Here is a 142,008-nt window from a genome sequence, read left to right on the forward strand (position 1 = left end):
TGCCCTCAACCAGGAGGGCAGGGTGGCCTAGCGTAAGAGGCTGGCAAGACTGCAGGCTGGCAGGAGGTTTCAGCCTCCCTGTGAGCTGGGGAGGCCTTGACTGGGGCAGAGAGCCATGAAGGGCATGGGCTGTGGAATCAGGGGCGGGCAGGTCTGTTGACGTCTCTGAGCTTGTTCCTATCTGTAAAATGGGGTAATTCTGTCACTTGTGATGTTGATTGTCATTCTTTTAATAGTGTTTGTTCTTGAAACATTAGAAAGCTCAGTAAATGTAGCTGTTATGTCTATATATAACAGGGAAGCTGCCTCTACAGAGGACACATTTTCTTGGGGCTTGATGTCTAGGCTCCTAGCCCAGAGGGTAGGCATGAGGGCTTCTTGGAGGAGGGAGATCCCCCATGTGAGGCAGCGGTACTCTGTAGGAGCTGATCATTGCTGGGCTCAGAAAGAATTCCCTAGTTGTCTAATGTATGGCAAACACCGCAATTACTTTTGCACCAACCTAATAGATATCTCCTAGTTTTTCCTCTTTATGTGGACATGTGAGAAAAGTCCTATGTATCTTTGCCTTAAAATGGTTCTGTTTAAATGTTATAAAATATAAATGCTATGGATTAAAAAGAGCGGGTGGCCTTTTTAAGACATTTCTGGCTGAAGCCAGCATTGAAACTGCTGGAAACCACTAGGGCTGTTAATGTGTAATTTTTAGCGACTCCGGGCAAAGTGACCTTTTCTCCAGAGCAGAGATTGGTGTTAGTGGGGAGGGGTGCCGGCAGGATAAATGCTGCAGTGGGACACTCTTCTCCGGAGTGAAAGTGACCAAGTAGGAGGAGCGGCTGCCTCAGGCCTCTGCACTTCTTCCTCTCTTTCTCAGCTGAAGGAATCTTGGAACTATGTGCTTATAGGAAGGGAAACCTTTTTTCCCCCCCACGGAAAGGGGCTCTTTGCTCACCACATGAGGTTGTACCTCCTGGAAGAGGCTCCTTGTTAATTCCATCAAGGGGGCATATCAGCTGGCTTTGGCCCTGGTGGAATAGAGTGGAAATTGGTTTTCCTTCCTCAAAAACAGAACCAAAGTCTTTCCTGAGAGCAGCAGATCCCAGTCTTTATTTCTCCAAAACAGTGCTTCCAGAACCTTCCTGTTAAAATGCAGATTCCCAGTGGCCATTATGCAGCCCTCCAGCAGGGGCTGGGGGATGACATGGACATGGAAAGACCCCAGAGCATGGATGGGAGGGAGCTGGCTCAGGGGCCACAGGGCCTAACCTCAGGGGTGCAGGCTGAGCAGGCAGGTAGGGCAACACTACCCCAAAGCAAATAGCAGGGCGGCAGCTAGGTCTGAGGAGAAGGAGGTGGAGTGGGAGAACATTGCATTTGCAGTCCGAGCTCTGCTCCTTACCACCTGGGTGACCTCAGACAAGTCACTCAGCCACTTGGTCCTCACCTGTGAGTTGGGCATGGTGGTTCCTGCCTGGCATCTGATAGAAACTCAACAGAGGTAGTGGTTTTCTTTCTTGCATTAGATCATCTGAACTTGGCCCGCAGGCCCCTCGGGGAACAGGCCTCAGAGTGTCTCTTGTGCTGTGAGAATAGGGGAGGTAGTGAGCTAGGCCTATGCCCTTTGTAACAGTATCCACACATACCCCTGCCCCTGCTGTGGATCTCCTTGGCTCACCTGTCCCGATTGGTCCCAGATTCTTGGTCTCTTATGGCAACTGAAAGTACAGATGGTCGTGACCGCCTCCTGGGTCCTTATCAGGCCTCAGTTTCCCTAGGGGTGAAATGAGGCAGGCTGAGATGCCTTTGGGGCTCCTTCCAGCTCTGGCCAAATCTTGCATGAGGATTTGTTCTGCTCTGTGCTGACTGAGGCGGGGAAGGGGAGCCACGTCATCCTTCATGGCCCTGCTGCAGGTGTCCCCTGGGGACCTCGGCTGACTTCCTGACTGCTTTCAGGGTCTCCTCATGGACATGAGGCTTTGTCTCAATGCAGTGGTCAGATTTTTCACCATGAACCAACCAGAAGGAAGGGGAGAAGTCCTCTCCATGATTGTCCAAATCAGAGTAGCTTTTTGGCTTTAGCCTGACTCTGTTACTTTTCTGGTGTGACTCTGAGCTTATCTGAGCTTTCTGTATCGAGCTTCCTTATTAGCAAATGGAGGGGAGGAAGAGGTGGTCCCTGTAGGTCCTTTCTATAAAGGCAGACATACTTGGTTCCACTGTGAGACTCTGTACATTTCCACTGAAGATCCATTCCTCATGCTTTGAGGGCCCTTTTTGAGGCTGGCTGGGGAGCCGAAGCTCCCTCTTCCTAAGCATTTTAGCCGTGGGGTTTAGACAGGTCCACTGGCCTAGTGGAAGCATGAAGCCCTCATTCACAGAGTGGGCACGATTTTGACTGCCTTGCCCACTTCACAGGTTCAGAGAGTGGACAGAAGGGTCCACTAGAAAGTAAGTACTGTGCTGGTATGGTCTATTACGAGGTCCATTTTTGCAGTCCAGAGCAGGGGGAAGTGGGAGCTGCTGTTCACTTTTGATGCTTGGATTGGGATGGCCTGACAGCAGCCTGGCCCCGGCAGTGATCTGCCCTCAGCAGCCTGGAGCCCCTCAGTGTGCCCCCCCAACCACTCCCAGCCATGGGCTGACCCTACGGGAGGTGGCGTCCTAGGGGAGGGTCGTGGGCCTTCCGAGGCTCCTGAGCTGTTAAGTGGTGAGGGAGCCAGGTGGACAGGTGGTACCGGCCCATCCCCAGCCTCAGCACACTCCTGCCCGTCACGGCTCCTGCTCCCTGCCCTGAAGGCAGGGCTGCTGGGGCCACCGAGGCCACTGGCATGACTATCAGGACATCTGATTCTTGAGTTGGAGGATGCTGTGCAAATGCGAGGCCGAGGAGAGCCCGGAAGATTCCATTACAGTGTTTTGACAATCTTCTCCCTTGGCTGTGCCACAGGCTGTCCTTGGCCTCCCTGCCAGGCAGGGGAGTAGCTTGTTCTCAGCTCTGGAAGCAGCAGCTGGGGCATCCCAGGCCCTCCCAGCCCACAGAGAGGGGCTTGCTATGTGCCCTCCTGCCGTTCCCCTGCCTAGGCTGGTGTAGAGAGAGTGATCTTACAGAGCGCAGGCATTGGGCTACGAACATCTGTCAGGAGTGAGTGATGCCAGGTGAATATTCTGGAAACTCTAAATTCCATGAAATTTTCCTCCACTCTGAAATTTTGCTGGCTCCCTGTTGCCTGTGAGTAACAGCTAAGAGCTGAACATCCTGTCTGGTGGATGCCTCCAACGTCTCTTCCATTCTCCTCTGCCTTTCCTTACTCCTTCCCTCCTCCCCACACTTTCACAACCATCTTTGATGCCTATTAAGTGTAGGTATGGCACGAAGCTCCAGAGATAAAACCACAAAAGAGATGGACACAGCCCGGACTCATGGAGCCTACTCCCTCCCCTTCCTAAGGAGATCCCTGGGCTCTTCTCATTGTTCTCCAGCACTCTGGGAACATTCCCCTATGGGGCCTTTGCTCAGTTTCCTGCACCTGAAATGCTGTTGCCATGTGCAAGATCCCACCGTTCCTTCCAGGCTCAGTCAGGCCCAGCCCCGGCCCCATGTCCACACCTCCCTAGCCTTGGAGCCCTCTCTGTCTCACTTGGCACTCAGCCCACACACCTTGACCTTCATTTCTCTCTGCAAAGCTCCATCAGCCCTGTGCTCACACTCATGGTGGCACGCAAGAGCGGGTCCTATCCAAGTCCCTCCCTGGGGCCCAGCTCCTAGTACTGGAGAAGGGTGTGGGGGTCCCCATAGGGTCACCATTGGGCTCATCCAGGAATGCAGACCTGACTGGCCGGGCTGAAGGGCTTTAGGGGCAATTTTGCATCAGGATCTGTGGTGCTTCTTGGCCAGCCTCATCTGAAAGGAAGCAGGCAGACCACAAGGGAAATAAAAGCATAGCAGAGCATAGCACTGAGGTTTGTATGGTTCCTGCCACATAGCCCAGTCCTCATGCACTCAGGAGAGAGGGCTAAGTCACAGAGAGGGGGGCTGTGAGTACAAATCTGAAGCATTTTCACTAAACCCACCATGAAAGTTTGGAGCACCAGACAACATGCTCTGAAGTTGCAGGAGGGAGTGTCACAGTAGGTGGGTGGGGTTTGAGGACTGTGCTCATTGGGGCAGACTCTGCAGCCTGAGCAGCAGGATGGCCCACCTGTCTTGACTGCTGTAGGCGAGGAGGAGCCTGTCTCCTTGAGCAGCTCCAGCCCCAAGCGGCAGGTGGCAGAACGATTGGGCCACATGGCGCCTTGTCCCTCACTCTGGTGTGCGTGCCAGCCTAGGCGGAGGTTACCCCATAGTGGTTTAGATGGGATGAGACCCTTTGGGACTCCTGGAAAAAGATGGGAGAGTAATTTTAATAGGCAAAGAAACAGCCAAAGAAATGGGGTTTCATGGGCTCTGGGGATTTTCCATTTACCCTCAGCCTGCTAGTGCCAGAGAGACCTTGTTTCCCTAGGCAGAGGCACAATGTTTTAGATTAGCTCCTGCCCCATTGACCTTTGCTTGATGTCTGGCTTGTGCCAGCAACACCCCATGGGGACCTCATGGTTGCTTGTTACATCCATATACTGATATGTGTCCAGCTTCGAGTGACACTAGTGACACCTGTGCTGACAGCTGGCCTGGTCTGGGGTGGGCAGAAGTTGACCAGAAGCATTGGTGGCCTCCCCGCTGACCCTCTCATAAAGAGGCATGGGGGACTTACACCCCCCACCACGGCCATCAGAACAAAACGGGTGTGGGTGGGATTGCTTAGCTCATCTGCTAGGCCGTGTGCAAAGCCTCTATGGTTTGTTTTTTCCTAAACAGCTTCTTTGAGATAAAACTGACATAAAATAAACTACACATATTTAAAATGCAGAATTTGGTAAGTTGACAGATGTATATACATGTGAAGCCATCACAGGGAGCAAACGCATCCTTTGCCCCAAACCTTCCCTTGCTCCCCTCCTGCTCCCCGCCCCCCGCCCCCCCAGCTGTTTTTTTTTGAGACAGTGTCTCACTCTATCACCTAGGCTGGAGTGCAGTGGCACAATCATGGCTCACTGCTGCCTAGACTTCCTGGGCTCGGGTGATCCTCCTGTCTCAGCCTCCTGAGTAGCTGGGACCATAGGCGCGTGCCACCATACCTGGCTAATTTTTTTGATTATTTAGTAGAGATTGGGTCTCACTATGTTGCCCAGCTGGTCTTGAACTCCTGGGCTCAAGGAATCCACCCGCCTTGGCCTCCCAAAGTGCTGGGATTACAGGCGTGAGCTACTGTGCCTGGCCTGCTCACCTTTTTAATCCCTGCCTCCTCCCCTGGGCCAGGGCAACTGTTCATCTGCTTTCTGCCTCTCTAGACTGGCTTCTGTTTTCCAGAACTTTAGAGTAATGGAATCCTTCCATATGTGTCCCTGTTTGTCTGACTCCTTCCACTTTTTGTGTGTTTCAATAGCTTCTTCCTTTTCATGGCTGTGTTGTATTCCTTGCCACACATATACCCAGCTAATGTATCCATTTCCCTCTGGATGGACACGCAGGCTGTTTCCAGTTTTGGCCTGTTACAGATAGAGTTTTGAAGCTGGTGCAGATAGGGGAGAGCGCTAGCCAGGGAGCCCAGAGGCCCATTCCCTCCCATTTTTTGTGAGATGGAGTTTCACTCTTGTCGCTCAGGCTGGAGTGCAATGGCGCATTCTTGGCTCACTGCAACCACTGCCTCTTGGGGTCAAGTGATTCTCCTGCCTCAGCTGCCTGAGTAGCTGGGATTACAGGCGCCCACCACCACGCCCGGCTAACTTTTTTGTATTTTTAGAAGAGACAGGGTTTCACCATGTTGGCCAGGCTGGTCTCGAACTCCTGACCTCAGGTGATCCGCCCGCCTCGGCCTCCCAGAGTGCTAGGATTATAGGCGTGAGCCACCGCACCCATCCTCCCTCCCCTCTTTGTCTTACTGTTCTCTTCTGAAACATGAAGCATTGGACTCACAGTTCCTAGGGGCCCCTTGGCTTTAACAGTTGGCTTCCTTCATTTTTCTCTGTTATTGCTGTGCTCCTGTGACAGTGAGGGCCAATGGCAGAGGCTGGGCCTGCTCAGGACCTGGGGCTGCTGGGTTCTGCACTACCCAAGCCTCATTCTGGAATTCAAGTGGTAAGTTTGTAGACCCTCAGCTCCGGTGAGCTTAGGCTACAGAATTTGGAGCTAGAAAGGACCTGAAGCATTGTCTGTATGGTCGCCTGACTGGTGCATGGGTCCCCTGAAATGCGTGTTGAGGATCTGCTGGAGCCAGCCCACTGTGGCAGCAGAGCGCTGATGCTTGAATCCCATCCACCCTGGGGGCCTAGGGAAGGGTGGGGTGGGGCTGGGTTTGTCCCACCTCTACTGTCTCCACTGCCCCCTTCCCCCGCCACGGCCGACTGGCCTCCCTCCCTGCCTCCCAGCAACCTCAGCAGTGCCCTACTTAGGCCCCGGAGAGGGGTCTGCCCATCTGTTCACCATGATGAGGCTGGAGGGGGCGGTGGCAGTGGGTTCCTATTGTGTCTGTGGCACTAGATTTGGAGATTAACTCCAAATCACTTTGGTCTCAGGAACAATGAAGTGGCTCCCCCACAGCCTGATGTCACCCCACCAACCTGCTGCTCCCTCTGGGAAGGGAGGATCAGGAAGGGATGGGCTCTGGCTTACTCTGCCTTCCAGAAGCTGCTGAAGCAGCATCTGGGATCCCCATTTCCTCAGGGGCAGGGGTGTGGTTGGGGGGCACACCTGGGAAGGCAAAAAAAACAATGTGACCCCAAGGGCCAGAGAGTGTGGCGGCTGGATGGATGTGGAAGGTGGAGCCATGTGGCCTTGGGTTCGAAACCTGGTTCTGCCACTTGGGTGACCTTGGATAAGTAAGGTGACCTCCCTGAGCCCCAGTCTCCTCACCTCTGGATGGGGATAATTATACCTCCCTCTGCAGGGGTGTTGGGAGAATTGAGTAGCACTCCCAGCCCAGCTCTTTGCACATGCTTCATATCTATTGTTTGCTCCACTCACCTCAGCCCCAACTGATCTAAGAGCCCTGGCCATCAAGTTTCCAGTGGCACATTTCAGCCCTTGGAGGCTGTCCTGAGTGATAAGGGACAGCCCTCTTGCTCCCTCTCTTCAAGGACAGGACAGGTGCCTGAGAGAGGAAGGGGCTCAAGTCTGAGCTGGGAACGGGCTGGGAAGGGCCATGCCCAGGTCAGGAGCTAGGGATGGGGTTTGGGCTGGGCAGAGCTTGGCTAAATGAAGAAGCCCAGATAAAGTGGTGGTGGCTGGGGGAGAAAGGGTAAAAGCTTAGTCAGGGAAGGAAGCACATTTTTAATTTTAATTTTAATTTTAATTTTTATTTTTGAGACAGAGTCTCGCAGTGGCGCAATCTCGGCTTATTGCAACCTCCGCCTCCTGGTTTCAAGCAATTCTCCTGTCTCAGCCTCCTGTGTAGCTGGGATTACAGGCACGCACCACCACTCCCTGCTAATTTTTGTATTTTTAGTAGAGACAGGGTTTCACCATGTTGGTCAGGTTGGTCTCGAATTCCTGACCCCGTGATCTGCCCGCCTTGTCCTCCCAAAGTGCTGGGATTAGAGGCATGAGCCACCGCGCCCAGCCAGGAAGCACCTTCTGTCTTTACCAAGTTCAAATCTCCAGGTCACTGACATCTAGGGTCTAGGAAGCTGTGCTGATGTGACTGGAGCCCAGCCACCTGCTGGCTTTGATTAAACAGATAATTTTCAAGAACAGATAAAAAGAGTGATGAGTAGCCAGAGCCAGCAGCAGTTCACCAAGAACACGCCAGAATAAATGTCACCCTGAATTAAGGGTCCCTTATCTGATTCTGTCCTCTGATATTTTCATCAAAGGCTTGAGTAATGGCACAGAAAGCTATATTACCAAATTAGTGGGTGATGTGGGGCCAGGAGAGAGCAGGAAGAGATTTAATGTGGAACCAGGCTTCAACACCTGAAGCATCATCAAAGGCCTGGAGCTACTCAGTGGCACTAAAGTGCAGTCTGGCGCTGATATTAAAAAGGGTAACTGCTCAGCTTCGGCACAGGAGAGGCCTGGCTCAAAAGGTAACAGGCTGGGCATGGTGTCTCACACCTGCAATCCCAGCACTTTGGGAGGTGGAGGTGGGCAGATCACCTGAAGTCAGGAGTTCAAGACCAGCCTGGCCAACATGGTGAAACCCCGTCTCTACTAAAAATACAAAAATTAGCCAGGTGTGGTGGCAGGTGCTTGTGATCCCACCTACTCAGGGGGCTGAGGCAAGAGAATTGCTTGAACCCGGGAGGCGGAGGTTGCAGTGAGCTGAGATCATGCCACTGCACTCCAGCCTGGGCCACAGAGTGAGACTCCATCTCAAAAAAAAAAAAAAAGAAGTTAACAGACACTGATTTTTTCTCTTGTCTTGGAATTTGCCACCAGTATGCACAGCCAAGGACAAAGAGATGTTCTCAGTTCTCCCCAGACTGGATAACTAAAAGAAAAGAAGGAGGATCCCTCTAGTTGTGGGTTGTCAGCCTCGGAGAGAAAACCTGGCAGAGTTGGAGCTGCAGGCTCCCAGGCATAACTCAGAGAAACTGCAGGAAGGGGAGATGGCATCTTTTTCCCAGGTTGGATGTCTACTTTGAAATGAGCTCACTGCCCTGCTCCCAGTGCCTCTTTGAAGAAGGGCAAAGAGCATGGGGAGAGGTGGCAAGGGTTCCTGGGGGCCGTCTCATTCCCATTGTCCAGCATGTATTCCATAGTCAGTAGTGGCCTGGTCACGTGTTTCCTCTTCCAGGAAACAACTGTGGGAGAGTGTTGATTTGGGGAGTCAGCCCGGTCAAGGGCATGACCTTTTCCCCAGGAACCTTGGTCTCCTCCAGCCAAAGGGCAGAGGTCATTGGCTGAACATTTTGCTGCCCTTGGTCCCGAGTCTAGGCTCTGGGCAGGGTTTGCTCAGGACATGTGGTGAAGTGGGTGAAGTGTTCCGAACTCCTGTCTCCTTTGGATGATGGGTTCTGTGAACCATGTCTACCTGGGGGCTCCTCCACCCATGGGAACCTGCCCAGTGAGCTGGGAGGCTGGTGAACAGTGGGACACTGCTGGCCCAGAGCTATTGTGACTGGGCTGCAGCCCTGGCCCAGCACATCCATCACCACGGAAATGCTTGTGGCTCTGCCCAGTGCTTCACATACAGGGTGAATGTAGAACAGTCCCTGCTTGCAGGACCTTGGGTCTTTCTAAACTGTAGTTTTGTAATCTGTAAAACAGGGGTATTAATCCTCACTTAAACCACAGTGTTGTTCTTTTTGTTTTGGTTTGGTTTTTGTTTTTGAGACAGAGTTTCGCTGTTGTCACCCAGACTGGAGTGCGATGGCACTATCTCGGCTCACTGCAACCTCCGCCTCCTGGGTTCAAGCAATTCTACTGCCTCAGCCTCCCGAGTAGCTGGGATTACAGGTGCCCGCCACCACGCCTGGCTAATTTTTGTATTTTTAGTAGAGATGGGGTTTCACCATCTTGGCCAGGCTGGTCTTGAACTCCTGACCTCAGGTGATCTGCCTACCTTGGCCTCTCAAAGTGCTGGGATTACAGGCGTGAGCCACCGCATCCAGCCCCACAGTGTTGTTCTGATGATCAAATGAGAGAGTGATGTGAGAGCTCTGTAAATGCAAAATGCTGTTAATATGGATTCTCGAGGGGGTGCTGTTCACTGGCCAGAGAGGGTCACAGAGGTCAATTCCATCACAGTCCTTGCCCTAAGGGGCTGGCACCACCCACGAGGCCCTCCCCTGCAGCTGGGAGACTGAGGGGCAGGAGTGTGAGTCTCTGTTTGTCCAGATGTGGATGTGGTAAATTTCCAGCATCAGAGTGACTCAACCTCAGAGATTAGCAGTTTTCATCTGAAATCAGAGTCAGAGAAGGCTGGGCCCTTACTGGTGTGTGTGTGTGTGTGTGTGTTTGTGTGTGTGTTGGAAAGTTGGGCTATGTGGATACTAATTCTGGCTACACCATTATCTCACTTCATGACCTTGAATATGTCACTTCCACTCTGAATCAAAATCCCTTTCTCTGAAACAGAGGAGCTGGAACAATTATCTGAGTGAGTGAGTGAGTGTGTGTGTGTGTGTGTGTGTATCTTTGCAACCTTTGAGAAAAGGTAATGGCTGCCGGGCTCGGTGGCTGATGCCTGTAATCCTAACACTTTAGGAGGCCGAGGCGGGCAGATTACTTGAGGTCAGGAGTTCAAGACCAGCCTGGCCAACATGGTGAAACCCTGTCTCTACTAAAAATACAAGTATTAGCCAGGTGTGGTGGTGGGTGCCTGTAATCCCAGCTACTTGGGAGGCTGAGACAGAAGACTTGCTTGAACCTGGGAGGTCGAGGTTGCAGTGAGCCAAGATCATGCCACTGCACTCCAGACTGGGCAACACAGCAAGACTCCATCTCAATAATAATAATAATAATAATAATAATAATAAAAAGATGCTGTTGTTCCAGCATCAAGGCTCCTGCCTCACTGGGCAAGAGGAAGGTACTGAGTCCACGACAGATTGAACTTTTCAGGGGTTACTTGAGAAACAGAGTCATTCAACCTTCTTACCTGAATCCAGCTTTGGGATGGAGAGGGGGCCACAGCTTTGTGCTGCTCGATGGAGATGGTGATGTGAGTTGCAAGGGAGGGAGCCTGGCTTGGTCACTGTCGGCAGTGCTTCTTTCTTCTGCCAACATGTCTGTCCTTTTAAACACGTCCTTCCCTGGCCCTGGACAGCCCTCTCTTGCCTCTAGCTTCCTGAGATAAGTTATGGGAAGGCTATTGGGCTTTTGGGTAGGGGGAAATGCTGAGCCTGCAGAAAGAGCTAAATGTGGGAATGTGAGGGCCTGAGGTAAAATAGGATTTCTTTTCTTTCTTTCTTTCTTTTTTTGAGACAGAGTCTCACTCTGTCTCCCAGGCTGGAGTGCAGTGGCATGATTTCGGCTCACTGCAAACTTCTCCTCCCAGGTTCAAGTGATTCTCCTTCTTCAGCCTCCTGAGTAACTGGGATTACAGGTGCACACCACCACACCCAGCTAAGTTTTGTATTTTTGGTAGAGACAGGGTTTCTCCATGTTGGCCAGGCTGGTCTCGAACTCCTGACCTCAGGTGATCTGCCCACCTCTACCTCCCAAAGTGCTGGGATTGTAGGGGTGAACCATCGCACCTGGCCAGAATAGGATTTCTTAGCTCCAAAGGAATCTGCCATCTTTGAAGGATGACATCTTAAGATTACAGCCTCTTCTCTCACCGAGGTTCTGAATAAGAAATGACCGCATCATAAATAGCTCTGAACTTCTGCCAGACCTTTGCTGAAGATGTGGATCATCATGGGACAGTACACAGCAGGTGGGTAAGAGCATATACCTCGCAGCCATTGGTCTGTGTTCAAATCCCCGCTTTGCCATCAATTCACTGCCTGATATTGAGCAAGCGGGCTGCTTTGAGCCTTGGTTGAATCTGGCACGTAATTGAGAATAACATATGTATTTTATATTGTTGTGGTCTTCACTTATAGAAAGACTTGCAAGCTAAACTTCTTTTATAATTTAGTGTGGGGTGAGGAGGAAGGATCAGCCTTCTCTCTTCATCAGTGAGATTTCGATAGATCAGCATTTCCCAAAGCATGTGCCGTGACATACAGGGCTTGGAGAGATGTGCAAACAGAGGCTCTGGTATTTGGAATGAGTTTGGGCAGTGCTGGGTTAAGCAGGGGTAAACAGCATCTTTGCTGCAAGACTTTTCATAACCTTTATTAAGCTAAGATGCCTTGCGAAGCTCCATGAGTCGGTGATATTGACAGCATTTTCCCAAATTCATTTGACCAACGAACCCTTTTTTCCACGAGGCATACCATGGGACACGTTTTGAAAAGAATTGTCGTTACATCCCTCTTTCTCTCTTGGCCCCCGGAAACTTCTATTTCCATCTGATGCTCACCCCGAGTAACCAAATCAGCGGGGATCTGGGTATATTTATACCCCACCTCCACTCTGCTGTGCTGGTTTTCTATTTTTGTTTTGCTGTACATATATCTTTTAGTGCAGGATGCCTCAGATGCTGTGTGGAAATGAGGGGGGTGGGGATGGCATCATCTGGAGAGAAGGAGCCCACGCTAGAACCTCAGGCAATTCTGAGATCTTAGGAGATGTGAGCAGGGACATGGGTGCAGTTCACCACTGCTCTGCCCAGCTGTCACAATGCTGATCACCCCTAGGGAGATGGGGATAAATGCAGCCCCTTAGGGGACTCCTCCCAGGTCTGTTTGTAAAGTCTGTCCCAGGCAATAAAGAAAGGAGGGCAAGTGTCATCACGTTTATGTCCTGCAAGCACTGCTTAAGAAAATAAGAGTCACCTTGAACTGGTCATTGCCAACCTCAAAAACAAGCTAATTTCTGCTATTGTTGCATTTAGCTGTTTTAAGAAAGACAGAGGCAGGTGGGCCAGGGCAGTAAGCCTCAGATTTTGATGTGGTGGCCTTAGGAGTGGGTGAGTCAATGGCAACTAAGCCCCCTGAGGGCTGCAGGCCAACAAGGAGCTGCCAGGAGTGCCGTCACAGGAGGGCTAGCTGTGTCCTGCCTCTGGGGGCAGGGAGTGCTGGTGCCATCATTTCTTCCTTTGAACTCTGAACCCCCCATCAAAGCTTCCCTCTCTGTATCTTTCAGTTGACCTATGCGGGTAAGGAGGGGTGGTGGGGGCACTGGGAGAAAGTGTCCCTACTCCCACTCTCTTTATTTCTCCAGTATATTTCAATCTGCAGGTATTAAACCATTAGCAGGTAGAGACATCAATTTAGTGGATCATGACCAGCATTTTATAACATGTAATAGAACAGAACGTATTAGAGTCATTGGCTGTAGCAGGGTTGCTAAGAATTATTTTGTGAAAGGTAGGCAGATAGATAGGCATGGAGCTAGATAGGTACAGAGCTGTGTGCTATTACTGTGGATTGTACTCTATGAAGTTCGGGGGTCGCTGTAGCTGACCTGGGGAGCTGGCACCAGATGGATAAGGTGGGTCTGCTCTCAGGGTCTGTCCTGGGCTCTGAGGCCCAGTCCCAAGCCTGAGGTGTCCCTCTAGACCCAGAGAAAAATCTACCCCAAAGAAAGGTGCTTGTGAAGCACTCTCCTTCAAAGACATATGTTTTAGTCAATCAGGCCACTCAGCCAGGGGGCCCCTACTGCAGGAGAAGGAATCCATACTCCTGGCTGACTGGGAGGTACCACTGTCAGCTAGGGTGTGTCCAGGCGGACTGCGCAGGCTGTGTGAGGATGGGGAGCACTGGAATAGGAATCCCCAGTTCTAGTTCTTAGCCTAGGTCTGCCACTCACTGCTGTGTGACTCAGGCAGGTGATTTGCTCTCTGTGGGCCTCAGTTACTCATGTACAGGGGGGACAATAGGACCAGGTGATTTCTAAGGTGTTTCTTTCTTAGTCTGTTCCAAGGGGACTTAAGAAAATCTGGATCTTCTGGGAAATCCCAAAAGGGAAACCAGTGTGGCCCACAGGCCAGCGAGCCCATGGCGAGTCAGCTAGGTATGTTATTTTATTTTATTATTATTGTTTTTTTTAGACAGGGTCTCACTCTGTCACTCAGGCTGGAGTGCAGTGGTGCGATCTCAGCTCACTGCAACCTCCGCCTCCCAGGTTCAAGCGATTCTCGTGCGTCAGCCTCCTGAGTAGCCGAGTAGCTGGGACTACAGACACGCGCCACCATGCTCAGCTAATTTTTGTATTTTTAGTAGAGACGGGGTTTTACCATGTTGGCCAGGCTGGTCTTGAACTTCTGACCTCAGGTGATCTGCCCGCCTAGTGCTGTGATTACAGGTGTGAGCCACGGCACCCAGCAGCTAGGTATGTTTGTAGACCCCGGCAGGGGAGGGGGTGGGAGATGGCCCCTCCCTGGCAGCAGCAAGGGCATACGATGACAGAGGCAGCTGGAGCCTGAGCCTGGTCTCCGTGGATAGCATTTATTGGGCGCCATTCTCAGTGTGAAGACAGATAGGCAGGAAGAGCTGAAGGGAGGCTGTGGCAGCCACGACCTTTGGAGTCCGGGGGCTGCCTGGGGTGGGGGTGTGGTCGTGAGGGCATGGTCACCCACACATATTGCATATTCTGTGGCAGTGTGCCCAGGCATAAGGCATTGGGGAAGCAGAGAGGCTGCCTGCAGTGAAAGGGACTGAGGGGGAAGCAACTGGCCTTCCAGGTCCCTAGGAAAGACCCAGCAGAGACTGAACAGTCTGCCACGCTGTGCCCCACGGCCATTCCGCACCCTTCCCCACCTTCTCTCCGCAGCTTTGGTTGTGGCTCCCTCGGGACTGACAGGACAGGACCCTTCGAGGGCAGGGTCACACACAGGACAGAGGCAGCCAGCACTGCCCCCCCACCCGCAACATAAACACAGAGGGCACCTTCAGGTCCCACATGCAGCCAGTTCCTCCACACTGAGACGGGACTCACAAGCAGGGTAGACTTCTTCCCCCCAGGGGTCCCCAGAGACTAGAGGACACAGCTGGGGTGGGGCCTGAGGCTGGCCACCCTATGGGTGCTGCCCTCCAACTTCCCTGAATGCCAGGGCTGGCCTTGGTCGGCAGTGTTAAGGAGCTGGCAGGGGAACAGCACGGGAAGGTGGTGTTGCGGGAGGAGAGGCCCCTCATCCACCCCTTGATGTTGTCCCAGTCACCATACCGGCTCCAGCTGTGGGGCCCCAAAAGTGAGCCTCAAGCATCACCTTCATCAGCTGCGTTCCATCTGGGCTTCTGGGTTGCAGGTGTGGTGGGCAGAGGGCACCTCTGGTCCAAACTCCCCAACCTGGGAAGGGTGTTTCTTGCTGCAGCCTCAGCTTATCGCTAGCTACTTGGGACACAGGCACCAACAATGACAATGGTGCCAGGTGTGATGTCCCATAGGATATGCCTGCCAGCTTTCTTGGCCACTCTGCCCAATTCCCAAATTCCTAGAGCCCCAGATCCTGGCCTTTCTGCCATGAGACCCAGCCCTGCTTACCTCGGTCCCAAGAACTGCACTGTTTGTAAGCATGCACCCCAGTGACAAAGGCCCCTGTGCAGCCTCAGGGGCCCATTCAGAGCTGCTGCCTCCTGGCCAAGAAGAGAAGAGGCTGAGCCTTACTTAGCAGTGCCCTCTGACCCGGGACTTCTGATTCTGGTTTAAAACCCAGGTAGCCACACAATGCCAGGATGTACACTGCAGGAGCTTTGCTTTTAAGAGCAGGCCAAGCTGGAAAGAAAGAACACTTCGGCTAGGAACAAGTAGGCTGGGCTCTTGTCTCCCTTTGCCTTTTTTTTTTTGTTTTGAGACAGAGTCTTGCCCTGTCACCCAGGCTGGAGTACAGTGGTGCAATCAGGGCTCACTACAGCCTCGACCTCCCAGGCTCAAAGCATCCTCCCACCTCAGCCTCCCAAGTCGCTGGGACTCCCAGGCACGTGCCACCACACCTGGTTAATTTTTTATTTTTTGTAGAGATGGGGTCTCACTATGTCGCCTAGGCTGGTCTCGAATTCCTGGGCTCAAGTAATCCTCCAACCTCAGCCTCCAAAAGTGTTGGGAATACAGGTGTGAGCCACTGCACCCAGCCCCCACCCCTTTGCCTTTTGCTCTCTGGTCACTTCACCTGTCCAGGCCTCAGTATTCTCATCTGTAAAATGGGAGTGAGAACTCCTGCCCTGATGACCTAAGTAGGGTTTTGTGAGACTCAAAGGAATCAGTGGCCAGCACAGAGTTTTCAGAGGCTAAAAATCACTCGACAAATTTAAGAGTAGGTAATTATCAGCAATTATGGTGAGTCTGAAGTTTTCTGTTCCAGATTCTAAGGGCAGTGTCTGGAAGGCTGAAGTCCTACATGCTATGAGAATGTGGCTGGAGGCCAGTTAGCTTGAACCTCCAGTGCGACCATTCTGCAGACTGACAGGCCGCTGCCTCCTGCCTCCCAGCTGGCCCCTCCTGCTGCCTGTCTGTCCCTCCTTCTTTCTATCCTGCTTTCTGGGGACCAGCTTTAGGGACTGCTGGGTTTCCACTTTCTCCATAACTGCAAAGCCATGCAAAACAACACGAAGGGAGGTTGGGAGACACAGCTGGGGATGAGGAAGGGGAGTGGGGCTGAGTAGGGGTGACTTGGACAAAGACACCCTGGCTTTTGGAACCAAGGGAAGGTGGGAGACCTAGCAGGACAGAGGTATAAATAGAGATGCAAACGTACACGGAACATGAAGTCCCCTCCGAAGGTGGGGGTCTGGGTACCAGCAGGGTCTCTGAGGACTGGGAGCTTCTTAGATTTTCAAAGGGAAGGGAGGCTCCCAGCTTCTGCCTTTCCTCCCTGACCCCACCAAGTTTCACATTTCTCGGAATTTGCAGGGCTCCGATGGGGGCCCCAGGGGTCCTCAGAGCCCGGCCTCCTGCCGGCCGGTGCAAGCAGGCACAGTCGGAGATGGGGGTGCTGGGGAGAGAGTGGTGAGGGATGTTGTGGGGGGGTCCCACTGGGCAGAAGGCAGCAGGGGCAGTCTCCTGGCCTCCCAGCAGAGGTCCCCCGCCCGCGCCCCCAGGTGCTCCAGGCCCCTCGGGGCAGTCACACGGAGCTCCTGCGCTTCATGAGGCCGCGGAAGGTGGACAGGCTGTGCAGACCCGTGGACACCGAGCTGATGGCGGAGCGTGGCGCCCCGCTGCACAGGCAGCGTCGCGAGGGCGTGTCGCTGTAGCGGCCGCCCCCTCCCGGCGACGAGTGGCTCTGCTCCACGCACGTGTCGGACGTGGAGAGGTCCCGCGGGATGATCATGGGGATGGAGTACTGCAGCTTCTCGCGGCTCTTGTACCACAGGCACGAGCACATGGACTGGAAGTGCAGCACCTCCGCGTAGACGTTGCGGAAGCCGCCGCCGCCCGCTGCCGCCGTGGATGAGGCGGTGTCCGTAGTGTGCGCGCTGCCACCCCCTCCGCCGCCGCCCGCCTGCCCGTTGCGCGTGAGCAGCGCGCGGTGCTCGGCGTCGCGCTTCTCGTCCTCGGCGTTCATGGTCATGAAGCGCAGCACCACGAGGTTGAGGAAGGCGCCGATGACCGTGAGGCCGGTAAGGATGTAGACGAAGCTGAAGGCCACGTACTGCGGCTGCGTCTGCAGGGCCTGGTCCTTCTGCAGCGCCACGTAGTCGCCGAAGCCGATGGTGGTGAGCGTGATGAAGCAGTAGTAGTAGGCCTGGAAGAAGGTCCAGTGCTCGTAGTGGGAGAAGGCGGCGGCGCCGATGCACAGCGTGCTGATGCACGAGAAGAAGCCGATGAGCACCATGTTGGCCATGGACACGTCGGCGCGCCGCATGCCCAGCCCCTTCTTGGCGCGGTGCAGCAGGTACCTCACCAAGGTGTTGATGCGCTCGCCCAGGCTCTGGAACATGACGAGCGTGAGCGGGATGCCCAGCAGCGCGTAGAACATGCAGAACACCTTGCCGCCATCCGTGCTGGGCGCCGCGTGCCCGTAGCCTGGGGGAAAGTGGGGGAGAGGAGAGAAAGCACATGTTTTGGGGCTGCTCTTCCAGAAACCCTCTTCTCCCTCCCCGTCGCCCCGCCACCTCCCCCACCTTGTGGGTCTGGGCCCACAGTGATGGGCGCTCCTTATCCCCACGCACTGTGCTAGGCCTGGCTCATGCTTTCTATTGTATTCTTGTGACACCTGCAGAAGGTATGTAGGAAGGAACAAATAGGGAGGGCTGACTTCCAAGGTCACACGGCTTGGGAGCAGAACAACCGTGTTTGAACTCGAGTCCGTTTGACCTCAATGACTGGACTGTTTTGTATGCCTAGAGACGAGGTGGCCTGGGTGCTGCTGAGAACTCGTCCAGAGGCACAGGGAGAGTGTGAGGGCACGGGTCAGCTGGGAGAGCTGGATTCTAGTTCAGTGTCCTGGGCTGCAGGCGTGGTCCTTGTCCTCTCCATGCCTCAGTTTCCTTGACTACAAGGTGAGGTGGTTGCCCTGAATGGTTTCTGACATCCTGTGATCCAGTGTACAGGAAGGGAGACTGAGGCAGGGCTGGCTTCTTGGTGGATTCCCCGCTGCCAGCCAAAGCTTATGTGGGGTTGGTTGGCAACAAGGGCCCTTCAGTCTCCCTGGGGCAGCTGGCCCGCTGTGCCACAGAAGAAAGGAGACTGCCTGCCCCTCCCTGCAACAGCTGGATGAATGAGTGTTCTGGGGTCCTCATCAGCCTCCAGTTGGAGGCCCTGGGGTCATCCTCTGTACTTGACCTGATGTAGGGTCTGTCCTCATGGGGAGGTGGTGTTACCCTTGGCAAAGCAGGAGCCCTCGGTGTCTTTCCAGGTGTGTTACTATCATCAGTCAGATAACCTCTCTGTACCCCGCCCCCACCCTGGCCCACCCTGAGCCAGGATCAGGGCAGAGGCAAAGGTTCCCTCTGTACCAGCCATTCAAAGGCCTAAGTTGAGCATTCTTCCGGCTAACTGGAGGGAAAATGACCCTGGATGAGAACTCGTCCCTAGTGACAGGGCCCTAGTGGCTGTGTGACCTTGGGCAAATTACTCCCCCTCTCTGAGCATGTTTCTTCATTTGTAAAGTGTGTTTACTGGTGCTGGCCTGCTTCTTTTATTGTTGATATATTTACTACTTTTATTAATAGAATTACGATAATAAAATGATGCTGGCATTTTCTTCCATTCTAAGCCTTATCAAATCTTAACCAAATGTTTCTTCTTCCGTGCAGTCCTCCTGGATTCCTCACAGCTTATGATCTCTGCCTTATTTGAGTGGCACCGAAAATGTTCAGCTTGTAATTCCAGGGCCAATATTACCACCACCCTCTGTCCTCTAGGATCCCCAACTACATAGAGCTAAACACTAGCTTTGGGGGGAAGGGGTGGCACTGATGGGTCTTGTCACTTTCCTCTCTAGCTTCCACCTCCACATTGCCAGCCATACCTATGGAGGCCCAGAATATGTTTGATAACTAAATTGCAGGGCAGGATACTGTGTGACTCTGTCCTGGACTTGCTCTGTCTCTCTGTCTCTCTCTCTCTCTCTCTCTCTCTCTCTCTCTCTCTCTGTGTGTGTGTGTGTGTGTATGTAGGAGTTCTCTGAACCTTAGTTTCCACATCTATAAAATGGGGTTAATAATACACTTGCCTCACAGGACTTTGGGGAGGAATAAGTAAGATAATGTGTGTAATGCACTTAGCCCAGAGCCTGGTACATATCAAGTGCTCAATAATGGCTCCCTGTGATTAATAATGAGTGAAGTGCCAGATTACTCTCATGTTTCCAAGAGAGCAGCCAGGCTTGAGGGCAGCTCAGTTCCAGTAAAGCTGGCACCTCTGTCAACCCAGGGCCATTTGGCTCTTAAAGCTCAAGGAGCTCTGGGGACAGCTGCTTGGGGCTGCCCTTAGAACCAGCTCCCCTGCCCCCCTCCACAGCGTCGGGCCAGTAACTGTGTCACCATTTGCTAGGGAGCTGGACAGCTGAGCTGTAGAGCCACTGTGCTTAGGACGTCTGTGCTTCAGCAGGGTGAGAACAGATTGTGCCCGCCAGCTGGGCCATGGCAGCCAGACCACAACTCACCTCGACAACTGGGCAGGCCCTGAGCCAGAGCTGCTTCTCATCCCGTCCTTCCCTGTCCCCCAGGCCGGCACTACTTGGTGGAGAGGGGAGGGCATGGCACCATGGATGGAGCTCAACAGGGAGTAGGGAGCGTGGACATAGCCCCAGCTTGGCCACGTGATAGCTGTGTGACCTTGGGCAAATCCCTACCCCTCTCTGGGCTCACTTGTCTTTCCTGCACTCTGGAGGATTGAGCTAGAGCTGTTAACCCTCACCCTCGCTGCCCGCCAGAGCCGTCTGCAGGAGCACAGGAGAGACTGGGCTTTAGAGCTCTTTGGAACCTGTAGCTTGCGAGATGGAAGCAGTGGTTCTGGGATCTCACAGGGGAAGGGTGACCTGAGAGCATGGGCCTGGGGGCAGGGCCATCTCTGTGGAGTCAGGCAGACACATACCACCATCAGGGGCCCTTACCCCCTCTCTGCCACCACTGCTCCCTTGTCCTGTGTTTGTCACAGGCCGTGACTTCCCTGGGCCCATTGTCTCTTAGGAAAAGCCAGTGCCCGCCTGTCTGGCAGCCTCACTGCCCACTGTGACTGTGCTCACAAAGCACCCAGCTTCAAGGAGCTACACATTCCTTCCTTGCCCTTCTTTTGCTATACCCTGCGGCCACCCCAGAGACCTGTTCTTATCCCATACCCAGCCAAGCCGGCCCCTCCTCTCCACAGTGCTTCCCACACTGCCTCGTGGCCCTCCTCCGCCTCTCCTACCCCAGCCCACAGAGACCCAGCTCCTTAAGACCCAGCTTCAGCTGCAAGTGACAACCCCTTCCTCTGCCCTTCGTCCTGTTGACCTTAGTGACTTTCAAAGCAAATGACACATCCAGGCTTAACCAGAGGCTCTTATCCCAGGAAGCACCTCATGCTCCACCACAGCCACTGCCCTGTCTAGGCAGCCCTGGCCTCGATGTGCCTCCTCTTTGGGGTCAGATGCCCCCAGGGCTCAATCTCACTTCCTACCGCAGGCTGAGGCTTAAGAATAATAAGTTCTTACCCTTCAGATGTATTTTTAACTTAATCCTCAAAAACTTCTTACAAGGTCACTATTATGACTATCTCCATATTACAGTTGGTGTCATGAAGTCCAGAGAGGCCTTGGGTGTTGGCCAAGGCCACTGGGCCTTTCTGACTCAGCATTCATTCCGGTACATGGGAGCCAATGCATCACCCAGGAAGGGCGACCAGGCCGGGAGGCCTTGGGAGGAGAGCATTTCACTTGGGCATCAGCCTCAGGCGTTGCTCTGAGCCAGATGCAGCAGAGGTGGTAACAGGAGGGTCATGCTCAGGCAGTCAGACGCTTCTCCAAGTATCCGGCTTAGGGTGCCCCCCGCCCCATTGCCTGTCCTATTGTCATTGGGTGAAAGGGCAAGGGAGTGTGAGGACCTGCTGACGTGGGCGCCCAACTTGGAGGGGTGCCAGCTGGGTGGAGCCAATCCCAAGGGGCCCTGGAGCTTCTGGGAAGTAAGTGGGAGTTTGGCAAGACCCGTCTGCCTGCCAGCAGGCCCTCTGCCTGCCTGGTCCTTGCCCACGTCGGGCTTGGCTTTATGAAGCAGGGGGCAAAAGGTGTTCTCTATCTTCTCTTCTCTGTCCAGCCCTTCGAGTCTCTGGGTGAGGGGCTGCATCTGTCCTTCTGTGTGGCTGACTCTCTGAGGACCCTCTGTCGCAGTACCTGCTGGGCTGATCAGCCAGAGCGCATGTTCTGACAGGGAGACTCTAGCCACTGCCTCTCAGAAAACTACCAGGACTATCCATACCGCCTCCTCTCCCAGACTCCTTTCCCTGAATCCAACATAGGTTTTAAGGTTCTCAGAGCCAGAAATACACTTAGCCATCATTTGGTTCAGTCTTTACATCGTACAGGTGAGGAAAGGGAGGCCCAGAGAGGGAAAGCAATCTGTTCAAGGTCACACAGCTTGTGAATGCCAGAACCAGGATTATAACCCAGGATACTTGGTTCTAAAACCAATGCTCTGTCCACTGCCCTGCAGCTCAAGTATGACCAGAGTTGTGCCTCTTCGATCATGGCCCAGCAGCTCCTACTTGGGAGCAACTGAGCTAAGAGATGGCCTGGGACCCTGGCTGGAGGCACAGAATCCACCTAAGGAAGCCAGGTGGCTGGACATTAAAAATTACTTATTAGTGTAAATATTTTAGGGCAGCAGGAAAACCGAGAGATGGGAGGCAAACCCTGGGCCACCTCAGTTCCTCTGTTTTCCTCCCAGAATCACCAAGGAGGTCAGAAACTGGCTGAAGCTGTCTTCCAGGGAGATGCTGGGTGGGGATGGTGGTGTTGGAATGGCATTGGGTCTGGTCCTCCCTTTTACTGGTCTTTCTCTCCCTGTGGCTTATTTCCTTCTATTCAAAGCACAACTAGCCACTCTGAGCCCTTGGTCATGGCCTTGGCTGGACTGGGCTTGGCTGTTTTTTCCACACTGGCCTCCTATGCCTGCTAGCCTGCTTGCTTGACCTCCTACCCCTGGCCTAGCTAGCCACAAGGCCAGGATGCTGGCCATAGCCTTGGGCAGAGGAAAGAGCATGGGGCTAGGAGGCAGGAGATCTGGGGTCTGACCTGACCCTGATCAAAGACAGCTTTGTGTCTTGGCAAGCTCCTTCTGGGCCTCAGGTTTCCTCATCTGTGACATGGAAGATAGGGCAAGAGATGAGGTTCCCACCTTTTCCCACTGCCTTTTATTATTTTCTCTGTTCACTCACCCATTCACAGAGTCAACATTTTGGAAGATTTTATTTATGAAGTTCGATGTGGTGATCAGTGCAGTGTGGATACTCTCTAGAGCAGGCACTGAATAAATCATTGTTAGAGCCATAATTAATTTCTTTCCCCATCAAAATTAATTAAGAACACATCTGCCAGTCAGAACGTCTGATTAGCCTGAGATAACTGACTCTTTGAGATGGAGTTAAGTTATTGTTGTATGTTTGAAATACTGAACACAGGGAGAGGATCTCTGTAGTTTAGTGGAGTAGAGAAGATCACAGGCTCTGAAGCCAAACAACTTTATCTTTGGCCACACTGCTTAATCCACTATGCCTCAGTTTTCTCATCTGTACAATGGGAATAATGAAGTATTCACTTCATAGACTTGGTGTGGGGACTTGATTGAGTTCATAGACTTAACATGCTTAGGACATTGAGATCAATAAATATGAATTATTAATATGAATATTTTGGGGAGCACCAAGATTTGATGATCTTTAAAGTTCCTTTTGGTGCCAACATTCTATGATCAGTGTTTACTCAAGTTATTTTTCTGAAATACCAGTTCCATGGAATGTTAACAACTGTTGGATGAGAAAAGAGTTGCTTGGCTCAATTAAATTGGGGAAATGCTGAATTTAACAGGATTCACCATCATTTGATTTGAGCCTAGGCTTTCTCAGGGCTATGTATGTGTTCATGTGCAAGGTCGATCAAGGCCGGGAAAAGGTGCCTGTCTTCCCACTTCCTTGACCGTGGAGCACTTTTCTCATAGTGCACATTACCGAGCAAGTGTTTCTGGGAGCACAGTTTGGGAAACGCTCCTGTGCAGTATCAAGAACCTCTAAGGTCCTTCCCCCAGGTCTCTGACGATGTGATTCTTTGATCTCCTTCTCTGGGTGGCCCAGCCCTTCTGTAGATTAGAAACCACAGCCCTTGGCAATGCCAGCTGTGCCTGTCTCCAGGCTGACCTAGTTATCTAATGTAAATAGGCAATGGCTGGGCTAATGTTTGTCCTGAGGGAAGGTGGATGAGGGACCTGTGGCCTGAGGTGCCCAAAGGCCGTGAACTCTGGGCTGATGCCGAAGTGACCTCAGTGTGGCTTGGGGCTGGTGTGGCAGCCAGAGAGGAGTGCGGGCTTGGGGGAGACAGAGGCAGCTCTGGGGGCTGCAAGACACAGGGAGGGCCCTCAGAGGAAGGCTGGGCTCCCCTGCTGGATGGCAGAGGGCAGCTGGGCTCAGAGGGCACCTAGGGGAGGGCCCACGAGGAACCAGCTCAGGGGCCTGAGGCACAGACAGGGAGCCGCCCCTCAGTGTGGGGATGGCAGCAGTGTGGAGCCAGGGAATGGGACTGCAGGCTCTGAGGGAGCCTAATTGGCATGTTAAAGGAGATGAGGCGGAAGGAGCCCAGCTTCTGTGCCCAGGTCTTGGGGGAGGAGAGGAGGGAGGGGCTGCAGCTTGGTGGAGACGGGAGGAGGGCGCAGGTGCTCTTCCTCCTCCTGTGAGATGCAGCTCAGACACTGCCTTTCCCGAGAACCTTCTGGGAACCTTCTCTGGGCACTGAAGGGGCCTCTCCTCCCTCTGCCCGTCTCAGGCCCCCACACTGTATTTGGGCACTCATGTCCACAGAGGAGTCCTGCAGGGCTGGCTTGTCCCCTCAGTGTCCAGCACAGGCCTGGGGTGGGAGGGCTGCAGAACCCAGAGGCTCCAGTTCTGAAGGACTCTGAGGTCTGGGATGGTGATGAGAAACCACCCCTTAGACATCCAGGATGGGGACGGGAGGTGGCCCTCGGCAGGAGGGCCTCGGGTGACTCATAGCTCCTGCCTTCACTGTGGCCTCTGGCCCCTTCAAAACGAGGTCAGCTTCAAGGTTCAGAAGGAATCCCCCCTGCACTGGGCCTGGGCAAGCCTCTAGCTAGGCCTGGGAACCACCGGGTCTCATGGAGCTGGGGTAGGGGTGGGACCAATGTACAGAGTCTGGAGTTTGTCCCTCTTCAGGCCAGAGCTCCTGGGAAGGACAGCTCTGAAGCACAGCACCTATCCGCTTCCTCTGCCCTGCCCCTTCCCGAGGCCTCTCTTCCCATTGTCCCATCTCCTCTCCCAGCTCTTCCCCCCACTACCCCCAGCAGCTTCTCTCCCTGCCCCACGCTTCTTCCTGGACTCCCCACTCTTGGGCCCACTGCTCTCTCCTCTCTTGCCTTGAGCTGCCTCCCATCCACAGGTGGCCCTAGTACTGATCTGGGGGCCTCTAATGTAGGACAAACCCCCAAAGCCCCCATCCCCCACCCTCCTCAGGCCCATGTGTGATGCAGGGAGCTCAGAGGGAGGGTGCTGGTGTCATGGAAAATCCCTGCGGCAGCCAAGGTCAGTGTTTGCAGACACAGCCTGGCCTAGAGCCAGGCCTGCCTCCCTGGCCGGCTCCTTCTGGCCCATCCCAGAGGCCGGCTTTGTGCAGAGGCCCTCAGAGGCACCCCAGGGCTGCTCTGGGTGCCTGGGGACAGGGACCTTAGGAGCGATCAGTCCTGGTGTGACAACGTAGTTCAACCCACTCGTTTTTTGTTTTGTTTTGTTTTTTGAGACTGAATCTCACTCTGTTGCCCAGGCTGGAGTGCAGTGGCATGACCTCAGCTCACTGCAACCTCCACCTCCTGGGTTCAAGTGATTCTTCTGCCTCAGCCTCCCGAGTAGCTGGGACTACAGGTGTGCACCACCACATTCGGCTAATTTTTAGTAGAGATGGGGTTGCACCATATTGGCCAGGCTGGTCTCAAACTCCTGATCTCAAGTGATCCACCTCCCTCGGCCTCCCAAAGTGCTGGGATTACAGGCGTGAGCCACGGTGCCCTTCCCCCCACTCATTTTATAGATGGGTAAACTGAAGCTGAGAGAGGAGTAGGGACTAGCCCAAGGTCACAGCAACTCAGTGACACAGCTAGGACTGGAATCCAGGGCCCTCTTGTAATCTTTTACTGCCCTATGCTGCAGAAGGGAGCATCCTGAAGTCTGTTCTGATAGGCCAAGGAATAACAAAGGCTGGTTAAACACTTCTGTTACACAAGGGCTAGCTTGAGGTTGTGCTGGACTTGAGTTGGTGATGTAGCCAGGAGAAATAGACCTAGATGATCTATTGATGAGGTCCCTGACCTCAAAACACTTTCCATCTGGGATTGAATCAAATGAAACCTCTCAGTGGAAGCACTTTGAAAACTTCAGTGCCATGTATAAAGCAGAGGTTATTATTACACAAATTATTAAAATGCATGGCAAAGGTGGGAAATGTTTTAGGAGGGATTTAAGACAGAGGCTGAAGGAGGGCTGGAGATACAGAACTTTGGTTGGGTTATCAGAGAGGGCTTCATGGAGGAGGTGACATTTGCTCTGAGCTCTGAAGAGTGGATAGGAAACGCAGGGTTCTGATGAGGGGAGCTACTGAGGCAAGGATACAATGTTAGGATGACACATGATGTGTTAAGGTCAGAGAAAATAGACCTGTGTGGGACTGGTGGGTGTGCTCACAAATGGGGTTGGTGTGGGGGCCAGCGGACTCTCTCAGAAAGGCAGCTGCATGATGCGCATCAAGAAGCTTAGAAATGTGTCTACCCAGTGGCCCTGCAGTGGCACTTCTAGGAATCTCTGCTCAGAAAATAACCAGAGATCAGAACAAAGATTTATGAACAAGGATGTTTATAGCAGCATTTTCATTGTGAAAAATTGTAAACGGTCCAAATATCCACCAATAGAGTTTGGTTAAACATATTAAGGTATATTTATGTGGTGGGATATTGTGCGACCATTAAAGTGCAGTTCTTGAGCAGTCTCTTGATTACATAGAAAACTACCACATCATGTTAAATTAAAAGGGTAGGAGACAATGCTTTCTGTATTGTGGGATCCCACGCTAATATGAAAATATGAAAAATGTGGCTGGGCACACTCGTTCATGCCTGTAAACCCAGCATTTGGGGAGGCTGAGGTGGGAGGATCGCTTGAGCCCAGGAATCCGAGACCAACCTGGGCAACATAGTGAGACCCATCTGTAGAAAAAACAAAAAATTAGCTAGGCATGGTGGCGTGTGCTTGTGGTCCCAGTTACTCAAGAGTCTGGGGTGGGAGGATCCCTTGAGCCCGGGAGGTCGAGGCTGTGGTGAGCAGTAATTGCACCACTACACTCCAGCCTGGGTGACAGAGGGAGACCCTGTTTCAAAAAAAAAAATGTATATTCACATATACATTTTGTATGTGCACACACACATATATAACTGTAAGGAAATATTCTAAAGCTCATATAGCTTATCTCTGAATAATGGGCTCATGATTAATTTTAATTTTCCTCCTATAAATTCTACACTACAAAAAACTATTACTTTTGTAAGTAGAAATCGATGAATATTATAAACCTAAAAACAGCACAAGTTCTTCTGGCGTTCTTGGAGCAGGAAGTACAGTTGAAAAGTGAAGATTGTCAAGGTGAGAAGGGGCCAAAATTTGAGGAGCTTTCAAGGGTGGGTTCAGGAATGAAGTCTTCATTTTAAGGCAATGAGGAGCCATGGATGGCTCCTGAGCAGGGGAGGTCTGTGCTCAGAGAGATATTGAGCTGAATGCCTGGCAACCCTGGGCAGGGGCGTGGCTGTGGGAGATGGGGGCAGGTGGATCCCACTGGGGCCTCTGCGTGGTCCAGTTGTCAAGTGCTCAGGCCTGAGCTAGAGGGAAGCGGAGGATCCAAGAGTTCGGGATGAGAGGAGGAGGTAGGGGTGAGGGGCCAAGAAAGGAGAGGACAGGAAGGGGCGAGGGGAGGAGAGTGGATGCATGGTGTGTGGGATGCCCTGCATTCATGGGTGAAACTATAAGCCCCACGAGGACAGGGGTTCTCATCTCTTTTGTTTGCTACTGGATCCCTCACACCTGGAAGGGGGCTTGGCACAGAGCTGCTGCTTCATCAATTTCTGTTGAGTGAATGACTGAGGGAGAGGGAGGCATCAGAGATGAGCCTGAGGTTTGAACAGAATGAAGACAGAGAGGATAAGCAGAGTGAGGCCTAAAGCGGGCAATGCCATGCCACAAGCCAGTTATCCTGGGGGTCCTGGGCAGGGCCCTGGCCTGGGGCCGGTGGGGCCTGTTCTAAGCTAGCCATTGAGCCAGGTGCCATGGCCCAGGCCTGTGGCCTGTCTGCATCCTCATGACCAGCTGGACAGGGCATCTGTGAGCTCAGAGCTTCTAACAGATTGGATCTGGTGGGGTTTTAATTAAATGAATCCACCAGGAACAGCCTGGCATTGAGAAAGGAATTCCACAGCACAATTTAAAGTGGACTTGGCCCTCTTCGCGGATGGCTGAGGTGCCAGTTATCCCCCACATGCTTTTTTCAAGGCCCTGTCCATGACGCTGGCATCTGGCTGGCCCGAGTCTTACACATTTACACTCCCAGGCCTTTCCTGTTGAGCCCATTGAGGAGAAACAGGGGTGTGTTGGCATCTCCTTGCCACAATCCCCGAAAGGGAATGAACTTCTCCCAACTGGAAGCCCTGTTGGGTCTGAGGAGCAGCAGAGGCCAGCCTAGGTGTGGGCCCAGAGTCTGGCTGCCTGAAATCTCACCCTGTGGGCAGTGTTATGGGGGCAGGGCGGGGCCCAGAGGGTGATGGTGCATAGGAATTACAAAGTACTAGGAGTCAGGAGGCCTGGCTACCATCCTAGCTCTACTATTACCTTGCTGTATGACAGGGGTCAGCAAACTGTTTCCTGTAAAGGGCCAGATAGTAAATACTTTAGGCTTTATGAGTCTATGGTCTCTTGCAACTACTCGACTCTGCCATAGAACCAAGAAAGCAGCCATGGATACTATGTGACAATGGGCATGGCAAATTTAGTGTTCCGATAAAACTTTATTGACAGCAACAAGTGGTGGGCCAGATTCAGTCCATAGGCCCTAGTTTGCTAAGCCTACTGCAGGGTGTTTGTTAAGCCACGCCAGCTCCCTGAGACTTATCTGAGTCAGTTTTCTTATTTCAATTTTTCCTACCTTCAAAAGAGAAGCTAGATTAGAAGATCCCTAATGTCTCTTCTTCCCTGAAAAGTTGTGTTTTAGCATTGAATAAATTGCTAGTTCCTCCTATTCCATGTACCATGCAGAGGCCCTGAGGAGAGGGGTATATTTTGAGCAGGGTCTGGTGCCTAAACCTGGCTGCAGGCATGGTGTCAGCAGCTCTTGGGAGGGCCCCTTTCCACATTTCTGGACACTGCTCGTGCTCTTTGTTCTGCCTGTTAGGCTTCTACTCCTCCATCAAAGCCATTTCAAAAGTTACCCCCTCTCTGAAGCCTTCCCTGATGTCACCCACCTAAACAAATCAGTGCTCCAGGGGCCCTTTGTTCATTACTCATCATCCTTCAAACATTCCTCCACTCCAACCAGCAGGTGTTTTTGAGTCCTTAATATGTGCTGTGCTCCAGGTTCTAGAATAATAATCCCTTGTATTTCATTTGTGCAGGACTTTATCATTTACAAAGCAATCTCTATACATTCTATTGTTTGAGCTTGCATTGCTATCCTTTAGAGGAGGTGCTATTATTCCTATTTTACAGATGTGGAACCTGAGGCTCAGAGAGAGAGACAGTGTTTTATCTCAGGCCATAAATGCTAGAATCAAACTTGAAATTCAAAGGCAGTTTTTTTCTGCGGCACTTGGCTGCCCCAGAACTCTTCACACCAAGATGGAAGTCAGAAGACCTGGGGTGTGGTTCTAGTTGTGCCACTGTGTGATCCCAGGCAAGACGCTGCCCCTCTCTGGGCCTTGAGTGCTTCCTCTGGGAAATGAAGAAATTAGAAGATGTTCTTGAGGCCCTTCAGCGTTCTAGGATTGTGGGCTTTCAGAGGGACACGTTCTCTCCTCCGCAAACAGTGGAGACAGCAATAGTTTCAGTCAGACAAAGGCCACCAGGAATGTCAGCTGGCCCAAAGCAGTAACACTGGGCATTTGGGTGTATGCCAGACCAACAGTCCTGGTGGGCACTGATCAGGTGCTGTGGAGAGGGTGAGGGACCTGGGGCCGGCCTGCCCAGCCCAGCTCTGATTGTAACATTCCTCAGCTGAAGCAGAGGGGCAGGCAGAGCTAGGTGGAAAATCCCCGACCCGGCCCCATACACCCTCCCGGCCCTCAGGGGCACATGGAGTCAGGGAGGAGATGGCCACGTGTCCCTGCCTGAGTCTCCCATGCCAAGACAAGCCAGAGCATTTGGGAATCGTGTTGGTACCCAGCTTCTCCTCTACTCCCTGCCACTCATCTCACGCAGGAGACCAGGATCCTGGGGACTTGAACCTTTGCTTTCTTTCATTTATTTAGCTGCTGCTGCTTTTTATTTTGGGTGTCATTTTGTCCTGTAAGTCTAGATGCAGAGGCTATGGAGGGCAGGGGTACTGCCTTGTACTTCTTAGTGGCACAGTGCCTGGCACACAGCAGCTAATGGTGGTGGTGGTAATAACAACAGCAGCAGTAGTAATAATAAAACTCACATTTATTAAGCACTTCTATTCCCGACACTGTACACTGTACTAAGTGCTTTCTGCGCATTAGTTTATTTAGTCTTCACAAACATTTTAGATGAGTATTATGTCCACTTTGCAGATAAGAAAACTGAGACACAGAAAGTTTCCATGACTCATTCAAGCCCACACAGCTAGTGAATGTCTGAGCCAGGGGACAAGCTCAGGCCAGTCACCTTGTCCAGTCTAACTAATGTTAGTTGAATGGATGCTGCATTCCGGAAGGCAGGTGCCCTGGCTTTTCAGCTAAGGAGACTGGGCTGAGTGAGTGGCTGGTGATTTGGACAAGGCCATGCAGGTATGTGGCCTCCAGGGCCTCTGGGCTGGGGTCCAGGGATCAGGATCCATGGCCCATCTAAGGGGACCTTGATGTAGCCCTCCTTTTTTGTTTATTTATTTATTTTTTTGAGATGGAGTCTCACTCTGTCACCCAGGCTGGAGTGCAGTGGCGTGATCTCGGCTCACTGCAACCTCCGCCTCCTGGGTTCAAGTGATTCTCCTGCCTCATCCTCCTGAGTAGCTGGAATTACAGGTGTGTGCCACGACTCCTGGCTAATTTTTGTATTTTTAGTAGAGGCAGGGTTTCGCCATGTTGGCCAGGCTGGTCTCGAACTCCTGACCTCAAGTGATCCGCCCACCTTGGCCTCCCAAAGTGCTGGGATTACAGGCCTGAGCCACTGCATCCTGCCTGCATCCCTCCTCTTAAGTTTGTTCTGGAAAGTGATGGCATGGGGAGGGCAGGCAGGCAGGTGCTCTCTCCAGCTCTGCTTCCTGATCCTTCCTGCTCAACCCTTCCCCAGCAGCAGTTGGGCCTGAGAGTGCACTGGGTCTCCACAGAAGACCCATCCACTGGCCTGAGCCAAATGGCAGGAGGCCGCAGGCTGAGGCTGGCCACAGGCTGTTGGGGGCTCATGGCCAGCCCTGGAAGAAGACACCCTGCCTCTGGCAGAGGGAGCTGTGGTACCTGGGGAGGCTGAGTGGGAAGCAGGGTCCCCAGGGAGGCTGTGGCACTCGCCTGGTCTCAAGAATATCGTCTGGAAAATCAGCAAGGCGAAAATGGCTTTATTCCCTCTTAGCTTGTCTTAATTAATTAATTGAGCAAACATTTCTTAAGCACCTACTACTCTGTGCCAGGCACTAGGCTAAGTGAAGAGAGGATGCAGAGACAGGCCAGCTGGATCTTGCCCTCTGGGAACAAAGACTTGTTGAGAAAGGCAGGGAGGTCTTTGCACTAACTCTAGAAATCTGAAACTGTTCTAAAACAATTGCCAGCAGGCAGGTGGGAAACGGCTCTGAGCAAAGATTTGCCCCAGGATATGATACATCTGTGCCAGAGGGGCCCATTCGGTGAAGGCGGGACCCAGGAACCTGGAAAGGGAGTCAGAAGGCCCAGGCATCTTGCCAGCGTTCCTGTGGCTGGAAGCATGGCATTTTCCAGTTCTTGCAGCCTCAGAAGATGACCCTGGACACCTGGAAACATTGTACAGGGTCAGTGTGAACACCTGGCTGGTGTGCAGAGCTGCTTGGCCCTGGGTGTCACTACAGATTGGATCAAGGTCAATGTCTGAGGCTACACTCTCTCTTTTCCTCCTTCTTTCTTTCTTTTCTGGTTTGTTTGCCATTTACTATTTTTTAAAACCAACTTTTAAATTTTAGAACAGTTTCAGATTTATAGAGTTAGTGCAGAGACTTCCCTTCTTTTCTCAACACTCAGCACCTCTCCTACGTTGATGCAGTGCTAGCTGCTGTTTCTCCCCCTGCACCTTGCCTTCCCCCAGGAAGCCTCCTTCCTGCTGTGGCCCCAGGAGCCTCCTCTGCTCTCCCCACATAACATCCATCTCTGCCACTCGGTGGGCCTCTCTTGGCAGGCACTGGCTGGCCTATTTACCCATCTCCTTATGCACAGCGGTGCCTCTATGAGCAAAGCTCCTTTTAGTCAAGTCTGCCTACACAGCACGGGGGATGAGGGCTGGCTCACACGGAGGGGTGCTGGGCACTGGACAAGCCTTTTGGGAGGTGGTCAGGGCTCAGGCCTGGACCCCTGGGTGGGTGCTGTCCTGCTGGCCTCCCCCGTGTGCAGCTGAGTCTGGGCTGCAGGTGGGAATGCAGAGGATGGAGCATAGGAAGTAAGGGCGAGAAAGGGAGGCATTCCCACGCCAGAGTGGAGCCTGTGCTATGGGATCCTCTGCGAACAGTGGCAATGGTGGCAGGGAACCTGGATGCCCTCACACTTGTTACCCTTAATGTTCCCCATGACCTGAAGGTGGCCATGATTTGCTCCTTTTTGATGGGGAAACTAAGGTTCAAGAAGGTTAGACACTACTGGCCCAAGGTCACACAGATAAAAATTGGCAAAGGTAGGATTCAACCTTGTCTGACCCCCTTAGATGTCCCCAGGACCACTCCCTTTGTCAAAGCACATAGAAAGCATGTCCAACAGGCCAACATCCCAAGACCGCTGTACTCCACTCTAGGCAGAATCTGGCCTTGCAGTCTTGGTGCCATGCACACAGCAGGTGCTCAAACTATGTGAGGATGGAAGAGGCCTTCCTAGACAAAGCCCCTCTCTCCTGAGCCTCGCCCCACCCTGCTTTCTGCCAGGCAGATGCACCCCGAAGTTGGGCAGCCAGTCATTTCTCTCCTAGGTATGTGTCAGTGTGGCCCTGAGCCAGACAGAGCAGGAGGTGAGAGGGGGAAGCTGGAGTGCAGGGGTCAGGGCTCCAGGGAGGCTGTCTGTGGTGGGCATACTTGCGGGGTCTGCCCCCTTCTACCTTGTTGGAACTGTCCATCCTACAACAACCCTAGTCAAGGGTGGACCTAGGCAGCCCCTTTGTACCATGTCATCCTGGCACCAGAGCAGACTGGACCAGGGTTGGACACCTGGGCCGAGAGGACTTGGCTGGGCTTAGCAATTCACATTCTCTCTTCCAGGAATTGTGATGAGCTGAGGGGCTGGGTCAGCTGCGAGGGGCTGAGCTGCAGGGATAGAAAGAGGTGAGTCCTGGCTGGGACCAGGGTAAGCCAAAGCCACATGCGGAGGAAGAAAAGCCCCGAGAATGGCAGAGCAAGGCGGAGACAGGAACAATGCAGCCTGAGGGACGGGAGGGAGAGGCCTGGGCTTCCGCCTGCTGGCCTTTGACATTAGCTGTGTGGCACTGTTTCCTTTCAGAAGTCCCCTATACTTGCTCTGGTCCAAAGGGGCACTGTGCCCTGTCTATGCCCCAGCCACTCCAGACGGAGGGCCCCAGTCCCCAAGCACTGCGTCCCAGGGGTCCCCAGCATAGTGAGCAGTGCAGGGCCATTCCTGTTGAATCCCTGTGGCTCACTGGGCGGGGTGGTGTCCATTCAACAGTCGGGGACACCGAAGCCTGGAAACATTGGGTGTGTTGCCCGCAGTTGCAACTCCTGAGCTGGACCTGGGACCCCAGCCTCTTGATTCCGGGCCTGCTGCTTCCCCTCCACCCACACTGCCTCTCTGAGCCCATCTCTTGCTAGGTGGCTGGGTGACCTTGCGGTTAGAAGGCAGCATGTAAAATAAAGTGTCCAGTACAAGGCCTGGCATGTGGAGGGTCTCACAAAGTGGGAGCTCTTATTAACACATACATGTTTCTTTCTTTTTCTTTTTTTTTTTTCAAGACAGAGTTTTTGCACTGTTGCCCAGACTGGAGTGCAATGGCGCGATCTCAGCTCACTGCAACCTCTGCCTCTTGGATTCAAGCAATTCCCCTGCCTCAGCCTCCAGAGTAGCTGGGATTACAGGTGCCCACTACCATGCCTGGCTAATTTTTGTATTTTTAGTAGAGACAGGGTTTCACCGTGTGGGCCAGGCTGGTCACGAACTCCTGACCTCATGTGATCCACCCATCTTGGCCTCCCAAAATGCTGGGATTACAAGTGTGAGCCAGAGCACCCAGTCCTTTTTTTTTTTTTTGAGATGGATTCTCGCTTTTTCGCCCAGGCTGGTGGTACGATCTTGGCTCACTGTAACCTCCAGCTCACTGCAACCTCTGCCTCCTGGGTTCAAGCAATTCTCGGGCCTCAGCCTCCCAAGTAGTTGGGATTACACACCCAGCTAATTTTTTGTATTTTTTAGTAGAGATGGGGTTTCACCATGTTGACCAGGCTGTTCTTGAACTCCTGACCTCAAGAGATCCGCCCGCCTCGGCTTCCCAAAGTGCTGGGATTACAGGCATGAGCCACCGTGTCTGGCCCACATACATGTTTCTAAGTCCAGCTCTGTGTTGCCATTCACCACTCAGAAGCCTTCCTTAGTCCCCCCAGTCCACACAATACAGTCTGGCGGTTTCCTGGCCAGCAAGTGGACTCTCCATCCACCACCTGATTCTGCCCTACTGGCCTGCCCTCTCCTGACTCCCTCACCATTTCTGGTCCCATCTGTCCCATGCCTCCCCTCTGAGCACTTCCACTGCTGCAGAGTCACTGGAGTCGCTGCTGCCCTGACTTCCCTCCCTCATCTCTTCTGGCCTCCAACGAAAGCCCCAGGGCTGCCTCCTCCTTTCGCTATCTCCCTGGAGAATGGCATCTTCTGCCCTTACCACCATCTGCCAGGTATTAGGTTTTGCGTGGAGATGGCCCCTCTCCTACTGGCCTGCCTTGCCCAGTGCCCACAGTGGAAAACTAGCAGATCCATGAAGCTAGTCTTGATGAATGGGTTGGGTGTGGTGGGGGGAGCTTGGGGCGTGTGTGGCCCCATCTCCATCTTCTGCTCCTCACTCTCCATTCTGGTCATGGCCCAGACAGCTCTGGGCTGGCAGGGAATTTGGAAGCAGATGCCAGGAGATGTGAAAGGAGGCTTTTCTTAGGCTCAGCACCCTCCCCAGGGCTCAGGAGCTCAGATGGTGTAGGTTGGCATAGTGCCCAGGAAGAGAGGGACTCCAGGCAACAGGGACTTCAGCCTGGAGGCAGCTGCTGGGACCTTCTCTCCTTCGGAGCCAGCCTGCAGACATGGGGTCCCCACCCCCAACATTCACATGTGTCTGCGCACTCCTACACACACACACACACACACACACACACACACACACACACTCCAACACCCAGCCTCTCCCCTACTGTGGCCTCTGGGCACGCCTTTGCCCACCATCCCGATAGGTTACAGGGTGGACAGACCCAGGGAAGGGGGACATCTGCACAAAGGGATAGGCAGCACCTCACAGGACCTGGCCTCTGGGCCTCCCACTCCTCCCACTGTTCTCACAAGCTCCAGGCCCTTAGGGATCTAAAGAAGCCACTGAATTCAGCCTCCCCTGCTCTCCAGCCAAGGGGACACAGACTCTTCTAGGAGGCTAAGATTCCATTACTCTCCATAGAAACATACTCACTCAACCCTGTACCCTATAGGAAATGCTCTTTCTGCAGAATGAAGTGAACAAGGCTTTGGCTGCTTGACTCAGTCTGTCCTCCATGGAGACAGCAAACAGCTGTCCCCATCCTTGGGGACACTGCCCTTTACATGGAGACAGGGAGGCAGCTGCCCACCCCAGCCTGTTTCTGAGACCTGACTTTCCCTGGGCTTGCTGCTGTCTTCTGACCTCTGATTTTCCAGCCTTTTCAGTGGCCTCGGCCACCCTGAAGCCCTCCAGCTTCTCTGTTTGCACCCACTGTTCACAGTGCAACATTGGCAAGAGATCAGCCAGGCCAGGGTATAAGAGGAGAGTGACTTCCTGGATCCTGTGATCTATAGAGGCTGCCTGTTTATGCACTGGTGTCCTGAGCTTGCTTTTTATGGTGCCAAGAGCTCCAAGCTGGGCAGCCTCCCCAGGACCCAGGCAGTCTCCCCAGGACCCAGCTCCCCCCAGCTGCAGCTTACAGTGCTACCCTGCTCCCTCCCCTCAGCCCCGATATGGAATCTGGGCAAGCTGGCTTTCCCTGCACTTGACTTTATTCGAATGATTAAATGCCTCTGTCACTGATCCTCCTCTCCAATTCAAAACAATACTAGCTAACATTTATAGAGCACTTACTACGTGCCAGGCACTGCTCTAAGCGAGCTAATATATGTACGTTGTGTAATCTTCAAACGACCCTATTGGTATGTATTATTATTATCACCATTTGAAGATGCAGGAACCGAGCCACAGAGAGGTCAAGCAGTTGCTCAAGATCACACAGCAAGTAAATGCAGAGCTAGGTTCTCCCTCATACTGTCTCCCCTATACTGTCTCCCTTCACCCCAGGCAGCCTGGATTAGGGTTCAGCCAAACAGAAGATGTGGAGGGCAGGTCTCAGGGCTGGTGGGAAAGGGAGAAATGGGAGAGGAGCCTTCCAGACCGGGAGTCACTCCTCTAGGGAGAAAGACGTGCCTTGGAGGGGACTTAGTGGCAGAGTGCAGGGCAGCATGTTTATATGGGAGTTAATCACGCTGTTCCTTGATGTCTGTGCACCAGTTCAGTTTATTGCACACTTCAGAGTGTTTTCACGGTGAGTAAGGCAATGTCACTTTCATTCATCCCGCTGAGAAATGAGGAGACGATGCTGGGACAGGTGAGGTGACTCGGTCAAGGTTAGGCAACACATGTATCAGCTTCATGACAGAGACGTGGTAATTTCCCAGGGGTCTTCTGCTGCCAGCCCACCTGCTTGCCACAGGCTGGACACTGGGCTTCAGTGCAGCAAGAACCCCCCTGGAGCCAGTCAGTGAGGGGCTGGTTAGCTCTGGCACTCAGGGCGGGACCGTGAGGGAGGGGGCACATTTTGCCCTGCTCCATTACTGGCCCAAATTGGCACAGGCACCTGGGAAGGGCAGCCGGCCAGCCACGTGCCAGTGTTACTTTAAAAATAAACCAGGGGAGAATGAGACAAAAATAACCCCGGGGATATGTGGGGAGCTAATTACTACTGCAGCCCCCTGTCAGGCTTTCGGGAGAGCGGCTGGACCTCCGTGGTGTCTGGGTGTTGGGTCTGCTCTATTCATCTCTCCCAGCTGAGAATCGGGTGCCAGGCCCTCCCAGAGAAGCTGGGAGCAGCAGGGCCTCTGAATCCCAAGTCCTTAGAATCCCAAGGGTCAGAGCTGGAGGCTGCTACAGACATCCCAGACAGCCTCCTTTATCCCAGAGACCAGGGTAGGGAAGGGGAGCCAGGCTGGGCAGGCCCCTATCTCCTGCCAGGGCTTCCCTCTTCTCCCCTATACTGTCTCTGGGCCTTCCACGTGACTTCCCACTGGAGTCACCTGGCTCCAAAAGGGTCTTTGAGTTCCCAAGCCCCTCCCCTCTTCTCTGAAGCCTGTGTGGTAGTGGCGGCAGGCACCGGTGGGTGTTGCCGGCTACCTCTCCCTATTTAGGACTTGGGCCCACTGCTCTTCATCTGCACCCTTCTCGAGAAGCACCGAGGCCCTTCTTGACCCATCAGGGTAAGGAGGCACGGCCCGGCCAGCTCGCTCCTGGCTGCCTCTGGAGGCATCGATGGACTGTGCGCTTGCATCTCATCTCTGGGCCTCTGTGCTGAGCCCAGCTAGGCCCAAAGAGCCCCAAGCTCTTTCCCAAAGAGCAGTCGGGGGACAGGGGCCACACTTCTGTCTCGCAGGCCCAGGATCCCTGCAAAGCTCTTGATTACTCTTCAGCCCCCCACCCTTGGCAGAGGGTGCGGGAACATCTTGCAAGGACAGGGTGGGAGGGACATGGGGCCCAGCTGAGGACACAGCAGAGGACAGACGTGCAGGATCAAAGAGAAAAAGCAGAGCTTTCCCGGAGGAGGGAGGCAGAGGCCAAGACGGCTGGAAGCTGACAGAAATGATCAAAGGACAAGGATGGATGAGGTGGGAGGGAATGTGGAAGGCGGCGGCAGGGTAAGACAGGCGGAGCTCGTGGGGCTGGGGTGAGGGACTGCTGAGGAAAAGCGGGGGCTTTGGAGTCAGACAGGCCCGGACTCGGCTTCCTGGCAGTAGCCCTGCGCCCATTTCCTTGCTGGGCCTCAGGCCTCATTTGCTTGAGGGATATAAGGCTAACTCCCTCGTGGGTCTCTGCAGGGGGAGGGTGTGAAGCATTTACGGAAAGACCTGAAAATAGGGCGAGCTGTAGTATAGTTGCTCTTTCCCTGCCTCTCCTGGAATCTGGCCTCACTGTTCCACCTCTGGCCGACTCCCACCACCCTCCCCTTCCCTCGCTTCTGGAGCGAGCTGTTGAATGTTGCACTGCTTTCACGGCCGATGTCTCCGGTGACCGCCATGCTGCAGATCTACTGGTGGTTTCCATTCTATTTGACCTCTCAGCAGTGGCCAGCTTGGTTGACTGTTCCCTCTTTAGAAACACTCCCCCTGGCCTCTGGGCCACCACAGTGCCCAGGTCTCCTTCCCGTCTCCTGGCAGGCTCCCTTCCTTGCTTGACCTCCCAGTACTGGAGGAAGGGCTGGGCGCTCTGCTCTTCTTGCCAGCTCTACCCGCTTCCCAGCTGATCTCATCTGGCACATGACTTTCAATATTATTTCTATCTGATAACTCCTGAGTTGATATCTCAGCTTTGACTTCTCCCTCAAGCTGCAGACTTATCTGTCTAACTGCCTTCATGGATTTGAAATGAGCATCTCAAAATTAAGCTGGGTATCCAAAACAGAAGTCTTGAGTCTCTACCAAACCTGCTACTCTCTGGGTGTTCTTTTCCATCTAGTAAATGCACATCCTCCACCTGGTTGCTCACGTCAAAAACTGAGGACCATTGTCGATTGTTCTCTTTCCCCAACTCCTACAGCTCTCTCCCCCAACATATGTATCGTACCCCTCAGCCAGTGCTGTCTCCTCTGCCTCTCAAACATAGCTCAATCCACCCACGAGCTCTGTCTCCACCGCCACCACCCTGGTCCAGTCCGCCACCATCCTCTCTTTGGAGGGGTTGACCTGTGGGTGGCCTGGTGACCTGTGGCCTGGCAGTCTCCCTGCTTTTCCTTTGCACTGCCACCATCCGATCTTTGCAGAGCAGCTAGAGTGCTCTTATAAAAATTCAAGTCATGTCACATCACAACCCATTTAGACCCTTCCAGTGACTTCTATCATTCTTAAAAATCCAAACTCTTTCATTTTTATTTTTTATTTTTGAGACGGAGTTTTTGCTCTTGTTGTCTAGGCTGGAGTACAATGGCGTGATCTCGGCTCACTGCAACCTCTGCCTCCCAGGTTCAAGAGCTTCTCATGCCTCAGCCTCCCGAGTAGCTGGGATTACAGGCACATGCCACAATGCCTGGCTAATTTTTTTGTATTTCTTTTAGTAGAGACAGGGTTTCACCATGTTGGCCAGGCTGGTCTCGAACTCCTGACCTCAGGTGATCCTCCTGCCTCAGCCTCTCAAAGTGCTGGGATGACAGGTGTGAGCCACTGCGCCCAGTCAAAAATCCAAACTCTTGACCATGGTCTCCATGGCCCTGCAGGGTCCAGCCCTTATAGATTTCTGCCTCTTCTCCCCACTTCACTCAGCATGCCACAGCCACACTGCTCCTGTTCCTCAACCCACCCGGCACTGGCCTGCTTGAGGCCTTTGCATCTGCTCTTCCCCTGCCCAGAAGTCTGTTCTCCCACCTCTGCCTTCTACAGGCCCCTCCTGGAAGGCAGCTCTCCCTCTCACTCTCATCCCCTGGTTTTCTTGTCTTGCTGGCACTTATTACCATTGAGATGATGTTGTTTATTTTTTACAACATAATTTAGTTTGTTGACTCTCTACTTCCTCTAAAATGGCCCCATGAGAACAGGGGCTGCTCTTTTTCCCTGCTGAGTCCCTGGGGCCTAGAATGGGGCCTGACACAGGGAAGATGCTCAGAGAGGCCGAGTGGGTGGAGGAATGACTGCGTGGGTGCCTGAGGGGAGTGGAAAGAGTCGGGGGCCTGAGTTCAAGGACTGCTTTGTCACTGGACTGCTGTGTAGTGGGGGCACGCCATTGCCCATCTCCCCTGCACCCTGCCTTGGGTCTCATCCCCTCATCTGGAAGAGAGAAGGGTTGGGCTGCATCAGTGGTTCTCAAAGAATCCGAAGCATCTGCAGGACTCTGGGAATTGCCCGAATGCTATCTGCTGTCTGCCCAAGCCTCTACTCTGCAGGTGCGGACCATCAGCAGCACCCTGAACTCACCCCATCCTGGCCAAAGTTTGAGTACGTGACTGTGTAGGCTCTGCAGCAGGGAATCACACCAGGCCGCAAAACATTCTGAGTGATCAAACCACAGTGGGGACCCCTAGGGCTAAGCCCTGACCCTGAGAAGATCCAGCAGGTCACTGGTCAAGGTGAGATGTTAAAGGCTGGTGCATGAGCGGAACACAGCTCCCGGTACCCTGGCAGCCTTGGAGCAAGCCCAGGGCCTGGATGGCAGGACTGGCCGCCAGTACACTCATCCTGGGCTGGCTGGGCTGCAACAAAGCTGTGTCTGCAGCCTCGCTCCTGGCCACTCCCTGTCAGAAGGCAGTGGCTGGGATCAGCCTGCCCTCAGCACCAGTTCTCCCTCCCGCACTCCATTCCAGGGACTACTGTGGGAGCCGTGAGCAGCTGACCCTGTCCGGGTGGGAGGCTCCTGCATTCCAGCAGCCCCAGGGGCTGGGGCAGTGGACTTGCTGTGCTGATAAGCAGGACCTCGGCCACACTCAAAAATGCTCTCTTTCCAGCAAGGGGTGACTTGGAGGTCCTTGACAGAGCTCTATTCTTGGGACTGGACACAAAGGAAGTCCCTCCAGGGCTCGGACAGCATGGGGTGAAGTGGGGACAAGAGCGGAATCCTGGGTAGCATGCTTCTCGGGAGGGCTGGAGGGGAGGCCAGGGCAGGTGCAACAGAGACGGCCCCAACTGGAAGGGCTTTAGATGCCACCAGCCCAGTCCCTCACAGACAAGGCCAGGGACAGGTATGACTCGCCCCAGGTTTCACAGCCAGGTGGGAGCAGAGGAGCAGTGGAGGAGGCTGGATCCCCTCTTTCCTTGGCCCAGTCACAGCTCCAAGAAAGGATGCGACGCCTGCCTCTACGAGTTCACTGGCCCACCCCCTGGAAGCAGGCAGGGGACAGCAGGGCCTCTTTGGAGCCCAGGCAGATGAGTGCTCGGGACTCCAGGGCACTTAGCTGGGCACGGCATGCAAGAGGAGGGCTGCCCACTGAGTTTGGTTCCAGGTTTTCTCTCTCTGGCCCCTCCTGGAGGTGGACCAAGGACAAGAGGGGTCCCTGCTCCAGAGGCCCAGGAAGCCCTGGAGGGTCTTACTCTGCCTGACCCTCACGGTGGAAAATCCATGACTCAGAGTCACGCTGAAGAAGGGGGCACCCTGGCTCAGCCTGGCCCCAACCCCAGATTTGTTCCCAGTGGAGGGGGCCTCCCCTGGGTTGACCTCCTTCCCTGGGGTTGTTTGAGAGCAGGCAGTGAGAGCTAAAGCAATGAAGCGAAAGACAGACCTGTCCCCAGGACCCCAGGACCCCAGGACCCCAGGACCCCTACTGAGGCCCTCTCCAGCTCCTCCTCTGGAGGGAGGGGAAACGACCTTTTCCGGGGGCCACCCACTGACTCCTGATGTCTTGGCCACCTGGCTCACCCCGGGAGCTTTGGCTTGAGGATGAGCAAAGATCTTCCTCAGCCACCTTTGCATGTTTCTGAGACGCCAAGGACAGCCAGAAAGAAAATTCTAGCAGCTGGTGAGTGGCCCAGCCTCCCAAGTATGGAATACAGATCCCAACAAGCTCTCTTCTCCATCATCCCTGATCCAGGCTGCAGATTCCAGTCACCTGGGGGGGGGTCCTTCAGACTTGAAGCCTCCTGGGCTTACCTCAGCCCTAATGAATTCACTCCCATGGGCAGGGTCCTCACACCCATGATTCTGGCTCCAGCAACTGCTGCTACTGGGGCAACCTCCCTACTCAGCACACAAGGGCCGTCTGACCTGCCCCCCACCCCCCTACCTCCATACCAGGGAGCAGGTGAGTTGCCCAAGTCATCCTCATCAAGGCCCCCTCTCCGCTCAGTGGCCACTCTTAAGAACTGTCACTCTGTCCCTATTCTGGTCTCAGATTCCCATCCTGTTCAGTGGGATGGTGTGGACAAAGGCCAGGAACCAAGGCCATTTTGTGACAACTGCCCGTGCCCCCAACGCTGCTTTTTTGCCCCTCATAGGCCAACATAACCCTCTGTGACATCTCTAACATCCCTACTACAGGAATGACCTATTTTCTGCCACTGTCAAGGGGGCAAGGGCACTTGTGGTTGGGGTGGGTGGGGGAGAAGCTCGGTGTTAAGGTTGGGAAGTCTGGACTGGACTCTGGCTTCTGCATTCACTGACCCTCAATTGCAGGAAGTGACCTTATCTCTCAAGTCCAGTTTCTTTGTTGGCAAAGTAGGAATAATGATGCCTATACCTTGGGGTTGATATGAGGCTCAGAAGAGACACTCGATGATCGAGTGCTTAACATATCCCTGTTCTGCCATTTGCCAGCTGCATGACTTTGGACACATCCTCTGACCCCCCGAGCCTCAGTGTTCTCATCTGTAAAATGGGTATAATAATCCTGTCTCCAGGCCACATGCAGTGGCTCACACCTGTAATCCCAGAACTTTGGGAGGCTGAGATGGGAGGATCACCCAGAAGTTTGAGATCAGCCTGGGCAACATAGAAAGACCCTGTCTCTACTTAAAATTTAAAAATTAGCTGGGTGTGGTGGCACATGTCTGTGATTCCAGCTACTTGGGAGGCTGAGGTGGGAGGATCATTTGAGCCAGGGAGGTCGAGGCTGCAGTGAACCATGATTGTGGCTGCCCTCCAGCCTGGGAGACACAGTGAGACCCTGCCTCCAAAAAAAAAAAAAAAGAAAGAAAATAGTGCCTCACTCCTAGGGCAGCCATGAGGATTGGATGAGGTAATGCCTGTAAAGGGCTCAGTCCAGAGTAACCTCCTGATGAATGCCAACCTTAGTTCATGACTCTGGTAACAGAGGAAGGCTCCCTGAGGAGTGGCTGCTCCATGTTGGGCGTAAGATCTGCGTGGAACAGCCCAGGGCAGATCCATCTGTTGCGCTGATCGGAGGTTTGCTTTGCCTGGAACTGTCTGTACCGTGCCTGCCCCGAAAGCCCCAGGGAATCTCCTCTGCACCGGCAGGGGGACTAGACCTCGTCCTGGAGGAGCGGGCCTGCCCTTGTCTGAGTGCCTGTGTAGATCTCTCCAGGCTGCCCCACTGGGGCCTGACAGTTCAGTTCCCTGGAGAAAGCCCTGGATGGTCCTATGGCTGGAGGGCTGGAATGTGACTCTCAGGATGTTTCCAAGATGGTTATTTCTGAATCGGAGTTGTGGTTAGGAGAGGCCCTGCGCATTCCTGATGAGGGACACTGAGTCCATGCCAAGCCTCGGAGCCCGGAGCAGAAATCAAGGAGGGTACACTTGGGATCCAGAAATTCGGACTTGTGGGAGGGTGTGTGGGAGAGAAAAGGGGTCTGAGAGCAGGGGCCTGGGGTTGTCCATGCAGAAGCTATGCACTCAGTGTTGGATGACAGCATCATCTTCAGCTCAGCACTGTCCCGGTGCTCCTGCAAGCCGTCAGTAAAACTGTGCTTGGTGTGAGCTCCAGAGTGGACCTTTGGTCCAGAAAAGGAAATGGGGTAGGGGAGTCAAAAACTCCCTGGGGGCTGACTGAGGGCTGCTGGGTGAGCAGGGTGGGTGAGAATTGAGGCAATCAGGATTCAGGTCACCATTACCCTTGGGTTCAACGGGAATCACAGGGCACCCACTGCTTCAACTGGGGTCATGGGGGAATTCACTGGTCAGGACTCAGGCAGGGGCACATAGATCGGGCCTATCCTCTGTCTTCCGGTGCTTGTCCACTCAAGTCCACCCACCAGAGTCCAGAGCCCTCCAGGGTCTGCTCACGAGTACCTTTCCTTGGGCATGCTCATGCCCTGGCATGTGTCATGCTCACCCCAGAAAGCTCTGGCTGCTGATCTTCACCTCCTGAAGTCCTCACTCATTGTTCAAGCCTGCCCCTGGACACCTTCTCAGACCCCTCTTTGGGTCACTTTACTTGGATTTAGCATGTGCACCATGCAACTTGTGCTTTTCAGGATTCCACTAGACCCAAGGCTCCTTGGGGAAGGCTCTAGGTCTTAGTTTTTCATTCTCTTGATGCCTCACATAGTGCCTGGCACACAGGAGATCTCGGGACATCTCAAATGATCTTTGATTAACTGAACTGAAAGGAAGGCTGAAGCCAATTTGATTTGGAAGGGGACCCAGAGGGCCTGAGGGCCCCAAGGACACTCCTGAGTCCCACTCTGGGTGTTCAAACTCTCCAGGATGCCCCTTTGAAGATCAATAAATCAAAGCATCTCAGGGTTGGGAAGAATCTTAAAAGCCATTTATTGTGACCCTTAGCGGGATATATGGGTGTTGTGATGGTCTTTTTGATGTGTCATCTTGGCTAGACTAAAGCCCCTAGTTGTTCAATCCAACACCAATCTAGGATTGCTGTGAAGACATTCTGTAGATGTGATTAAAGTCCATAATTGGTTGTCTTTAAGTTTGGGAGATTATCCTACATAATCTGGGTGGGCCTAATACAATCAGTTGAAAGCCATAAGAGTAGAGCTGAAGCTCCCTCGAAGAAGAAATTCTGCCTGTGGACAGCAGTTTTAGCACATACTGAAGAGAGCTCCGGCCTGCCCTTCTTTTTTTTGAGACAAGAGTCTCACTCTGTCACCCAGGTTGGAGTGCAGTAGTACAATCTTGGCTCACTGCAACCTCTGCCTCCCAGGTTCAAGCAATTCTCCTGCCTCAGCCTCCTGAGTAGCTGGGATTACAGGTGCCCACCACCATGCCTGGCTAATTTTTGTATTTTTAGTAGCAACAGGGTTTCACCATGTTGGCCAGGCTGGTCTTGAACTCCCAACCTCAAGTGATCCACCCGCCTTTGACTGCCAAAATGCTGGGACTACAGACATGAGCCATCACGCCCGACCCAGCCTGCCCTTATTGATGGCCTGCCATATGGATCTCAAATTTGCCAAGCCAGCCCCTACCAGCCTATATGCCAATTCCTTGCAACACCTCTTAATATGTATCTCCTACCAGTTCTGCTTTTGTGGTGGAACCCTGGCTGATACAAGTGGCTTTTGCAGTACGTCCATCCAGTGTCTGCTTGTATATTTCCTGTGATGGGAAGCTCACTACCTCTTGAGGCAGTGCAATTCATCTTTGGTCAGCTTCAATTTTAACAAGTTCTGCTTTACAGTGAACTAAATCAAGTCTTTCTATGAACTTTACCCACTGCTGCTGGTTCAACCCCTTGGACACACTCAGAACAAGATTGGACCTTTCACCTCACCATAGCCCGGCAGGTATTTGAAGTTGGGATTCATGGTGTCCATGCCCGCCCTACCAAGTGTCCCTCATTTGGCCTGCTGCTCCCCTCCTCTGACAGTCCCCCAGGTTGTTGATGTCCCTTTTAAAGTTTGCATACACACATGGCCCAAAGAAAACAGGTCTTGTGCTACTATCTGCATTCCACAATGTAGCCTGCAGCAGGGCGAGCGTCTGGTAGCACTCTCTCTCATTCTCTCTCTCTCTCTGTCATGTGAGGATGTGAGGACACAGTAAGAAGATGGCTATCTGTAAGCCAGGAAGCCAGCTCTCGCAGCCACTGGATCCACACGCACTGGGGCCTACTCGAGGGGGGAGGGTGGAAGGAGGGAGAGGATCAGGAAAAATAACGAATGGGTCCTAGGCTTAGTACCTCGGTGATGAAATAATCTGTACAACAACCCCCCCCCCATGTCACAGGTTTACCTACATAACAAACCTGAATGTGTATCCCTGAACTTAAAATAAAAGTTTTTATTGATTGATTGATTGATTGAGACAGGGTCTCTCTCTCTTGCCCAGGCTGGAGTGCAGTGGCGCTTTCTTGGCTAGCTGCAACCTCCGCCTCCCGGGTTCAAGTGATTCTCCCGCCCCAGCTCCCTGAATAGCTAGGACTACAGGCATGCGCCACCACGCCTCACTAATTTTTGTATTTTTAGTAGAGATAGGGTTTCACCATGTTGGCCAGGCTGGTCTCAGACTTTTGACCTCAAGTGATCCCCTGCCTTGGCCTCCAAAGTACTGGGATCACAGGCGTGAGCTATCGCACCGGGCAAAATAAAAGTTTTTAAAAAATGTGTGTTGTTCAAGCCCCCGGTCTACAGTAATTTGTGATAGCAGCCCAAACTAAGGGAGGCTGATGCTATGAGGGAGGAGCCAGTTTCCCGCTCTGATGTTTAATCTCTGGGGTACTGGTTTTCCATTGATCTAAGGTGCCTTCCTGGCAGACAGGGGAGGAAATGGCAACAACTGAGGACCAGTGGTCCCCTGCTCCCCAGCCTCCTCATGGGGCAAGCCATTCTCCACTTCTCTCCTCCCTTTCCAACCACATTCTCCACTTCCCTTTCTTCTACCTCATGGTGCCAGCTACAGCACATGGCTCCACCCAGGCTCTGTAGCTGGCTCCTATGGGGCAAGACACAGCATTGCTCCAGCCTCAGGAAAGGGGCCACAGCCCCTGGGCCCTCAGCTCTGACATTTTACCACCAGATTCCCAAGGTCTTTTCCAGCTGCAGACGTTCTTTTTCTTAAAACTGTGGTCCACACACCTCATGGCTATTCCCAGATGTCAGGTCTCCAGGTTCTTTAGAGCCTTGCTACTCAAAATGTGGACAATGGATCTGATCCACAGTATCAGTGTCCCTTGGGGGCTTTTTGGAAATGCAGAATCTCAGGCTCTGCCCCAGACCTGCTGATTCAGAATCTGCATTTACACCAGATCAACCAGGTTATTCCCTGCACATTACAGTTTGAGAAGTATTGACTTAGAGAACTCTGCATTGCTGAGCTGGCCTCCTCTGTTCCCTCTGTGGACTGCTTCCTCTATACAGATGGGAGGACTGAGGTACACCAGGGAAGTGTCTGCTCCTTCCATGATCACAGAGCCAGCAGAGACAGAGAGAGTGAGAGAGAGACAGAGAGAGATATGATGATGATGATGGTGATGATGATGATGATGATGATGATGATGGTGATGATGATGATGAAGAGGAAGAAGCAGAAGCAGCAACAGCAAACAATTTGTCTAAGACCTCTCTAGCATGAAGGCCAGCCTCCTGCCCCACACTCCTGGCAGCAACATGGCCCCTTCACTAAGGGATCTTTGCTGTGTCACTGGAGGAAGCGGGGGTAGTAAGGAACTTGCTTTTGTGAAGGGTGAGGATGGGATGTCAGGCCCAGCCAGAGAGGCCACCAGCCCAGGAGAACTGGAGCTGCAGCTCCAGGCCACAGTTGAGGCTGGCTCTAGTAAATGGGAAAGTGAAGCTGTGACTTGTGGCAGTAGCTTGGGGATGCTGGCTTCAGCTGAGGGGAAGGTCTCTGGGAGCCACCTGGGAGCTGCTGTAGCATGGGCAGTTTCTGGACAATGAGAGAACGTGGACAGACAGGGAAGCAGTGGCATCAGCTGGGCGGTTGACTGCTCTTTGTGCTGCCACGAAAGACATTTGTCATGTGGCTCTCTGAGGACCAGAGGCTGGCGGAGGGGTCAGGAAACAGGGCTCTATGCCCAGCTCCGATGATAGCTGTAAGCATCACCCTTTTCCAGCCTGAATTTTAGTCTCCAAACTGTGAACTGAGACGATTGGAGCTAAAATTCTGTTCTCTCTTTGGGCTAAATGCTCTATCCATAGTTCTGAGGGCAAGAGACCCTGAAGCTGAGCCCACAACTGAGTACCCTGCATAGACCCTGGTACCCATCTGCCACCGCTAGCTGTGTTCACATAGAAGGAATCGCAGAGGCTCCATGGGGAGTGGGGGTTGCATGACTCCATGAAGAAATACTCCCTACAGACCTGGGTGCAAGTCCTGGTGCTGTCATTTTATATTTGTAGGGTCCTGCCCAGATTTCTGAACCTCTCTGAGCGTCCTTTTCCTTGACTGTGCAGGATGATGCCGCCTGCCGTCCTCGAGCAGTGTGGAGATTCTGGTGACAGGAAATGTTGTGGACAGCACCCGGCCTGTTACAGACACTTGTCCATTCCCTGTGTCCAAGGTGGAGAGGGAGTGGAGGAGGAAGTGTCCGTGCTGGGTCTCCACTGAGCTTGGCCTAGACCCACAGTGGTCTCAGTTAGAGCCTGGTCTCCACTTGCTTGCGGCTGACTGCAGGGAAATCATTTCTACATTTTTTTTAAATTACAAAATCAACTCACAGATTCACCGTTTGTGCAGCCAGCTGAAAGCTGTTTATAGTGGTGATTTGCACTACATTCATCTGTGCTTGTTTATGTTTGCTTTGAAAATACTTATTGTGTTTGTCCTGTCCCCACTGTGGCCAGGCGTGTGTCTTCTATTTTTGTCCTGTTCTCACCCCCACTCTCTCCGTGCCTCCAGCCCCTAACGGTAATGCGTGGAAATGGGACCTGCAGACAGGAGGCATGGCAGAGTCAGAAAGATCTCTGGCCAAACACGCTCTGTAGTTTCTCCTACCACCGTGTACCTTTCTCCTTGGCTGGCTTTCTTTCTTTCTTTCTTTCTCTTTCTTTTCTTTTTTTTTTTCTGAGACTGAGTCTTGCTGTGTTGCCCAGGCTGGGGTGCAGTGGCACGATCTTGGCTCACTGCAACCTCTGCCTCCCAGGTTTAAGTGATTCTCCTGCCTGAGCCTCCTGCGTAGCCGGGATCACAGGCGCGTGCTACCACACCTGGCTAATTTTTGTATTTTTAGTAGAGGCAGGGTTTCACCATTGTTGGCCAGGCTGGTCTCGAACTCCTGACCTCACGCGATCTGCCCACCTCGGCTTCCCAAAGTGCTGTGATTACAGGCGTGAGCCACCACACCCAGCCCCTGGCTAGCTTTCTGCAAGGTCTGCCCACCTCAGCCTCCCAAAGTGCTGGGATTACAGGTATGAGCCACCACGCCCAGCCCCTTGCTAGCTTTCTGCTCTGAGGAGGAGCAGGAGCCTGGACAGTTAAGGAGACACCAGGCATGGCTGAGGAGTGGGGAGATGGGGGTGGGGAGTGGGATTGGGAAGATAAGGGGAAAGGGTGTGGCAATCTCCTGGCCCTCAGCCTCACTGTTCCCACCTATTAGGAAGCAGCAGAGGTAGCCGTGGGCATGGTAACCCTTGGGAGACAGAGCAGTTCCTTGGTAAGGCAAGTGATAATACACAAACAATAGTATTAATAACAATAATAATGGCAAATTATTAAGTGCCTTCTCTGTACCAGGCACTTTCTTTTTATGATCCCATTTAATCCTAGCAGGCACATATTATTATCCCCACTTTGTAAATGACAAAACAAGCTCAGAGAGATTAGATAATGTGTCCAAGGACATACAGCTAGTGGCGGCAGGGGAATGGGGGTAGGGTGGATTGAGATGAACCCAGGCACTCCAGCTTCCAAGTCAGTGCCTATGTTCCTCCGCTGCCCTGCAGTAATTGTGGGGTCGAAGCATGCCCATGGGCTAGCCTGTGGGCAGGAAGGAAATGCCGACTGAGGTGGGTGCCGGGACTTTCCTAGGCTGGGCTACCCTTCCTTCACCTTGGAAAGTCGAAAGAGGCCTCGAACAATGGAGTGATGAGCTGCCAGAGGCCTGAGTGCTAAGAGAGATGGTGGGGTGTGGGGGACAGGCTGGAGGATGCAGAGAATGCTAGTGTGGGCACCGGAAGGCCTGGCTTCTAATCAGGGTCATACTCTCAACTCCCTGTGTGAGTGTGGACAAGCTGCTCACCTCTCTGGGTGTTTGGAAGATTGCTAATGTCTCCTTCTCTTATTTTAGGACCTCTGGGATTTTGGGGGTGGCAGATCACATCTGTACTTTCCTTCTTGAAAAGGTGTAAAAAGTATAGGTTTCTTCATGAATCACCTGCTTGAGTTCACAGTCTAAGGGTTCTCAGGCCATGTGGTGGGCGACGGGAGGTGGTGCTCAGCTGAGCAAGGCTGGAAGCTGGGGAAAGAGCAGAACAGAAGATTTTCTGCCCCAGCCCCATCAGCAAATCAATCACCTGGTCTCTTTGTTGTTGCCTTAGAGCCAAAAAGATTCCCAGGACCTGCAGTGGGAGAATGGGCACCTGCGAGCCCATGGCAGGTGCCCATGGCGGGTGCTGGGCACAGCTGTGACAAGTCATCTGGTTTGGTCAGGGGCCAGGGTGTGGGAAGCAGCAGGCCTGACTGGAGTGTGCTGGAGCAGGAGGCCCCGTGCTTCTGGGGAGGGCTTTGCTGGGGAAAAGGCAAGCCTTGGCTTCTAGGTTCCCTAGGCTGGAGTGCAATGGTGCGATCTCGGCTCACTGCAGCCTCCACCTTCTGGGTTCAAAGTGATTCTCATGCCTCAGCCTCCTGAGTAGCTGGGACTACAGGCATGAACCACCATGCCTGGCTAATTTTTGTATTTTTAGTAGAGACTGGGTTTTGCCATGTTGTCCAGGCTGGTCTTGACCTCCTGGCCTCAAGTGATCTGTCTGCTTCCGCCTCCACCTCCCAAAGTGCTGGGATTACCGGTGTCAGCCACTGCACCCAGCATGGAATGGGCTCTTGAAATGGAGAAAGAATTCGTGAAAAATTCAGGGCAGGAGAGTCAGGGAGGTCCAATCGAATCTGGGCAAGTGCCGTGCTTTCAAGTCCTGAGGCCATGGGGGAGTCATCTACCCTCAGAGCCTCAGGTTCCTCAGCTGAAAAATGGGGGTAATAATGCCCATCTAGAGAGGTTGGTGAGAGAATTAAATAAGGGAGTACAAATGAAGCGTCTAGTATAGAGCCTGCCACAAAGTAAATAATAAATGTTGGTTGCCATTGTTATGGTTGTTGCTGCTGCTGTTGTTAATAAAAATAATAAATAAGTATCCTGAACAAGTAGAAGGAGTAGGGGACTGGGGGTAAGGTTTTTGCTACCCTCTGACTGTGTGTGATTTCTGTCACCTCTCTGACTCCTTATCTGTAAGAGCAGGGGGTGGTACCAGCTGATCTCCGAAGCCCCTTCCTGCTCTGACAGCCTCTGGGCTATGAATAGATGAGGCTTGGGCCCTGGAGGAGTTTAATGACTCAACAGCTAAAGTGGTTAAGACTTCCTAAGAAATGACTTTCTATTACTGTTGGGTGAACTTAGGGCACCAGCAAAGGAAGGGTTTCCTGGCTGGGAGACCAGGGATAGGGAGCTGGAGGAATCCTTCCAGCCAGTGGAGACGGTGACTAACCAGGTGAATGACTAAGAAAGAACCTGCTGACCTCCAACCAATCAGGGCTGCCCATGAGCACCCTGTGAGCTGGCATCACTAACCACGGCTTGGCTGTGTCAGGCCTGGCTGGGTTTGAGCTTCATAGCATATGGAGGCAAAGGAAGCAGCCAAAAGACCAGCAGGGAAAGAGCACTGGGCTTGGAGTCAGAAGACCCAGCTTCCCACTCTGACTCTGCTGCTTACCAGCTGGGTGACTGGGGGAGCCGCTTCCCTTCCCTGAGCCTTCATGCCTTCATCCATGCAACAGAGCTAACAATACCTGCCCAGCAACTTCGCCAAGTCGTGAAGACTGAGAATCATGACATGCGATGCAAGTGCATTGTGATCACTAAGGTACCAAATGATGGGAGGTGCTGTCATTATTCCATCCCAATGGGACACCCGGTATCTCAGAATGAGACTCATTCATGTATTCAAAGAGGTCAGGTGAACACAGGCTGCTGCCCTTGGGTTTGGGGCCATTATCAGCCTAACTTAGGGCCCCTTCCAACCACCTGATCACAGCCCAAATAGGTTTTTCTTAGAGAAGAGCCCCTGTGGACAGCTTCCAGCAAGGTGGCATAGCTGCAGTGGAAGGCAACACAAAGCCAGGATGGTCAGGTGGGGCAGGGAGGGAGCAGTGCCAGGCTGGGGCCCCCACAGAACCAGGGTGGTGGTCTGATGTTGTCTTTCCTCTTGCCCAGCACTTTATAAATAATCACCAGAACCGCACTCTGTCTGCCTCTCCCCCCATGGCTTTAGCACCTCTCTTGGTGAGGACTGCAAGCACTTTGGGAAACGGCAGGGGTGGAGGGAAGGATGCTGCCCTTTCATTTCTGCACACCTTGAACCCATCAACAGCATTCTGTGTGTGCTCACAGCCTCTGGGTACTATGCTGGCACTTGGAGCACAGAGACAGGAACTGCAGGGCCTGCCCACATGGAGGTTAAGTACAGTGTGGTCAAAGAGACAAAACACTTCACCTATAATGTAAATAACCATTCAAAACAGCCAACAGTGTGTCACCCAGATCATCCTCACAGTGAGACCTGCAGTTGTCCAGAGCAGTGGATTGGGAGGCTTTGAGGAGGAGGTGGGATTTAAGCTGGACCTGGAAGGTTAGCATGGACAAGATAAATAGAAGGTAGAGCCAGGTGCAGTGGCTCACGCCTGTAATCCCAGCACTTTGGGAGGCCCAGGTGAGAGGATCGCTTGAGGCCAGGGGTTTGAGGTTGTGCTGAACTATGATTACACCACTGCATTCCAGCCTGGGTGAGACAGAGTGAGACTCTTTCTCTCAAAAAAAGAAAAAAGAAAAGAAAAAGGGTAGAGAAAAAGGCATGCCAGACAGGCATACTTAAGGTATTTTCAGAGGACAGGTTGGCAGCTATCGAGAGGGATCACATAAGTAAGAAGTGAGACATGAAGTCAGACATAGAGGTTGGAGCCAGGTATGGAGATCCTCAAAATTTGAGAGAAGGAGCATAGACCAGATTCCATGGACAGTGGAGAGCCACTGAGGGATTCCAAGAAGGGAATTGGTTTGGTGACAGCTGAGTTTTTCTTTCTGGCAGCATTGTCCAGGGGAGCATGCCTTGTTGTGGGGTAGGCAGGGAGGTCAGTTGGGAGGTTACTATGAAGCTGGCGACCATGGGCCTGAGAAGGAAAGGGGACACGCGTGAAGGCTTGATGTGTGGAAAAGAGGGAGAAAGAGAGTCCGAGGATGTTCAGTCTGATTTTTCTGATTCTCCAGACGCTAAACAGCTACTGAAACCCTGGCAAATAGTAGTGGGGTGTGAGAGTGGAAGAGACTGCAGACCAAATCTGGGCTGGTCTTTTTCAGGAAGCGGGCTCCTCTTTGGGCAGACCTAAGTCTCATCATCCTTTCCTAAACTCACAGGATCAGTAGGACCCAGAGGTGCCCCAGCTGGGCCACATCCACTCCCAGGGCCCTTTCCTCCCTCTTCCAAGAGAAGAATCCAGAAACGACACAGCATAGCTCCCCATGGTCCCCAGGGAGCCGTAGATTCTTGGAACAGCGTCCTGCAGTGGATCGACCGCAGGAAGAGCGTCTAGTCCTGCCTTTTGCTCCCTCAGACCCTGTTGACTCCCAGGAAAACAATGCCATCTTCATGGGCTGTGCTAAGTGGCAACGAACCCCTGGGAGTCTGACCAAGGCAGGGAAGGGGACTAGGGAGAGGAGAGGGAACAGTAAAGACAGAAGAAACTGCTTCTGGAGGCATCTCAATGGGCTTTGGGGGAAGGTGGGGTTCATCTCAGAATCCAAGCACGTCAGGGCTGGGGAGGAGCTCTTGAGATCATTTTGGCCACCCCTCCTCGTCTGGAGGTGAGCCTGAGACCCAGGCAGGGGAAGGGACTTGCCCAAGGTCATATAGCATGGTAGTGATGGAGTTGGGCTGGAATCGTAGGGTGTTGGGGACAGGTAAGGTGTTACTCCCGTCTGGACAGTTTTGAATAGCACCACCGAGGGCCTGGCTAGAGATTCCTTTCCTGGGCAACGTTTGTTCTCTCTCTCTCTCTCTCTCTCTCTCTCTCTGTCTGTCTCTGTGTGTGTGTGTGTGTGTGCCCGCCCTGTGTGTACCCTGTGAGTGCCTGTGTATCTGTGTGCGTGTGTGCCTATGCCTGTGTTGTCTAACAGTCTGGGTGTACGTGTGGCCTCCTACATGGTGATCTGCTCTGGCTTGGAAAGAAGAACTGGGGTCATTCCTGTGAGGTGACTGTTTTGCTGGGACAGCAGAGAAGAAGGCTGACAAGGCCAGATCTGGCTTCCCGCACCGGTTCTGCCGCTCTGAGAAAATCACAGGCACTGACTGGTGGTGACCAAACTCCTGGAGCTGAAACACGCAGACACACGTACACTCACAGCCGCCGTTATAGGGTGGCCCCGAGTGCCCCGAAGTGCCGCATTCCGGCATCCTCATGCCTCCCCGGAGCCCAGCAGGTGTAGACCTGCTAGGCTGTGGAAGCCGATCCGCAGGGATACGGAGCAGTGGCGCGCTCCCGCCGCTCACACTCAGCGCCCTGTTCCAGGGCCTGGCCCGGCCACACCCCTCCTGCCCGAGCCTCCGCCGGTCGTCCCTGCCCCTCTCACACACTTCGGAGTCCCTGGGGGCCTATGCAACATGGCAGGGCCAAGTTAGAGCTGGCCCGGCCGGAGAGTCAGGTCCGGAGCCAGGAATCGACGCCTCCCCGAGTTCCGTCCCCGCGGAGCACACACGCCAGGCTGAACTCGGGTTTCTGCGAGCGCAGGGTTCCGCGCCCAGCCCCTCTCGGGGGAGCCCCCGCCCCCGGCCCCAGCCGGCCCCGGACGACTCCCGGAGCCCCGCGCCCAGTCCTGGGTTCCCGCTCCCCGCCCGGCGAGCCGTTACCGATGGTGGTGATGACGGTGATGGCGAAGTAGAAGGAGCCGGCGAAGCGCCACTGCACGCCGGCCTTGTGCGGCTTGAGGCGCAGCACGACGCGCTCCAGCTCCTCGTAGCCGCCCTGGCTGAGGTTGTAGCGCGCCCGCAGCTCCTGCTGCCGCAGCTCCAGCCGCTGCCGCTCGATCAGCTCGGGCTCCGACTCCAGCGCGTCGAAGACCGCGGCGCCCACCAGCAGGTAGGTGAAGGTGCACACGATGAGCGCCAGCGTGCGCACGTTCTGCCGCTTCATCGTCCCGCCCGGGCCGCTGCCGGCCCCCCGGCGCCCCCGGCCCACGCCTCGGCCCCAGCCGCCGCTGCTACTGCCCCGGAGGCGGCCTGGGGCATGGCTGCGCTCGCCGCTCTCCGCGCCGGGCACCCGCTCCGCGCCCGGGGCCGCCGCCGCCGCCGCCGCCGCCGCGGAGCTGTCCCTTCAGCACCACCCACCGCCCTCCTCCGCCCGGCCCCGCGCCCGCCCCCCGCCCCCCGCCCGCAGGCCGCCTCCTCCCGCCAGCCCTCCCGCCCAGCCAAATAAGGACTGGGGAGACGCGCCGAGGAGGGAGGAGGGGGGCTGGCGGAGGGGACGGGAGGGGCGGCCGCGGGAGAGCCCGGGCAGGACAGAGAGAGAGAAAGAGAGAGAGAGAGCGAGCCCGGGAGACAGAGAAAACTAGACAGCGAAACGCTGATAACTACGGAGAATGGGAGAAAGGCAGTGTAGGACTGAGGGAAGGGGGCTGTGTGACAGAGGAGGAGATAAAATCAGAGGTGCACTCAGACAGAAAAAGAAGAGAGGCGGGCAGAAAAATACAGAGCAAAAGATGGAAACAGAGAGAGCAACAGACTGAGACAGAGAGGCCTGGATTGCTGGAGATAAACTAATGACAGAGAAACAGACAGGAAGGCAAGGAAGGCAGAGCGAGCCCCTCCCCACCCCACCCTCCATCCTCATCACAGCATATTGCAGCCAGGAGGCACTTGGGGCCTCGCTGTCCTGCCCTTATCCTATGGATGAGGAAATGGAGGCCCAGAGAGGTCAAGTGACACGCATGGGCATGCAGTGATTTCGTGACAGCACTGGGACTCAGCCAAGCGTTCCTTCCTCCCAGGCCACACTCCTTCCTCCCTTGGGCCAGACTCTGGCTGTCTTGGAAGCAGGCAGGGCCCAGCTGTGGACCTGGGCACACATGAGCTGACACCCAAGGGAAAGCCCTGTTCTCAGGCAATGTGTGCCTTCCCAGGTCAGCACAGTTCTTGGAACTGGCTGAGAAGGCACAGGCTGGGAGTCTAGGCCTCCTGCTTCGCTCCCAGGGGCTTCTAGGCTGTCCCGACTCCCATGGTTCCTGTCCTGCACCCGTGCACCAGGCTGGGCACAGGCTGAGCTGCCAGAGATAGCACCTGCCACCACCTTAGGGCATCCCAGCAGAACCGGGATCTAGCTGGAATTGGGCAGGTGGGGCCCAGAGCAGGAGGCTCACTGGCAGACTGTGGGAACTGGGGCAGGAGAGGGGGTCCCTATGCCTCAGTTTCTTCATTTGTCAATATGGTGGCTATGGTGGTGAGGTGGGAAGGGCAGTGGAAACTCAGGCATTACTGACCCTCTCAGAGCCTTGTTTCCTTATCTTTTCAACGAGGTGTCATAGCAGATGATCCCATAGGCCTTGCCCAGCTCCAAACAACTCCAGACTTGGATGGGCTGAGTGAGCAGAATGATTGGAATGCAAATCTCAGTGCCAAGGAGGGTTAAAAAGTCCTTCACAGGACCCTGGCATGGGCCACGCAGAGAGACAGGGAAGAGACACCAAGGCCCCTGACTGAGAGCAGACTCAGGAGGCAGTCAGCCAGAAGCTGGAGCACTATCTACGCACAGGCTGGGCTGACCTGTCACTGCCGGACACTACACTCCTCCAAAGACACCCCAGAAGTGCCACCAACCCCTTCATTCCTTCAACAAGTATTTATTAAGCATCTGTTGTGTGTCAGGGATTCATCATCTCTGGTCCTCACCACAATCCTGAAAGGTAGGTGTGGTCATGCCTATTTTATAGATGGGGAAACTGAGGCTAAAGGCAACATAGAGAATCAGTAAATTTCACTCAGCTGGGAAGAAGCTTCAGTCTGTCTGCCTCTTAAGCCCATGCTCTTTGCCATGACTCCTTGAGTCTCTCTTTTTTTTTCAATTTGTAAAGTGGAATAGATAATAATATTAGCTCTACCCACATCTTGAACCATTTGTTTTGAGAGATCAAAGAAGAACACATGTGTGCACATCAGATGATATGAGGCTCTCTAATGACTTCAGAGCCCGATGGGAGGGTCCTACATTTATAGCACCATGTTCCCCCTCCCCCTTCAAGGGAAGATCTTTGTTTCTTTGCAGGCACAGAATTTCTGGTCTTGTCCTCTGACCAGCAACTCAGCCTATTGCAGGCTTTTCCCCTTTGCATCTTCTGGCTCCCTGGAAGGAAAGTACTGCCTTTCCCAGCTTCTCAGAGGTGAAGGTACAAGTTAGGTTCTATGTATTTCTGATGTATTGGCTCCTGGCGACAGTCACCCCAGAAGCCAATTCCCCCAAAGCCTGTCTAGATGAGCAAGAGGGTTGCTAGACCAGGTTTTCAAGGTGAAAAGGCTGTGTCCAGGTTCTGCTTGCTTGTGACTGCCAGGCCAGACAGCTGTACCGATGAAAGGTGATATTATGAGCGAAAGAGCTTTGGAAAAGGGAAGAAGCTGTCTTTAGGGGCAGGGCATATATTATTAATCATGATGAAGCTTTTTCTCTGAGCACTTCAATACTGAAAGGACCTTTAGAGATCATTTAGCCCAACCTTCTTGTGTTACATATGAGGAAACTGAGGCCCAGAGAGTAGGAAGAGTGTTGTCCAAGGTCACACAGTGAGTGAGGGGGGAACAGGACTCATGTTCCAAGGCTGGTACTTTCTTGTTGCACCTGTTACGTGTGGGACCAGGGCACCTGTCGGTGGGGAGACCCTGAAGCCCAGAGGGCAGCCTGGGTCTCCTTCTTCCTGCCCCTCCTCTCTCCTTCTCTTGGGGAGAAGGTTCTGGAGTAGGAGCCGTGTTGGTACCAGTCTAGGTTTCTGAGTAGTCCCTGGGACTTGTAGGCAACCTGGGTCAGATTGTGCCAAAGATATATCAGCTTATCCCATTTCTTCCCATCCTGGGCTCCTTAGACCTGACTGTGCCTGCCCAGTGTCAACCTGTCTCTGCCACCTGTTTGCTCTGGCATTGGGGGCCAGTCGCCCCTTCTCCTTGGGGCTTGCTGCACATCCATCAGTGGAGGGGTCTGGACCAGGAAATGTCTACACTCCCTTCATTTATAGCATCCCATGACCTTCCCGGACTCTGTTTCTCTAGTTCTCCCAATAATCAGACAAAAAGAGGAAATAGCACTACTTTTAAGATTCTAGTTTGTGAGGAAAGGGACACAGAGTTAGGTAGGATAAACTAAACAGAATGTGTCATTAGTTACTATATTTTTTGTATACTAACATCATACACAATTATTAACCAGCTTTATCTTCCAGTCCATTCCTCTCTAAGTTCTAAACACATCCAAGTATTTCCATGCTTCACATGTCTCATGTGGCTCCCATAACCTGGGATGCTGGTGCCTCCTTGCCTTTCCCATCTGTCTGTTGAGCTCCTATTCAGGCTCCAAGGCCCAGCTTAAAGACCACTCCCTCCATGAAGCATTTCTCAGTTTCCTCTGATCAGAACCACTGGCTCTTTTTGTGCTTCCGCAGCACCCTGTCTAAGCATCAACTCAGCAGGTATTCCTCCTGCCTGGAAGATTAGCTGTTCTTTCATGTCCGTCTTCCCTGCTGGCTCATTATCTTCTCCAGGGTGGAGGAAACCCTTCTCACTCATGCTACTCTCCCCGCAGTGCTTTGCACCTTAGAGCTGCTCCACATGTTTCCTTGGGTGACTCACTCAAATGAAGGCTTTAAGGAACTCTATACCTGACTTAGAGACCATCAGTGTCAGAGGGAGAGGGGCACAGATGGCTGAGTCTGCCCGCAGAAAAACCCTGGCAATCTGCTTCTGTGGATCTCTGAAGAGAGATAGTTCTAAAGCTGGAACAAGCCCTGTCTAGCTTAGGAGAGGAGGATAAAGGCAGATGTGTGTCCCAAGGCCCAAGGAAGCATGTGGGAGACAGCATTGAACTAGGAGCCCAGAGGCTGGAGTTTGGTCCCAGTGCTGCCATCAACTACCACCAACTAGTTGGGTGGACTCGGGAAACTCACGTGGCCTCTATGTGTCTCAGTTTCCTTTTCTACAAGACAAAAGCGTTGGCTGTATCCAAAGGTCCCTTCCTGCTCTGACATTCTGGGATGTTAACGAGAGCCCTGGCCATTTGACCAGCAGTGGTCATTGGACAATGGCCAAGAATGTGGCCGGAAGGATGAGAGACCCAAATACTTCCCCGTCCATTGCTTTCCAGCCCCATGTATTGGCAGTTTGGCTGGAGGATGGGGGCAGGATCAATGAGGTAGGACCCTGAGTCAGACAAGGTGAAGTTCAGATCCTGACTCCATCAGTTCCTAGACCAGATCCTCACGTGAAATTCAAGTTCGTTCTGTTTAGAGCAGACCATAAGCTCCTGTAGGGCAGGGGTAGGGCCTTACTCATGTCTGTAACCCACAGCTCCTGGCACAGCAACTGACACAGAGAAGGTGTTTGTAAACACCCCTCTATTTGGTCCAGTTGGCCTGGTGGGCTCAGGTGGGTCGGTAGGGCCTGGGGCCCATGGTTCGTGTAGGAGGCAGGGTCCAGAGCCATCTTGACATGAAGCCAGGGACAGGCCTGAGAAGGGGAAGAGAAGCCCAGAAGCTGCTGCAGAAAAGCCCGGGAGGACATTGCTGACACCGAGCGCTGCGCCAGGGATCATGGTCTCTGACTGCAGGTTGATCAGATTTAGGGTGCTTTGGGTATGATTGGGGATGTTTCTTGGTGTATCTCTGTAGGGAGAGAAGTCAGGGGATTAGCCTGGTTTTATGGAGCATAACTGGTCCCAGTGCAGCCGGCTTGCGTTTGTCAAGAGACGCTATTTGTTTAACATCTCAAGCCCAAATCAAACACAAAAGGCAACTGTTAACAAAGAGAGGCTCTGCGGGCTGTCGGGGAGAGCACACGGGGCTGGGAGGTTGGACACCTGGCCCTGTTCTTAGCCCTGCCCAGTCATGCCGTGGGATGGGGAGAAAGGGTTCTCACCTGGGAATGAGGGGTCAAATTCAAAGATCTGTGAGGCCAGCCCTAGGCTGGGACTGGGCTTGGCTCTCCTACTAGTGAGAGTGAGGAACAGCAGGGCTTTGTGGAGTTGCTGTGGGGTCAGGCTTGCTCCTGCTCATAGCAGCCATGGACAGCATGAAGCCGTAGCCCTTATTTCACAGTCTGCATCCCCCATGTGTGATGAACCCTTGCCCCTAGAGTGGCCTCCTAAGTGGCCTCCGTTTCCCTGAGCCTGTGATGAGCATCCTTGTGTATGCGTGCTTAAGGATCTGCAGGGAATTGTTCAGTGGCCACAGTGCTTATGCCCGCTGAACTGGCCCCCAATGCCACAGCAAACATGTGGCAGAGACAGGTTGACACTGGGCAGGTGCAGGCATGTCACTAAATACTGCCGGGCTGTCTTTGGCATGGCTGTCTTGGTTTTCATTCTCCCCAGCAGTGCACAAGATTCCCGCTCTGTCCTCACCGGCACTGGGATGATTCACTTTTCTGACTTTATTTACCATTTGTGTGCCTCCCTCCCCACTTTCTACTCATCTCACCCTCTTCCCCCTTTACCTTTCCTCTTCAATGCCTTCCCCTTCCCACACTTGGGGCAGGGGCTGGGACAGACCCAGCCATTACTGGGGTTTTAGGAAGGCCAGCAGGTGATACAGAGCCAGACCTGGGAGGAAATCAGCCTTTGTTCTCCAGCCTGGAGTGTGTGTGTGTGTCTCTGTGTGTGTGTCTGTGTGTGTCTGTGAGTCTGAGAATTTCAGCTTCAGTCCTTGTCTCCTCTTCCCCCCTGCTTCTGTCTCCTGGCCCTTTGCGTTTTCCCCTCCATGCCCAGTCTTCTCTGTATTTGGCCAAGGATCACAGAGTAATTAAAGCTGGAGAAAAGCGTAGAACGCCCAGTGCCCATGAGGAAACTGAGGTCTGGCAAGGGGAGTGAACACCTCCAGGCCTCACGTCTATGCTACTTCCTAACCGAATACCACAAGATAAGCTCGCTAAACTCGCCCTCTTCCCACTGCAAGAATTAAGTCCCTTAAGCTTGTCCTCTGCAGAGGTTCTGGAGTGGCCACAGCTTGTATTTCCTGACAAACACATTGTTGCTAAGGAAGAAAGTGAGCCCAGAGATCGTGTCAACAGCCTCACAAATCTTGAAATCCTTCTGTGCAGGTTTATGGCTTCTGAGAAGCAAGCAGAGGCAGCGTGTTCTCAGCACCGAATGCAATAATTACAAGAACACTTGCAATGATTAATCAGCCCGTGCGTATTGAGTGGTGCCTCTGAGCACACACGGTAGTGTGTGTCTGTGTGTGTGTGTGTTGGGGGGGGGGGAGGCAGGGGAGAGGGCAGCAGAGGAGACTGCTACTGGTGAGCAGGCTGCAGGTGTTCTTCCCTCAGTGGACAGGCTCAGGCAGCCACGATGGTGCTCCTTGGGTAGTGTCATGTTCTGCTAGGGCTGTAGTTGTTTCTGCCAAGGGAGGAATCTTGACACCTGTGGCCCCCACTGCTGGGCTCCAGACCAGCATGCTGGGAGGAAGGAATTGACAAACAGAAGCAGGTTCCAGGCCTGTCAACCAGATTAACGAGGGGCCTTGCCAGCATGATGTACGTGGCACAAAGGAGGGGCCTTGGGATGTTCAGCCAGAAGAAAAGATGCAGGGGACATGAGAGCTATCACCTGAGGAGGGATTGGCTTTCCTCTGTGTAGTCCAGAAGGGGCCAGTGATCTGTGGGGATGATGCAACAGGGAAAGAGCTTTCAGTTCAACATAAGATGGAACATTCTCCATGTCCCTGAAGAAGGAGTGAGCTTTCCAGGATGGTGATGAGCACTTGGTCACCAGAGGTATGCAAGCACAGTTTGGGTGGCTTGAGGCTGTGTTAGAAGGATCCTAGGAACTAGCAGAGTGCCTGGCACATTGCAGGTCTGCAAGGATTGCCTTTTGACTTGACTGTTGAATATTTTGAGTTTGGGGCTGGTCTAGATGCCCTTTGTGGATTTGTTGGGCTCAGTTTGACATTTATGGAGCAGTCTGTCTATGCCAGACTCTATCCCTCCCACCTGGAAATGCTGTATTCCCTGGCTCCAGGCCTCAGGAAGGGATGCATCTGGAGTTCTTGCATAGCCTCCACAGCAGTGCTTTCTTCCAGCTCTCCAACCCAAACCAGAAGCCCACCCACATACACTGTACACCCTGTTACCTGCAGAGGGAGGTCCATCACGCACAGGTTGCAGTGAGGGCCTGGAGGCCCTGGACTCCAGCAAGGGAAATGGGCCTCTGGCAGGCTAATTACTGGGAGCTGATACTACTAAGCAGATAGCTCGCTCTAGGCAAAGCAATTACATCTAATCAGCCCCTTGCAGCGGTCCAAAGGGATAGCCGTTTGAGCCAGACACATGCGCGAGTAGGAGCATCAGAGCAGCCTGAGGTCCAGGCCTGGGCAGGCTGGTCTAAGGCCAGGGGCTGCTCAGAAAGCAGTTCCCTGGCCCCTTCCACAGGCTTCCCGGATCTCAGAGCACAGTGCACTGTAGAAACAGTATCAAAGGGGCACTCAAAGACCTGGGTTGAGGCTTGGCTCTGCCACAAAGGAGCTGAATTTCACTGAGGAGAGCACTTCTCTATTCTGAGCCTCAGTTTCCCTATCTGTCAAACAAATAGGATGGACTAGAGAAGATCCATTCTAATCTTGAAACTCTGGTCTATCCAGCCCAGCTGGCTTGAATTCTGGTTCAGGTTAAAGTGAGCTGACCGGCTAGAGAAAAACCTGTTTGAAATCCCCAAACACACAACACACACACTACAAGATCTAATTATTCAGACCGTGTTTTAAAAAATAACTCAAATAACACATTTTTAAAATAAAAATACAGATGTCCTGGTAGTATTCTTCTTTTTCTGTAGAAATTTTATGAAATGTGTGTTCCCCCAAAAACAGCTGTGATATTTTGGACCATGATTTAGTGGCTTCGGAGTCCTAGATTTGTCGAGGAAGTTGGGTGGGTCATGTTAGAGTGTTAACAGACGGGAAGGGGGGTCCCTGGAAATGAAGGGTGATGAGCATGATGGAAAGAGATGAGGTGTGGGCCACGATGGCATCTGTTCTATCCACGCTGCTTCACATGGCATTCTCCTTTTCCAGAGGAAGAACTCCCTGGAAGATTTTCTGAATGCTGCCCCCTCCCCATGCTGAAGGGGGATTTTAAACAGAAGTTCTAGAACTCTGGATCAGTACCAAACAACTGATGTGAAGCAAACTCACCAGATGGGCAGCCCAGTGGAAGGGACCAGAAGGCAAGAGGCCTCTGTGGTGACCTTGGGCAGGCCACAGCCCTTCTCTGAGCCTCAGTTTCCCCTCTATAAGTGAGAAAATGGAGACAGCAATGTCTGCATAGCCCACCTCACACAGGGGTGGGGAGACTGCCAGTGTGAATGTGAAACTAATATAATATTTTGTTAAAAGGTGAGAATGTTATTAATAGCTGGGCTTCAGGTCTCCCTCTCCAACCTCGCCCTTCTCTCTGTTTTGATGGTTTTGAGAGCCAGCTGGCCTTGCTGGAGCAGACGGTGGGAACTACCTGACTTTTAGCTTTTTCTGGCCTTGGTGATCTCAGATGCCTCAGAAGCCTCAGTCTGTCCTCAAAGAAGAGCCCTGGTGCTGATTGGCAACCATTGGCCTTGCTGAGCGACACACAACCTTTGGGTGGTATTTAGTGGGAGTGGGGCAGGGGGCAAGAAGCAACCCTGATTCAGAGACTGGGGCTGGGGAGAGCGGATTCTCCTGGATCAGGCCCAAAAGAGAAGAAAAGGAAGGAGGCAGGATGTGGGGGCTGGAGCACAGAGGCAGGCCCGGGCTGTCCTGCTCCTCCGCACCCAGCACTAACCATTCACCGAGAAAGAGGCTGTAAAGAAGATGCCACTTTATTCCCCATCTTTTTCAGAGTGTGATGGGAGAGAAGGCTAGACTGGATGCTTGCTGGAAAGCCTCAAGGGTTGGTCAAAGAAACCTGCACTGCCACTTGGAGGCAGCTGGGGGACATGAAGGTGTTTGGGCAGGGGTATGACATCATGAGCTCCTGGCTTTGTTGGCTCTGCCTGGCCTGGGTTCCTCGGTTGGTCCTCCATGCCATGCACCATTCACCGAGCTGGCCTCTCCGGCTGCACGCCCTATTGCTCCCCTAGGGCTCCTTGGACCTGCCATTCTGTATTCTTTGCAGTTCCTCCAAATACCAGCCTCTTTCTTGCCTTTATGCCAGAAATACACATTGCACCACATACATATGTGAATGCACTTAGTGCTCCCAACCACCTTAGCAATGGCAGCATTCCTAGCTGACAGATGAGGAAACTGAAGCTTCCAGTGAAGCAACTTGTCTAAGTTTTCATAATTAAATAGACAGCATGGCCAGGCTCGGTGGCTCATGCCTGTAATCCCAGCACTTTGGGAGGCTGAGGCAGGCAGACGACTTGAGGTCAGGAGTTTGAGACCAGCCTGGCCAACATGGTGAAACCCTGTGTCTACTAAAAAAATACAAAAATTAGCCAGGTGTGGTGGCAGGCACCTGTAATCTCAGCTACTCAGGAGGCTGAGGCACCAGAATCGCTTGAACCTGGGAGGTGGAGGTTGCGGTGAGCCGAGATGACGCCACCGCACTCTAGCCTGGGTGACAGAGTGAGACTCGGTCTTAAATAAATATATAAATAAACAAATAAACAAACAAACAGATGACAGATCTGGGACTGAAACCCAGATAACTCTGACTCCCAAGTGTGTGCTTTGCCATCTGTGCCACACTCCCTCATTAGAAAATGGTGGGGGCCAGAGCTATCAATGACAGGGAGTAAAACAGAAGGTGCTGGCAACACTGGGCCTGGCACATAGTGAGAGCTTAGGAAAATACTGGTCACATGCATGAATGAGTAGATCAGAGAGGAAGGCTGTTGGGAGGGCCAGGACCCAGCACCTGGATTCACCCAGGAGGAACCTATGCTTAACTTGGAATAGGAAGTATGTAGAGCTGTGGGTGATGCCAAGTGACTTGAGCTTGCAAAGGGACTGCGAGAGAAGACTGCCAGTGAATGTGCTAGTGACCCATGTGAGGTGGAGATGAGGGAGAGGAAGAGTTGTCCATGGCCCAACCTGACATCCAGCCCAAGCAGGGACTCATAAGGATCCCCATATCTGTGCACAAGTTAAAGGATGCTTTTGAGGCTTTGAGCCGGGTGCCTGGAGAAGATCTGTGTCTCCAGGGCACCCAGTGATTTGAAGGGACAGAGACCATCCAACCACATGGACAAGGTTGGTCATGGTGTTGGGTCACCATGGGGAGGCCTGGGGTACTCAGACTCTGAGCTTCACAGATCTCAGATGATCCAAAGATGATGCCCTCCAGCGATCCATGGAAACTACAGCAAGTCAGGGAGATGGAGATCAGCTGGGAGGCAGTGCTCAGGCGGAAGGGCACGATGCTTTTGGGAGATGGAAAAAGTGATGTCGTTAAGGAACAATGTGGGCCAAAGGAATGAGCTGTAACTTGCTGGATCCAAAAGAACAATTGGGAAAGCTGCTGCCAGAGGCCCACGGGTGTCTGACGATGGCCTGACACTGCCCTGGGGGAGGGACCAAGGCCCAGCCCAGGGGCTGGAAGGAAATCACCCCATAGGTTCTGTGGTCCCTTTCTGTCCCCTAACACCATGCCAAGCAAACCTTCTGGTCTATTAATAAATATTTGATGAATTGAGTTAAGGCAGGACTCCCGGCCAAAGAATTCTGCCCTGCTTTCCCAGAGGAGACCTAAGGAGGCAGCACAAGGCTGAGGAAGGAGCTCAAGCTCTGGAGTCGGCACCTCTGGGTGGGGTCTGCCCTGCCTCTTTTTCTTAAAGTGGGGTTCCTGGCCCCATCTGCCTCAAGAGGATGGCAAGATTAAGGGAGATAAGGGAAGCTGCAGTCATTACAGTAGGACTGGCATGCCACAGCCCTCTGTTCCCTCTTTTCTTGATAAGGGCTGGAAACCAACCCCTGCCAGAGCCCGGGAAGGAAGCTAGCCTGAGGCTTAGATGATCTGCTTGGGTGACAGGGACTGCCAAGGGAGGAATCCTGACACCCATGGCCCCAGCTGCTGGGCTCTGGACCAGCATGCTGGGAGGAAGGAATTGACAAACAGAAGCAGGTTCCAGGCCTGTCAACTAGATTAATGAGGGACCTCACTAGCATCTAACCTGGGGTTGGGGGGTGGGCTGTGGAAGGACTGAGTTGATGAGAGGCAGGCAAGAGCCTTATCAGGACTCAGAAGTCTAGAATCTTGAAACGAGCACCACAGGGAACTTGCATGTGGTGCAGGAGGTCATCTGGGCTGAATTCCCATTTAACAGGTGACAGAACAGAGGCCCAGAGTGGGGAAGGGCAGAGAGCTAACATGATGATGGCGCCAACACTTGATTGAGCTCAAAACCCATTGCTGAGTTTCCTAATAAGAAAAATTGAGGCCTAGCAAAGGGATGATGGTATTCCAGGCAAAGGCCAGGGCCCTGGACTGGAGCAGATACTCATGTTGACCTTGGGAATCTGGAGGAACTGGGACCTGCTTTTTTGTTGTAGTCAAAATTTCTGGGAACCCAATTAGCCCTGGGTGAGGGTGCCAGCTTACCTTGTGCTACCCTGGGGAGTCCAGCCTTCTGCAAAGGGGAATTCTCTTTCGGGATTTTTGGGGCCAGGAAGCTACTGAGTCTGATGGGCTGGGACCCCAGGAGGTGGTTGGTCTCCAGTGGCTTGACGTAGGTTGGTGGGGACCACAGATGGCCACACCAAGGCCTCTGTCCACCTACCAATGCTGACCTTAGAAATACACTCTCATGTTTGCCCCAAAACTCAGCAGTTGTAAGAGCATAGCCAGTGCAAATATGGCCCCACAGCCACCCCCATTTTTCCAAGGAGGAAAGGTCACTCCAAGTTTCACCCACACAGTAGATGGGGAAGATGGGATTCCTGGCGAGTTCTCCACAACACTCTACTGTCTATGTATCTTCCCCCTCTCTCTGCTTACACCTCAGAGCCTCCCTCAGAGCTTATTGTCCTCTCTCAGTTGCCAGGCCAGGTCCCCTAACTTCAACTGTGAATCCTGCTTCTCATCTCCTGTGTCTGAGCCCTTTTGCTCTTGGGTTGGACAAACAACCCTTGGGAAGAGGGATAGAAAGGGAAGCCCCAGGCCTTTGTATGGAGGAAAACTGAGGCATGGAGCTGGCCTGAGTAGAGACCAGGTTCCAGGCATCCCTGTCCTCAGGTCCAATAAAAGAGGTCTAGAGCTTCAGGGATAGACCGAGGCCGAAAAATGCAGATCTGTTTTCTTAAGCTCCCAGCTGGGGCTGAGAACAACAAATCCTCTTTGAATAAAACAGAAAAGGGATTTAAAAAAAATCAAGATATTAACCTTCTGAAACTGGATCCCCCCACCCCCATGTAGATTAACTGCTTTCCTAAGCATTTTTTTTTTTTTTCTATAAACATCTTAATTCATGTCGACATCATGGCCATCCTGGATTACGGATGGATGGAGAGACAGATGATCTCATCTCAGCCACGTATGTGTGCGCGTGCACACACACACACACACAGCATGCACATGTGCATGCACACAGGGACCTGTGCACACACCTGGAGCAGTAGGAAGAATAGCGGAAAAGAAGCTAAAGAGCTGGGCTTTATTTCCAGTTCTGCCACTGAACCCTGGACCTTCGCTTCCTCATCTGTAAAAGGGGTAGTTGGACCTGCTGATTTCTAAGATTCCTTCTCAGCTCGCTCTCTGGAGCTGCTCTCGCTGTGTGGGCCAGTTCCTCTTGCTTACTTCCTTCTCCTCCTCCCCTCCCGCTCCTCCAGCTTCTCAAGGGCCCTGCCTGTTTCTCCCAGAAGCTCCCTGACAGCCTTCAGGCCTGGAACACCCAACTCATTGTGGGGTGGGGGGAAGCAAGCACCCCAGCTTTAAGTGGGCCAGGGCTTCTTTTCTGGTTATTTCAGCTCTGCTGTAAATGCAACACCACATGTGAAGCACCCAGCATGCTGCCTGAGCACACTGTAGATGCCTCCCAAAATCCATCCTTTTCCTTTTGCCTCCCTCTTTTTAGTTCACCTGGACCCCAATCCCCACCTGAGGTGAGGTGAAGAAGCCACATCCGATTTTATAGTTTCAGATCCCCTCAGCCTTATGTCACATGGCTCTGATCCAAACCCTCCAATTATTCCTTTTGCTTTCAGGATGAAGACCTGGATCCTTGAAATTGCCTGCAAGACCCTTGTGGATCTGGCTCCTGCCTACCTCTCCAGCCCAGCTTCAGGTCCTCTATCCTGCCCTGCCCTAACCCTGGGCTTCTGGAGCCTTCTTTCAGGACCCAAACCCTCCATACTCCTTCTATCTCAGCCCCAATGTGGACCCTTCTTCACCAGGCTCACCCCTCTTCCCATCTGCTCACTTCTGCTCCTCTGATGGTCCCATCCCCAGGAAGTCCCCCATGACCTCAGAGAGTGTTACACCACGTATATTCCCCCAGCTCTCACTCTCTTCCCCAGTGATGAAACAGCATTATAATGGAAAGATCAGTTGCATCTTAAGAACTGGGTATCTGCCTTCCTGACTAGATCTCAGGCTCTAGGAGGGTAAGGGCAGGTCACCATGCCTGCTTTCTTCAACACTGCCACCCCAGCACTTGTTTAATGTCTGGTTCTTGATACATATTTGTTGAGTAAATAAATGAATGTCATTTAAAATTGCTCTCTTTAAACATATCTGAAACTGGGCTCAGCATCTTCCATGAAGTCCAGATATAAAATCCCCTAAAATAGCTTCACTCTTTTCTAGGTAGATATCTGAACTTCCCCAAAAGTCTCCCTCTTTTCCCTCCTGACTTCTTAAATTCTTAAAACCTCAAGTTTCTCTTTAAACCTATATCTGGTTTGCCAGTATCATCACCCCAATCAGGCATCAGAGTTTCCAGTTTCTTCCACCTTCTTCTGATAAGCCCAATCATTTCCACACCTTGATTGTGTTTTGATTTTTGAGTCTGCAGCCAGCTGCAGTTATTCTCAGCCCTTGATGGCATGGAAGAGGAGGGTAGTTGTGGGGTATCCCTGACTCAGCTACAACCGGGAGAGAGATGCTGATGTCCTCACTGGTCCTGGACCTCTGCCGGAGATGGAGCTATTGCAGTGGTCTGGTCTGGCAGGAGCAGAGGTTATGGGAACCCCTATTTGACTCTCATTTTGGCCAATATACCTTAAAGTATGCTCATAGCACAAAGGTTCTTTGAGATGTTCTGCAAAAGAAAGAATCCCGTGCCTGCTCTCTGGTCTCGGCCACAGAAGCAAGATGATGAAGGGAACATCATCATTTGGAAAGCGTCGCAGTAAGACACACGTCGTGCCGCTGCTGTGGCTCTAAGGCCTATCACCTTCAGAAGTTGACCTGTGGCAAACATGGCTACCTCGCCAAGTGCAAGAGAAAGTATAACTGGAGTGCCAAGGCTAAAAGACGAAATACCACCCGGACTGGTTGAATGAGGCACCTAAAAATTATATACCACAGATTCAGGCATGGATTCCATGAAGGAACAACACCTAAACCCAAGAGGGCAGCTGTCGCAGCATCCAGTTCATTTTAAGAATTTCAATGATTACTCATGCAATAAATGTTCTGGTTTAAAAAAAAAAAGAATCCTGTGCCCAAATACACTTGGAGAACTCAGTACCACCCAATTAGTTCTTAACTGCAAGCAACAGAAGCTGACTTTCCTAATTTAAGCTTAAAAAGGATTTATTCTAAAGATCTTGGGTAGCTCACAGAATCTCCTGTGGGGTCAGAAAAATCAAGGTCAGAGGCAAAGTAGCCAGGAACAACACCCAAAGTCACATTGTATGATGGATCCCGGGAAGACCCTACTGCTGCATAAACACCTTAGCTTGTGCCACTAGCTCCATCCACCCTGGGTGCTGCCTCTAGGACCACCATAGCCCCTGCCACCACAGCTGCTGCCACCTCCCTCACTGCTACACAATAGGCTCTGCATAGTCTCACTTTTCTGCATCATGAGTTTTGGATTCAAAGCCTGGGGAAAATGCATGTGACTGGTGGAGGGAGGTCATGTGCCTCCCACCTAGCTGCAAGAGAGGCTGGGACAATGTGGATTGGCTTCATAGAGCTTCCATTCTGGGTTCAGCTTCTGGCTCAAAACATGGGGCAAATCCTCAAACATGGGAAGGGAGAGCAGATGCTGGGTGGCCCAAAAGAATGACAAATGTTCTTTACACTGTGGTCCCTGAACACCTCCCTGGAGTTCTATGCAACACTCTAGGACGAAGTTTCTCAGTCTCAGCACTATTGACATTTGGGCCTGGATACTTCTTTGTTATGGGGTGTCCTGTGCATTACAGGATGTTTAGCAGCATCCAGGCCTCTACCCATTAGATACCAGTAGTACCCTCCCAGTTGTGACAACTAAAAATGTCTAAATACATTGACAAGTGTCCCCTAGGGGACAAATTCACCCCTGCTTGAGAACCACTGTCTAGAAGATCTGAAGGAAATTTGTAATACATTTGGGAATCAGAACGGGTTTGGCCTGATTTCCCAAATTTATTTGACCATGGAAAAACTTTTTTCTCTAACACAGGAAATGCTGGGCTGGTCAAAGGGAAGCTGGCCGTAGGAGTGTCTTTGTCCATTTTTTGTTGCTTTAAAGAGAATACCTGAAACTGAGTAATTTATAAAGAAAAGGAATTTATTATTTTATTTTTTATTTTTTTGAGATGGAGTCTTGCTCTGTCACCCAGTCTGGAGTGCAGTAGTGCAATCTCGGCTCACTGCAACCACTGCCTCCCGGTTTCAAGCCATTTTCCGCGTCTCAGCCTCCCGAGTAGCTGGGATTACAGGCACCCACCATCACGCCTGGCTAATTTTTGTATTTTTAGTAGAGACGGGGTTTCATCATGTTGGCCAGGGTGGTTTCAAACTCCTGACCTTAGGTGATCCACCTGTCTCAGCCTCCCAAAGTGCTGGGATTACAGGTGTGAGCCACTGTGCCAGGCCAAGAAAAGGAATTTATTTCTTAAGCTATGAAGGCTAAGAAGTCCAAGGCTGAGGGGCTGCTGAGGGTCTTCTTGCTGGTGGGAACTCTATGCAGAGTCCCTTGGTGGTACAGGGCACCACAGGGTGAGGGGCTGAGCGTACTAGCTCAGATCTCTCTTCTTCTTATAAAGCCACCAGTCCCACTCCCATGATAGCCCATTAATCCACTAACCCATTAATCTATTAATCCATGAATGGATTAGTCCATTCATGAGGGCAGAGCCCTCATGACCTAATCACCTCCTAAAATCCCCACTTCTCAATACTGCCACACTGGGGATTCAGTTTCCACGTAAGTGTCAGAGGAGAGAAACATTCAAACCATAGCAAGGAGTTTCATGGGGGTGGGAGGTTGCACAGGCCAAATGGCACCCCAGATCTTCCTGCCATCACCTTCCCCACTTGCCCACCTCTCTGAATGGGCTGGAGTCTCCTTGAGGTCAGCTTTGTGGAGGCCAAGGCTCTGGGCAGTTGGTGATGATTCTAGGAAACATTTCCAGGGTCCGAGGGAGGAGCCCAGAGAATGCCATTCAGCGTGTTAAGTTGGTCTTCTCTCCTTGGCTCTGAACTTGCCCTGCAGGCACAGGTACCTCCCCAACCACCAGCCAGGAACACTGTCTTGGGAACAAGCAGCAGCCTGTGGCTGCCCACTGCGGCCTCCTGTGGCCCTCCTGCATGGCTTGACAGAGGCCCCACAAGACTCAGGCTCCAGCCCAGCTGGTCTCTGTCTGTAGGCCCAGCCTCTCAGGCTGTCCCCCCCACAGGTTCCAGGTCAAAGCCCTTATTGCTGCCCAAGGAATGCTCTGGATGCAGGGTCAAATGTGTCGGTCCCAACCCAGGAAAAAGCCCTACCACTGTGATGCAGGATGAGGGGTCACAGGCTCCTAAAGTGTGGACCCCGGCCTCCTGGCCTGGCCTTTGGGAAGGAGCTGTTGGAGTTGCTTCTTCCAGGCTGGAGTGACACAGCATGGGGATGCGTGCATTGCTGGCACACTCAGCTGTCCATTCCAGGGACTTCTGTGAGCTGGCAGTGTCCCCACATGGATGGGCCAGCTCCCTCCTGCAGCTTTTTTTTTTTGAGATGGAGTCTTGCTCTGTTGCCCAGGCTGGAGTGCAGTAGCATGACCTCGGCTCACTGCAACGTGATTCCCCTGCCCCAACCTCCCAGGTAGCTGGGATTACAGGCGTGCACCACCAAACCCGACTAATTTTTGTATTTTTAGTAGAGACAGGGTTTCATCACATTGGCCAGGCTGGTCTCGAACTCCTGACCTCAGGTGATCTGCCCACCTTGGCCTCCCAAAGTGCTGGGATTAAAGGCGTGGGCCACAGTGCCTGGCCGCAGCTTCATCTTTGAAACTCCCCCTTGCAGTGTCTTCCGGTGACCTTGGCTCTTAACCTTGGGAAACTGGTTCAGTGGAAACAGGATGGTGCCAGGCTTAGACAAACCTGTGTTGGCTCTACCTTGGATATGTCACCTTCTCTCCGAACTTTAATTTCACTATCTATGTAGATTTATTAAAAGTGATTTTCCTTTCCTTCATTCTGTATTTTAGGTACTGACTGATGGCTTCTGGGTCATAGAAGGGGGGGCTCCCTGAAGCCTCTCTGAAGATTCACGGCCCCCACGCTCTGGCCCCCAGGGCACATCTTCATGGGGCAGGGGAGACAACTGGAGTGAAACAAAAAGGCTCGAAAATGCTTTGGATCCCAACCAGCCAGAGGATGCGCCAGTGGAAAATTCCTGCTGTGTGTCAGAGGCCCACCTGGCCCGGGGGACAGCCAGCCAGACGCACAGGCCTCAGAGCGTGTTTAGACAGCGCTTTTCCTGCTTCAGCCAGAGCTCACCCTGGCCCTCACCAACGCTCATCCTGGGAAAGTAGAGTGGGCCAGGTCCTCGCCTAGGCTCAGGAAAGCTTCTGCAGCTCCGTATCTGGAGCAGGGTCTTGGGGACAGCAGCATGAACTTTGATAGAAAAGATGGGCAGTAGGAGCCCCAGGTTCAGCCTCAGATCTGCCCTGAACCCGTCTCTGGGACACAGGAGTAACTGTGTCCTCTCCATGGGCCTCAGGCTCCTCATCTATGCAGCACATGGGATGGATAAGGACGTCTAAGGAGCTTTCATCAGCCGCCCCACCCTTCTGCTGGTACAGAGCCACAATCTCTAAGGGATCCCACATCTGCCTCTGGAGAGGCCAAAGCTCCTTTCCTGGGCAGAACCAGGGGGGCAACTCTCAGAAGCTGCCCTCAGAGACTTAAGCTCAGCATCCGAGGAAGGTGACCCAGCGACTATCTGTAACTGTGGGACCCATGCCTTTAAGAGTGTTCTCAGCACCCCCCGAGGTTCACCGGTGTGGGGGTGATGAATCTGGGAGGAGAAAAAGGTAACCCTGAGCTACAGGGTACAGGATTTGTCCAACACCATAAGGGGAAGACCTTGAATCTAGAAATGCCCCAGGGACCAGACCACATGCTCTAATGTGGTCTGAGCAGGTTACTGGGCCCTCCATGGCTGTATGGAGTGGCCCTAAGACTTTGCACAGACCCCGTACTCACAGCTCCAGCCATCTAAGGGGTCTTGTGCCAGGCTAAGGCAGCCTGGGGGGTGGGGCATGGGCATTCCAAGCCCTCATAAGGGTTGAACACGTTGGCCAAGGAGGGTCTGCAGGTTCCCCTCTCTTTGGAGCTTGATTGGCCCTGTATGGGATAATGGTCAATTCGCCAGGGCAATGTCACCTGGGAGGTCCCTTAGTTGATGCTACCTGACCTACTAGACTACCTGTCCTCACCCCACTAATCACCTCTTCTTAGCTCAGGTTCCCACAGTGAGAACCACTCTCAATGCCTGTTACCACCCCACTTAATACCAAGAGGACATGACAAACCTTCCAGGGCCACTCCAGCTTCCAAACTCTGCCCCCTGCCCCCCGTCCCTCGACCCTGACATCCCCAGTTCATCTATGTACAGACCACCCCCGGGCATACACTTAAAGGAAAGCTCTGGATGACACCACACGCAAGTCAGGGCAAAGAGGAGCCCTGGCCCACACGACCCGCTCTGGCTGGTTGCTTGTCCCAGCACATTGGAGGGGTTTCCAGGCCTCATCGCAGCCTGTGCGTCCTTCCGTCATTTGATCTAAGGCCAGATCAGTCTTTTCTCAGAGTTCTCGCAGTCGCTCAGAAAGAATGGTCCCTTTCTCAGATCCTAGGTCTGTTTCTCTCTGTTCCAGGTCAAACCTGCCCTTTGCAAAGTGCCTGCTGCCCAGGTTCTGCCCAGAAGCCAGCCGCAGGTAAGCTGCCCCTCCTGAGGTGGCTCCAGAATCCTTCTTTCACTCAGGAATCCCTTCTCCTGATTCTTGTTCTCTTGCAGTTTCCAGTCCATACACTTCCCCCTTCTGCATTGCTAGGGGCTCTGCTGGGATTTGGGTCACTCCAAAATCTCTTTCTTGCCTCTTCTGAGAACGACAGTCAACATCACAACGTGCACCTCTGCATCTCCAGAATCCCAGGGCACTCCAGGATGAATAGATGGGAGTGCACACACATGTAGGTGAAAGTGTGTGCACATGTGCACACGTGTGTATGTGTTTGTGTGTAAGGGCACGTGTGCAAGCGTGTGTGTGTGTAAACTCATGTGATTTGGGGATAATCTTGGCTTCTAAAGAGAACACAATGTCTCCCTCTTACAAAAGTTCCCCAAAGACCTCTGTCTCCCTCTGTCAAAGTCAGCCAGGCCGGGTGAGTGCAGGTTTCAAGAGGGTACCTGAGCTCTCTCTGGGCCATGTCACAGAGCAGGCCATGGTTTCCAGGAGCCCTGGGCCCTGCTGCAGGGCCCTTTGCACCCCATGCTGCTTAAGCATCAAGAGAAGGAGGGTTGAGCCCCAAATATCCTTACTGGGGGTGATGGTTGTGGAAGGCAGTTTGATACCATGGTTAAGTCTGAGTTCATGAGATGCTATTTAAAAACAATCATCAGGTGATTGACTTCCTTTTCCAGAGCGTTCCTTTGGTCTCACAGCTCAGCATCCTGATTTATGGGGCACAGGATTCCAGCAGCTCTGAGAAGCATTCTGGTTTCTGCTGGGCTTAACTCCTGGGGTGAGGCAGAAGGGAGGGACTTGTGCTGGAATGTTAGGGGTTGGGAACCGAGGGAGGGGAGCTCCATGGTGGGGCTGAAGCAGGAGCTCCGAGATGTTTCTACTGGCCTTCAGCTATAGATCCTTGGGCACAGGGAGGTGGGCTGGGGGCCCTAAGTCCTGCTGGAAGCAGCGTCCTCACAGTAGACAGGCTCCCTGGGTGAGCAGCTCCTCACCACTGGTGAGGCGCCAGGTGCTGTTGCTTACAAAATGAGCTTCTCTGTTACAAAGCACGGCCACATTCACTGGAGTCACAGAGAAACCGTGTGTGCTGGGCACTCACTCTCTCCCATTTAACAGATGAGAAAACTGAGGCCTTAGGTTAGGAGTGGCTAAGTGGTGCATCCAAGGCTCTCACAGCCAGGAAACAAGGGAGCCAGGCTTCAAACCTGAGCCTTCTGATTTAAAAGTTCAGCCTCTCTCCATGAGCACAGTACACCCTGTTACCCTCAGCAGAGAGAAGAGCAGGGACCACTGAGCTTCTAGGCAGTCAGGCTTGGGTTTCAATCCTGACTCTGCTAGTATTGACTGTGAATTTGGACGTTTCTGAATCTGCTTTCTTATCAATAAAGTGGATAGAGTCAGCGATGCACTGGAGCTGGCTCTTTTCCACTCCAGAAAGTCAATTGTATGCATTTCTCCCCAGCTCTGCATTCAGTAACATGAGGCCGCTTAGCTTGGAAAGGGCCAAAGTGGAAGCACTGACACCACAGAAATGGGCAAACACTACAAATCAGGACTTTCCTCCCCAGTGGGCTGGCGGCTAAGCATTTCCCCGCACAACCCTGGGGATAGTTCTTACCTCTAAGTCTCAGTAATGAACTTAGATAAAGTATGTAAAGTTCTCACCACAATGCCTGGATTGAGCAGATGCTCACAAATGATTAATAAGAGTAAACATTTTACATTTTCTGCAGCTTTATCATCTTTTATTCCTTTATTCACTCAGGAAAGTAATTTGGGCAAGAATGACTTTTCTTCATCCTGTAGATGAGGACAATGAAGCTCTGAGGGGCACAGAGGTGCTAAGCGGGGCCCAAGCCTGAACCAGAATCTTTGTACTCTTCACCTTAGACTCTGTCCACGACCCTCAGCTGCCCTCTCACAGGCCAGGCAATTTAGAGTCTCAGAAATAAGAGCATCCTAATGCCAGGAAGAATGTTACAGATCACCTGTCAGTAATGCAAGCCCCTCATGTGACTGACAAGGAAACTGTTGCCCAGAGAGGGGAATGGACAAGCCCAGGGTCACTCAGCCAGCTATGGCCAAGCTGGACTTTGGGTCCCAGATCTCTGGATTCCCCATCTGCATCTCTCTCACTGGATCAAACTGCCTTTAGACCCTTGCGCTGGGGTGGGACTGTCCTATTTGCAGGGCATGGCTGCTGCCCAGTGGGAGGGGATAGGATGGCTACTGGGGCAACCACCACTTGTCCACCCTGAGGAGAGAAGGTATAAAAATAATGCTACCTGCTCTTCCAGTTCATCAAGTTATATGAAACTGTCTTGGGCATGCCAAAGCATTTGTAAATGTAAGTCACTGACATTTTGTCAACCAGCAAACCCTGAAGAGCCAGATCTTCTTACAGGCTCATCCATGGGCCTCTGTGGGCAACAGAGCACTGGGATTCATGGGCCAGGGCTGAATCCAGCTCCAGAATCCCCATGGCCCTGCTCATCTTCCTCTCTCCCTCCCTTCCTCCCCTGCCTTCCCTTCATCTCTCCTTCCTTCTCTCCTTCTCTCCTTCCTTCCCTTCCTTCCTTTCCTTTTCCTTCCTTCCTTCCCTTCCTTCCTTTCTTTTTCCTTCCTTCCTTCCTCCCTGCCTCCCTCCCCTGCCTCCCTCCCTCCCTCCCCTGCCTTCCCTTCATCTCTCCTTCCTTCCCTCCTCTCCTTCCTTCCCTTCCTTCCTTTCCTTTTCCTTCCTTCCTTCCTTCCCTTCCTTCCTTTCTTTTTCCTTCCTTCCTTCCTTCCTCCCTCCCTCCCTCCCCTGCCTCCCTCCCTCCCCTGCCTCCCTCCCTCCCTCCCCTGCCTTCCCTTCATCTCTCCTTCCTTCCCTCCTTCTCTCCTTCCTTCCCTTCCTTCCTTTCCTTTTCCTTCCTTCCTTCCTTCCCTTCCTTCCTTTCTTTTTCCTTCCTTCCTTCCTTCCTCCCTCCCTCCCTCCCCTGCCTCCCTCCCTCCCCTGCCTCCCTCCCTCCCTCCCTCAGGTTAGGAGTGGCTAAGTGGTGCATCCAAGGCTCTCACAGCCAGGAAGCAAGGGAACCAGGCTTCAAACCTGTGCCTTCTGATTTAAAAGTTCAGCCTCTCCCCATGAGCACAGGCAGCCTCCCGTTACCCTCAGCAGAGACAAGAGCAAGGGTCACTGAGCTTCTAGGAAGAAGCTTCTAGCTCCTTCCTTCCTTCCTTCCTTCCATCCTTCCCTCCCTCCCTTCCTCCCCTCCTTCCCTCCCTCCCTTCCTCCCTCCCTCTCTCCCTCCTTCTCTCCTTTCTTCCTTCCTCCTTCCCTCCCTTCTCCCACCTTCTCTAGAGACCCATCCTTGGGCTACTGGAGCCTGCTTTCCCTGCAGGCACCAGAACAGCCTGGAAATTTACATCCCTGGGTGCCCTCTAACCAGTGACTAAGGGTGTGGAGGTGTGGAAGGCTGGGACCACGCCAGTGTTTCCTGTGAGATCAGGCTGAAGCCTCCTCTGTGGGGCTCGACTTGAGGCCGAATGCCTGCTGGACCTCCTCACTCCCCCTGCCCTTCCTCCCCAGTCCGTTACCAGCGGCCCCTGTGAGCACTTCCTTAGCAAATCCTCATCTCAGGGGCTGCTCCTGGGGAGCCCAACCTGAGACACCCACTTTACTCTTTTGCAATCACTTACCACTACTTGACATGATGCTATACTTTCATTTGTTCACTGTCTGTCTCCCTCCACTAGAATATGAGCCCCATGGGGGCAGGGACTTGATCCGTTTTGTTTAACTGTGCACTCCCAGGCTGGAGCCGTGTCAGGCATATAGTAGGTGTCCAAAAGATATTTTGTGGGATAAATATTCTCAATTAATTCTCACAATGACCCTGTGAAATGAAAATTATTATCCCCATTTTACAAATGAAGAAATAGCTTCAAAGTTAAATAACTCACATGGGCTACACAGGTTGTACGTGGCATAGCCAGAATGCCAAGCTCTGCCTGTGTGTGCCTCCAGACCAAAGCTTTGCCTTTAAAACTCAACCCCATGTTTGCAGTTTCCAGAACATTCCAGGCTTTTTCACACCTCCTCAGTGATGCTGAAGCTGCTTCCTTTGCAAAAATATGCTCCCCTGCCCCCGTCAACTCTGAATTGACCACCACAGTACCCTTTGAGACCCTTTGCGCCCCTATGGTTCCCAGACAGATTCCCCATGGCTATTTCTCTTTCTCTTTCCTGTAATCATTTCAGATAAGGCTTCGTCTTGCATCTTTGTTTCCCTAGCACCTAGTTGGAGTCTGGCAGAAGGCCAGCAATCTGTGAATGTTTGTTGAATGAATAAAAGGAAGGGAGGGAGGGAGGGATGGAGGGAGGGAGGGAGGGATGGAGGGAGGGAGGAAGGGAAGAAGGGAGAGAGAGAAGAAAGGAGAGAGGCATTCTATACTAGGAGGGGACAGACTACGAGCTCCACATGGACAAGGAAGGCCGTGGTGGGGTGTTGTGGGAAGCCAGGGGAGTCGGCCACATCCTGGGCCTTCTTGTCATGTGGCGTGGTTGGGATAGCTCTGATCAGTCACCTTTTTAAGCTCGGGGTCTAGCCTTAGGGCAGAAGCAGGATGTATCCTGGCAGCCAGCACCCAGCCTGGTACCCAGTAATGGCTTAGTAAGTGCTGAATGAATGAATGAGTGACAGTGTGGTATGAAAAGCAGATTTGATTTGGAGTCTGAGTCTGAGGTTTGAGTCCTGATAGCCTCTTTTCCAGCCTTTCCTCTCTATTCCCTGGCAGCTGCCTTGGTTCAAGTATCACGTGTCTCCCCAGACGTCATCTGTCCTGAGGCTGCTGCTTAAATGAGCCTCTTACAGGAGGAATTGCCATGTCTCTCCTTTCCTGGTTTAGCAAATCTTGTTTGTAGGGTATCGTCAGACTCTACAGGCTCATCCTTTTGCATCTGTGGGCAACAGAGCACTGGGATTGATGGGCCGGGGCTCTGTGGTTCAGCCTATGAGGCTCTTCAGGCAGTGTAGAGATAAGAAGATGGATGGCCCCTGGGGCCCATATCCCTGGGCTTGAGTCTTACTTCCATTACTTTCTAGCCACATGGCTTTGAGACGGTCGCTTAACTTCTCTCTCTCTCTCTCTCTCTCTCTCTTTTAGACAGTGTCTTGCTCTGTTCCCCAGGCTGGACTACAGTGGCACAATCATGGCTCACCATAGCCTCGACCTCCTGGGCTCAAGTGATTCTCCCACCTCAGCCTCCCAAGTAGCTGCGACTACAGGTGTGCACCACCACACCCAGCTAATTAAGAAAAAAAAACTGTAGAGGGGTCTCACTATGTTCCCCAGACTGGTCTCAAGCACCTGGGCTCAAGCAGTCCTCTTGCCTTTGCCTCCCAAAGTGCTGGGATTACCACGGCCAGCTGACTTCTCTTTAAGTATATCATCCCACTGTAACATAGGAATCATGACAGTAGCTTTGTAACTGGGATGTTGTACATGTTCAATAAGTTAGTGCTTAAGATAGTGCCAGGCACACACGTTGGCCGTCAAATGACTACCCTTCTGGCCAAATCAATCACTGTTTTGGCACCACCTCCCCCTACTCCCTTGCCACTGCATGCCTGAGTGATCCACAACAACTTGTGATTTCCCAAACACTCCAGGTCTTCCCATGCCAGGGTACCTTTGCTCATGCTGTCTGTTCCTGGGATACACACTTCCCACTGTTCTCCCTAGAAAAATCTTAGTCATCCTTCAAGTCTTAGCTCAAATGCTGCCTCTGTGTCTGTGAAGACTTTCTGGACTCTCCCAGGACATCCTGGGGGCTCTCTCTGGAACTTCTGCGCTGGGTACTGAGGCAATAATCTGAATGCGTTGGAACTGCCTGCTCACCAGTCTGTGTGCCTTCAAGCTTCAGGCCTATTCCTAAGCCATTTAGCCAGTCCCCAATACAAATGGGCCTTGAGCATGATCCAATACTGTAGAGACATAAATTCTCCCAAAATTAATCTATAAATTCAGTAAAATCCCAATAAAAATTTAACAAGAGTTCTAAAAATGTAACTTTACAAGCTAATTCTAAAAGTCATCTTAGAAGAAAAAAATGCACAAGAATAGCCAAACAAATTTTGACACAGCAAGAACAATGAAGAAGAAATAGCCCTTCCACATACAAATGTTTACTATAAAGTGATGAATGCAGAGTGATGTTAGTATAATTCAATCAATGGGACAGTAAAGAAACAGATACATGGAAATGTAGTGTATGCTAAAGGGGCATTTTTAAACCAGTACAAAAGGACAGGCTATTCAAAAATGGTTTGGGAGCAATGGTTTGGGGACAATAATAGATTTCCCACTTGGGAAAAAATTAACTTAGATAATATATTGGCGATGGCCTTGCTTCCTGCAAAGAGAATTTATTCTAAATATTTTAATCAGAAAGGAATTTATGGAAGGTACATACAGCAGACAGGATTGTAGGGGGCATTGAAGAAAAAGACTTTAGGTTAAGCTTACCAGAACAACTTCCAAAGACACAGTGCAGAACTGAGCCACTGATGGAGCTGATGTCTGCTACAATCTGGAAGCTGCCAGATAGTAGGAAGTTTTTGCCATGGATGTCGTTCTGAGACCACACCGCCTCTAACCAGGATCTGTGCTAATAAAATGGAGGTGGTGCTACCTTTCTCTCCAAATAATTTGAAGCTTCATGTGAGTTGTGTCTGCTTAGGTCCCTTAGGAAACAGACATCGAGATAGAGTTTAAGAGGGTAAGAGATGTGTTGTGATAATGCCCATGCAAGGTAAAGCAGGGACGGAGCAGGAGTAGTAGGGAAAGTCTTCTGACTGTGACACAGTTATGACACCTGTGAAAGGAAAGAGAGATGGAAGAAGGTTGGCCAGAAAAGGCCTCAGACTCTGATGCAGCTCTGAGGAAAGTCTTGGCCACCACAAAGATTGCCCATAAAGAAGTCTCTTGGTGGGAAGAATTGGCTATGCCCTAGTTTCCTCTCTGTGCTCAGTCATTGGCTTGGAGCTGTGATGAATCCCAAAGGCATCTAGCCAGGGGACTCTTCATTACATCTGGAATCCTAGCATGAGGGGAATCTCTGCAATACAGGAGGAAACACCAGAAGGGCACTGATATGAATTTTGAGCCAGCCATCATATAGCATCTATCTGCCACAGATCCCTACCTCACATCACATACCAAATAATTTTCAGATGGATTAAAGAGGCATAGATAAAAAACAAACCTATACAATTATTAAAAGAAAATAAAGAACATATAGGGATGTACTTCTATAACCCTGGAGTAGGGAAGGCCTTTTTAAGAAAGGCACAAAAGGCCAGGTGTGGTGGCTCATGTCTGTAATCCCAGCAGTTTGGGAGGCCAAGGCGGGCAGATCATGAGGTCAGGAGGTCAAGACCATCCTGGCTAACACGGTGAAACCCCATCTCTACTAAAAATACAAAAAATTAGCCGGGTGTGGTGGCCGGCACCTGTAGTCCCAGCTACTCGGGAGGCTGAGGCAGGAGAATGGCGTGAACCCGGGAGGTGGAGCTTGCAGTGAGCCGAGATCACACCACTGCACTCCAGTCTGGGTGACAGAGCAAGACTCCATCTCAAAAAAAAAAAAAAAAAGAAGTCACAAAATCTAGAAAATATAGAGAGATATTTTAAATATTTTAAATTAGTTTTTATTGCTTTCCACATTTTAAGAAAGTAATTGGTACTAACATACTTAATGGTGAGAAACTAAATGCTTTCCCCATAAGATTGGGGACAAGACAAGAATGTTGCTTTTCTCCAGTCCTATTTAACATTGTCCTGAAAGACATAGCTAATGCAATAGGATAAGAAAAGGAAATAAAAAGTTTACAGATTGGAAAGAAACAAAACAGTTTTGTTTGCAGATAACGTGATTATCTATGTAGAAAATTTCAAAGAATCAACAAAAAACTCCCAGAACTAATAAATAATTGCAAGGGGCAGCATACAAGGTTAATATATAAAAGCCAATTGCTTTCCTATATACTAGCAATTAACAACTGGAATTTGACATTAAAAGCACAATGCCATTTACATTAGAACCAGAAAGAAAGAAAAAAAGAAAGAGAAGGAATGAAGGAAGGTAGGAGGAGAGGGAGGAAGGGAGGGAGGAGAGGGAAGTAAGTAAGACAGGCTGACTTAGGCATAAATCTAACAAAATATATACAAGATCTGTATAAAGAAAACTACAAAACTCTGAGGAAAGAAAACTCTGGTAAATAAATGGAGAAATATTCCATGTTCACCAATAGGAAGACTCAATATTATTAAGATGTCAGTTCTTCCCAACTTAACCTATAAATCCAACACAATCCCAATAGAAATACCAGCAAGTTATTTTGTGGATTTCAACAAATTGATTTAAAAATTTATATAGAGAGGCAAAGACCCAGAATAGCCAACACAATACTGAAGGAGGACAAAGTCAGAGGTCTGACACTACCTGACTTTAAGATACTGTAAATCTATGGTAATCAAAATAGTATGGTACTGGTGAAAGAATAGATACATAGATCGATGGAATAGAATAGAGAGCCTAGAAATAGACTAACACAAATATAGCCAATTCATCTTTGAAAAAGGAGCAAAGGTAATTTAATGGAGAAAAGGTAGTCTTTACAACAAATAGTGCTGGAACGATTGGGCACAGATGCAAAATCAATGACTCTAGATACAGACCTTATACCCTTCACAAAAATTACTTTAAAATGGATCATAGACCTAAGCAAAATTCAAAACCACAAGGTTTTTAGAAGATAACATGGGAGAAAATCTAGGTGACCTTGGGTTTGGTGAGGATGTTTTAGATATAACACAAAAAACATGATTCATGAAAGAAAAAATTGCTAAGCTGTACTTCATTAAAATTAAAAATTTCTGCTCTGTGAAGAACACTGTTAAGAGAATGAAAGACAAGCCACAGAGTGGGAGAAAATGTTTGCAAAACACATATCTGATAAAATACTTTAATCCAAAATACAAAAAGGACTTAAAACCCAATTTTAAAAGGTCTGAGTAAGCACCTAAATAAAGAAGACACACAGGTGGCAAATAAGCATATGAAAATATGTCCAACATCATATACCACTAGGGACTTGCAAATTAAAACAACAATGAGCTATCACTATACACCTAAGATGGCTAAAACCCAAAACACTGACAACACCAAGTGCTGCTTAGGACATGGAGCAACAGGAACTCTCATTTATTGTCAGTGAGAATGTAAATGGCATGGCCATTTTGTGTTTTTTTTTTTTTTTTAAACAGTCTCGCTCTGTCACCCAGGCTGGAGTGCAGTGGCATGATCTAGGCTCACTGCAACCTCTGCCTCCCAGGTTCAAGCAATTCTCATGCCTCAGCCTCCTGAGTACCTAGGACTACAGGCATGCACCACCACACCCGACTAATATTTTTTTATCAGTAGGGCCACTTTGAAAGATAGTTTAGCAATTTCTTACAAAGGTAAACATAGGCCTACCATACAATCCAGCAATAGTGCTCCTAGGTGTTTACCAAAATGAGTTAAAAACTTTGTCCATGCAAAAATCTGCACATGAATGTTTGTAGCAGCTTTGTTTGTAATTACCAGTAGTTGGAAACAACCAAGATATTATTCTTCTATAGAAAAATGGACAAACAAACTGTGGCACATCAGTGCAATGGAATATTATTCATCATTAAAAAGATAGGAGCTGTCAAGCCATGAAAAGACATAGAAGAACTTTAAATGTGGATTGCTAAGTGAAAAAAGCCAGTCTGAAAAGGATACATGGTGTTTGATTCCAATGATATGAGACTCTGGAAAGGGCAAATTATAGAGACAGTAAAAAGACAAGTAGTCTCTAGAGATACAGGGGAAAGTGAGAGGAATGAATAGATGGAGTACAAAACATTTTTAAGGTGACAAACTATTCTGTATAATACTGTTATGGTGGATACAGGGTGTTATGTCTTTGTCATTACCCATAAAATTGTACAACACAGAGAATGAACCTTAATGTAAACTACAGACTTTAGTTAATAAAAATGTATCAATACTTGTTAATTAATGGTAACAAATACCACACTAATGCAAGGTGATGATAATAGGAGTGTGTGCATGCATGGGGTTGGGGAGTGTGCAGGGGATATATGAGAACTCTGTATTTTTTACTCGAAGCTTCTGTAAACTTTATACTGTATTAAAAATACATCTATTAAAATGTTTTAAAGTAATTAATATACTTGGAGAAAAGTTCAGCTGCAAATATAACAGACAATGGGGTAACCACACATTCTAGTTTTCTTAGGACTCCTCTAGTTTATACTTGTTGTCCTGGTGTTCCATCTGGCTTAGGATTTGTCACTCTCAAAGTGTGTCGCTTTGGATGATAACTTATATAATCGCCCTAGACAAAGGTTGTTATTTATTTATTTATTTATTTATCTTTTTGAGATGGAGTCTCGCCCTGTCACCCAGGCTGGAGTGCAGTGGCACAGTGGTGTGATCTCGGCTCACGGCAACCTCTGCCTCCTGGGTTCAAGTGATTCCCCTGCCTCAGCCTCCCGAGCAGCTGGGATTACAGGCATGTGCCACCAAGCCTGGTTAATTTTTTTTTTTTTTGTATTTTTAGTAGAGATGGGGTTTCACCGTATTAGCCAGGATGGTCTCGATCTCCTGACCTCATGATCCACCCGCCTCAGCCTCCCAAAGTGCTGGGATTAAAGGCGTGAGCCACCACGCCTGGCAGGTTGTTATTGTTAACATATAAAAAGCTCTTATAAAGTAATAAGGGAGTCCAGAAGAAAAATGGGCAATGTATATGGACAGGTGTATTAGTTTGCTTCCATAACCTAAAATCCCACAGATTAGGTGGCTTAAACAACAGGAATTTATTTTCTCACAGCACTGGAGACTGCAAGCACAAGACCAAGATGTTGGCAGGTTTGGTTTTTTTCTGAGCCCTTTCTTTTTGGCGTGCAAATGGCTGCCTTCTTGCTGTGTCTTTCCTCAGTGTGTGCTCAAGTCTGTGTCCTAACCTCTTCTTATAAGAACACCAGTCATATTGCATTAGGGCCTACCCATATGACTCATTTTACATTAATTACCTATTTAAAGGCCCTATCTTGGCTGGGCATGGTGGCTCACACCTGCAATCCCAGCACTTTGGGAGGCCCAGGTGGGTGGATTACCTGAGGTCAGCAGTTCAAGACTAGCCTGGCCAACATGGTGAAATCCAGTCTCTACTAAAAATACAAAAATTAGCTGGGGGTGGTGGTATGCCTGCAATCCCAGCTACTCTGGAGGCTGAGGCACAAGAATCATTTGAACCCCCGAGGTGGAGGTTGCAGTGAGTCAAGATCACGCCATTGCACTCCAACCTGGGCAACAAGAGTGAAACTCTGTCTCAATAATAAAAATAAAAAAAATAAAATAAAATAAAATTAAAAGCCCTATCTTCAAATACAGTTATATTATGAAATGCTGGGGGTAAGGACTTCAACATACAAATTTTGGGGAGACATAATTCAGCCCACAATGACAGGCAATTTACAGAAAAAGTACAAATGGTGAATAAATATATGTAAATATGTTTAATATCACCAGAAGCACACAAACTAAACAGTAATGACAGCCCCTCCTCCAATAGAATAAGGAAAGAGAAAGAGGGAAGGAAAGAGAGAGAGAGAGAAAGAAAGAAAGAGAGAGAGAGAAAGAAAGACAGAAGGAAGAAAGAAGAAAGAAGAAAGAAAGAAAGAAAAGATTCTATCTAAGGTTGGCAAGCATGTAGGAATATGCTATTAGTGAGAAGAACAGATACATCTTTTTTGGAAGTGAACTTAACAGCCTCCATCAAAATGAATATATGCATATCTTTTGACTCAGAAATGTCACTTTTGAGACTTGATCTTACAGAAATACTTACAGAGGCTCAAAGAGGCGTGGCTGGGCATGGTGACTCATGCTTGTGATTCCAGCACTTTAAGAGGCCAAGGCAGGTGGATTGCTTGAGGCCAGGAGTTTGAGACCAGTCTGGTCAACATGGCAAAATCCTGTCTCTATAGAAAATACAAAAATTAGCTGGGCATTGTGGCATGCACTTGTAATCCCAGCTACTTGGGCGGCTGAGGTGGGAAGATCGCTTGAGCCCAAGAGGCAAAAGTTGCAAGTGAGCTGAGATCACATCACTGCACCCCAGCCTGGGTGACAGAGTGTAACCTTGTCTCAAAAAACAAAACAAACAAACAAACAAAAAACAAAGAGGCATGCATAAAGGTATTAATTACAGTATTTCTCATAACAATAAAAATTTGAAAAAATATTTAAGTTTCTATTGATAGGTAAATAAGCTATGGTATATCCATACTGTGAAATACTAGACTGAGGTTAAAAAGAATAAGGTAGATCTATGATAAATAGATATCATGTGATATCTGAGAAATAAAGTAAACCAAAGATAAATGGAATCATGAAACATATTAAGTAACTCAAAAAGAGGCAATAAAGAACAAAGAAGAAATGGGATAACTAGAATACAAATAGCAAAATGGTAGATTTAAACTCAACCATATCAACAATCACATTAAATGTAAATGATCTAAACACTCCAATTAAAAGGCATAGATTGTCAGGTTGTATTTTTTTAAAATCATGATCCAACTATATACCGCCTACAAGAAATTCACTTTAAATATTGTCATAAATAGGTCAAAAGAGAAAAATTGCATAAAGATATGTCCTGCAAATATTAATCAAAAGAAAGCTGGAGTGGCTGTATTACTATCATACAAAGCAGATTTCAGAGTAAAAAATATTTCCAAGGATAAAGAAGGTTATTTTATAGTGACAAAAGGATCCACTTATCAACAGGACATAGCAATCCTAAATGTACATGCACCTAATAAGAAAGCTGACTCAAAATACATGAAGCAAAATGAGATAGAACTGCAAGGAAAAAGAGACAAATGCACAATTATAGCTAGACATTATTTTCTTGTTCTTATTTTATAATTTTCTATTCTTGTTATATGGGAATCTCCTTTATCTCTTTCATCTCTTAATCAAACTTAAGGTCCTTTTCAGATCACTTTTTAGTCTCTAGTTCCATTGATGTTAGTTATTCCATTTGCAGAGGCAGTAGAATATCTATCTTGGCATTGGACTTTCCCATCTGTTTTATAATTTTTGTGTGTGAGCTCATCTTCAATAGATGTTATTTTTCACAGGAATCCCGTAAGTGCCTTGACTTATTAAGGCCTTCTTATTGGGTTATCTCACTATTCTCCTACTCTTTTGGGGGTCTGCCCTTTCTGACCCTCTGTGGTTACAGGTTTCTGCTTCATTTCTGGTACCTGGAAATTTTCTTTTTCTTGCTTTTGAGCTTAGCTATGTTTTAAACTGAAGTTTTATATAAAATGTTATAAAACATTACAATTATATAACATTTCACTGTTTGGAACAGGTTTGGGAAACTCCCATATTGGATTAAATTTTAGTTTTGATTGAATGTCTTAATGGGTCTCCTACAACAAAATCTTGAAGTCAACCTTCACCTTCTCTCTCTCTCCTTGTCCTTTGTTCTGGAATTAAAAAGTTACTTTACAGTAAATTGATGTTTTTCTTTTTTCTTTTTTTAAATTGAGGAAAAAATGACATTTTAGGAACATAAACTGTGTCTGCCTTTTCAGATGGAGACTAGAATGCTTTGTGGAAGATGTTCTTTTGCTTTGGAATGCACCACTAGAGTTGACCCTTTGAGGTATGCTAGTATAAAACAGCCAGGGTCTACCTATCATTCTTGGGGAGTATGGGAAAGCACTGACGGGCCTCTAAAGGGGATTACTTAGTCTGAGATGTTAATACCATTTAGTAATATACATTTAATGAATTTGTTGAATTATGTCTCTGAGGATTGTTTTATTTAGAGCACCACCATCTCCTAATTTGGGATGTGACTATCTTATGCCTGAAATTGACGTGTCCTTGCAGTGTTGTGTGTTACTCTGGGATCAGTTGTTTGCACAAGATAAGGAGCTGTGGTGGAGAAGGATGTGGAAGAGAAGGGCTCACTTCTTCAGCTCAGGCTGGAGAAAAAGTGCAAACGAGCCTGACGGGGCTCTGTGCGGTCCATCCTGGACCTGGGAGTTGGTGTCCCACTGAGGTGCTATTTTAAGCTGCCCATCCCAGCTTTGTGGAAATATCCTAGCCAGTATTTTATTATCATTTTTTTGATATCCCTATTATCAGTAATGCAAGAAAGAGGCTAATTCTGGTGCAGGCAAGAGGGCTTGGGAGGCAGATCTTAGATGTGAGTGAGAGGAAAAAAACACTTCCTGGGGATGGGGAGGTGGGGAGAGTTGCTTAGACCTGGACTCCAAGGAAGGGGACGGTTGCAATAGGCCTGGTGGTGGGAGGAGATTTATCCTTCCAGCTCCAGGCAGCTGATGGGTGAGGTGGGGAGGGGGCCTGTGAAGGACTTTGTGGGTTTGTGTTTTTTTTCTGAGATGGAGTCTCGTTCTGTCGCCCAGGCTGTAGTGCAGTGGCATGATCTTGGCTCACTGCAACCTCCACCTCCTGGGTTCAAGTGATTTTCATGCCTCAGCCTCCCAAGTAGCTGGGATTACAGGCGTGCGCCACCACACCCCGCCAATTTTTGTATTTTTAGTAGAGATGGGATTTTGCCATGTTGCCCAGGCTGGTCTCGAACTCCTGACCTCAAGTGATCTGCCCGCCTTGGCCTCCCAAAGTGCTGGGATTACAGGCGTGAGCCACTGCACCTGGCCATGGCTTTGAAGTTAGCTCTGGGCTAGGTGCTCTCAGCAGAGCCACTTCTAAGAACAGTTATAGGTTGCACTCTGGTGTGTACTTTTCTTTTCCCCCTCAGATTTCAGGAAACTTTTGTTAATTTGCCTTTGGGTGTGCTGTAGAATTAGCAGAAAGCCTGGCACATGGGAGGACAGAGTGAGGCCTGACTGGCTCTGGGTGAGATGTGCCAGGGACCGGGGGGCGGGTGGGCAGAGAATGGTTGGAGGTGAACCTGAGCAGGGTGCCAGGGCCAGAGCCTGGAGAGCTTTGCTGCCATTTGAAGGAAGCTGAACTTACCTTGTAGGCCCCTGAAGGATATTAAGCAAGATGGTGATGTGATCAAACTTGCATTACAGAGAAACGCCCCAGGATTTCTCATGAATTTATAGACAACTGCAGTGGACATCTGCTGTTTTTATCTGCCCAGCACCTCTTCCACTCCTGCTGCAGTAATGGAACCCCTCTTTCCTGTGGGGAACCTTTTTCATGTGAAAGGCAGAGCTGACTGCAGTCTTCTCAAAACCAGGGAGTGTGCTCATGACCCAGGCCAGGCCAACAGGAATACCTGATCGGGCAATGGGTACTGTTTCGGGGACAGGGCTGTGATTCAAGTTTGGGCCTAGGACTTTCCCAAAAGAGCTTCTAGAGGAAACTAATTCATTCTGGTGGGGTCTCTAAGCTGATAGGATAAGAATCTAGTGCTACTTACTGGTGACCAAGAAGGCTTCCTGCCATGTGGAGAGAAAATATTTGATAGATGGCATGAGACAGAGCCCCAGGGATTTAGTTTGAGGCACAAGATCCAGCCATAGATAATGCCAAGTAGAAACAGTCAGGTGAAGGAGAGAGAGACTTAGAGAACCCTGAGGACATGTTGAGCTACTGGATCCAGCCATTCCTGAAGCTTACTTGACTTGCCCTTTTACATAAGCCGATACATTTTTTTCTTGCTTAACTTACTTGGTTGGATTTTTCTCACTTAGGAGTGAGGGTCCTCACTAATAATTGCATGTTCTTCCTGATTGGCTCTTCCCTAGACTCAATATCCCAAATTCAGCCGGGCACAGTGGCTCACGCCTATAATCCCAGCACTTTGGGAGGCTGAGGCGGGTGGATCACGAAGTCAAGAGATCAAGATAATCCTGGCCAACATGGTGAAACCCCATCTCTACCGAAAATACAAAAATTAGCCAGGCATAGTGGCGCGTGCCTGTAATCCCAGCTACTCGGGAGGCTGAGGCAGGAGAATTGCTTGAACCCAGGAGGCAGAGGTTGCAGTGAGCCAAGATCGTGCCACTGCACTCCAGCCTGGCAACAGAGTGAGACTCTATCTCAAAAAAAAAAAAAAAAAAAAAATCCTGAATTCATTTTACTTCTGAGATGGTTTCTAGATTCCCCTCCTCCCTGGTCATCCTCCTCTGGATGGAGATGCTCACACTAGTTCCCTGAGGAACCCTGCTTTCTAAGGGTTGTATTGCAGTAAAGTACATGATGGACTCTTCCCTGAAGAAATCGAGATATAAAGTTGATACCTGTGGGTTGGATGTTGGTGAGGCCTTTTGAGGGCACCCTGGTCAGGGCCAGGCATGATTTGAAGTAGCTACACTTTTTTTAATTTTAATTTTTATTTCAGTAGTTCTTGGGGTACGATTGGTTTGTGGTTACAAGGATAAATTCTTTAGTGGTGATTTCTGAGATTTTAGTGCACCCATCACCTGAGCGGTATACATTGTACCCAATTTGTACTCTTTTATCTCTCGTGCACCTCCCAAGAAGTAGCTACACTTCTATAAAGAACAAAGCAAGCCAGGCATGGTGGCCCACACCTGTAATCTCAGCACTTTTAGAGGCTGAGGCAGGAGGATCACTTGAGGCCAGGAGTTTAAGACCAGCCTGGGCAATATAGTGAGACTCCGTCTCTGTTTTAAAAAAGAAGAAGAAAAAGAACAAAGCAACTTTTCTTGAACATGGGGATTTCTGAGGTCAGCGCCTTGAGCGACCTGTTTCTAAGTGGTAGGGAAAGGAATGTGTCCTAATTTACAGCCAAAAGGATCCCAGGGCTGCCCTGAAATACTGAGGAAACCACTCAGTCATCTTAACTGGCTGCTAATGAGTTGATCCATAATTTAAAAGTGGCTTCAAAGCCACTTTTCTTGCTTTAAGAAACAGCAAAAAGAAGGGGGCAGGGGAGACACAGAGTCAGACCTATCCTTATCTAAGCTGAGGTGGTTTGCGGGGGGCCAGGGTGGAGGGAGTGTGGGTGGTGGGTGCACACATGTGTGTGGGAAGCAGGGAAGAGCATGTCTATTTCCTGCCCGATCCTACAAGGGTTTCTATAATCCCCTTCATGAAGGTGACCTGAGGACCTGCCTTTGACAGAACAGACCTGGATTTAGACTCCTAGATGATGAATCTCCTCCTGCCCCGTAGCGATTGCCCTGAACCTCCCCAAGTTCTGCTCTTCTTCTTGCTGATTGCTTAGTAAGTTACGCACAAAACTAAAACCCAAGTGTCTGCCATTTTGGTGTTCTAAGTCCTACGGCCTTATAGGGCCACCTTGCTTTTCATCCAAGAGAAAATAGATCAAGCCCTCGACCCACAATAGAGGAAAACACAAGGTTCCCTGCAATAACTCCGGGGACATTTTACTCTGATATCCTGTTTCTACTGAAATCCAGTCCTCCCTTCCTCCCTTCCCTCCTTCCCTCCCCCCTCCCTCGCTCCCTTCCCCTTCCTTCCTTCCTTCCTTCCTTCCTTCCTTCCTTCCTTCCTTCCTTCCTCCCTCCCTCCCTCGCTCCCTTCCCCTTCCCTCCCTCCCTTGGCTGCTCTCATTTCTGCCTTGTATCAAGACAAATGTAAAACATAGATTATTTTCCTTGATTTCCTCCAAGTAGCTCTAGCATAAGGCATATGAAACGTGTTTTTCCTGTGTGTAATTGGGAGAGCTACGTTGCATTTTAGCACAGAAAACACCTTAAGGTTGATATTCCTTTGGCCATGTCCCCTACACACCTCCCCGCTCCCATGAGCCATTTTGCCTCCTTGAGGCCCAGCCTCCACCAGACTCACTCTCTCTCTCTCTCTCACACACACACACACAGCCAGACTCCCATAGCATCCTTTTCCTCTCTCCTGTGGAGTAGTCAGCCCCCATCCCCCACTCCAGACTGCATCTGGGCCCATCTCTGTCTGCTTAGAAACCCACTAAAGACCAGCTTTGAAATTACTTTTTCCTTTAACACTACCAAATTATCCGTCATAACTCCTTTCCCTAGCAGCCTCTACAGGCATGTAAAAATGCATCATCCTTTTGATATGAATTATACCACCCCCTTAGAAGGCAGAAGAAGCTAGAATAATTTTGCTGGTTGTTTAAATAGCAGCTTTTTCTTTTCTGTTGCTCAAGTTTAACTATAGCCCAGAGATGCTTCCATCAGCCCCACCTGCTTTGTTGGATAAATCTTACCCCACCTGGCTCCATCCTGCACTTGTCAGCACCTCCCTAGCCACACCCTACCTCCCCAGTACACGAGACTTCTCCAAATAGCCCAAGCCCTTATGTCCCCGTTCTGCCTCCCAAGCTGGAGTATCAGCCACAGGCTACCTTAAGCCATCAGAAGGCCCTCTTTTCCCTCCTCCAGGGAGATCTTAGGGCCCTGCTGCTTGTCTGGGGTCAGTCTCCCATGCCACCCTGCTTCTGTGTGGCTGAGGGTCTCCCAGTGTGCGATTCAGACCCAGGGTCCCTAGCCCTGGCAAGTCCCCTGCACCTAGCAGAGCACCTGACTCATGAGAAGCACTCCAGACACGTTTACCTGCCTCATCCAGAGTTGCACTGTGTCCTGGGCCCAGGGTGGAGGTAGTCAGACTGGAATTCAGTCTCTCAAGGGTTGCACACACTACAGCCTGCTCCTTGGGCTGCCCCGTGGTTTCTGAGCAGGCAGCCTGGGGAAGAAAAAGGAGCCCACTCTGAGAGCTGAGACACAGGCCAGTTCTGCTCTCAGCTCACTCCAAGTGCTGGACAACCTGTTTCCCCTACTTGGGCCTCTGTCTGTCATCTGAAAAAGTAGGGGCTGGATTCGATAAGGCCCAGAGAGCTACAATGGAGTCCTGGGAAGGGGATGATCTTACCTCCGGTAGGAGTTCACTATGGTGCCTGGAGACAGGTGGCCTGCGAGGGCAGAGGCTGTGCTGCCTCAGCTGGAGGGATGAAGGCTGCACCAGCTCCTGGCCTGGGGTGTCCAGGATGGTGGCCCCCTGAGGAATGGAGGGAGGTCAGTGTGGCTGGGGCGCAAGTGGGTGAGGCAGAGAGCCACTCAGGATGGGGCTGGAAAGACAGGCAGGGGCACGTAGGCCATAGCAAGGTATCGGTATTTTGTGGTAAGTGCCATGGAAAGCCATCAAGGAGGTTTTTGTGGGGCCTGACATGATCTGGTTTGTTTTTAAAGATCGTGCTGCCTTCGTGCAGAATGGACTAAAGAGAGGCCAGAGGAGAATCAGGGCCATGCAGGGGCAGGCGCATTGGTCCGAGAGGGAGAGCAGGGTGCCAGACAAGGGTAAATGGTGGGGATGGAGGTAGAAATGATCATTTTTGCAATCAATACGGTGGGTAAGTATACTGGACAACCGGGGTCTCTTACCACCTAGCTTCCAGCAGTTTCACCAGGACTCAGGTACCTCTGTCTGTCTACATATAATGCGGCTCAGCTAGCCTCAGGAGGAAGGGTGATCAGATGGGCTAGGGTTCCCAAACTTCACTGCTAACCTAAAAGGTGACTAAGGTGGGAGGCTTGTGTCTTCCTCCCAGTGACTCCAGGAAGGATAGGAACTGATGGGAGCAGAGGTTGGGGTGCCTGTGCAAGGGGTTGGAGCTTGGTCACCCCCCTGCATCAGCACTGGGGGAGAACAGGCCAAATGTCATCACCCTCCAGGCCCAAAACTGGCCTCGCTTGCAGCCCTGTCCCTGCAGCAGCAAAGACTAGCTCCCGCTGGCCAACCAGTTGAGATTCAGGAACCTTCTACTCTAGAGGTGCTTCAGACTCAGCTCAGTCTGCTCCAACTCCCAGAGGCCTTTGGGCTGATTTCCTGCTTCTAGCTCTGCTGGCCAGGGGTGGCTGATGGAGGCAACTCAGTTGATTGAGTTTGCCTGGCAGGCGGATTGGTGCTCTCTGGGAATGGGAATAGAGGCGGGATCCTGCGAGACAGAGGAAGAGGGAGAAGAGCAAATAGGGGTTTGGTGTGAGAGGGGTGGGCCATTTGCTAAATAAAATTTAGATCCTTGCTGTGGTGGCTGCCAAGAAGAGAGAAGTGACTGATGAAAACCATATGTCTGTAAGTAAGTGGAAAGACAAACCCTGCTTGGTGTGTGGAAGATGTTGCTGTTGGTCTCCCATGCAATGGAAAAATCTCCTGTTTTAAAGAATACAATGTTAAGAGGCACTCTGAGACAAACCACATTTCGCAATTAAGTAGTTTACAAGGTCAGTAAAGGAAGGACAAAATAAACCAGCTGAAAAGGTCTTGCTCAATAACAAAATTTGTTTAAAAGTTGAATCTTACAGTCCAAAACTGTAATATAGGCTCATCACATAGTTTTTGGAAAAAACAAATAGCCAAAAAGATGAAACTTTTGAGGGATGGAGAAGCAGATCAAAGTGCTTTAAGTACTGATACAGCTATTGTATCTCCTAATGTTTGAAAAAAAAAAAGGGTAATTTTTAAAAAAACTTAAACTGTATCACTTTTTACTTTTTCTAAATTGACCCGGAGACAAACTAAAAGCAGAGACACAGACAAACGTAACTACTGTTCACTCAGTCTGCAGAACAGAATTCAGAATTCTAATTTCATCATCCAACATTCAAGTTCCAGCATAATGTGGTTCCAACTGTCCTTTTTTTGAATTTTCCTCCACGGAACACTGTTGCCCCTGTCCCTCTCCCCCACCGCCTCCCCCTGCCACACAATCCATCCTGTTTCAGGCTGCCACTGTGGGGCTTCCTGGTACACCTACGTCCCCCTGGGATGTCTTTCCTCCCAGCTGTATGGAAAAATGTTAGCCCTACTTTAAGACTATCAATTTCCAAATTCTACCCATTCCACATTAATTTCCATTTGATACTTTTGCATAGATTCCAATTTTCTGGTGAAATTCTCCATCTTGTCATCTGTTTTCTTAACTATGTTAATCACACTTATTTTGAAGTGTGTGTCAGGGAGCTCCAGTATCTGGGTCACCTGCAGGGCTGCTGTTTCTATGACGGAGATACTTTTTGGCTCCGACTGATGCTGTCCTTCATCATGGAGGATTTACTTCATTTTCCGGAAGGCAGTTAGAGAAGGGAAGGTCATTCGTAATCCAGGCTGCGGTTGAGCTGGTTTGAAGCTGTCAGGCTTTTTGAAGGCCGCTCTATTTCCAGCTCACTCTGCCTCCTGGTGTGTAACCCATCTGAGGTTCTCGCTGGAAGTCTGGCTTGTTCTTTAGGGCTCTTCCTCTTTGGTGGGCCTTCAATTCCAAGTCTGTCTTCCAAGCCCCACGAGACTGCCAAAAACTCCGCTCAGCTTCCCGGTCTCTTAGCCACGCTTCACTCCTTGGCTGGGTGCTGCTTACGGATCCGTGAATGCCTTCCAGAGAAAGGGGCCTTAGAAGCTAACCTCCACGTGCTTCTCTTCCCCAGACATCTTGGCCCCCAGGTCCTGCTTGTCTTGTAGTTTGAACTCCAAATTTATCTCCCAGCCCTTCGAAATTGCCAAAGTCTCCTACTCAAGTTCTCAGCTTCTTATCCACACTTTCTGCTTGGCTTTAGCCTCTTGGCCCCCACGCTGCTCATGAATCAGCAGATGCCTCAAGGGGAGGAGTGGCGCTGAGGCTACCCACAGGCTTCCCCTCCCCCGCGGACCCTGCCCTCTCCAGCCTGGCTGCCCTCAACAGACAGCTTTTGGACTTTATCCAGCTCATTCCCGGTGGGAGGACTGGCCTCTAAGGAGCTACTCTGACAATGCAGAAAGTGAAGTCTTCTATCCATCCATTAGAATGTAAGCTCTGTGAGGGCAGGAACCATATCTCTGCCACTGCTGAGATCTCTGGCTGATCTCAATCATGGCTTTAAACATTCCTGGACATTCCCGAATGCCTGTCTGCAGCCCAGAGCTCTGTTCTGAGCCCCTAGCCCCACATATCTAAGTGCTCCCTTGTCGTCTCCATTCAGCTGCCACACAGATATCTCAACATCAACACGTCCAAAATCTTGTTCTTCTACCCAGATCTGCATCTCCTCCCTTCATTCTGCTGCTTACGTCAGAAACCCCAGGGTCACCGTGACAATTCCTGCTCCCTCCCCTCCCACATCCAATCTCCCCGTGTTGCCGATTCCACCTTAAACGTCACATGAAGTCATCCTTCCCTTCTTGAAGGCACAACTTTGTCCCCAAGACTGTGCCCTTCTGTAGGTTACTCAGCAGTCCCCTCACAGTCCCCTAGAGCCATGCTGGCCTCCTTCCAACATGCTGGCCAGCCACCCTGTGAGCAGAATGATCCTTTGAACACAAAAATCGGATGATGTCATTTCTCCGCAGAACATCCTCCAACGACTTCCCACTGCTTTTAACAGAAAGCTTTGAAGATATACTTTCACGGAGCCACTGGTCTGCCTGGGCTGCCCCAAGCCCCCTCCCAGTCTCTCCTGACTCTTGACCTTGAGCACACCGCATCCACGGGGCCTTCTCTGTCCTGCCAGCACCAGGAGCTCCTTTGCCCAGGCCTTCACACGTGCCCTTCTCCTGCCAGGAAACACCCTCCCCCCATGTCTGCCTCTCTGCTGCTCATTCTGCAGGTCCCAGCTAAATGGCCCCTCCTCAGGGGAGCTTCTTGGACGTCCATAATTGGTTAGGTGCCCCTGATAACTCGCCATCACTGCATCCTCCACTCTGCTTATAGTGCCCAGCACAGTCTTCTTCGTTAATTGAGAGATCATTGCCTCCCTTCCTCCCCTACTAGATTCCAACCTCCCTGAGGCCAGGAACTGTGTCTGTTTTGGTCACCACTTTATCCCCAGCACTAGCAAATTACCCAGGGTACCTTAAAAGACTTGTAAATAATTTTTTGAATAAATGAATAAAAGATGGACAACGACAGCAGATGGCCATACCCCAAGCCCCGGGCACTCAGCAGAAGGCCGTGCAGGGAGCACTTAGCAGTCAGGGCAGCTGGGAGAGGGCTTTCAGTTAGCAAGTGTCTGAGGGTGAGACTATGAAAATAAACAATTGTGTCTAATGCCGTCTTCTGCTGTCCAGGGAGCTGGCAGATCTGGGTTCTAGTCCCAGGTCTGGCACACATCATGACCAATAGCATTTTTATGATGCTTCACAGTTTACAAGGCATTTCCACAGATGGGATTGAATTAAACCGGCTCTGTGACCTCCAACAAGCAGCTCTGAGAGGCCCCTGGGGAATAAGGAGCCAGGGAGCGGGCTCCTGAGCCAGCTCTGCCGTCAGCTCCACATGCTGGTTGGTAAGGCTCTCCAGCCTCAGTCTCCTCATCTGTTAAACGAAGGGGTCCAACAAGATGACCTCTAAGGTTTGTCTATGACATTTTAGAATGAGAAATTCAGAACTACCCAAATCAGAAAGCAAGTTTTTGGAGTCCCCCTCTCAAATAGCTGCTCCCCACTTTCAGCATAAGTAGCAGGGCAGCATCACCAGAGGCTCTTAACAGTACCGGGGTGACTTAGCCTTCGTGTGACTTTGTGTCACACCAAAGCAGAACCAGAAACCAGGGCTTTTTAAATTTTTTTTTTTTTTTTTTTGAGATGGAGTTTTGCTCTTGTCACCCACGCTGGAGTGCAATGGTGCTATCTCGGCTCACTGCAACTTCCGCCTCCCAGGTTTAAGTGATTCTCCTGTCTCAGCCTCCCAAGTAGCTGGGATTACAGGCACGTGCCACCATGCCTGACTAATTTTTGTATTTTTAGAAGAGACAAGGTTTCACCATATTGGCCAGGCTAGTCTAGAACTCCTAACCTCAGGTGATCTGCATGCCTGGGCTGCCCAAAATGCTGGGATTACAGGCGTGAGTCACTGCGCCCAGCCTGAAACCAGGGCTTTTGAGAGCTGACCCCAGAGCAGGTGTGAGGGGCTGGGGAAAGAGAGGTGGGAAAGAGAAGCCCAGGTGGGTGTCCAGGTGTGTCTAGGTCACCTCCAGGTGTCTAAGGGCCTTGACTCCACCAGGACCTGCTGAGAAGCCACAGAACCCCTCCAGAGCTGTCACCCAGAAATACAGTGAGGGAGCTTCTCTACCAGCTCCCAGCCCCTCTGGTTGAAGGTCAGTGTTGCTCTGAACTTTGGGGCTGTGTGTAACCATAGCCTGAGGGGTCTACTTGATAGAGAAGGTTCTGAGGCAGAAAATGAGGCCTTACAAGGCCTTGAGGCAACACCAGATCAGTGAGGGAAGAACTAGTTTCACAGGAACCTGTCCACATAGCAGCACCTGAAATCAGGTGTCACCTGGAGCATCACGGCATCTAATGCAAATTGCAAAAGGGCAGGATGACTGCTGTCCAGCCCTGCCCAAGAACCAGCGCTGGGATTTCCTCCCACACCCCTATCAACCCTCTGCTCTCTGAATGTCAAGGCCCCTCACCTGCTTTTCTGGGGAGCTTCTTGGTGTCTCGTGTCATTGGAAATGGAGGATGCCTCTCTACCAGGGCAATTCAGATGGGGCTCAGCAAAGCCTTGGGACACAAGCAGCTGTCACTCTGCTGGGCAGTCCCTGAGGACTGGATGCTGTGATGGGTGCCCTGCCCCACAATGAGGCAGTGCTGGTCCAAGTGGCTCCTCCCCCTCCTCCCCTGGTCAGTGAGTAGTGCTCCCAGGGTTGGCATTGGTGATGCTCCTGGTACCGTCCGGAGACCCTCGCTCAGGCTCCCTGGTGACATGGTGCTTCCTCCATGTCTTCCTCATCTGTCCTTTTATTAACTTTATTTAGACTCTGCTTCCCTCCCATTCCCCCCGATTCTTAAATATCTGATTTGTTAGTAAAAAAGGAGCATAGGCTGCTTCTAGCTTTTTCCCTCACGCTCTAACAATTCTGCTTTTCCCCCAGGCAACGTGAATGGGAGACTAAAGAAAAAAAAATGTCTCTCATGAGGAGATGGGGGAAAGAACATGAAGATTTAAATTTCAAGATATTGTTGCCATCTTCTCCACACTGCTGTGGGAGTCCGCGGCATCCCGTTTGACCCTAGGAAATGTACCTATTGGGCTCTTCATCCTGGCCAGGACTGTGACAGGCCACTGCACTCTCAGGCCCTCTGCACCCCCTCCCTGGGGCATGTGGGAGCTTCTGGGTCCCTGCATGGTGCCATCAGGCCAGGGAAGCCAGGCGTTCTGCCTCGGGCACTCCTGCCCTGCACCCTGCACCCGGCTGGAAATGGCTAAGAGCATGAGGCAGGCTTCTAGAGATGTGCAGGCTCCTAAGACCCCTGCCCAGGGAGCTCAGGGATGTTCCTAAGCAGCCCTGCCCCATCCGCCCCATCCACCCCATCCCTGGATAGCTAGTGCAGGGCGATCTCTGTTCCTCATTGCCTTCTTCAGCTCCTCTCTCCCCAAGACCAGCACGAGAGCCTTGCCATCCTTTTTCTTCCTGTCTACTCAGGAGGCCCCCATAGAAATCAGGATCTGCTCCCCGAGGCCTGCTTCTTGCCACAAAAAAGGAATTTAGAAAATCTTCCCTCCAGACAGAGCATAGCTTTTCAGCCTGCTCGTTTGCTGGAAACTCAAACAAAAGTCTAACTGATGTTGGGAGCCGGGGAGCGACTTGCCTCAACAGGATCTACCTTTGTCCCCAGCACGGAACTACTGCAGTGGAGGAGCCCCCTGGGCTGCAAGACTCAGGCTGAGGAAATAGATCTGAAACAGTTTCAAATATATCCTCCCATGTACACATTCCTTTAATTATACTTATGGTGAGGCACTGAGTTAGGACTTAACCCCTTGACATTTAAACAATACCTTTATTAAGATATAATTGACATATCATACAATTCACTTTTTAAAAGCATACAACACAACGGTTTTTAGTATATTCACAGCTGTACAATCATCACCATCATCTAAGATCAGAATATTTTCACCTCCCCAGAAAGAAACTCCATGCCCATAAGCAGTCACCCCTGAGTCCCCCCACCCCCCAGCTCCCAGCAGCTACCAATCTGCTTTCTGTCTCTATGGATTTGTCTATTTTGGACATTTTCTATAAATAGAATCCCATCGTACATAGTCCTTTGTGACTGACTTCTTTCGCTTCACATAATGTTTTGAATATTTATTCATATTGTAGCGTGTATCAGTACTTCATTTCTTTTTATTGCCAAATAATACTCTACTGTATGGATATACTGCATTTCATTTAATCAGTAGATGGACATTTGGGCTGTTTCCACTTTGGGGCTATTATGAATAATGCTGCTATGAACACTCATGTGAAGTTTTTGTGTGGACATTGTTTCCATGTCTCTTGAGGACATACTTGGGCGTGGAGTTGCTGGGTCCTACAGCAACTGCTTAAAACTGCAAGGAGCTGCCAAATTCTTTCCCAATGTGGCTGCACCATTTGACATTCCCACCAGCAATGTATGAGGGTTTCAATTTCTCTGTATCTTCATCAACACTTATTACTTGGGTTTTTGTTTTGTTTTGTTTTGTTTTTTTCCTGTTGTTGTTGTTTTGAGACAAGGTCTTGCTCTGTTGCCCAGGCTGGAGGGCAGTGGCACAATCTCAGCTCACTGAAACCTTTGCCTCCCGGGCTCAAGCGATCCTACCACCTCAGCCTCCCGAGTAGCTGGAGCTACAGGTGCATGCCACCATGCCAGGGTAGTCTTTGTATTTTTTGTAGAGACAGCGTTTCACTATGTTGCCCAGGCTGGTCTTGAACTCCTGGGCTCAAGAGACCCGCCCACCTTATCCTCCCAAAGTACTGGGATTACAGACGTGAGCTGCCATGCCCGGCGCTTATTACTTGTTCTTTTGATTTTGACCATGCTGGTGGGTGTGAAGAGGTATCTCACTGTGCTTTTGATCTGCATCTCCCTGATGGCTACTGATGTTGAGCTTCTTTTTATATGCTCATCGGCCATTCATCTATCTTCTTACATGTCTATTCAAATCTTTTGCCCATTTTTAAGTTGGCTTATTTGGCCTTTTATTGTTGAATTGTAATAATTTTTTATATATTCTGAATGCAAGTTTCTTTTCAACTCTTCTTGAATTCTAAGAGACACCTAAATCAGGGTCGGAGCCGGGGTTGTAGTTTTACCGGTCTGTAAAACTGTAAGTTGCAAGGTGACAGAAACCTTGCAAAGAATACATTCTGTTCCACACAGAGGGTTCCTGCAGGGGTGGACCCTGGAGGGGAAGGATGTAGAACTGCCCTTCCCCAGAGCCTCCTCCCTCCTCAATTATACCCCTTTCAAAATCTCTGCTGAAGAGGAGTTTGAGGGATGTAATGGGCTGGAGATGGATAGAGAGGCAGGTTGGTTAGTGTATCAAAGGCAGAATCATATGGAGGGAGGATTTCTCTCTCTTTTTAAAGAACACTAGCTTTTATTTCTGGGGCAAATGAGATGGTACATAAAAAAGCATTTTGAAATTATAAAGGAATATGCAAATGTAAAGTGATATTCTTATTGTTAGTATTGTTAGTGTAGGAACCAATGAAAACCCTCTCTGTGATGAAATGACAGAGCCTGCGGGGGTGCAGGGGAGGCAGGGATTGGGGAGTTAGGGGGATGAAAGATCAAGGAGAGAGAAGGGTAGCAGAGTTTGCAAACCTTGGGGTGTGTGTGTGAGTGAGAGAGAGAGAGAGAGATTGAGAGAGAGAGAGAAAGAGACACACAGAGAGAGATTCATGATTTCTGGCATATTTCTTTACCACCTGTATAATTGTTTACTTAATATTTTTGAATAGGTTCCTATTTCTTTTAATTAAACAGATATGTTTATAGAGGAAACTTTAGATCACAGTAATAAATGGTAAACCTGCATCATTTTCAATATGGAAGATACCTTTATATAAACAAATAGAATGAAAACCAGTGTTATTAAATTCTCGCTGGATCCCGTGGCCATCTGGGCCTGTGCAACTGGCCCTGACTTCTTAGCCTGGTTCACTCATCCCCGTCACTCAGGTCTCTGCTCCAGTGCTTCCATGACCACCAGCCCCTCCATCGTCACACCCTCTCTCCCCCGTTCCCTGCTTTCCTTCTTCCGCAGCACATATGGCTGTCTAAGGGATGTGGGTGCACATATGTGCGTCTGGATCCATGAGGGCAGGACATCATCTGTCTCATTCACCTCTGTCTCCACTACCTCGCTCAATGAATAGTGGTTGAGTCAGTAGCTTAAAGCTCTGGGCTCCAGGGCAGCTCTCTCTTTTGTTTTTGTTTTCTTTTTAGCAAGTGTCAGCCAGGTGTCAAAGTCACAACCAGCCAGTGCCAAGCTGCCACTTGCACCTCGATGTGATGAGGAGCACTGAGGCTGGAGAAGGAAGTGGCTTTCTGGGTGTGATCCTGCAGATCACCTGGCTTCCCCAAGTTTCCTGCCCCATGCTTTGGGAATCCACAGACCCGCAGCTTGCCCACTTACCAGCTGACTGACCCAAGAGCATCACTTCACCTCACCAGCCTCCGCCTTCCCTAGAGCAAAGAAGCAAGGATACCCTACTGCCCTCACTGAGCTGCTTGAGCCTGAAGGCAGACAGTTTACATGCACACACCTGGCAGATAGAAGCTGCTTAATCAACGATGGTAGAAGCTCAAAGGGGTTAGCAGAAGATGGGGTTTGACCACTGGCTTAGCCTGCAAAAGTCCTACCCTTCCTTCCAGGCTTAACTCTTTTTTTTTTTTTGAGATGAAATTTCACTCTTGTTGCCCAGGCTGGAGTGCAATGGCGCGATCTTGGCTCACTGCATCCTCTGCCTCCCGGGTTCAAGCGATTCTCCTGTCTCAGCCTCCCGAGTAGCTGGGATTACAGGTGCATGCCATCATGCCTGGCTAATTTTTGTATTTTTAGTAGAGACGGGGCTTCATCATATTGATCAGTCTGGTCTCGAACTCTTGACCTCAGGAGATCCGCCTGCCTTGGCCTCCAAAAGTGCTGGGATTACAGGCATGAGCCACCGCGCCCGACCCAGGCCCAGCTTTTAAAAGTAGTAATATAATTTACCCTTATTTTTGTTTGTTTTGAAACAAGGTCTCACTCTGTCGCCCAGGCTGGAGTACAGAGGCACGATCTTGGCTCACTGCAACCTCCGCCTCCTGGGTTCAAGCGATTCTCATACCTCAACCTCCTGAGTAGCCGGGACTACAGACACAGGCCACCACACCTGGCTAATTTTTCTACTTTTAGTAGAGATGGGATTTCACCATGTTAGCCAGGCTGGTAATTTACCTTTTATTGAGAACTCAATACATAGCAGGTATCTTGCCAAATAAGAGCTTCACATACACCCATCATTTTATTTTATGCCTGCAATACTTATGAAGTAGGGATTTAACATTCCCCTTTTACAGATGAGGAAACTGAGGCTTACAGTATTTTATGACTTGCTTGAGGTGATGCAGTAAGAAGTGATGCCGCCAGGCCTTTCAGATTTCAGAGCCCATGTTCTTAACCACCGCATGATAACAACTTAAATGCCACCACCTACATGAAAGCTTGGTGCCCAGCAAGGCTTTCCTCTTCTAAACACTCGTAACTCTGTACTCTTCCCCGTCTGTGACATCTGCCTCCATCTGCTTTAGTGTGTGTATATATGTGTGTGTGTGTATGTGTGTGTGTGTGGTGAGCACACATTTCTTTTTTTTTTTTTCTTACTCCCTTAAAAGAGCAGGAAGAGCATACGTTCCTTGAGGGTTGAAGTCATGTTCAGTCCTCTCTCCCCCAGGGTCAAGCCAAGTCCCTGGCACACTGTGGATATTCTACCTGTGTCTGGTGAGCAGATGAAGGAATGAGGGTCCCGGGTTTCCTTCTGCCAGGCTCTATCCCCATGGAGGACAGTCAAAGAAAAAGCAGGCAGTTGCACTTCAGAGATATACATAAGCTTCATCAGAGAACCACTGGGATGTTTACTCAGGAAAGCATGGGGAAGATGTGTCCTAGAACAAGGAGACCAGCCCTTCATGACAAAGGTGGGTGTGCAGACCCTCCTGGAGGCAGGGGAGGGAGTGATGGCTTCTGGAAGGCCCTCCTGGCCTGTGATGTTGATGCCTGTGCTGGACGTTGTCTCTGTCTGCCCATCCTGCTCTGCCCTGCTCTCTTCCCTGTAGGAGATCAGAGAAAGAGGAAAGACTGGAGCAGGGGTGTTGCTTCCAGGTGGGTGGTGCTGGGGCGGGTAGCAGCTCTTTGTTGTTGGGCTCAGGAGTCTGTGTTATCCATGTGATTTCCCTACACCCTGAACACACCTTTGTGGAGGGTCCTTTTGTTAGACCCTTTTCACATGATCCTGATTTGATGGTGCCCTTTGTTCCTGCAGAGACCCTGACTGATGGGATAGAACGCCCTTTTCTGTACTTTTTGGGCCACTCCTTGAGGTTGGATCTATGCTGATTTATTTCTGTATCCCCATGCCTGGCACAGTCCTGGGGTTGTGGTCCCTTGTTTATTTTTTATTTTGATTTGTTAGAGACAAGGTCTTGCTCTGTCACCCAGGCTGAAGTGCAGTGGTATGATCATCGCTCACTGCAGCCATGAACTCCTGGGCTCAAGTAATCCTCCTGCCTCAGCCTCCTGAGTAGCTGGGACTACAGGTGTGCTGGTGTGCACCTCTGCTCCTGGCAGGTTGTAGGGTTTTTTTGTTTTTTTTTTTGAGACAGGGTCCTAAGCTGGAGTGCAGTGGTGCGATCTCAGCTGTCTGCAACCTCTACCTCCCAGGTTCAAGCGATTCTCCCATCGTAGCCTCTGGAGTCGCTGGGACTACAGGTCATGCCACCATGCCAGCTAATTTTTGTATTTTTTGGTAGAGACAGGGTTTCTGCATGTTGGCCAGGCTGGTAGCAAACGCCTCACCTCAAGTGATCCACCAGCCTTGGCCTCCCAAAGTATTGGGATTAGAGGCGTGAGCCACCATGCCCAGCTAGGTTGTGGTTCGAATAGCTAGCATTTATTGAGCACTTACTATGTGCCTGGCATTATGTCCTGTATTCGTCAATCCTCACAGCAATCCCATGATTATCTTCCCTGCTTACAGATGAGGAAACTAAGACACACAGATATTGAAGAGCTTGTCCCAGGTTACAATGGGGCGGATCTGGGATTCGAGCCCAGGCACTATGACTCCTGAGCTGACAGTGTGACTCTCAGCCCTGTCTTTGGGCTGCCTTTCTGCTTGTTGTATGGGGACTGATGTCTCTTAGCTTTGGGATTGAAAATAATTTGCTTCTTTGCTAACTCAGCAACCCAGGTGGAATGGGAATGAAAAGAATTTGTTTCTTTGCCAACTCAGTGACTCAGGTGGAATGGGCAGAAGGTGGAATGTAGGTCACCATGGCAACCGGATCAACGAGGTGCCCCAGCTGGCGAGTCCTTGAGGCTGAGGTTCTACTGCTGGCAGACAGAAAGGTGTGGTTGGCATGGGGCAATGCTTGAGGTACCAGATGCACTGGGAGGACCTGGAAGAGTATCAGGTGGGTAGATCAGGCTGGGGATTCTGGGCAGTGGTGGGAGCTTCCTAAAGCAGGCGGAATGAATGGGAAAATTCCTTCCTGATGCTCTAGCAGGGGTGTCCAATCTTTTGGCTTCCCTGGGCCACATTGGAAGAAGAATTGTCTTGGGCCACACATAAAATACATTAACACTAATGCTTGCTGATGAGCTAAAAAAAAAAAAAATCACGAAAAAATCTGATAATGTTTTAAGAAAGTTTACAAATATGTGTTGGGCCCCCATTCAAAGCTGTCCTGGGCTGCATGTGGCCTGCAGGCCGTGGGGTGGACAAGCTTGCTCTAGAGTTTACCAGGCGGGGTAGTGGTGGTCCCTGTCTTTGCTAAATCTGCATCCATGTGGCCCAGATGAGATCTCTAAGGTTACCTTCCTCCATCTGTCTCCTGCTCCAGAGCCCAGAGTTTCACTCTTGTCTCTGATCTCCTCTCCACATCTGTGCCGATGCCCTCCTTCCCAGGGCTGTAAGAGACTGGGGGGTAAGAAAGAGCACCATTTCCTCTCCTGCCGCCACCTCAGGCATCCACCTCAACCTGGGGTTCCCCCAGCTGTGCAGCAAAAGAATGGGTGTTTCCTCCCCAGCCTCTGAAGTGCGCCACTCCCCAGGGGCCACAGCAGGGATGAATGGAGTGGACACATCGCTTCTCTGTGATTTGTTGCAGGCCCTGACCTTCCTGACCAGAAATGAAATTCTGTGGTGAGTAGAGGCCCCGCCCCTCTTTCCTTCTTCCACCTCCTCCCTCTGAGCTGGATTCTTGCCCTAATACAGCCTCACTCTGGTCCCTGAGTGTGGTCCCTGCCCAGAGCCACACAGCCCTGGAGATGGGGCTGGGACACGGCAGGCAGGGATGGGAGGGCCCAGGGGCCATGATCTGCAGAGCCCCACTGGAGTTGAATGAGACATCAGGCTTTAGGCTGCTAACCCTTTACTGGGATCCAAGGTGAGGTTTCTTCAGAGGATCATGGAGCTGGACAGAACCTCTTTGGAATAATGAGGAAAACAAGGAAAGGATTTGGGGAACTTATGTCTGAAGCCCATTTTGGCTGTTCGCTGGCTGGGTAAACTTGGATGCATGACTGAAGCCCAGCCTTCCCTCCCCACCTCCCTCCCTCCGTGCCCTGTCTCCAGTGCCTGTGATGTGCTGGCCTCGTGGAGGCCCTGAGGATGGGATGGTGAGCAGCCCCGCTCCCTGTTGTCATGTGGACCCCTGTCCAGTGGGGAAGAACCTTCATTCAACGTGCAGGTGGCCAAATACCCTTCTAGTGGGGGCTGTGGGGAAAGTGAATAGTGTGAGAGGTGTGTGTGTGTTTGTGTGTTTGGGCCAAGCCAGGTGCCCAACAAAACCTGTTAGATAAATAAAGGAGCTCACCAAGACACTTTCAGGGGAAGTGGGGAGAAGGTTCCCTCTCATCATCTTTGCTTGGACTAACCCTCCCCAGTCACCACATGGAAGCCACATTTCCCACTCAGGGTCTGGGGGTGGCAGGTAACAACTTTGTTACAAGCACAAGACTCTCCAGGCACAAACGAGGATGGGGGATGGCCAGGGCACGGGGAACTACAGAAACCAGGGGCTGTCACCCAGTGACATTATTTCCCTTTTGAAAATAATATTCACTCACTTTTTTAAATATAGAAAAATATGACATAACTCCAAATGACCTATATCCTACTACCCATATAACCTCTATTGAAATTTTCTGAAAAGTATCACATGAATAAAAATAAAATGAAATCTAAAAAAAATCCACGAGCCTGGCTAGAAAATTCAAAATTCAAATAATGGTTCTCACTCATAAGTGGGAGTTGAACAATGAGAACACATGGACACAGGGAGGGGAACATCACACACTGAGGCCTGTTTGGGGGGTGGGGGTCTAGGGGAGGGATAGCATAAGGAGAAATATCTAATGTAGATGACAGGTTGATGGGTGCAGCAAACCACCATGACATGTATATACCTATGTAACAAACCTGCATGTTCTGCACATGTATCCCAGAACTTAAAGTCTAATTAAACAAAAAAAAAAGAAAATTCAAATAGTGTAAAAGTTCTAAGTGAAAAGTAAATGTCTCCATTCTCTCCTCCCAGTCCTTTTCCCTCAAGGCCGCCTCTGCTCACTGTTGGTTTGTCTTACCATCTAGCCTTCCAGAAGAATTTTCCATACATAAGCCGACACATTTATCCTCCTTTTACCCCATTCACACTGTTGCATTTATCCCTTCATACTGTTCTGTACCTTTTTTTTTTTTTTTTTTAGCTTTTGGGGTTTTTTTTGAGACAGAGTCTTGCTCTGTCTCCCAGGCTAGAGTGCAGTGGTGCAATCTTGGCTCACTGCAACCTGTGCCTCCCTGGTTTAAGTAATTCTCTTGCCTCAGCCTCCTGAGTAGCTGGGACTACAGGTACCTGCCACCATGCCCGGCCAATTTTTGTATTTCTTTAGAGATGGGGTTTCACCATGTTGGCCAGGCTGTTCTCAAACTCCTGACCTCCAGTGATCCTCCCACCTTGGCCTCCCAAAGTGCTGGGATTACAGGGGTGAGCCACTGCACCCGGCCTACATTTTAGAACTTCGATGGGTAAGACAATGTTGTCCTTCAAAGGAGTTGCACCAGTTTATACTCTCAGCAAGGGGGCATGGCCATGCCTGCCCCTCTTTCCACCCCAGGGGCTTCAAATGGCATTCGTGGATCCATCCCTGGGGTTCCTCCTATATGCCAGGAGGGAGCATGGGGTGGCGGATGAGAGGAGCGAGAGGAGGATGGGAAGGGTTCAGGCTCTCTCTTGAACATCGATCCTTTATTTTCATTTGTTCTGCATTGGCCTTTGGAGAAAGAGTTCCTTGGAAGCGAGCCATGCTTATGGATGCCTCCCTTCTGAACCTCCCACCCAGGCCCTGAGATGACCTCCTCCCAGATCCTGTTTCCAGTCTGTTTCCATCCCCATGGAAGGTGCCTTTCCCCGGAGAAGAGCACAGTTTGGCTCTGCGTTGTGTTGGGGAGGCGGGTCCCGGTGAGTGCTGCCAGGGAAGGCTCTGGTTCACAGTTCACGGTTCATGGTTCAGTGCAAACTTCTCTAACAAGCAGTTCTCAAAGCTTTTTCTGTCCTGCTCCTTCTCTTGAGAGCGCCATTCCTGAGCATGAGGGGCCTGTGCCTGCTCCTGGGTAGCTCCTGCCCAGGAGGCTCCCACTCTCAAAGGCCAGCGTGCGTCAGCGCTGGGGGTGGTGGGGTTGGGGACACCACTGCATAAGGAAGGCAGAATAGAGGGCAAAGTATCCAACTCCTATTACTTGGACACCTTCAAATAAGACAAAGTGAGAAGCACTGGTGGGGCCGGGGACAGCAGCGCAGAAACTCTCAAATGGGAAGGTGATACCAGTGAGAGCTCTCTGCTGCTTTAAACCAAGGGGAGTCTCCAGACCCAGGAGACCACGGCCTGGGGAGCAGCTGAGAATGTGGAATAGCTGTCAAGAGCTTTGAAGAGTGGAAGAGGACCAGCGAAGGCAGGAGATGCTGAAATGTCCCAGTTCAAAATGGGAAGTACACCTTGACCCAGCCACTCCACTTGCATGAAGAGGACACAGGTGAAGTAAGTGCTGATTCATCCCTCCGTGGAAGACTGCCCTTAGAGAGGAGGGGAAGAGCTTTCCGTTCGATATAGAGCCATCTCCAAGGTATGTTATTAAGCTAAGAAAGCAAAGTTCAGGGGGCTTCCAGTTACGTGGAGAATAGAGAATTTTCTTTGACCTCTGTTTCCTCTACTAAAAGGAGAGTAAAGGAATTTAAAAAAAAAAGAAGAAGCAGCAGCAGAAAGAAACCCATAAGGACAAAGAGAACACAAGCAATGACAGCAGATGAGAGAGGTCAACAAAAATTTTAAAAATGCAAAGCAGATAGACCCATGACGCAGACTTAGCTGAACAGAAAGTTGAAAGAATTTTGCCTGCAGGGGTTGGATGATGGAATCGAGAACCCAGAAAGGCTCAGGAACCTCCGAATGCCAGGATGCAGGATCAGGTGAAAACAGAAAGACAGATTGAAAGTCTTATGTTATTCCTTCTCTCTCCCTCTGCAAACCACAATCCACTTGGCACCCCTGCCCTGCCCCAGCGGAAGACAGGAGCTAACCATCTGGGGAGAGCTGGAGCCAGACAGGCCCCTGACTCAGGGCCACCAGCATGATGAAGAGCAGGGTGAGCTTCTGGTCAGCATTTTAGAGCCTGCCTGTAAGTAGAAATCGAAAGCTAAGTGACACCAGGTATTTAAGGAAATAATAAAAAACAGCCTACATACACTAAGTCATGCCATCATGACATTTCAGACTGCCAGAGATGATGAGAAGATCCTGAGTGCTTCCACAGAGAGCAAAACAGATTACAGAGAATCGGCAATCAGAATAGCTTTGGACTTATGTTGGAAGACAGTGGCTAAACACATTCAAAATTCTAAGGAAAAATTTTCAATCTAGAAATAAGTTCTAGCTAAGCCATTAATCAAGAGTCAGGGCAGGATAACAATACTTTTTGACATGCAAATTAGAAAAATCATCTCTTATGGACCTTTTCTTAGGAAGCTTTTGGGAGATGTGCTTCATTAAAACTAGTGAGTAAACCAAGAAAAAAGAAGACCCAGGATCGGGGAAACAAAGGCTTTCAACCTAGAGGCAAAACGAATTACAAGGAAGATAGTGAAGGGAAGCTGAAGGATGACAGCAGGACACTCGGCCTGGAAAGCAATCAGTCCAGATTAGAATTAAGGAGTCAGCGGTTCCAGGAGTGGTGTCTCTAAGGAGACAAAATGAATCTATCTAGATACCATATTGAGAGGTACTTATTTCTGCAGAAAGTTTGGAGATGAAATAAAGATAGGCACACAAACCAAGGCAAAAAACCAAAAGTGATTATTAACTCTGGGAAAAACAAAAAGCCTTGCAAGAAAGAAGAAGTAATCATGTTGCACGAGGGAACTCAGCTTGAGCAATGTTTGAATAATGCATATACAATATATAATATTATTATAAACACTGAATATTCACTCAGGAAAATTGTTTTATATTGGGAGGTTGGGGAAAGGAAAAGAAGTATATATAGAGAAATAAATCCTTTTTTTCTACTAAGAGGTCACAAGATAATATCTATAGTGAAAACAACAGCAAAAGGCAGTATTAGCACAGCATTTAGAAGTACCATGTAAATATTAAGGAAAAACAAAGTGAAATAGCAAAATGCTTGCAAATTGCTGTCTTTGGAGAGCAGGGTTAGAGAGGTGGTGTGGGGTACGGAGTATTAGTAACTTTGATTGTAAGCGTCACAGTATCAAAGTACTATTTGCATTTTTAATCTATTTAACTGTATTACTTTGGCAAACAAGACCAGTACATACAGGCTGCTACTGCTCTTGTGAAATAAACGGCTGTTCATACATGCACACACACAGGAGAATATCCCTGGAAGCAGACACACAAACTGATAATAGATTATCTTCTTGGTGGGGCCCTAGGGAGTGGAATATTTTAGGGTTGGTGTGGGCATGCTGTCTGTAAAGTGAGGGGACAGCTGTGATGTGGATGCCCAGCTGCTCTGGCTCAGGGAGCAGAAGGCATGTGATACTCAGGGAAAAAGTGGCCATCCTGGGCTACCAAGGCCAAGTTGAGCCAGACGAAGCCCTGGTCACTTTTGAATGATTTTCCACTGTGGCCTCTGACAATGCCTTGTGATTTTCCTATCAGTGTCATAGAGAAATGTGGCCCAGATGGCAGTACAGTTGGATGGACTTAGCCAGTTAAAAAAGTATTCAAGAGACCGATAGGTAGAAGTAACCTTTGCAGGGAGGCTGCCTCTGTCCAATATTTTCCCACCTTCTTATCTGTGACTTGCATAAGGACACAAAGGCTTGGTCACCAGATCTGCAGATGGCACCTCCTGGGGGCTGGTCGGGGGAGACCTCATGTGCTAAACTTGTCTTGGAGCCAGCCCCTTCTCAGTCCAGGGCTGCTTTGGTTTGGCCCTCCAAGAAGAGGTCTGTTCACTCTGTAAGTTTCCAGCCTATGAGACTTTCCTTTCACATGTTTTTGATCTCAGCAAAAGCAAGGTCCCTTTCCGCCTTAGCATCGGGGCAGTGTTGTCTGACTCTGTTTGAATTGGTTGTCCCAGAAGAAGCCTTTTCCTGAGATGCCTCTTCTGGGCCCAGGCCCTTCTGGCGGTGACTGCAGACCCTGCAGACCCAAAGAGGGCCCATATGGCTTCCTGGGCAAGGCACAGCCTGACTCCAGTCCAGACCTCTATGTCTTAGGCGCAGGTCAGCCTGGCTCAGCCTGAGCTCTTCGGACTACTCTGCATTGCCTGGGATGGTTCCTGACACTCTCTTGGGTGGGGTGGGGTCTGGTTTAGGAGCCTGAAGCTTTGCTTCCAGCCTCTGCCCAGGCTGACCCAGCCATGGGGCCGCTCTTTCTTCCTAGCACCTCTGGAGGCTCCAACACTTTGTAGACTCCACGGCCCTGTCCTGGCCATTAATGGGCACCTCAAGGCCAGCAGGTGGAGTGGTTACAGGTTTATTTCCTGGAAGCCAAAGACCTGGGTTTGAGGCCCGGCTCTGCCACTTAGTAGCTGTGCAAACACAGGGGAGTGTCTTATCCTCCCTGAGCATCAGTTTCCATCCTTATAAAATAGTTGAGGGAAATAGAACCTAATCTCACAAGGTTGTTATTAGGACAAGTAGAAGATCAAATCTGTCATTGTTAGAGCAATACCTGGCACACGGGTCAGCACTGATTATGTGGCTGCTGTTACTATTATGGTATTATTATCCCTACTTTTTGCAAATGAGGAAATCAGCTCAAAGAAATGAAGTAATTTCCTCAAGCCCACACAGATTGCAAGTAGCAGATCAGGGATCTAAAAGCCACATTTTCAGGCTAAAGAAGGACCATTTAGAAAATATCTACTATCTGCAGGCAGTACTGTAGAGCAAAGGACTATTGACCCCATGGGGTGGGGGTGAAACCGGAAAGCTGGGACTTGAGGAGTGGGAATTTGGGCTTGTCATGTTCTTGATCTTGCTGGGGCAGTAGAAATACTGAGAAGCTTGTAGAACCTGTAGGTGCCTCGGGCTGTATCCTGGCCTTGAATGAGAACTTCAAGGGGTGGGGAGGGCAGATCCTTTTACAAACTCCCTACATGATTCTTATGTGGGACCCTGTTGAGAACTATTAAGCTAGAGGGTCTCAGAGGCAAGGGGGTAAATGGGATGCCAGAGAGAGGCACGAAAACCTAGAGTCATAGGATGCCTAAACTGGAGGGAGCCGGGGGGATGCTGTGACTCATTTCACAGAAGGGAAACTGAGGCCCGAGAGGGGACTTGGCGAGTCCAAGGTCCCAGGGACTGTCAGCAGCGGAGTGACCTCCACCCATCTTAGGGCCAGCCCCTGAGCCCGCAGACAGCCCCTCCTGCCTCTCTGGGCTGTGTGGAAGGGAGCCATGGCCCAGGCTGCTGGATTGCTGGCAGGCTGAATGTGTGAGTTTTTCAAATGGCTTTGACTTTTGAGTCCATTAGTGATTAATTCAGGGTTCCATTTAGAGCCAGCTGATCCATATTTGGAGGAGGAGAACATTTTGTGGCAGCCGAGATGCAGCCACGATTCATCTATGGGCAGCCCGCCCACTCTGCAGCCTGGGAAGGCACCAACTCCTGGCAGGCACCCCACCAGCACCCTCCCCAAGAGGACTCTCCAGGGGGTGACTCGAGTCTCTCACCTGGAAGAAGGGTGGGCCCTTTAGGGGTGGGCAGCACAGCCCGAAGAACTTGGTTTAGGGTTCAGCCCTCCACTCTGTCTCTTCCCAGCTGTATAACCTTAAATACAATACTTAAACTCTCTGAGCCTCAGTTTACCCATCTATAGAAATGATGGCCCCTCCACTTCTCCCACAGAGAGTTGTTGGGAAAATTCAGTGAGATGATGTGTGTGAGTGCACCCGGCACAGAGGCTTCGTCATGAGAAGAGGGTGGCAAGGGCCGGTGAGTTTCTTCTCTGCCCCTCAGCAGCCCCTGATGCCTCCTGGGGAACGAGCTTTGGAGTTTGTATCTCTGGCTTTAACTTTCACCTACTTGACTTTCAGTTTCCTCATCGGTAAAAGAAACAATGGTCCCTTCCTTGCAAGATTGGCATGAAACATGCAGAATGTCCGTGAGAGTTGGCTGCACAGAGCAGGCACTCCTACTGGTGCCCGTGGTGGGGGCAGGAGCCTGAGCTCGCTTGTGCGTTGCCTTAGGGATTTTTAAAAAAACCAAAACATTAATTTTTGTTGAAAATTGCTCTTATTGAAAGTGGATCTGTTCTTTATCACCTCAAGCCAGCAATTCTAACAATGACAGTGACAAAATGCTCCTTTTGGCTGGAGCCGGCCACTCCCACTGCCCTTAACCCTTTCTTTTCTTTTTTTTTTTTTTTGTGATGGAGTCTCACTCTGTCCCCCAGGCTGGCGTCCAATGGCACAATCTAAGATCACTGGAAGCTCTACCTCCCGAGTTCAAGCGATTCTCCTGCCTCAGCCTCCGGAGTAGCTAGGATTATGGATGCGTGCCACCATGCTGGGCTAATTTTTTATATTTTTGGTAGAGATGGGGTTTCACCATATTGGCCAGGCTGCTCTCGAACTCCTGACCTCAAGTGATCCGCCTGCCTCAGCCTCCCATAGTGCTGGGATTACAGGCAGGAGCCACTGCGCTCGGCCTACCCCTCGCCCCTTGTAGGGCACTGGACACTTCAGCAGTGATGGCTTTTCTTCCTCCTTGTTGACCTGTGGTGCCCAGAACCCACCCCAGTACCTTCCGGGAGAATCTCTCCCCCAACCCATTCCACACTCTGCTTTCTACTCCCTCCCAAATGTGTGCAGTCCCTAGACCCTAGTGACAGCTCAGGCCCCTTCTGTGGCCAAGGCGGCAGTCATGGTGCTCTCCATGAACACCACACGCCGCTCCAGCTCCCATCTGTCAGGCCCTAGCCCGGATCTGCACAATGCCACTGGAAGGAGGCTGGCTCTGCATCGGACAGGGTCAAGATATGAACCTGGGCCTGCATGCTCAGAGGGGTCCGGCAGTTTGCCTCGGGTCTTGTAGCTAGAGGTAGAGAAACAGGATCCAGATAGATCTGTGAGCAACCCGGCGGGAAGCAGGCGGCACACTCAGCAGGGTCTTTGAAGGTGCTTTGCAGTGAAGGAACTGTTCAGAAGGAGGCCCAGGGAAGCACCCAGGGGCCAGCCCTGACTGCCCCAGGCCTGAGGTGATAGCTGAGAGCTGGAGCTGCAGAAGCTGGCTGCTAGCCTGAGACAGCGGGAACACAGACACTGCAGAGTTGTGTGGGGCTAGGAGGGAGAGGAGGATAAATCCCCACCCATCACTTATACCTCCAGTCCTCCTGGAGCTTCCCTTAAGCCAGAGGGGAAGGGAGGTGGGAACGCTGTCAGTAGAGATCAGCCTCCCAGGGCACAGAGTGCAGTGGGCACACAGAATCCCAGCATAGTTTCTTTCTACTCTCCCAGGGCTGGGGTCTGAAGGATGTTTTTCTAGTCAGTGAGATGTGAAACAGTGAGTGGCTGGCAGGGTGCGAGGCCTCCACCTACCATCGTCAGGGCTCTGGGAGAACCTCCTGCTTCCTGCTCTACCTCTGAGTCTCCACTCATAAAATCACCCTCCAAATTCTTCACCTAGTTTTTGTTGTTTTTTGAGACGGAGTCTTGCTCTGTTGCCCAGGCTGGAGTGCAGTAGTGTGATCACAGCTCACTGCAGCCTCAACCTCCTGGGATCCAGTGATCCTCCCACTTCAGCCTCCTGAATAGCTAGACTATAGGTGCGTACCAGTATGCCTGGCTAATTTTCAATTTTTTTGTAAGATGGGGTCTCCCTGTATTGCCTAGGGTGGTCTCAAACTCTTGGGCTCAAGCGATTCTCCCACCTCAGCCTCCTGAAGGGCTGGGATTATTGGTATGAGCCGCCGCACCCGGTCTTCACTAAGTTACATGTCCCTAAATTCCACCAATCAGAGCCTCATTTGAGTCAATAAACCACATGCCCTGGAATGTCAATAGGGGACTGTTAGTCACTCACTCCTGCATACAGACTCCTTTCATGGGATTGCTGGCCTCCTTAGCACTCCGAGGAGAGTAGAGGTTTGATGGAAGACAGGAGAGGAACAAGAAAGGACTAAAGGAGGGAGGGGTAATTTTGGAGCACGGAGGGGACCATGAAGAGAGGGGAGAGCAGGTCCGGGTCAGGGTGGTGGGCTCCCACTCTCACAGTCTAGGTGTGGGTTGTGCACAGCCCAAGGGCACAGGGGCACCTGGAGTATAGGAGAGAAACACAGAGAGGGGGCAGGCTGGGTGTCCCCTCTGAGGCCCGGAGTAACACAAACACTCTCACCTACCAGACACTGCGCTGATGTTGCATACACCTCCCCTCATTTAATCCTCACGAGTGTGTGGGGGGAGATTTATTACCCCACTGCAAAGAGGAGGAGACTGAGGCTCAGGTGGATTCAGAACCTTGCTCGACGCCTCAGAACTATTAAGTGGCAGAGTCAGGATTTGAACTTAGATCTGTCTGGCTCTAGAGACAGTGTTTTTAACCAGCCTGTGGTGACCCCACCACCCACCATCCACCATTTACACACAAACACACACACCCTTCAGCCTCCTTCACACTGAACCCCCGCCACAGACCTCCAAGAGAGATATCGTTCTCTTCCCTTATCCAGATGATGAAACTAAAATTCAGAAATGTCAAGTGAGTTACCCGAGGTCACACAGCCCTGCCACAGCAGTTCAGGTTCTGGGATTCAGGCCTCCTGGGCCCCAGGGCACCACTGTCTCACCTCCACTGGCTGCCTTGATTGCTGGACCTTTAGGCCTAAGAGCTTGCTGGTGGACAGAGACCCAGGTTCAGGATAGGGTGAGAGAGACAGGGAATGAGGGCTCATCCTCTCTCAGCCTGAGGCAGAGCTCCCTCCCGCCCTCTACTCTCAGGGGTCACATGGCCATTTCACCCTCTGCCTGTAGCTTATAAGCAAAATCCTCTTGACTGGCATGGGATCCTATAGACAGAGACATCGCTGACAGGGATGATTAGGAAGACCACTCAGTCCACGATCTGCTGGAACCAAGTTTGCTATCAAGTGGCCTAGCAAGGCTGGTGGTTTGCTGGCTGCAGGCAGCTGGGTTCTAATCCCGGCTCACTCAGGCCCACAAAGTGACCTCTTTCCTTGGGTTGAGGATGGAAATTGGCAGATGGCCAGAGGTGAGGACCCTGGCTTCCCCAAGGTCCTACTGGCTTCCCCATCCGTAACCGAGGGACTGGACATAAGCCCCTTCAGTTCTGACATCCTATGACGAACCCTCGTAGAGTGTGCTGCTGGCTACAGGGCACATTCGCCTAACTTTCCTCTCATCTGGCTCGTCTCTGCATCCCCTATGGTGTGCCTGGCACACTGGAGGGTCCAGGGATATTTCTAGAAGACATATTTATTACTGCGCTTTACTATTATTGATTACTGCCTTTTCTGTGTCAGCCGACCCCAAGTCTCCTTCCTCAAAGAGACACCCCCACCCCTTGCAGCAGGAGACGGGCTTGCTGGCCTCCTTTCCCTGGCCACACGGCCTTCATGCCTCTCTTCTCAGCATCCATGACACCTTCCTGAAGCTCTGCCCTCCTGGGAAGTACTACAAGGAGGCAACGCTCACCATGGACCAGGTCAGCTCCCTGCCAGCTCTGCGGGTGAGTCCAGGATGGTGGGTGGGGCAAGGGCAGCATCAGTGGGACCTGCTGATGGGCTGATGGGTGCTGGGAGGGGGGGGGTGAGGTGGGCACTCCGTGCTGTGGGATGGTCACCTCACTCCAAGGGGCTCCTGATCCTCCAGGCAGAGGAGCGCAAGGACATGGCTCCCAAACACTTCCTGCATGCATCTGGCCTCCCTCCATCCTCGCCTCGGTCCCAGAGCAGGACCGTGTGATAACTGTCACTACTTCTCAGGTGGGGCCAGGGGCAGAGGGGGCATGAGACCTGCTCCAGGCCTCACCGTGAGAGGTAGCGGCCCCAGCTGGAGGTGCTCGCTGGCCCTGCTGCTCAGCCTCCGAGGCCAGCCTGTGGGTCTTTAGATGGGCTTCAGCTTGCAGTCCACCCCACACTGTCTGCTCATTCCTTACTTAACCCTCACCCCAGTGACCCCACACCAGCCAGTTCCCTCTGCTGTCTGTTGTGCCCCAAACTAGGGCAAGTGACCCTAGGCCAGGATCCCCTGCATGACCATTAGGCCTTGAGGAAGCCAGGGCGCCACCCCAGCCACCGGCCCAGTTCCTCAGCCCTTCTCTTCTCCTCAGGCTGCCTCAGTGGACTGGGGCTTTTCTAGAGGGACTGAGAATTTTCTCAGGTTCTTCTCTGAGAAGCCAGGAGGAGCAGGGCTTGGGGCCCAGAGACTGTCCTCCCAACCTGCCTTCTTCCAGCTCCAGGAGTGGCTGCAGGAAAGAAGGGTGTTTGCATTTCTGCTCTTGCAATCCTCTCTCTACTCATCTTGCCCTCAATTCAGCCAACGCTCCCTGGGCTGGAGGCTCCTGTTACACAGACGGCTGGTTGAATGCTCATTCCCTCCCAGCTTCCACAACTTTTCCTGGGCTGAATCTCACCTTCCAAGCACCCAGAACACACTCCCACCCCCTACAAACACACACCCTTGCTATGGGTGGGTCCTTGGCAAACCTTCCCTGGTCTTGGTTTCCTCACCTGTAAAATGGGTAGAGCAGTGCGGGGAGGCTGGGAGTGACCATGTGCACTCTAAGATGCCTGGCCCCACAGGCAGTGCTAGCCTGAGCTGTCCCTACTCCCCCCACCTCCCAATCCTTTAGGGACAATTATCTGAGTCTTTATCCCTTTTATGAAGAGGTCCTGCCCTTCCCCCAGGGCAGCCTGGAAGAGCTCAGAGGCACAAAATAAAGGACTCCAAAATCACTCCTGAGATTTTAATTAAAATTTGTGCATTGCATTGAGAGGCAATGTTACGTTAACAAATCATGGCTATGTCAGGCTTCCCTATTTTTCATTCGATTCTTGGCAGAATAATGATTTCAGTTTGTCATTGTTCAATGAGAGCCCATCTTCGTTTCTGTCTGGAACGAACTGGGCTCTGAGAGCTGTGGCCACCACTTGGAAGAGGCCCGGGGACACCAGGGAGGAGGAGGCTGGCTCCTGAGGAAGGGACGTGGAGGGGGCACAGACATGTCATCCAAGCCACGGCTGCACGGCCCTTCCTAAGTGACAGGCCTATCTGTAGGGCAGACAGAGACAGAGGAAAATGCACAAAGCTGGATCTTGAAATAGAGGCAGGAGTGGAGAAGACAAAATAATGAGAAAGGGTGAGGGGTGGGTAGGTGGGTGGGGGTAGCTGGGAGAAGCTGGGATTCTGGAGGGGAAAGAAATAGAAACCTCAGAAGGTGAGTGAATCGGAGACTGTGGCTGTGACAGAAACAAAATGGGGAGGCTGTCTTCCTGGCACCCCCCACTTCCTGGCCTCACCTCCACACAGTCACACCCCACGTGTACACATGCATGGGCTCCACCACACGTGGGTGTGACTTCTCTCAGACCCAGGCCATCTACTAAGGGACCCAGGGCCAGGGCCAGCCAGAGAGGCAGGGCTGATGGGAAGCTTCTGCCCTCCCCTGGGTGGGGGCAGGGTCACTGGTCAGTCCCAGACTCTCTGAATGCTAAGACTGGAAAGAAACTTAGAGACCACCCAGTCTAGTCACTTCAAATGCTCGTCACCCTGATTTTATTAATGGGGAAACTGAGGTCCCAAGAGGGAAACAACTTCCAAGGGGCCACATGATGGAAGAGTCTGGACTAGTCCCTGCTCTGGGGGAGTCAGCCTGAACTCTGGCCCAGGCAGAGCCCACTATTCTAATCAAGTCTTGGCTGAGCAGTGACCATGTGCCTCGGTCTTCCAGGTGCCACAGAGGGCCCAAGGGGAGCCGAACTGGAGGGGTGGCATAGAGGGTATTGGTGACCCGTGGCCTCAACACATCCTTCTCCAGCAATAGCCTTGTCTCAGTAGGGCCTGGAGTCTCTGTTTTGCCCCCAAAGGAGTAAGCACTGGACTAAGATCAGGAGGGCTGAGTCTGGGCCTGGAGCTATCACACTCCGTGCATGTTATATTCCCCCACCTATAAACCAATATGAATACCTTGTGCTGGGTAAGGGACCCGGTGGAGGTGAGCCATTGTCCTCTGCATTCTCTTTTATGCTTCCCCTGTTCCTCTCTTCCATGTTATGGGTGAGGAGCCTGTTGGGATTAGGGGTGGGGTGCAGCAAGGCTTGAGAAGACCTGGGATGGAGCAGGTGGGGCAAGGCCTGCTCTTCCCAGCAGATAGGCTAGGTGCACAGGCCGGGGCTGGGATGCTTCACCTTTTCTGGAGTCTCAGACCCACTCTTCCTCCCGAACTTGCTCACTGGAGAGCAGCTGGGAAGCGGGGTCTTGGCCACATGACTTTAATTTTACTTTTCTGATTTAATCTTAAATGGTCATGATTTTATTCTATTATACAAATAAGAGCCAGCTCATTGTAGAAAAACTAGAGAACACAGAAAAACAAAAATAAGATTAAAATGATATATTAGTCTACCTCAAGGGATGACTGCCACAATCATTTTGGCTTATTTCCTTCCAGACTTTTCTCTATGCAGATATATACAAGTTGATTGGGTTCCCATTGATTTTTTTTTTTTTCGTATGTTGCTTTTTTTTTCTACTTGGGTTTCTTTCTTGCTTTTCCATCTGGTCTCCAACAGCCAGAACCATCTTGTGAACTGAAGACCCTGAGCCATTGCCCCATCTAGAGAACTAGGGATAGGGCACCAGGCCAGGCATGAAAGAACTAGGTTTGGATTCACTTGCTAGCCACATGATCTTGGGCAAGTGACATCACAAGAGGAATGATTGGAGTGCGGAGAAGCAAAGGGGCAAATAGACTTCAGCTAACTATACTGCAAGGCTACAGTAACCAAAACAGCATGGTAAAGGTACAAAAACAGACACGTAGACCAATGGAACAGAATAAAGAACCCAGAAATAAGGCCACACACCCACAACCATCTAATCTTTGACACACAACAAAAATGAGCAATGGGGAAAGAATTCCCTATTCAATAAATGATGCTGGGAGAACTGGCTAGCCATATGCAGAAAATTGAAACCAGATCCCTTCCTTATACCTTATACAAAAATTAACTCAAGATGGATTAAAGATTTAAATGTAAAACCCCAAACCATAAAAACCCTAGAAGAAAATCTAGTCAATGCCATTCAGGGCATAGGCATGGGCAGAGATTTCATGATGAAATTGCCAAAAGCAATTGCAACTAAAGCAAAAATGGACAAATGGGATCTAATTAAACTAAAGAGCTTCTGCACAGCAAACAAAACTGTCTGTGCAAGGTGGGGTGGGAAGTGGTGGGGGGGTGGAGCCTGTTTTCCGCAGGTGGGCGCAGTGGCTGACGCCTGTAATCCCAGCACTTTGGGAGGCCGAGGCGGGCAGATCACCTGAGGTTGGCAGTTCGAGACCAGCCTGATTAACATGGAGAAACCCCGTCTCTACTAAAAATACAAAATTAGCCGGGCATGGTGGCACAAGCATGTAATCCCAGCTACTTGGGAGGCGGAGGCAGGAGAATCGCTTGAACCCGGAAGGCAGAGGTTGCAGTGAGCTGAGATCGGGCCATTGCACTCCAGCCTGGGCAACAAGCGCGAAACTCCCTCTCAAAAAAAAAAAAAAAAAAATGCTGTCCTTAGAAAAGGAAAGGCCTCACTCTAGGTGGTCCCAGACATAGGTCCAGGTACAAGCACGTGCAGGTTTCTCCACAATACAAGTAAACACTCCCTAACTGCCAGCGCTGTGCACAGAGGGAATGCGCTCTCTGTCACTGACAGGTGTTCTAGTATCCTTAGGTCTCAAAGAGAGATTGGACCGATACTCTGGTGCCCTCTTCACTCTCTGAGTCTGTGGTTCTGGCCCTAGGACTTGGTCTTACTCTCTTTTGTGGTGTGTCATCTACCACAGTATGTCCCAGACTTACAAAAAAATTTGTGGGTACATAGTAGGTGTATATATTTATGGGGTACATGAGATGTTGTGATGCAATGTGAAATAAGCACATCGTGGAGAATGGGGCATCCATCCCCTCAAGCATTTATCCTTTGAGTTACAAATAATCCAATTACCCTCTAAGTTATTTCCAAATATACAATTATTATTGACTATAATACCTATATAAAATATATATACATATATATATATATAGACCATAATACCCTGTTGTGCTATCCAATAGTAGGTCTTACTCATTTTTTCTATTTTTTTTGTACCCATTAACCATCCCTGCCTGCCCCGCCCCCCACCCTCCCACTAGCCTTCCCAGCCTGGTCCCAGACTTTTTATTCAAAAACAAAATCTTTTTTTGAGGCGGGACTAGAGATGCCACCTTTCAGTTTTGCCAAGTAAGGAGATTAAAAAAAATATGTCATCCACTATCAGTGACCATCATTTTATTTTAAAGAAATATTAATTTTAAAACAAAAATGTAAGAAGCCTCGAGTGTTTTCAGACATACCCCTTTTTGTCCATATTGTTCTCCGTTTGTCACCAGTTGTCAAGAACTTTGTCACTGACTCATCCCTAGTGCTCAGACCAGCTTTTGGAGACCTAGAGCGAGGACTAAAGATTCCTTCTGTGTCTTTCTGATTCTGGACAAAGCAGAAGGTTTGCTTCCCAAAATGAGCAAGGGGAGGCTTGCTGGGAGGTGGGGTCCCGGGTGTGCCTGCGTCCTCTGTGGCCGCAAGGATGGGAGCTGCGTGACTCACACTGCCCAGAACACGTCTCTGGAATAGGCTTTGAGAACTCGGCCCCAGGGAGCTCTGGGTACTGATATAACTTGGCTCAGGGGCTTGAGTGGTCTGGGAAGAAAGCTCTGTTTTCTTAACTTGGGTTCACTCGTGGAAAAAGCGGGCTTGGGAATATTGGGAAGGGTCTGCCCATCAGTGGAGAACAAGGCGAGAGAACATCCTGGGTAGCAGGAAAAGCCTGCTGACCGAAATGTCCTGCACGGGGACAGGACGCAGTGCCCTCTTTCCACTCAGCAGTTTCTGTTTTCTTTTTGTCTGATGTATTTCGTGTATTTAAAAGTGTATTAGCTCAATGTTTCTGTTCTTGTAAATAATTATCTTGCTTTCTGTAAACACAGATGAGTGTGGCATGGTGTGACTTGGGTTTCTGGTTTCTGAGCCCAGAGCTGTATTTGCATCCACCGGGGATGGCTGGAAACAGGGCCTGAAGGAAGATCGCAGGGACTTGGAGCAGGTAGGGTGGAGGCCTGTACACCGGTGGGGCCACCTCACCCCCCTGGCCTTTTCCCTCCTCCCGCTCCGGGTTTCCTGCAGGCAGATGGTCTTCGCATAGACCCGCCCCTACTACACTTTATCCCATCTGTCACAGAGCAGAGAGGTTTGGAAACCTGCCCGAGGTGTAGGGAGGTATGGTCAGGATGGCCCCTAAGGTTTTCAGCTCCATCTCGGTTTCTATCTATCTCCCAAAGTTTTCCGAGCCTTTCTGAGCCCTGCTTAGAGATAGTGCCTGTCTGCTTAGAATAGCTTGCAAAGAACTCACTCCCAACGCTGAAAGTGATGAAAAGTCCTGAAATTTACTCAGCCTTTCAAGAAATCCTAAAAGTAGGTGGGGTGGGAATGGTAGCATATTTTTAAAAATTTAATATTTATTTTATTTTATTATTTATTTATTTATTTTGAGACAGGGTCTCACTCTGTTGCCCAGGCTAGCGTGCAGTGGTGTGAACACGGCTCCCTGCAGCCTCAGTCTCTGGGGCTAAAGTGATCCTCCACCTCAGCCTCCCGAGTAGCTGGAACCACAGGCATGTACCACCACACCCAGCTAATTTTTGTGTTTTTCATAGAGATGGAGTCTTGTCATGTTGTCTGGTTGGTCTTGAATGCCTGGGTTTAAGCAATTCTCCTGCCTCAGCCTCCCCAAGTGCTGGAATTAGAGGCATGAGCCACCATACCTAGCCTTAATTTTTATTCTAATTAAAAACTTTTTTTTAGTTTTTACCATTTATTTATTTATTTATTCTTTTTTTTTTTTTTTTTGAGACGGAGTCTCACTCTGTCGCCCACGTTGGAATGCAGAAGCACCATCTCAGCTCACTGCAACCTCTGCCTCCCAGGTCAAGCAATTCTCCTGCCTCAGCCTCCTGAGTAGCTGGGACTACAGGCGCATGCTGCCATGCCTGGCTAATTTTTGTATTTTTAGTAGAGATAGGGTTTCTCCATGTTGGCCAGGTTGGTCTTGAACTCCTGACCTCAAGTGATCTGCCCACCTCGGCCTCCCAAAGTGCTGGGATTACAGGTGTGAGCCACCTTGCCTGGCCTTTTTTTTAAAGTTTTTAAATCAAAATTATTCATGTGTGCCAAGAGTTAAGTTGCCCTATGAGGGTTGCCACGTTTCCTCTTCTCAAAGACAACTATTTTCAGCTCTTGGCTGATTCTTTCCTTATTTGCCTCCATGTCTTTAAAGAGCACCTTGTATTGCCCCTTCTTGATAATTCAGCCTTTGACTTCCCCTAAGAAGAGCTAAAGCTCTTCCCCTCCCTGACACCCATCCTATTCCTCACTCCTTGTTCCCCTGCCCTCCCAATATAGTTATATGATAGTTTGGGGGAGATCAATATTCAATGTTCTGTATTATTATTATTTTTTGAGATGGAGTCTTGCTTTGTCGCCCAGGCTGGAGCACAGTGACATGATCTCGGCTCACTGCAACCTCTGTCTCTTGGGTTCAAGCAATTCTCCTACCTCAGCCTCCCGAGTAGCTGGGATTACAGGTGCCCGCCACCATGCCCAGCTAATTTTTGCATTTTTAGCAGAGACAGGGTTTCACCATGTTGGCCAGGCTGGTCTCGAACTCCTGACCTCAGGCGATCCACCTGCCTCGGCCTCCCAAAGTGCTGCGATTACAGGCATGAGCCACCATGCCTGGCCTCAATGTTTTGTATTATTATGACTGCATACACTGTTCAGAGCTGAGTCATGAAATAAGCTGTAGTTACTTTCCCTTTCTGTGTAGTTTTGTTTATTTTTCCTGGATGTCATCATTGTTTTTGCTTAGTTGTCTATGTACTTTTCATTGAATTGACACCAAACCTCTGCCAATCTTCTAAGTCTTCTCCAAAGGCATTTAGAAGTGAGAAGTTTCCTGTACATTTCATTTTCCTAGCAAAATTTCTCTTGGAGCCTTCTAACATTCTCTAACCAGGACTGGGTTGCCCTCTGAGCCTGGTACATGTTACCACCTTGGGATCTCCTTTCATGACCATCTCAGATTCTTCTCACCACTCTCCTGGGTCTTGCATTTTCTGTTTTCATGTCTCTCCATTTACTCCCCTTCTTTTGGTGGAGCACATCCTCTGGTAGCTTTCTGATAAAGGGTGCATGGAGGTAAATGTTTTTACAACTTACATATCTGAAAATGTCTTTTTGTCCTCTCATACTTGACTGATAATTTACCTATTTATTTATCTTTTGTAGAGATAGGGTCCCACTATGTTGCCTAGGCTGGTCTTGATCTCCTGGGCTTAAGTAATTCTCCTGCCTCAGCCTCCCAAAGTGCTGGGATAACAGGTGCATGCCACCGAACCTGGCCTTTGACTGAGAGTTTAGATGGAATTGTAGGTTGGATATCATTTTTCTTTAGAATTTGGAAAGCATCACTTGATTGCATTTTAGCTTTCACCATTGTTATTGAGAGGTCCAAAACCTTTCTGTTTCCTGATCTTTTCTCATTCCGTTTTTTTTTTTTTTGTTTTTTTTTTTTCCTGGAAACTTGTAGACTCTTCTTTTTTATTTGACTACTGTGATATTCCCAACAATAATTGTTGGCACGAGTACTTTCCCCTGTGTGTGAGGCAAACACAGTCTGGAAACTCATGTCCTTCAGCTCTGGGGCCTTTCCTTTAATTATTTCATTGATAACTTTCTCCCTTCTGTTTTCTTGGTCCTTTCTTTCTGGAACTTTAATATTCTGATGCTGTACATCCTAGATTGGTCCTTTATTCTCTCTCTTTTCTCTCCTACTTTTCATCTTTGCCTTTTGTTCTTCTTTCTGGGAGATTTCCTCCACTTTATCTTCAACTCTGATTGGGGTTTTCACTTCTGCCATCATGCGTTTAGTTTCCAAGAGCTCATTTTTGTTCTCTGATCTTTCTCTTTTTTGTAGCATCCTCTCCTTTTTCCTTCAAGGTGCTTTTCTCACTTGTTTGTTTGGGTCTTCGGCTTGCGCGTCAGAGGCCTTCCTCAGATATCTGGTCATCAAGGGCTCATGATGATGAGTGAAGGGTGGTTGCTAAAAAGCTGTTTTAAATCTGAAGTCCCTAGGTGGGATTTATCAACTGGGAGCTTCACTGAAGGGCGATCTGAGGGGTCATTTTGAGGATGCCCTAGAAAAATGGAGAGTAAAATTCTGCCTGCTAGCATCTTAGAGCCAGCCATGTTAGGAAAGAGTGCTGGTGAGGTCTCAGAGTTCAGCACCTGTATGTTTATTCACTCCCCAGTTCTCAACCGTGTCTGATGTCCCCCGTGGAGAAAGCCTCTGCTATACTCTCCCCAGAGAACAACCTCCCGTCTTTTGCAGGGGCTGGGGATGGGCAGTCACCCTGTGGTGCTGAGTAGTGGGTGGGGTGGGGGGTGGGGGTGTCTAGAACTGCAACTGCTTTAAACACTTGCAACTGACCTTCCTTTCAGCCGGCCTCTATTTCCAGCGCTACCAGGAACTTCCAGTTGCAGAGTCTGTAGGGGATTCCGGGATGTAGATCAGGGTGGTGTCACCTTCCCCGCTGCGGGCTTAGGGTCCTGCTTCCTCAGTCGCAGAGCTGGTAGGGGATTCCGAGATGCAGATCAGGATGGTGTTGCCTTCCCCGCTGTGGGCTTCGGGTCCTGCTTCCTCAGTCACAGAGTCTGTAGGGAATTCCGGGATGTAGCTCAGGGTGGTATCACCTTCCCCACTGTGGGCTTCGGGTCCTGCTTCCTCAGTCACAGAGTCTGTAGGGGATTCTGGGATGCAGATCAGGATGGTGTTGCCTTCCCCACTGTGGGCTTCGGGTCCTGCTTCCTCGAGTCTGCTGGGTTACTTCCCACTTGCCTGTCTGTTTCCCGTGTATGTCACTGTGAACCTGCTGTTGCTTCCCTGTCAGGTCTCTATGTTTTTGTGGGTCATGCCTCTAAGAAACCCCTTTACTTTCATTTTGGCAGGTGTCAGGAGGGAGTGAGGTTTGATGCAAGGGATCTTTTACCCTGTTGTTTTACCCAGGAATCACACCTGCCTTTCCGATGTGCAGTAAAACATTACAGAAATCCCCTCCTCATCGTTGCCCTCGTAGAATCTTCCACACACATAGCAGCTGCCCCCACAACTTTCCTTTTCCACTCTCCGTTCCCAAACTCCCAAGTGCTCCATGACGCTGGTGTCCTCAGAGCCTGGTCCTGTACTGCCCTCCTTCCGGTCCCCACGCTGTGACGCCCGGCAGCCAGGCACCTCCGGAGCGTCCCTCACCCCCCGGGGAGGGCCCTGTGAGGAGACTCCTGGGAAATGTCACTCCTCTTTCCTTTGATTTCATCCCCAGAGGGAAAAGACCATGGATAAGAGAAATTTTTGTGGAGAATGCCTGGTGAATAGAGGCTCCCACGCCTGGTTCTCATCCGTCACCCCATAAGAAGTTACTATGCGTTTTCTGCGGGTTGTGCACTGAGTTCGGTCATGGGGGCTGATGGGGCCTCTTCTCAGGGAATTCTGGGAAAAGAACAGGAGACTCACCAGCCAGGGGGCTTCACAGAGCTCAGATTCTTGACCCAAGTGCCCAAAGTGCCCCAAGCTGAGGCCCAGATGGTCTCACCCAGGCTACCAGTAGGCACAGTCCCTCCTAGAGAAGCCGGTGGGAGATGCCTTGGTCATGCCCGTCAGCATCTCCTTCCCACTTCTTAGGAGCTGAGTGGCTTCCTGGGTGGCCATGCAAGTCTTGGCACAACATCCCCCCCCATGAGGACCCAGGAAGGACCTCGCCAGTGCTGCCCTGCAGTCAGGCCAGGACCAGGCCCTTGGAGTACCCACACGTAGACTCTTCCCCAGCACCCGGCCCGACTGGACCCCCAGGCCCAAGGCAGGCTTGGCTCTCTGGCCCAATGAAAACTTTGCCATTAAAAATGACAGTCTTGACTGGGTGTGGTGGCCCATGCCTGCAATCCCAGTACTTCAGGAGGTCGAGGTGGGAGGATTACTTGAGTCCAGGAGTTCAAGACCAGCCTGGTCTTGATCTCACTGTGTTGCATGGTGAGATCCTTTCTCTACAAAAAATAAAAAATTAGCCAGGCATGGTGGTGTGCACCTGTAGCCTCAGCTGCTCAGAAGGCTGAGGTGGGAGGATGGCTTGAGGCCGGGAGGTTGAGGCTGCAGTGAGCCATGATGGCACGATTGCACTCCAGCCTGGGTGACAGAGTGAGATTCTGTCTGAAAGAAAAGGAAAGACAGTCCTGCTTCCTCTTGCAGAGACCTGGGCTGGAAGGGTCTCAAAGGCTCTTGGGTTTTTGAGCCTCTTTTCCTCTGGATATGGCACATATGGAGGGCGTTAGAATCTGCCTGTCCACCTGAGACAAAGTCGGGGTGGAGGGAGGCAGGGCCTGGACTCCAGGGATCTTCCTGGTGCATTCTTTGATCAGTTTTTTCAGAGCTGTGTCATGGCCTCCACCTCACCACACTTTCCAAGGGTGAGCCAGCCTTCATAGATGGAGAAACTGAGGCCCACGGGTGGGATGCAACCTATACTCGGTAACAGGGCCAGTCAGAGGGTGAGCCAAGGTTCCAACCCAGGCTTCCCTCCCCAGCCTAGGCCGTTTCACACTCCATGTTCTGATTTTCCACCGTGTCCAGAGGAAACTCCATGTCTGAGGTTTGGTCCATTGATGAGGAGCTGCCTGACCTCCTGGCTGTCACAAACTCAGGGCAGCCCTCCGGGAACATTACACTCAGCCAGAGGGCAGAGGATTGAGCAGGAGGGAGGCAGCCACAGGGGGGTCTTTGATCATCCTCAACCCAGGCAGGGCCAGCTGGACCCGGTGATAATCCTCCTCCTGTATTTAGGCCACTGTCCTGAGCCCCTCCCTCACCCTCAGATAGTCTCCCTGGCTTGTTAATGAAAAGCAGCAGATTGGATGAGTACGGCAATTCCAATCTCCAGCCCCAAATGTTCTCTGCCCTAGTCACTGCTTCATGGTTGCAAGCACTTTCACAGTCTACCTAGTTTGATCCTCACAGCAGCTCTGTAAGATGCAGTGGTATCTCCCCATTCTACAGATGAGGAAACCGAGGCTCTGAGAAGCTAAAAGCCCTACCCAAGGCCACACAATTGCCCAGAGACTGTCCTGCCAACCTGCCTTCATCCAGCTCCAGAAGTGGCTACAGGAAATAAGGGTGTTTGAATTTTTGCTCTTGCCAACTTCTCTCTCCTCATCTCACCGTCAATTTAGCCAACCCTCCCTGAGCTAGAGGCTCCTGTTACACAGAGGGCTGGCTGAATGCTCATTCCCTCCCAGTTTCCCCAACTGTTCCTGGGCCGAATCCCACCCACCTCCTACATGCCCAGGACACAATCATGCCCACCCACCCGCGCGCACATACGCGCACACACACACACACACACACACATACATACACACACATTCCATGCCCTTGCTGTGGGTAAGTTCTTGACAAACCACTTCCCTGGTCTCGGATTCCTCACCTGTAAAATGGGTAGAGCAGCGGGGGAGGCTGGGAGTGACCATGTGTGCTCTAAGACTCCTGACCCCTCCCAGGCAGTGCTTGCCTGAGCTGTCCCTGCTCCCCTCACCTTCCAATCCTTTAGAGGCAATCGTTTGAGACTTTTTTCCTGTTGTGAAGAGGCCCTGCCCTTCCCCCAAGACTTCTGTTTGCTCTTCTGCATATCTCTTCATCTTCTTGGGAAGATAAAAGTCAAGGTCACCATGCAGGTGACACGTGTGTGTGCCTGTGTGGATACACATGTGTGCACATGTCTAATGTATGTACATGTGTGTGGCAGGAGGAGGAAGGAGGACGGGAAGGAGCTGGTGGCCAGGGTGGTTGATGGCTGAGATGGAATAACTTTTCTCATACACATCTGGGACGCCCTGTGGAGTGTGTGTCTTTGGTGTTGGGGTAGCCTGGGCTTAGATCCAGCTCCTGACAGCAGGGCCCCTTCAGCTCCCAGCACCCAGCTTCTCGGGCTCCTGTGGCAGGCCTGGGAATTGTCTGATTCCCAAATCCCCAAGCCAGGCCCCACCCTTAGTGCCCAGACACCCCAGTGGGACAAATCTTCCACTGAGAAAGGACAGAGAGAACAAAGGGCCCAGCTGGGCCTCCCGGGCTCCCACCCCAAGGCTCCACCTCGCAGGACCTGAGGTCACCAAGCCTTTCATCCCATTGGGGAGATGCACACTGGCTCTGCGAGCACCCTAGGAGCTGGCGACCTCCGCTCTTCGCTCACCCAGGGCTGCAGGCACGGCCACCATGCTGCATTCAGCTGACCTCAGACCAGCTGGCTGCCCCATCTGGCCCCCAGGCAGTCCTGAGATCTGGGCTGTGCCCAGCACGGTGTGGGATGTCACACATGCATCATCTCACTTACTCCTCAAGGTAACTGTTTGAGGAGGGAGTTGTTCGCCTCATTTACAGCTGGGCCGCAGAGGCCCACAGGGGTTAAGCAGCCAGCCACCACAGCCACATGGCTGATGGAAATCGGCAGCCTTGCTCTCCAGTGCTCACCCCCCACCGCCCCCCAGCGCTGGTGGGAGGGTCCCGCCGCCTGATGCCAGTCGGAGCTGGGAGGGTAACTTGGCAGCTGGCTCACACCCTGCATTTTCAAGCATCATTAGATCTTTTTCTGACAACTTCATCAGTTAGCAGGGCTCAGAATTGGCAAAAATCCTTATTTAGACATTCAGCCAAAGAATTAAGAAGTGGTTTGTTTCAGAAAAAGCTCAGTGATGTAGGAGGCAGTCTCTGTTCTGGGTCGAGCAGGCAGCAGTGGAGGGACGGGCTCTGGCCCCCTGCCTCGGCCTTGCCGCTGCCACCTGGCGGTCTTGGACTTGGCACCACCCTTCTCAGGGCCTCAGTGTCTTCATCTTCCAAATGGGTGTGATAGCACCTCCCACAGGTGAGGAAGGTAGCAAGGAAAGCCTGGGAAGTTGGGGAAGAGCTCAGGGCTCTAGTTTTAGCTTTCCCATCTGCTGGCTGTGTGGCCTGGGGCCAGTTCCTTCCTCTTCCTGGGCCTCAACTTTCTACCTGGACCAAAGGGCAGGGCATGGATGACCTGAGGTTCTAATCTCACGCCAGGGGTGAAGGGAGCCTGTAGGGATGGCAGCCCCTCTCCCAGGGCATCCTGGGAGGTAGGGGAAATTCTGTACCCTGCAGCCTACGTGGTACAACGGATGGGTAAGACCTCCCACTGCTGGCTGCAGTTTGTTCAACTCCCCTTTCACGCTGTCTGGGGGCAGGGGACGGAGAGGCATTCTGCTTTCATTTGTCCAGGGTTTGACTGTTCCCCTGACTCCTTACATGCCACATCTTACTGGGAAGCAGCATTCAGACTGTTACTGTCTCCAGTTCACAGAGGAGAAAATTAGGCACTGGGTACCCGAGTGACCTCCCTCAGTCACCCAGCTAGTCTGGTATGCGGCCAGGGCCGGAACTCAAACCAGCACTGGCAACCGCAGGGCCAACTCTCCTTGCTTCTCATCACGCTTCTCACTTCCTGGGAAGATTTTCTCATCCAGTCAAACCCACTCAGGCCTCTAATTGGTTCTGTCAAGGATTCGTGACTTCTCTCAAAGCTCCCAAGAGCAGGGCGCATTATCCTTGCCGTGCAGCATTGGAGAGGCAGTTTAGCAAATGGAAGGAGTTCAGGCTTCCGGGCAAGTTGCTCCATTTCCCGGAGCCTCAGCTTCCTTACCTTGAACTTGGGCATGGCGAGCCCCCTTTGCAGGGTCATGTAAGGATTTTGTGGCTCAGCCCTTCTCTAAGGACACTCTGCACACACAGCATCTCATGTGCTTCTCTCTGTGAGGGGTGCATGTGAGTCAAGACGGGAATAATCAGCCCCACTTGGCAGATGAGTAAATGGAGGCTCGAGAGATGGAGGGGTTGCCCGAGGTGGCAGGGCCAGCCAGTGACCAGCCGGAACTGGGCGCCTTGTCGTGCACCGACTCTGCCAGGCTCTGCCTCCTGGGAAAACTGTTCATGTGTCTGAGGTGAGAAGTGAGTCCAGGCTTCTTTCCAGAGGAGGAGCCTCCTCCCTCTAGTGCAAATGACACGCTAATGGGATCATTTAAAAAGTATTGCTCGTGCCTGAATTCCCCAGTGACACCAAGGGACAGGCAGATGAGGGCCTGGGGAAGGGGCCGGCGGGCCTGGGGACATGCTCATCCAGTCCCTCGGCCACAGTCCTGCACTCCCAGAGTACAAGATAAACAAACTCCATTTCAGCTTTTCAAGAGTCCTGATCCCAAGGGCCCCTCTCTGCCTGCTGGCTTGAGGCTTTATTCCACTCATGTCTTTTCTGATAACTTCATTTGTGCCCCAGAGACCTCAGACTTGCTTAAAAATAGAAAAATAAACAATATCGTTCCTGAAGTACCCCCTCCCCTCTTCGGGCCTCCTAACGAGGTGCTGGCCAAGCTGGCCGGGGCTCTGTTCCCAGGGTTTTTGACCCTCTGCAGGCCCTGGGCCTGCTGCTGCCTCCACAGGGAGGAGACGCCCTGCAGCTTTGGAGGGCTTCCCAGCAGCCCGAATGGCTAGTGTCAGAGGAGGCGTTCAGCCACCTGCGTGCCGGTGTCAGCGGCCTCTGCTCTTCACAGCTGGGACAGCTGGGATGCGGGGACACATTCACCCAGGTGCAGAGAGGCAGGACAGGCCCCGCACAGGCCCAACCACAGAGAGACCTGTTGGGGACATTCCTTCTCCTCTTAGCTCTGGCCCCAGCCCCTCACAAGACCACAGTCCCCTTCTGTGTGCCAGGCACCGGATACAACTCCAGGATGCAAACCCTAAAGTCTCCTGGGCTCTTCAGGCTCGTCATCAAAAGTCCTGGAGTTGAACTGCAGTTTGTGTATAAGCTCAGCTTTCCCCATCTGAAAAATGGATCCAATGATAGCAGCCCTGCCTACTTCAGAGGGTTTTTCTGAAGACTGGATGAGAGAATGGAGGTGAAATGCTAAAATACTCCAGGAAAGTGAGGGGGATTGCAGGCAGCATTCCTAGAAGCTGCCTGTGGAGGGAGGGCGTGGCTGTGCCCTCTGAGTGGCAGGACCACCTGAGGAGTCTTTATGTGTAAGCTCCAGCCTCACACCAGGGGCTTAGAGGGAAGGTGGCTAAGAAACTGGGGTGCTCCACCTGCAGAAAGACTTGGGAAGACATACATTCTTTACATCCTTGCTGGTGGGTGGAGGAGGAATTAGATTTGGCCCCAAGGGTACTGCTAAGGTGGATGGGAAAAGTGACCCTGGGGCCCCTTCTGTTGGCCCTAGGGAGGAAATTTCCTAACAGAGACAGGAGGCTCAGTCAAGAGAAAGCAAGCTCCCTGCCGCTGGAGGCCTCCAGGCATAAGCTGGGGGATCAGGCTCCGGTGGGAACAACCCACTCTCCTAGAAAGCTGAAGCTGAGATGAGGAGGAGAGATGATGAATGCCCTCGCATCTGCTCAAAGTCCCCTAGGCCTTGGGGAAAGGATCCTCCTTCTCTCTCTTTCTGCCCAAGGCCAAATGCCAGAGGGAAGTGCTCCCAGCAGACCCACCCAGCATCTAGGGGAACGGAGGCAAAGGCCAGCGACCAAGACGTCACTTCTCAGGTGGCAGAAAACCCAGAGATGGGAGATAAGTTATCTCTGGAGATGATTGGAGCACCTACTGCCCTGGCCCCTGTTGATGCAGAACCTCCCCCTTGTCCCATACTCTGTGAACTGCCCCAGGGCTTAAGCCACCCCACCTTCAGGAAAGTCGTCACGGGGAGCAGCTGGCAGGGCTGCTATGGATTGAGGACAGCTTCCTTCTCTGCATATGCAGCGCCTCGCTTGGCCAGCTGCTCCTGCTCGCTCTCTGGGCAAATGGCCTCCTGGAAGAGGAAGAATCACCGAGAAAAGGGAAGGCTCCCAGCAGGGCCAGGCAGTTGGCAGTGGTCCCACTTCTTGAGTCCCTTCCTCCTTAGAGAGGCCTCTGAGCCACCAGGGACCCTGGGAGGGCAGGGAGGCCAGGGAACCACTCTGCTTTTTGGGCTTGCACGCCCAGAAAGTAGAAGCAGCCCAGGGGCCAACAAGGCTCTTAGAACCCTGCAGAATTATCCACAAAAATGTCCACTGCATCCTAGTTATCCATCTTTGGCTCCATATTTTGGAACGTATATGGAAAGGTACAGACATAGATGCTCTAAGACTCAAAGATGGTGCAATGAGCTGGGGCCATCTTCCACTGAACTTCTGTTCTTATTGAGCTCTGAGCTGAATAGGATTCCTGTTTCCTGCCAGGCTTTACAGGAGAAGAGTGCGCATCAGCCCCTCACTGGGTCTGGGAGCCAGGAGTTCAGCTTTGCCTGGGTTCAGCCCTTGCCCTGCAGAGAGTGAAGCAGAAGAGAGAAGCAAAAGCTCCTGCCTCCAACCCCCTAGGAAGGAAAGTTGTCTTGCTTGCTTAGCAAATTGTCTCTGGAGTGCACTTTCTTTTTTAATTTGCTTTTTTATTTATTGTCAACATAGTATGACACCAATAAAATAAAATTTTAAGAAAGCAATTCCTTAGCACCCAATGACCCTAACATAAATTTTCATTTTCTATTTTCTTTTGCTGTCTTTTCCCCTAGGCAAGCTTTATTTTATAATATTGTAGACATACATAGATACAATTTTATTCTGTGCTCTTTTCCATTAGGCATAAATGCTTTTTCTTGTTGCTACATAGTCTGTGTAATTATCATTTTGATGGCACATAATTGCATTGAGTTCTGATTTACTAAACCATCTCCTCATGGCTGGACATTAACATTCTTTCCAGGGGTTTATTTATTTATTTGTTACTATAAATAATTTTGTAATAAACACCTTCATCTATTATTTTTTTCATTTTTTGAATTTTTTTTAGTTTAGATATCCAGGTTCTCCTTGGAGGCTTTAGATGGATAGAACTGTCCGCTCCAAGAATTTGAACTATGCAAACATTAAAATGATAATTATACTGAGTATGTAGCAACATGGAAAAACCTTTATGCCTCATAGGGGAAACTGCACAAAATAAGAAACCTGGGCTTTGGAATATCCTTAACCCAAATCAATGATAAGAGATGGAGCCCTGTGACACATCACTAGAGACCTCCCTCTAAGTCGACATGGCTCCATTAAAGTCTCTTTGCATGTGGTTTTTCAATAGGCAGCTCTGCCCTGTGTTATCATACAATCCATTCTCTCCATCCTCCCATGGAGGGTATTATGTGAGAACTTCCCAGATGGACTGTGCTGACAGGCGCCACAGCACTGCTGGCCCTGCAGCCCAAAGGCCAGGTTGCATCTCCTGCTGAGTGTGCAGTGGATCCAAGCCCCAATTCTCCTCCACTTGCACTGCTGCCCAGAGGGTGCCATCCTGGAGGGAGAGTGTAGAAGTTCTCATCACTCCTGTGACAGGTCATCAGTTCATCTGGCCACCCCAGCAAATGCAAGGATTCACGGGGCATTTTCCACTTCTCCCCTTGCTCTTGCAGGAGCAAGCTTGTTCCTGGACTCTCAGCCTGGGCTTGTTTGCTGGCCCGGGAGTATGACACCCCATGTGTATTTTTTCCATTGTAATGCAGCGTTTTCCTGGAAAACATTCCAGGGAAGGAGCTCAGGTTTGAGGGCCACACAGACCTGGGATCAAATTCCTGCCTTTCCTCTTATTTGGTTAAGTAATTTAACCTCCTCGCCCCTCAGTTTTCTTAATCTATACAATGGACTTACTGCTATTGACTGCTTGGTTTCTTGTAAGGGATTAATGGACAAATAGATGTGAATTTGGCTGACACAGCACCTGATATACAGTAAATATTTAACAAGCACCAGTTTCCTGCCTTCCTTTCTGCCCTTCTTGGACCCGAGGGAAGGTATAGATAAGGTGTGGTGCCCAGAGGTCTGGGTACTTAATAAATGCCAAGGTAAATCATGGCTGGCTGGCAGGACCCTTAGTAGGCAAGGGCAGCCTGATGCTATTGGGGCAAAGTCCCCAGGATACAGGAGAGAGAAGAATAGAAAGCTGGGGATTTCAAAAATCCAATAATCCAAAATGTCAAGGACTGAAACATTAAAAGGCCTTTGAGTTGCTTAGGTTTAGACTCGGTTGTTTAAAGAGTCACTGAGCTTGGGGCAGTGGGTGGGCAGGGGGAGAGGCGGCTATTGGTGAGAGGAGGCTGCAGTGCGAGTCCATTTCTGTTTATATCAGTGGATTCAAAGTGAGGGACAAAATAGATCAATTGTTGCTTAGATGTGTTTGATAAAAGAGAAACTGTTATCTTGATGCAAAGATCTACAGCCTGCAGAGTTCACAGGGAACATGGTTCCCAGCGTGCCCTGGGCTGGGTGTCCCCAAACAGCTGCAAAGCAGCCCTGACACCATCTGAGAACCTCTGGCGGCTTACAAACAGGAAGGCTGCTTGTAAACAGTAGGCCGGAACCAGGAGGGTCGTGGAGGCACAGCGGGGCCCTGCCACTCCAAGCGGAACCCAGCCTGCTCCCATGAGAAGCAGAGGAGCTAATGTTCTAGGCAGTTTTCTAAGCTTCCGCTGCCTGGTCTGCCCTTGAGTGGGTGACTTCATCCTGTTAGTTACAGTCTCTTGCTTTGAACTAACTGCCTGTAAAGTACAGGTACAGATTGTGTTTTAAAGCGTTTTTATATTGGTTATTCGGAACTTTGTATTTTCCGTGGGAAAACGTATGAACTGTGTTTAAGTTCCCAGCCTGAGCCACAAGCATTGAGGCTACTCATAGTGCAACAGCATTAAAATTGAGAAAATAACCTTGCGCCCAGACCTGGAGCCCTAATGCGCCTGGGACCTTCCCGCCCTGAAAAATGGAGTTGAAATGGCTGTGAAATCCCTTCCCTCCTCCTTTCTGGCCTATGAGCGTATGCGGTCCTCCCCCATCTTTCTGTTCTTTTGTTTGGGGTGGGGGTGAGGTTCACAAGAAGAGGGGCTCCTATATCTTCCTTCTGTTCTCTCTGCCTCCGTCTCCTGCACGTCTGCTTCGCTTCACATTCACCCAAACAAAACTCTCGGCCTCTTCACTGACATCTGCAAAAATTCCACTCATGTCAAGCACTGTGTGAATTTCGGTCAGCACCACTGAAGGCTGCGGAGAAGGAGGTGGGGAGAGGAGGGAGGTGGTCTCCGGAAGGGCCCTGGCTTGTAGTATTTGCATCCGCTGCTGCCTCTCCCCTCCCTCCTCCCCCTGCCCTCCTCGGCCTCTATCCTGGAGTGCCTGTAGGGGCCCCATTCTCTCTGTACTGGGCACCAGCTCCTGCCTCCACCCAGGCCTGTTTAGAGCAGAGGGGCGTCCCCACTCACAGGACTCACCTTCCCCCACACCAGTTGTTTTAGTGTCAATAGTAATCTTTTTCTCATTACCGTCGTAATTTGATAAAACCAGCAAAGCGGTAGAATAAAACTAGAGTCATCCATTTAACAACAGTGCTTTATTTGGGGCTCTGGGAGAAGTGGTTTTTGTCAAAAGGGCTGCGGTGGTCAATAGAAACATTTCCTAAATAAATCTGGCAGAAATTGGAAGAGGGAAGCCAGTTAAAGGACAGGCTTGCAGGAGAGACAGCTCATCTCAGGTGGAAGTGACCATGAGCAAAGAGAGAGCAAGAGAGGGAGAGGTGAGAAGAGGGTGGGCCCTGGGGTGGGGGTGGTGTGCTATGCCACCTCTGCAGGGCCTGGCCACCCACGAGACAGGGGTGCTGGGGAGTGCAGAGAGAGAAAGGAGGCTTGGTGAGATCTGTGCCAAACCACTGTTTCCAGGTTGGTTGTTTGCTCTGGAGTGAGGCTGGGTGTGATCTGTGCTCCACACCACTTCTCCCCACAGCCCCCATCGCATCACCACCCCTGTTGTGGCAGGCTCCGTCCGGGCAAGGATGGGGCAGCCTGGGAGTCAGCCCGACAGCATCTGGTGTCATGTCTCTGCCATTTAGTGGCCCTGGGAGTTCGATCAGGTCATTTAGTGGATGTAGTCTAAGGATTGTCCACGGAGAAACCCAGGCAGCTTATTCAGATACAGACTCTTGGGCCTTAGGCTTAGAGGTGCTGACTCGGAAAGTCTATGCTGGGGTTAAGGAATCTGAATTTTGTTTCAGGTTCCCTGTGAGACTCAGACACACAGCCAATGTGTTAGCGCCTCTGTCATTCTCTAGCCTCAACTGCAGAACGAGGTGAAACGTAGGTAGGTACGCAGCATGTGAGCCCCCTTCTCACCAGAGCCGCTCTCCTTTTTTTTTTTTTTTTTTTTTTTTTTTGAGACAGAGTCTCACCCTGTCACCCTGTCGCCCAGGCTGGAGTGTAGTGGTGCAATCTCCGCTCACTGCAACCTTCCTGTCTCCTGGGTTCAAGGGATTCTCCTGCCTCAGCCTCCTGAGTAGCTGGGATTACAGGCATGCGCCACTACGCTCAGCTAAGTTTTGTATTTTTAGTAAAGGTCGGGTTTCAACATGTTGGCCAGGCTGGCCTTGAACTCCTGACTTCAGGTGATCCACCCGTCTCAGCCTTGCAAAGTGCTGGTATTACAGGCGTGAGCCATCGCACCCGGCCAGAGCTGCTCTCCTTTGAGTCCCCTGGAGATTTCACGTGGAGGTGACATTCATATCAGCCTGGCTGGCCAGCCAAGCCTCTGGCCAAGGTCAGCATCTGAAGAGCCAGAACACACATTTCTGCTGCCCTCTGGCAGGGAGGGTGAACCCCTGGACACACGCTGGCCCAGGTAACAGCTTTGCTTGGAGCTCAAAATGAACAGCTCTACCAGAGCCAGGAGTGCTGGTGGTGCTGGTGGTGCTGATGGAGGACAGGTGAAGTGGGGTGGGGGTTATTCATGGTAGCAAATGTTTATCCGGGTCCTGGCAGTGCCAGGTGTTTTGCAAATATAATCTCATTCGAGCCCCACAAAACCCTGTGAACAAGGCTATGACTTTACCCATTTTACAGATGGGGAAATGGAGAGGCTCTATGACCTACCCAAGGTCACACAGCTTGTTTTGTTGTGTTGTTATCTAGGAATTTGAATATTGTTTAATGTGTTATAAGATATTGTAGAGTTGATCACAAGCTATTAAAAATGGTAATGTACAAACGTGGATAGATATTTATCTATAATACGGGTAAGTTTTGTTTCTCCTGTAATAGATGTTGATGAACAAGTGAGGGGACAATTGCTTTTTGGTTCTATTTTTTGTTCTTTTTTGTTCAGGCAAGTTGCACTGTTAAAATATTGAGTTTGTATAAATATAGTCAAAAGCTGTAGATGTCAAATAAGAAGTCATTATACCCACTTTTTAGAGTCAATCTGACTCCAGAGCCTCTGCTCGCTCCACTGCCTACCCCAAATCTCCCACAACACAAGACCAGGCTTCTAGGTGGCCCCCAAAACCTCAGGCTTGCAGTCCTTTGAGCTCCACCTAGGAGAGGTAGTTAGGGCAGATGGCTCTTTGGGAAGTTTCCTCCAGGGAGTGGCAGGTACCTGTTGGCCTGGAATCTGGGGAGGACTGGTTTGGTGGGTCTGAGTCAGGTTCAAGCCACATGATCCCATGGCTGTTTAATAATATTTAACATTTTTACTGCCTTTCTTCCCTATGTGTTCCATTAGCGATTCGCCTCCAGCTGCCGGCAGGACACATCCTTAGCCTGTCCCTGCCAGCCCATCTGTCACTAGGAGACAGCTCCCATTCGAGCCTCTCTGTTTTTAGACTTCAGGAAGGTTGAGCATCTCAAACACAGAGGCTGTCCCTTTCTTATAAATAATTAGCAGGAAAGATGCCTCCAGGGCCCCGGACAATAGAGGAAGTGCATTCACCTAAATACATTTCTCACCCTCCATGCTCCCTGGACCCCAACGCCCCAGAAATGAAAATTTCAGGTTCTTTCTACCTGGTGAGGGTCATACCAACCAGTTAGAGTCTCTGAGGGGTTTCAGAGTCCAAGTTAAACCCCACTGCTGCCTTCTCCTCCTTCACATTTTTATTCCCTGGAAGGGAAAGAGACAGTTTGAGGGGCACAGGAGGAGAGGGGAGTCCTCTGGCCCTGCCTCTTTTCTCATTCCCCTGAACAGCTTTTCCCTGAATCCTCCACCACATCTCCCTCCCTTCCTGATTTGGCCTTGGCTTTGCTCCCCTCTGTCTTCTTCCTGGTTTCCCCTTCCGAGCCCTTTGTCTGTCCTGCCTCCCAGCCTCACTGTCCTGTCCTAGCTCTTGTCATAGCACTTTGCGTGCGCTTGATTGAGATACTTCCCCACGCTGTCTGGTTCTGAAGAGACATTTGTAAGTGCCTAGGCTGAGTTTCTTGGAGTGCAGTGGCAGCGTCTGCATCATTTTGGGGGGCCCCAGGACTCAGCGCAGTGTCTGTTGCTCAGTACCTCACCCTGATGGCGCTTGCGGCAAGGACTTGAAGTTCAGATGATGAGCTTTGTGTCTTCATTCCCAGCGGAAGAAGCCACATCATTCGCTCTCCCCCGCGCCTCCCCCCTGCCCTTGGCCTGTTCTCTGAGTAACTGCGGGCTGGCAGGGTCATGGGACTCATGGTGATGCCTCAAACCCTGCCTGCATGGTAGGTGGGAGTGTGATTGTGAAACATTTTCTTGGGAAACAGTTAATTAAATGCTCGATGGGGTCAAAAGTAGCACTGTAGTTGGGCATTTGAATTCAGAATTTGAGTCCTGACCTTCGTTTGGCTAGTTGCTTTCCTTCTTTGGGCTTGAGTTGTTTCCTCTCTTTGTAAAATGAAGCGATAATATCGACTCTGCATTTGTAAAATGAAGTGATAATATCGTCCCTGCCACCTGCCTGCAAGATCGTCACAGCCTGCACACAGTAGGTGCTCACTTGTTGGGTTTGTGAACTGACTGAACGATGCTGACCCAACACTGCCACCTTCTGGTGGAGCTACTCTAGTGCTGAAGGGTGAATCCTGGTTCAGACCCAGAACTAGGAATTCCTCTTAGGCAGTGAGATGAAGGAAGAAGAGCCTTTCCTGAAAGGACGTCCACTCCCCTGTTCGCAGGTGAGTCCAGCAACTTCATCTACCTGTGGCGTCCGAGCCACCGCGGGTGGTGATAAGCTCTTCCATTTCCTCCGGGCAGCCACTTGCTGGTAGCCCAGGAGCACAGGGTGGAATAGGTTCCACCATCCACCAGCTGATACACTTTCCCCCAGTGACTGACTGCCAACAAGGAGTGAAGGACATTTTTTTTTCACTTGAGCAAACATTAAAAACCTTTCTTTTTTTAAAAAAATACAAGGATTTAATGCTATTAATTTCCATGTATACGTTGCTTTCACTGAATACCACAAATTTTCATATGTTGTGTTTTCATTTTCACTTAGTTCAAAATAATTTCTAATTATTCATGATTTCTTTGACTTTGAGGGTTTTCTAGAATCTTTTTATTATTGATTTCTAATTTAATTTTGTTGTGTTCAAATACCATTTTCTGTATGCTTTAAATCCTCTTAAATTCATTGAGATTGGTTTTATAACCCTGAATATGGTCTATCTTGGTAAATATTCCAAGTACACTTGGAAAAAAATGTGTATTCTGCTGTGTGGGGTGGCGTGTTCTGTAAAATATCAGTTGGGTCCCGTTGATTGGTAGTCTTTTTAAGTCTTTTATATACTTAATGATTTTTAGAGGTCCTACTTGTTCTATCAATCATTGGATGTTGAACTCTCCAACTATGATTGTGAATTTGTCTTTTTGAAAAGGATTTAAAATGAGGGGAAAACCCCTTTATGTTTACTCACCTACTTATGATTTCTAATGTTCTTCATTCCTTTGTGCAGAAACAGGTTTCCTTCTGGAATTTTCCTTCTGTCAGAAGGACTTCCTTTTATATTTTTTGTAGCTCTGGTTTACTGCTGATGCATTTGCCCAGCTTTTGTTTGTCTG

At 50.8% G+C, this 142,008-nt stretch overlaps 2 protein-coding genes and 1 pseudogene across 2 annotated transcripts in view; 2 read left to right on the forward strand and 1 right to left on the reverse strand.

Annotated features, from left to right (window-relative positions):
* Positions 1–11,795: 11,795 nt before the first annotated feature.
* Positions 11,796–54,920, reverse strand: KCNK3 (potassium two pore domain channel subfamily K member 3). Its single transcript, XM_054476144.1, has 2 exons — positions 54,484–54,920; positions 11,796–17,551 (listed from the first exon to the last, which is right to left on the reverse strand). The coding sequence occupies exons 1-2, from the start codon at positions 54,764–54,766 to the stop codon at positions 16,650–16,652; spliced, it is 1,185 nt and encodes a 394-aa protein (XP_054332119.1). The 5' UTR covers positions 54,767–54,920; the 3' UTR covers positions 11,796–16,649.
* A 14,182-nt stretch (positions 54,921–69,102) lies between these two features.
* Positions 69,103–69,421, forward strand: LOC129030619 (large ribosomal subunit protein eL37-like; annotated as a pseudogene).
* A 36,134-nt stretch (positions 69,422–105,555) lies between these two features.
* Positions 105,556–142,008, forward strand: part of CIB4 (calcium and integrin binding family member 4) — a 60,060-nt gene continuing 23,607 nt past the window's right edge. The window contains exons 1-3 of the mRNA XM_054476363.1: positions 105,556–105,678; positions 106,375–106,409; positions 117,381–117,477. Of these exons, the coding sequence (XP_054332338.1) occupies positions 105,625–105,678; positions 106,375–106,409; positions 117,381–117,477 (186 nt within the window). The 5' untranslated portion in view covers positions 105,556–105,624. The remainder of the gene's footprint in view (positions 105,679–106,374; positions 106,410–117,380; positions 117,478–142,008) is intronic.

The sequence above is a fragment of the Pongo pygmaeus genome, chromosome 12, assembly GCF_028885625.2.
Source record: "Pongo pygmaeus isolate AG05252 chromosome 12, NHGRI_mPonPyg2-v2.0_pri, whole genome shotgun sequence".
NCBI lineage: Eukaryota > Metazoa > Chordata > Mammalia > Primates > Hominidae > Pongo > Pongo pygmaeus.

Bases quoted from the DNA above. Each gene is read 5' to 3' on its own strand.
- KCNK3 (XM_054476144.1), bottom strand. From the start codon at position 54,766: ATGAAGCGGCAGAACGTGCGCACGCTGGCGCTCATCGTGTGCACCTTC. The intron at 17,552-54,483 runs GTAACGGCTCGC...ACTTTCCCCCAG, and splicing joins CACCGTCATCACCACCATCG to GCTACGGGCACGCGGCGCCC.